Source organism: Orcinus orca, chromosome 17, assembly GCF_937001465.1.
Source record: "Orcinus orca chromosome 17, mOrcOrc1.1, whole genome shotgun sequence".
Lineage (NCBI taxonomy): Eukaryota > Metazoa > Chordata > Mammalia > Artiodactyla > Delphinidae > Orcinus > Orcinus orca.
The window spans coordinates 46,309,650-46,453,828 of NC_064575.1; the positions used below are offsets into that span (position 1 = coordinate 46,309,650).

A 144,179-nucleotide genomic window follows, 5' to 3' on the forward strand; every position below is an offset into this window, starting at 1 on the left:
TAGGCTACTGAAAACTACTGAGAGGCAGGGTGAGAAGGGCCCAACCAACCTCCAGAACCTGGCATTGCCTCTGACAAGGGTACCAAGGTGTAGCTACTGCAAGCAAGAATCCGTAAGCCCGGACACTTAAACATATATTGGGGGTGGGGGGAAACTAGAGGAACAGTTTTCAGAGGGAACCTCTCAGGAAAGTTAGAAGGAACCCAGAAGCAAGTACAGAGAGAAAATGGGGGTGGCCTCTGTGAAAATCGAGGTAGGATTTTTCAGGACAGTGGTGAAGAAATTCTCCTCGGTCGGTAAATTGATGATTGAAATCTCACTAGCTTCCTTCTTTTTTTTTTTTTTTTAATAAATTTATTTATTTATTTTTGGCTGCATTGGGTCTTTGTTGCTGTGCGAGGGCTTTCTCTTTGTTGCTGCAGAGAGCAGGGGCTACTCTTTGTTTCAGTGCATGGGCTTCTCATTGCTGTGGCTTCTCTTGTTGCGGAGTGTGGGCTCTAGGCGCGTGGGCTTCAGTACTTGTGGCACACGGGCTCAGTAGTTGTGGCTCGTGGGCTCTAGAGAGCAGGCTCAGTAGTTGTGGTGCACAGGCTTTGTTGCTCTGAAGCATGTGGGATCTTCCTAGACCAGGGCTCAAATCCATGTCCCCTGCATTTGCAGGCATATTCTTAACCACTGCACCCCTCAGGGAAGTCCCTAGCTTGCTTCTTCTTGATCTTAAAGCTTCGATCCTAGCTAAAATGCAATGCCCCCCCAAAATGGAATACTTGGAGCATTTGTCAGTCGTCTGTACTATTGTACAAATGAGTGATTTATTAGACAAATGTTAATTGAGCATCTGCTTTGTGGGGCTAGAGCTTGCATTCTAGTGGGGCTGTACCAGCAATAAACAAGTAAACAGATACATAAATTAAAATTTCACACCATGAAATGGCAAAGAAGAAAATGAATCAGATACTGAGAAAGAGAAAGACTAGGCAGTTTGGGAGAATCTTCAGTTAAGATGCTCAGAAGAGTCTCAAGGGTGATGTCTGAGGAGTGCCAAGGAATCTACAATGCAGAGATCTGTGGGAAGAAGCTTCTAGGCAAGAGGGGACAGCAGTTCAAGGGTTCAGACTTTGTAAGCTCCAAAATAAGGGGTTGGATTTTATTCTATTTGCAATGAAAAGTCATTGGAGAGTCATAAACAGAAGAGTGGTCTAGCCTCATTTACATTTTTAATAGTGTTCAGTGAGACATCAGCTCTAAGGAGGGCAGAATGGAAGCAGAGAGACCAATTAGGGACCAAGTGCAATAGTTTCAATGGGAGATGATGGCGGCTGAACTAGAGGAGAAGCCGAGGGATGGAGAGGGGTGGAGGGGTATTGACTATTTTCTAAGTGAATGAGGGAGGTCAGCAGAAGCACAGATGATGGCTAGATGTTTAGCTTGAGCAACCGCATGGGTGACAGTGCTGTTAAACGAAAGGAGGAAGGCTGCAGAACCAGTCAGTGGTTGTGTCGGTTGCGGGGGTCAGGGCTCTATTTTGGACATGTTGAGTTTGAGGTGCCTAACAGATACCCAATGGAGATGTCAAGTAGGCAGCTCTGGAGGAAGGTTGGGGTGGAACTGTACCTGCCATTAGCATATGGAGAGTAGAGGTGCTAGCGTTTGGATGGCATTTAAAGCCATCTGCTTAAATGGGATCACCTAGCAAAAGAGTGCAGATGGGGCAGAAAAGGGAGCCCAGCCAGAGCTCCAGGCATGGGACCTGGAGGGGTGAGGCCCGGGAGGTGGACAGCAAATGAGCTGAGAAGGAAGAATCTGAGAGGTAGGACAGCCCAACATGTGGAAATCAAGAGTTGGACGTGTTTCAAGCTCAAAGGGTGTGCCGCCGTGTCTAGCGCTGCCGAGCTGTTGCGCAAGATGAGAAAGCAGTGATGATGACCTTGGCAAGGGTAGTTCCAGGGAGTGAGGAGGTTGAAACTCCACTGGAAACAAGGTTGTGATAAAAGGAAAACTTTCTGAGGACAGAGCTTCCTGGAGGCACTGAAGGCAAATCCCAAACAGAAGAGGTTCCCAACCTGGCTGAATGTCAGAATCATCGGAGGAGCTTAAGAATATATTCACAAGTTTCCTGGTCGCCTCCCAGATCTACTGACTTAGTAGGAGTGGGAATTGGAATATATTTGTAAATTATTATTTTTATCATCGTTAGTTTTGAACTTAGTTTTTACTAATTGAACCTATATTGCTTTAAAAGCTCCTCGGGTAATTCTGATTTAGCTGATAAGAGTAGAAGGTGAGCGAGGCAGGAATATTCCCACCAAAACAGGATAAACACTTTCTCCTGGTTTGAAAAAAAAAAAAGGTTTATTAACCTATAAACATTTTGGTAGAACTTTCAAATTTTGTTTATCTCCCCTAAATATTTCTTCTACCTTTACAGCTTGCTATCACTTTTCTTTTGATGAACTTTAGCCAAATACAAAATGAATATTCACAGAAAAACTCAGAAACAGGTAACCATGCTTAGGCCTCCTGCTCTCTTTCATGGGTATGTCTGCTCACGACTGTGATTTTATACTGCATACATAGAATTAGAGAATAGAATTTTTTTCTGCCATTGAAACTGTTTTTTGTACTTAATAGTGGCGTTGGTTTTAGCAGTTTTGACAGTGTTATGCAAATTGCCAACAGAACGGGTTTGAGAATTGTTAAAAAGAGCCCTGAAATCTATTCATGCTCTCTCTCTCCCTTTTCTTCTCTAAATCTCTCTCCCTCTCTCTCTCCCTCCTCCCGCATTGTCCACCACCGCCCCCCAACCATCACCACTTTTCTCTCGCTCTCTCTGCTCAAGTAAGCAATTTCCTCAAGGGAGGAAGGCCTGAAAGTTACATTCCTGTCCCCCTTGAGCTCAGCCGGCTGGAAGAAAATCCCAAAACGGGAGTAATTTGATATGTCTGGAAGAAGCAGTAAAAACAAAATTCAAACTAGGAGCTTCCCTCAAAGAGGTCTTTATAACGTCTATGTGCGTCACTTCACCGTTCTCAGTGCCTCACTATGTCTATTACTTCGTCTGATCTTCATACCAATCCTGGGAGAAACTACGCTCTCAACAACTTCCCACCATTTAAAAAAAAAAAAAACAGGTGAATAAATGGAGGCTTAGAAGGGTTAAGACAGTTTCTGGGGGCTTTCAGGTAGAAAAGTATAAACTTCTAAGTGACATTTTCACAATCACAGAGTGAAAAAGTGAATGAACTCGGCAATGAACAAGGAACAAACTATTGATACATCCAACAGTTTGGATGACTCTCCAGGTAATTATGCTGAGTGAAAAAAGCCAGACCCCAAAGATTACATACTCTATGATTCCATTTATATAAAATGTTTGAAACGATGAACATTTAGAAACACACTAGTGGTTGCCAGGGGTTAGGTATGGTGGAAGGAGGTAGGGCAGGAGGGGGTGGGTGTGGCTGAAATAAAGCAACACAAGGGATTTTTGTGATGATGGAACTGGTCAGTATCTAAACTGACATGGTCGATACCTGAACCTGCACATGTGATAAAAGTGCATAGATCTAAATACACACACACACACACACAAATGAGTACGAGTAAAACTGCAGAAATCTGAATAATAGATTATTTCAATGTCAACCTCCTGGTTATGATATTGCACTTTGGTTTTGCAAAATATTACCATGGGGGGAAACTAGGTAATGGGTACACTGTATTTCTGTTTAATTTCTTACAACCACATATGAATCTGTAATTATCCCAATAAAAACTTCAATTAAAAAAAAGAAATGAGTCAGGGTGTGTCCCTGGCTCCTGGCTCTTGTCTTGCATTATTTACCTTCCCCAAGTGTAATGAAATGAGATATGGCCTTGCTCTTGGAATCCCTAGTTTGACTCAATGCCTTTGGAGTGAATGAGTTAGAGATGGGGTATATCCAAATTTGACCATGGAAGGTATTGTTAAATCAGGCAAGGAAATAGTTTCCCTAAATAATTAAACTCAACAACAAGGATTTACTGTGTAGTGCAGGGAACTATATTCAATATCTTGTAATAAACTATAACGGAAAAGAATTTTTTAAAAGAATATAGATATAAACGTACATATGTATAATGGAATCGCTTTGCTGTACACTTGAAACAAACACAGAATTGTAAATCAACTATGCCTCAATTAAAAAAAAATTTAATAGAATAAAAATAAACTCCCAGAGTGATTCCTACATTGAGATCCAGAAGAACTTAGATTTTTTTTTTTTTTTTTTGAAAGTATGGTTTTGGCCCCACCTCGCAGGATCTTAGTTCCCTGACCAGGGATTGAACCTGGGCCACAGCTGTGAAAGCGCCGAGTCCTAACCACTGGACCGCCAGGGAATTCCCGGGAGCCAGGAGGAGTTAGATTTTACACCGAGCATTGCAACATTCTAATTTTTCTGAGCTAGCTATTCCAACACATACACCCTGAGTTTTCCCTGACTTTGGGGGCTCAGCTATGGATAGGGGACAGCGGTAAGGGTAGAAAGGAGAGGATAGTAATACAGCCTTAGATCTGTGGCGTGCAGCAATCGGGGAGATGGTGGGAAAGGTGCCGCTTTCTAAGCGATTATTTGTGTGACCGAACCAGAAGCTGAGGGTTGGTCTGACCAACAGGCTGGAGCAGAATGTTCGCCTGTTCCATGCCTTGGATTTTATTTGCCCTTTTATTTCTCTTCTCTTCTTGTCACATACATTTAGTTGCTTTTCTCTCCCCTCTCCCCACTGCAAGTTCTTGTCTGTCTCTTTCTCTTGATTTTTCCTTGCTACATTTTTCTACTAAGACCACATTTTAATTAATACACAATTTTAAAATATTAACCAAAAAAAATCACAAGAGAGTGGCTGAAGGCTGGTACGGTTCTTGCCATGAGCTCAGGACTGCAGCTCCAGTCCAGAGCGGTCTCCACTGTGCAACAGCTCCCTGACACAGGTATGCTTCACTGTGGGGAAGAAAACCTGAGTTACCATCTGGCCCACACCACTAACTGGCCACTTGACCTAGAGCAGTTTGCTTCCTCACCTACAGGACAAAAGGGATGCACTCAGAGCTCCCTCTCCAAAGTCTCTTAAGTTTTGTCTGAGTCTCAAGAAACAAGCCTTTCTGGCCAGGAGTGGTGAAATGCTGAAAAAAGGCTCGCAAATGTAGGTGAAAGTAGGTCACTTCATTTGGAGCCTTTCCCGGAGGCTGGGTGTTCCTAGGGCCAGTAAGTTATGATCAAACCATGTGCCATCAACCCAGGGCTGTGCAGGCAAACGCTGTCATTACACTTAGGCCTTAATGGCCGGCAAGACCTGTAGGCCTTGGACCACAGAAAGGGGGTGGGTCATCAGGAGAGGAGGAGGGATCTGAGCTGTGCAGAATGACTGTCGAACTAGAAAAGGGAGGTGATTCATTTCATGCCTCTAGGCAGAAGTTTGGGTGGGGTGATTCAAACAGTGGCAGAGAGAAGGAAGAATTGGCTCTCCTTAGGGACTGAGTGAAGAATAGAAAACAGAAATAGAGTCAACTAGTGGAAAACACTGAAGAAAGAGAAATGGCTATTCCCCAGGCTGATTCCCATAGCAACAGCAAACCCCAACCCCTAGGCCCTCACAGGTTAGGAGCAAAGTGGAGGAGAAATTGCTCGTTGGGGGCGGGATACACAAACGTTTATTGTGCTCTTAGTCTGTGCCAGGCACTTTCATGGGTGTTACCTCATTTATTCTTCACAGCAGTTCTACAAAATAAAAATATCTCCATTTTTTATTGGAGAAGAAACTGACACTCAGGGAGGTCAAGTCACAAAGTAGGACCTTGGGCAGAGCCAGCCCTGAAACTGGGTTTGTCTGAGTCCTAAGCCTGAGCTCTTCCTTAGGGAGAGCTGAATACTTCTCTGTAGGTCCTTTTTAGCAGCTGCCGAGCCACCACCTACTCTGAAGTCACTGCTCACCTTGCCACTGACCATACTTGCTCATACACTAATGATAGCTCTGAGTGCCACACGATCTGGCAGTGGGCAGGGAGCTGTGGCCCAGATTTTGAATCAGAAAATCCTGAACTTGAATCCTGACTCTGCTAACTTGGTGCCTGTGGGCAAGAGGCAAAACTTTCTTAAGCCTCATCATTCATTTCTTTAAAGTGGGAACACTAATACTAAAGTCCTAGAGTTGTCGTGAGAATTATATATAAATGTAATGTGAAGCTCAGTGCTTGGCACACTATCAGTGCTTAATAAATGATGGCTGTTAAATTATATCAACGCGAGCCTAAGCAGGGGTTCTCAGGCGTGGCTGCACATCAGAATCACCTGGGAGGCTCTGGCAACACCGAGGCCTGGGCTGACTCCACACCCAGGGACTCTGGCTTAATAGGCCTGCGGCGCGGTCTGGGTTTGGGAGTTTTACAGACTCTCCGGGTGATTCTGCCGTGGTTCTCAAGACTTCAGAACATGCTTCAGGACCACCTGGAGGGTGTGTTGTAACACAATTTACTGGGCCACATCCCCAGGTTCCACATCTGAAATCTTAAATCTTTCAGACAACCTCCAAGCTTTCCAGCTTCCTTCATGAAAATAACATTTTTATTGACTAGCTATTTTGTGAGGTTGTATTGACTAGCTATCTTGTGCGGACATTATACTAACTCCTTTACAGGTAGTGTATCTCATTTAATCCTTACAAAAGCCCTATGATTATTTTTCATTTTACAAATGAGGAATCTGAGGGACTTCCCTAGCGGTCCAGTGGGTAAGACTCCGTGCTTCCACTGTTGGGGGTGGTGTGGGTTCAATCCTTGGGCGGGGAGCTAAGATCCTGCATGCCACTGCTCGGCGTGGCCAAAAAAAAAAAAAAGAAAAGAAAAAGAGGAATCTGAGTCCCTGCGTCTCTGAGAGGTTAGGTGACTTGTTCAAGGCCCCACGGCTGCTCAGTGGACAGAGCCAGTTTGGACTCCCAAGCACATCCTCTTAATCAAGACCCTGTAGGCCCTCTTTTCCCCCTAATGCAACTGTTCTTTGATCGTACTGAGAACTGCAGGCCTTGGCCTCTTGTTTCTCCCAGTCTCTCAGCTATCATCCTTCCTTCCCTCTCCATCCTCCAGCCACGCCAAGGGTGGAGGCTGAGAACTTGCATTTCTAACAAATTCCCAAGGTGATGGTGACGCTGCTGGTCTGAGGACCACACGTTGAGAACAGCTAGCCTAAAGGAAGTGGGGAGGGGGTTGAAAGGTGGAAAAGCACTTGTTTTAAAATCCCACACCCAGGAATCATGGTTAGGCCTCCAGAGATTCACAAACCATTTGCTTCCAGAAGCAGAACAAGGTTCTAAGCCTGGGTTTCCTCACCTGTTGAATGAGGTTGTTCAGAGTTGTTGGGAGATGTGGTTATAAGTGCCTGGGATCTGTGGGTGGCATCGAGTGGGCGTCTAACCTGGTAATTGGCAGAAGGGGCACCTTTGCCCTAAGTCCTAATATATTTACAACAGGTAGTCCCATCAGGAAAGGAAACGTTCTTACAAATCCTTTACACCTTGCTAGACAAAACGTCCTGCCCTCTGCACAGCTGTTCTTCAATGGCCCCACTCAGGGAGTCACATACAATGGCTTTCTGGCACAAACTCTGCACAGCAAAGCATCCTGGGTTTACCCTATGATCCCTCCCTGGAATACCTGCCATTTAAAAGACTTTGAGAGGGAGTGTGAAGTTAATCACAAATTGAATTACTATTAGATTGAACTATCTTGAGTTAATAAACATGCCTTTCATTGGGGAGAAAGATAGCTGAGTTAGAAGCTATCGAACTACCACCAGGCAGGGTCCTTCTCTCTGTTCAGTTTCCTTGTTAACTCAACAGCACGGTAGGGTCTAGACTCGGGCTGACCTTGTCTGAGTAGAGTTTTAGTGAGGTCACTGGAGGGGGTGGAGGATGGATTTAAGAGGGCAACCCTGGAGCCAGTGTTCTGTTCAGAGGTTCTGAACAAGGCAAGAAGAGGCAGCCAGGGAGCGGAGGTGCTGGACATGAGGTTTTAAGGAACAAGAGTCTGTAGGCCTTGTGATACACTGAGTATGAGGGGTGACACGGAAGAAGAAGAGTCTAGCATGATGCAGGATTCTAACTCCCAGAAGAGAGTTTAGAAAGAGAAGTGGGTTTAGTTTAGCTGGGGACACATACAATTGTATTCATGTGTTTGGAACAGCTGAGTGGAGGTATCAAGTAGCTAACATTTATTGATCAAAATAGATACTGTGATCAGTGCTTCACAAACCTTATTTCTCAAGTCTTTTGGAGAGGTACTTCATTTTCAGATGAGACAAAGAATTAATCAATAAGCTAAATAAATTGTCTAAGATGGGTAATAGAATTGGGGTTGAAGCCCAGTCCCTAAACTGGGAAGAGATGTTTTCCTTGAGGCCCTGAGACTTGGGAGTAGAGCTGGAGCCATGGCAATGAGGGAGAGAAAGAAGGTGGAGGGAAACAGGTGTTCAGAGGATGAGAAACCTGCAAAGGCCACCGAGAAGGCCCTGCTGGAGAGGTAGGAGGAAGACCAGCATAGACTGTTCCCTTAAAAACCAAGCAGGGCTTCCCTGGTGGCGCAGTGGTTAAGAATCTGCCTGCCAATGCAGGGGACACAGGTTCGAGCCCTGGTCTGGGAACATCCCACATGCCGCGGAGCAACTAAGTCCGTGCGCCACAACTACTGAGCCTGCGCTCTATAGCCCACGAGCCACAATTACCGAGCCTGCATGCTGCAACTACTGAAACCCTCATGCCTAGAGCCAGCGCTCTGCAAAAACAGAAGCCACCACGATGAGAAGCGCGCGCACCGCAACGAAGAGTAGCCCCCGCTCGCCACAACTAGACAAAACCCGCACGCAGCAACGAAGACCCAACACTGCCAAAAATAAATAAATTAAAATAAATAAATTAAGAAAAAAAAAGCCAAGCAAAAGGAAGCGATGCATCAAATGAAGGGACAAAGTGCCATATAGGAAAGGACAGAGCAGCAGCCGTGGGATTTAGCAACTTTCCATTGGTGACCTTTGCCAGAGTAAGTTTCAGCAAATTGTGGGGACTTAAAGCCAGAAGATTATTGCTCGGTTGAAAGAGGCACAGAGGAAAGGAAGAGGAGAAAGATACTAAGTTTTCTGAGGCAGTGGCTGAAGAGCAGGGAAGAATAAAGGCTTTATCTAGAGGAGCATCCACGGAAAGGTTTTCTTAATGAGAGGGAAGATTTGAAAATACAGTTTAAAAATATGTGTATGTATTTATAATCACCGAAACTTTTTTTTTAAAGTAGGTGAAAGCTTTTGGTTTTGTTTTTAGTATTTATTTATTTGGCTGTGCTGGGTCTTAGTTGCAGTACGCAGGATCTAGTTCCCTCACCAGGGATCGAACCCAGGCCCCCTGCATTGGGCACGCGGAGTCCTAAGCACTGGACCACGAGGGAAGTCCCTAAACTTTTGTATTATGAAATATTTCAAGCGTACAGGAAAATTAATGATATTATAAAATGAATATCCTCACCCACATTTGTCATATCTTAATGTTTTGCCACATTTTATATACATGCACACATTTCATGTTAAAAAATTAGCCACATCATGCTTAAGTTTTCAAATGGTGACTGTTATGGTCTGTCTTCTGAGAGACTGTTGAGATGATCTGATTTATTTTCACTCATTAAGCGCCAGGGCTCTTTGCCTTGTGTGATGCCTGTGGTACAAGCCTGCTTAGACAGGGTGGGGAGACTTGACTCTGTGTAACAGAGTTGCGTTGTACCCACGTTAAAAACAGGATTAACATGTAAGTGTTTTTCTTTCTGGTTATTATTCTTGTCAAGCTTTTAGAATCAAAATCACATTAACCTCCTGTTACTCAAAGGGTACAAACTTTCATTTACAAGATATGTAAGTTCTTGAAACCTAATTTACAGCATGGTGATTATAGTTAATAATTTATAGTTGAAATTTGCTAAGAGACTAGATCTCAAATTGTTCTTACCACCCCCAGTCCCTCTCCCATGCATAACCAAGCATGGTGGTAACATGTGAGGTGATGGATATATTAATTTGATTGTGGTGTCAGGATGGCGGAGCGGGAGGACGCAGTGCTTGAGTCTCCCCACAACTAGGGCACCTACAGGATGCTGGTGGGGGGCCTCGATGCACAAGGAGACAAGTGAAACCCCTGAGCGACCAGGTAGGACATGGGGGGGAGTGGGGGGAGGAGAAGTGGAGGCTGGACGGGACTGGCGCCCGTGAGGGGTGGCTGCGACAGGGGGAGGGGTTCCCACACCTGGAGGGACCCTCCAGGGCTCAGTGGATTGGGGGGAGCGCAATTAGCCTTTCCCCCACCCAGTCGGCCCTGGGAAGCCTGCTGGGCTCCTGGGTGGGGTCCACCCCCCTCTGAGGCCCCCTCCTGCCTCGTGGGTCCTAGGGGCATAGGAGGGAGCAAGAGGGGGGAAGAAGAGGAGAGGTGGATGGGGAGGGGCCCTCCGGTATTGGAGGATCAGGGGAGACGCAACTAGTTTCCCCTGCCCACTCAGGCCCCAGGAGCCTGCTGGGGTCCCCGGCCAGGTCTTCCGCCTTCCAGGGCCCTCCCCAGCTGCGTTGGTCCTAGGGGTGTAGGAGGGAGTGGGGGGAAGAAGAGGAGGGGCCAATGCAGAGGGACCCTCCAGGATCGGAGGATCAGGGGCAAAGTGCCTAGCACTTCCCCAGCCAACTCAGGCCCAGGGAGCCTGCTGGGGTCCTGGACCTGGTCCTCCGCCCTCTGGGGCCGGAGGCACTCCTGGGCCCCTCTGTGACACTGAGCCTAAGCCCCGCCCCCAACACCCCAGGGCCTTTTCCGGCCCTGTGGATGTAAGGATAGCCCCCCACCCCCGCTAAACCTCGCCCCTGCCTAAGCCCCTCCCACCACAGCCAAGGCCTTTTCCAGCTTTTTTATTTTAAATTTTTTTCTTGCTGTGGTGGTTCTGTTTTACCTTCCAGATGTTGTTTCATCTATATTTTTTCTAACATACCTTATTTTATTTTTTACTTTTTATTATTTTTTTCTTATTTTATTTTATTTTTTATTTTTATTATGCTCCTTTTTTTCTTCTTTTTTTTTCTTTTTGCCACCCCACGTGGCTTGCAGGATCTTGGTTCACGAGCCGGGGGTTGGGTCTGAGCTCCTGTGGTGGGAGCTCCGAGTCCAAACCACCGGACTAACACAAAACCTCAGACCCCAGGAAACATTCACTGGAGTGAGGTCTCCTGGAGGTCCTCATCTCAGCACCAAGACCCAGCTCCATCCAACAGCCTAAAAACTCTGGTGCTGGAAGCCTCAGGCCAAACAATCAGTAAGACAGAAACACAGTTCCACCCATCAAAAAAAAAACAATGAGACAACAAGAAAATATGTCACAGACGAAGGAGCAAGGCAAAAACCTACAAGACTAAATAAATGAAGTGGAAATAGGCAACCCACCTGAAAAAGAATTCACAGTAATAACAGTAAAGATGATCCAGGATCCCGGAAATAGAATGGAGGCATGGATTGAGAAAATACAAGAAATGTTTAACAAAGATCTAGAAGAACTAAAGAACAAACAAACAGAGATGAACAACACAATAACTGAAATGAAAAATACACGAGAAGGAATCAATAACAGAATAACTGAGGCAGAAGAACGAATAAGTGAGCGGGAAGACAGAATGGTGGAAATAACTGCCAAGGAGCAGGATAAAGAAAAAAGAATGAAAAGAATTGAAGACAATCTCAGAGACCTCTGGGGCAACACTAAATGCACCAACATTCGAATTATAGGGGTCCCAGAGGAAGAAGAGGAAAAGAAAGGGTCTGAGAAAATATTCGAAGAGATTATAGTCAAAAACTTCCCTAACATGGGAAAGGAAATAGCCACCCGAGTCCAGGAAGCACAGAGAGTCCCATACAGGATAAACCCTGGAGAAACACACCAAGGCACATACTAATCAAACTAACAAAAATTAAATTCAAAGAAAAAATATTAAAAGCAGCAAGGGAAAAACAAAAAATAACATACAAGGGGATCCCCATAAGGTTATCAGCTGATTTTTCAGGAAAACTCTGCAGGCCAGAAGGGAGTGGCAGGATATACCTAAAGCGATGAAAGAGAAAAACCTACAACAGAGATTACCCGGCAAGGATCTCATTCAGATTTGACAGAGAAATCAAAAGCTTTACAGACAAGCAAAAGCTAAGAGAATTCAGCACCACCAAACCAGCTTTACAACAAATGCTAAAGGAACTTCTCTAGGCAGGAAACACAAGACATGAAAAAGATCTACAAAAATAAATCCAAAACAATTAAGAAAATGGTAATAGGGACATACATATCAATAATAACCTTGAATGTAAATGGATTAAATGCTCCAACCAAAAGACACAGACTGGGTGAATGGATGCAAAAACAAGACCCATATATGTGCTGTCTACAAGAGACCCACTTCAGACCTAGGGACACATACAGACAGAGAGTGAAGGGATGGAGAATGATAGTCCATGCAAATGGAAATCAAAAGAAAGCTGGAGTAGCAATAATCATATCAGATAAAATAGACTTTAAAATAAAGACTGTTGGGCTTCCCTGGTGGCGCAGTGGTTGAGAGTCCGCCTGCCGATGCAGGGGACACAGGTTGGTGCCCCAGTCCGGGAAGATCCCACATGCCATGGAGCGGCTAGGCCTATGAGCCATGGCCGCTGAGCCTGCGTGTGTGGAGCCTGTGCCCCGCAACGGGAGAGGCCACGTCAGTGAGAGGCCCGTGTACCACAAAACACACACACACACACACACACACACACACACACAAAATAAAGACTGTTACAAGAGATAAAGAAGGACACTAGGACTTCCCTGGTGGCGCAGTGGTTGAGAGTCCGCCTGCCGGTGCAGGGGACACGGGTTCATGCCCCAGTCTGGGAGGACCCCACATGCCGCGGAGCGGCTGGGCCCGTGAGCCATGGCCACTGAGCCTGCGTGTCCGGAGCCTGTGCTCCGCAACGGGAGAGGCCACAACAGTGAGAGGCCCGCGTACCAAAAAAAAAAAAAAAAAAAAGAAGGACACTACATAATGATCAAGGGATCAATCCAAAAAGAAGATATAACAATTATAAATGTTTATGCACCCAACATAGGAACACCTCAATATATAAGGCAAATGTTAACAACCATAAAAGGGAAAATCAACAGTAACACAATAATAGCAGGGGACTTTAACACCCCACTTACACCAATGAACAGATCATCCAAACAGAAAATAAATAAGGAAACACAAGCTTTAAATGACACAATAGACCAGATAGATTTAATTGATATTTATAGGACATTCCACCTGAAAGTGGCAAAATACAATTTCTTCTCAAGTGCACATAGAACATTCTCTGGGGTAGATCACATCCTGGGTCACAAATCAAGCCTCGGAAAATTTAAGAAAATTGAAATCACATCAAGCATCTTTTCTGACCACAACGCTATGAGATTAGAAATCAATTACAGGGAAAAAAACTATAGAAAACACTAATACATGGAGGCTAAACAGTGCGCTGCCAAATAACCAAGAGATCACTGAAGAACTCAAAGAGGAAATTAAAAAATACATAGAAACAAATGACAACAAAAACATGACCACCCAAAACCTATGGGAAACAACAAAAGTAGTTCCAAGAGGGAAGTTTATAGCAATTCAATCTCACCTCAAGAAACACGAAAAATCTCATAAAATAATCTAACCTTACACCTAAAGCAACTAGAGAAAGAAGAACAAAGAAAACCCAAAGTCAGTAGAAGGAAAGAAATCATAAAGATCAGAACAGAAATAAATGAAATAGAAACGAAGAAAACAATAGCAAAGATCAATAAAACTAAAAGTTGGTTCTTTGAGAAGATAAACAAAATTGAAAAACCTTTAGCCAGACTCATCAAGCAAAAAAGGGAGAGGAGGCAAATCAATAAAATTAGGAATGAAAAAGGAGAAATCACAACTGACACCACAGAAATACAAAGGATTATAAGAGACAAACAACTACATGCCAATAAAATGGACAACCTTGAAGAAATGGAAAAATTCTTGGAAAGGTACAATTTTCCAAGACTGAATCAGGAAGAATTAGAAAATATACACAGACCAGAAAAAATGTAAACAGACCAATCACAAGTAATTAAATTGAAACTGTAATTAAAAATCTTCCAACAAACAGAAGTCCAGGACCAGATGGCTTCACAGGTGAATTCTATCAAACATTCAGAGAAAAGCTAACACCTACCCTTCTCAAACTCTTCCAAAAACTTGTAGAGGGAGGAACGCTCCCAAATTCGTTCTAGGAGGCCACCATCACCCTGACACCAAAAGCAAACAAAGATATCACAAAAAAAGAAAATTACAGACCAGTATCACTGATGAACATAGACGGAGAAATCCTCAACAAAATACTAGCAAACAGAATCCAACAACACATTAAAAGGATCATACACCATGATCAAGTGGGATTTATCCCAGGAATGCAAGGATTCTTCAATATATGCAAATCAATCAATGTGATACACCATATTAACAAATTGAAGGATAAAAACTATATGATCATCACAATAGATGCAGAAAAAGCTTTTGACAAAATTCAACACCCATTTATGATAAAAACTCTCCAGAAAATGGGCACCGAGGGAACCTACCTCAACATAATAAAGGCCACAGCAAACATCATTCTCAATGCTGAAAAACTGAAAGCATTTCCTCTAAGATCAGGAACAGAGAAGGGTGACTACTCTCACAACTCTTATTCAACACAGTACTGGAAGTCCTAGCCACGGCAATCAGAAAAGAAAAAGAAATAAAAGGAATCCAAATTGGCAGAGAAGAAGTAAAACTGTCACTGTTTTCAGATGACATGATACTGTACACAGAAAAACCTAAAGATGCCACCAGAAAACTACTAGAACTAATCATTGAATTTGGTAAGTTTGCAGAATACAAAATTAGTGCACAGAATCTCTTGCATTCCTATACACTAACAATAAAAAATCAGAAAGCGAAATTAAGGAAACAGTCCCATTTACCATCATAACAAAAAGAATAAAATACCTAGTAATAAACTTACCTAAGGACACAAAACCTGTAGTCTGAAAACTATAAAACACTGATGAAAGAAATCAAAGATGACATAAACAGATGGAGAGATATACCATGCTCCTGGATTGGAAGAATCAATATTGTGAAAATGACCATACTACCCAAAGCAATCTACAGCTTCAGTGCAACCCCTATCAAATTACCAATGGCATTTTTCACAGAATTAGAACAAAGAATTTCACAATTTGTATGGAAACACAAAAGACCCCAAATAGCCAAAGCAATCTTGAGAAAGAAAAATGGAGCCGGTGGAATCAGGCTCCCCTGACTTAAAACTATACTACAAAGCTAAAGTAATCAAGACAGTATGGTACTGGCACAAAAACAGCAATATAAATCAATGGAACAGGATAGAAAGCCCAGAGACAAACCCATGCACATATGCTCACCTAATTTATGACAAAGGAGGCAAGCACATACAATGGAGAAAAGACAGCCTCTTCAATAAGTGACGCTGGGAAAACTGGACAGCTACATGTAAAAGAATGGAATTAGAACACTCCCTAACAACATACACAAAAATAAACTCAAAATGGATTAAAGATGTAAATGTAAGGACAGATACCATAAAACTCTTAGAGGAAAACACAGGAAAAACACTCTGACATAAATCACAGCAAGATTTCTTTTGACCCACCTCCTAGAGTAATGAAAATAAAAACAAAAATAAACAAATGGGACCTAATGAAACTTCAAAGCTTTTGCACAGCAAAGGAAACCATAAACAAGACGAAAAGACAACCCTCAGAATGGGAGAAAATATTTGCAAATGAAGCAACAGACTAAGGATTTATCTTCAAAATATATGAACAACTCATGCAGCTCAATATCAAAAAAACAAACAACCCAATCCAAAAATAGGCAGAAGACCTAAATAGACATTTCTCCAAAGAAGGTATACAGATTGCCAACAAACATGTGAAAGGATGTTCAACATCACTAATCAGTAGAGAAATGCAAATCAAAACTACAGTGAGGTATCTATCACCTCACAACATTCAGAATGGCCATCATCAAAAAATCTAGAAACAATAAATGCTGGAGAGGGTGTGGAGAAAAGGGAACCCTTCTACACTGTTGGTGGGAATGTAACTTGATACAGCCACTATGGAGAACAGTATGGAGGTTCCTTAAAAAACTAAAAATAGAACTACCATATGACCCAGCGATCCCACTACTGGGCATATACCCTGAGAAAACCATAATTCAAAAGGACACATGTGCCCCAATGTTCATTGCAGCACTATTTACAATAGCGAGGACATGGAAATAATGTAAATGTCCAATGACAGATGAATGGATAAAGAAGATGTGGTATATATATACAATGGAATATTACTCAGCCATAAAAAGGAACAAAATTGGATCATTTGTAGAGATGTGGATGGACCTAGAGTCTGTCATACAGAATGCAGTAAGCCAGAAAGAGAAAAACAAATATCGTATATTAACACATATATGTGGAATCTTGAAAAATGGACAGATGAACCTATTTGCAGGGCAGGAATAGAGACATAGACATAGAGAACAGACATGTGGACACAGGGTGGGAAGGGGAAGGTGGGACTAATAGGGAGATTAGGATGGACATATATACACTGCCATGTGTAAAATAGACAGCTAGTGGGAACAAGCTATAAAGCACAGGAAGCTCAGCTCGGTGCTCTGTGACGACCTAGATGGGTGGGATGGGGGGCGGGAGGGAGGTCCCAGAGGGAGGAAATATAGGTATACATATAGCTGATTCACTGCACTGCACAGCAGAAACTAACACAATACTGTAAAGCAATTATACTCCAATAAAAAAAATTTGATTGTGGTATCATTTCACAATGTACAGACATACCTTGTTCAACTATTGCAACTGGACGATATTGTGTATTTTACAAATTGAAGGTTTGTGGAAACCTTGCGTCAAGCAGGTCTAAGCAGGTCTATCTGCATTATTTTTCCGACAGCATTTGCTCACTTCTGGTAATTCTCCCAATATTTGCCTCTGTGTCACATTCTGGTAATTCTCCCAATATTTCAAACTTTTTCATTATTATTATTTTTGTTAGGGTGATCTGTGATCAGTGATCTTTGATGTTATTACTATGACTTGCTGAAGGTTCAGATGATGGCTAGCATTTTTAGTAATAAAGGTTTTTTTTTTTTTTTTGGTCGGATGGCTTGCGGGATCTTATTTCCCTGACCACGGATTGAACCCTAGGCCCTTGGCAGTAAAAGCACAGAGTCCTAACCACTGCAATAAAGTATTTTTTAAATTAAGGTATGCACATTGTTTTTTTAGACATAATGCTATTGCATACATAATAGACCACAGGAGAGTGCAAACGTAACTTTTACATGCACTGGAAAACCAAAAAATATTCTTATCTGTGTTGTCTGTATTAATTATGGTTTTCACATTAATAATTACTTACTTGGGGGATTTCCCTGGTAGTGCAGTGGTTGGGAGTCCGCCTGCCAATGCGGGAGACATGAGTTCCATCCCTGGTCCGGGAAGATCCCACATGCCGCGGAGCAGCTAAGCTCGTGCGCCACAACTACTGAGCCTGTGCTCTGGAGCCCGCATGCCTAGAGCCCACGCTCTGCAACAAGAGAAGGCACCGCAACGAAGAGTACCCCCGCTCGCCGCAACTAGAGATAGCCCACGCGTAGCAACGAAGACCCAACGCAGACAAAAATAAAGAAATAATTAAAAAAAAAAAAAAAAGAGGTACCATACTTAAAAAAAGAAAAAATTACTTACTTGGAAAATAATGTTATTAGGTCCGTATTAAAAAATCATTGATGGGGCTTCCCTGGTGGTACAGTGGTTGAGAGTCCGCCTGCCGATGCGGGGTCACAGGTTCGTGCCCCGGTCCGTGAGGATCCCACATGCCGCGGAGCGGCTGGGCCCATGAGCCATGGCCGCTGAGCCTGCGCATCCGGAGCCTGTGCTCCGCAACGGGAGAGGCCACAACAGTGAGAGGCCCCGCGTACCACAAAAAAAAAAAAAAAAAAATCATTGATGATTTACTGGTTTATATGCTGCAGTATCTTCATTTACAGTTAACTTTACTAATTTTTACTTCATTTTGGGTCACTGATTAACAAAGATTCTTGGTCATCTGTTTGTTTTAATGAGATATTTAGGGTTATAGAAATGTTTGCCCTAATAAAAGTCTACTCGAATATTGCGATATTCACTTTATTGTGGTGATCTGGAACTGAATCCACAAGATCTCCAAGGTCTGCCTGGTATATATGTATATCAAGACTTCATGTTGTACACCTTAAATATATACAACTTTTATTTATCAATCATACGTTAATAAAAAATAACATATTAATCTCATAAAATAAGTAAAATTGTAAAACATGCCCCCATCTGTTTTTTTGGCTGCCCAACACGCTTGCAGGATCTCATGTCCCCACCAGGAATTGAACCCAGGCCATGGCAGTGAACTCACAGAAGTCTAAACACTAGGCAACCAGGGAACTCCCAGCCCCCATCTTTTTTAAAACTGTAATGTAATTTAACATATGTAATGTAATATGGGGTTTGTACAGTTTTTAAAAGTTTGGAGAAGTCTTCTCAGAGTGTTTTGAGACAAGTGACCATTTTTACCCAAATATCTTCACTGATTTTACCAATTTTAGTCACTGTAAAAAAATCAATTAGAAATGTTTTAAGTAAAAGAGAAATCTTCAAATCTTATTCATTACAGATAAACACTATTACAGTTTCATACACTTCATACTCCCAGTCTTTAGAAAAATTTTAAATTGGATTATATATATATACCTTTGTAACCTGTGTTTTTTTCTTCTATCAATAGATTTTGCCCATCATTTATGTCAATACATAGAAAATTATGCTGTTTTTATACCACATCAAATTTCCAAAATTTTTATTCTTAAAAGCAATCCATGATAAGTAAATCAACTATACTTCGATTTAAAAAATGTTTTGAGGGTTTCCCTGGTGGCGCAGTGGTTGAGAGTCCGCCTGCCGATGCAGGGGACACAGGTTCGTGCCCCGGTCCGGGAAGATTCCACATGTCGTGGAGCGGCTGGGTCTGTGAGCCATGGCCGCTAAGCCTGCGCATCCGGAGACTGTGCTCCACAATGGCAAAGGCCACAACAGTGAGAGGCCCACGTACCGGAAAAAAAAAATCCTTTGACTTATCATTAAAAAATGCTTGTGATGAACAATTTCTCTTTCTCTCCTTGAAACATTCATATTCAAACATTTAGTAAATAAAGTACAATTGCAGGTTCAAATATTTGCTTACCCCCAGAAAAAAATCTTGATATTTCTAAATGTTACTCCAGAAAAGTTCCACTACTTACACTCCCAGGAACAGCGCATGAAATGGTGGCTTGTCTGTTGTTGTTCTACTAATCATCTGGTAAGCGCCTGCTGCTTTCTCTGCTGTGTAGATCTTCATGGAGTCTCTTTGGCCACCTTGAGTTTGCTAACCTTGCACTATCACAGGCAGTATCCTCTTCTATTTCTTTAGCACATTTTATAAGCTTGTGGCTTAAAATAACATTTCTGTCATTAAAACATATGTCTGAATTATACCACTTTTTTCCGTCCGTGACTTTGTTAATTTGAATTTTCCTTTTATTTTATTAACTAAGCTAGTGGTTTCAAAATTTTATTTCCAAGCCATACTGTGTGTCATCAATTACATACAGGCAAAAAATGGAATTGATAAGCAAACCAATATAGTTCTTTTAAAAATTAACAAAACTAATTTTTCAAATCCCTAATTTTATATGAAATATGGCAAAATGTTAAGGTATGGCTGAACTGGGTTGTAAATGAAACAGATACTTTCTTTTTATCATCTTTAGCAGAGACAATTCATCATTAGCTTCTTTCTTAAAAACATTTTTATGAATATTTTTTAAAAATTATTTAAGAGCAAAGAGATTTTCTTCTAAATACTGACTTAACAATATCTGATATGTATTATACCTTATATTTTTATTTTTGTTCTTAAGAAAACTGATATTTTCATCTGGATTTGCTTTATTACTTAGGTTTCATTTAAGAGACTATATGTATATATACATGTGCACACACACAGTACACATACATGTATGAATGTATTGATTTGAAAAAACACTGCACTAAAACCCTCTTTAAATTTTGTTTTGTCATTGTCTAAGAATGCCCTATATAGAAATATTATCTTGAGGTATTAACTGTATCTTTGTCCTATAATACAGGATAAAATTCTGTGAATCTCACAACTACACTTGCGGAGAGTGTGTTCCCCATGTTCTACCAGTAAGATCTTTTCACATGAAAGTCTACCATGAATTTTCCAGTTCTGTAATTTAAATTTTTCAGTATTAGGAGAGTGACATATTAACTTTTCAAATATACTCTACTGTTATGGTTCCTTTTTATCTTTCACTCTGCCAGCTTTCCAATGGGTTTGGTAGCTTTGGCTCATCCAGGCAGTGGGAATAATGTGTACAAAGGAGGTGTCAGACCATACACTGGTGGTGTACCTGTGTGGTTTGGTGGGCCTAGAGGATAGAGAGTAAAGGAAGGAAGCGTGCTGGCCAGGAGAATGGGGAGAAAAAGGAGGTCAAGGCCTCAGTAAGATCAAAGAACAGTTGCCTTAGGAGGAAAAGAGGCCCTATATGGCCTTGATTAAGAGGATGCACTTGGGAGCCTAAACTGACTCTATTCGCTTAGCAGCTGTGGGGCCTTGAACAAGTCACCTAACCTCTCTGAACCTCAGATTCCTCTGTAAAGTGAAAAATAATCATAGGGTTGTGAAGATAAAATGAGATACACTACCTGTAAAGCAACTAGCATAATGTCCAGCACATAACAGCTGATCAATAAAAATGTTATTTTCATTAAGGAAGTTGGAAAGCTTGGAGGTTGTCTGAGGTTTAAGATTTCAGATGCAGAATTATTCTTAAGTATAAGTAATTGTTTCCTCTCATAAGTAATTGTTTCCTAATTTTGTTTATTAAGGAAATTTCCGTATCATTATATCACTTGCCCATTATAGCATGTATTCACATTGTATTTTAATTATTTGCTTCCCTAATGTAAACCTGGGGCTCTGAAAGCTGGGATGGGCCTCATTCTTGTTTATATTCTCAGTGCACCAGGCATTTTGTCACTCCCATAACATTTGTTGAATTGATTTTGGAAGTCATTCGCACAGAAGCCGATGGCTGAGGTAAACGAGAAAGATCTCCAGGAGAGAACTTTGGGTCAGGAACTGCACACTTTGCTAGAGACTAACAGTCTACAGATTTGATTTCTGTTCTTATTAACTGTGCACTTACAAGTCTGGCAGAAACATATTTTCACAGTGTTGTCATCTGCTGCATTCATTACTTGGCTTCATGACTGCTGCCTGTTTATAAAATTGATAATAAGCACAGTGGTGATTTATTAAAAATTTAAAAAGAGCAAACGTAGGGACTTCCCCGGTGTCACAGTGGTTAAGAATCCGCCTGCAAATGCAGTGAACACTGGTTCGAGTCCTGGTCCGGGAACATCCCACATGCCGCGGAACAACTAAGGCCGTGTGCCACAGCTACTGAGTCTGTGCTTTAGAGCCCGTAAGCCACAACTAGTGAGCCCGCGTGCCACAACTACTGAAGCCCACCTGCCTAGACCCCGTGCTCCTCAACAAGAGAAGCCACCACAATGAGAAGCCTGTGCACCGCAACAAAGAGTAGCCCCTGCTTGCCAAAACTAGAGAAAGCCCGTGTGCAGCAATGAAGACTCAACACAGCGAAAAATAAATTTGTTAAAAAAAAAAAAAAAGAGCAAACCTAACAGTTCTCTGTTGCCTTATTGTTTACACATAGGCAGAGGCAGCTGCCCCCTAAGAAGTCAGACTTTCCTGTCTCAGAAAGGGGTAATGGAAAAGCAACCAATTAGAGGTAACAGCGGGGTTCCCAAGCCGACTTTGCTGCATACTAGCTGTGTGAATTGAAGGAATCATTTAACCTACCCAAATCTCACTTGCCCCATCTGCAAAATGAAGATAATACTTCACCTACCCTTTTTAATAGATTTGAGTAACAAATGGAATATTGCATGTGAAATCCTTAAATACTGCATAGTTCTCTTCTATAAAAATGCAAAACAGGATTCTCACTAATTCACTAGAGCCTGGTTTTTAAGCTCTTTCTAAAATGTTGCTACTAATAGCCCAGTGGAAATGCTTCAACTCAACATTGGACGCAGTGTCATATATTGAGTGCACAATTTACTTATTCACTGCCATATCCAGTGCCTGGCACAATGGCAAAAAGTGCTTGATAAACATTTGTTGAATGAAAGATGGGAAGTATGAAGCTGGGCAAGTAGGTACAACCAGTAGGTTTCTGGCTTTAAACTGTGTGAATGAAGCATGCTGATCACCTGAGGCTTGCTTTTGGGAACCTGTGCCCTCAGCAGTGAAAGCGCGGAGTCCTAACCACTGGACCGCCAGGGAATTCCCAAAAAAAAAAAAATTTTTTTTTCTTTGTAATTTAGACAAGTCTTTTTCCTATTTATTTTGGCTGCGCTGGATCTTAGTTGTGGTACTCGGGCTCTTAGTTGCAGCAGGCCAACTCCTTAGTTGCGGCATGCAGACTCTTAATTGCAGCATGCATGCGGGATCTATTTCCCTGACCAGGGATCGAACCCATGTCCCCTGCATTGGCAGGCGGATTCTTAACCACTGCGCCACCAGGGAAGTCCCCAACCTTGGCTTTGAAAGGAGGATTTCCAGAGTGAACAGAGTTGGTTGTGGCAGACAAAGATGAAACTATTCTCCTCTGTTTTTTTCCAATTGAAGCAAATTCCTTTGTACCTTTGTCTAATCTAAGGAGGTAGGAAAAGGCTTTAGGAGAGGGTTTGAATCAGCATTTTGTCTGAAAATATTCTTAGTTAGTGAAACACCATCAGTTAACAATATTTAACAATAATTAAAAATGGAATACGGGTTTCCCTGGTGGCGCAGTGGTTGAGAGTCCGCCTGCCGATGCGGGGAACACGGTTTCTTGCCCCGGTCCGGGAGGATCCCACGTGCCGCGGAGCGGCTGGGCCTGTGAGCCACAGCCGCTGAGCTGAGCCTGCGCGTCCGGAGCCTGTGCTCCGCAACGGGAGAGGCCACAACAGTGAGAGGCCCGCGTACCCCCCCCAAAAAAAAGAAAAAAAAAGGAACACACTTAGCAGATAATACCGCCCTTACCACCCGTATCTAGACTGCTTCCTCTCCTGTGTCTCCTAGCCTAGGGAATTGCTGGCTGCTCCAACCCGGTGCTTTTCCTTCTTTATGCCTCTGCTCTGCCACCAATAATCTTTCCTTCCAACTTCCTGCTAAAGTCTTAAACTTCTTTCAAAGAATTAATTACTGGATCAACAAGTATTTATTGTGTTCATTGAGTACCTCCAATGTGTAAGGATGAAGTAAGTTCATAGTCTAATTCTAGTAGGGGAAGAAATACATATGAACACACAATTTTAATGCTATATGATAGGTACTTTTATACACCAGCTTTATTGACATATAATTCACACACCATAAAATTCATCCTTTACAGTGTACAGTTCCGTGGTTTTCAGTATATCACAGAGTTGTGAAACCAACATCACTATCTAAATTTAGAACATTTCATCACCCCCAAAAGAAACTCCAGGTTCATTAGCAGAAATTCCCCATTCTCCTCTCCCTCCCAGCCCCTGGCAACCACTAAACTACTTTATGTCTCTATGCATTTGCCTGTCCTGGACATTTCATGCAAATAGAATTATACAATATGTGGCCTTTTGTGATTGGCTTCGTTCACTCAGCATAATGTTTTCAAGTTTCACCCAGGTTGTAGCAAGTATCAGTACTTCATTCCTTTTTACAGCTGAATAATATTCCATGGTATAAATATACCACATTTCTTACAGTTAGGTCTATGATCCATTTTGAGTTAGTTTTGGGTACAGTATAATGGAGGAGGTCTAACTTCATTCTTTTGCATATGGCTATCCCACTGTCTCAGAACCACTTTTAAAAACACTATTCTTTCCCTATTAAATGGTCTTGACAGCCTTGTAGAAGATCAGCTGACCATAAATTTAAGATTTAAATTTTTTTTTATTTTATTGAAGTATAGTTTACAATGTTGTGTTAAATTCTACTGTATAGCAAAAGGATTGAGTTATACATATGTATATTCTTTTTCATATTATTTTCCATTATGGTTTATCACAGGATATTGAATATAGTTCCCTGTGCTACACAGTAGGACCTTGTTGTTCACCCATTCTGTATATGAGTTGCATCTGCTAATCCCAAACTCCCAATCCATCCCTCCCCCACCTCCCCACCTTGGCAACCACAAGGCTGTTCTCTGTGTTTGTGAGTCTGTTTCCGTTTTGTAGATAAGTTCATTTGTGTCGTATTTTATTTTATCTTTCTTTCTTTCTTTATTTTTGGCTGCATTGGGTCTTCGTTGTTGCACGCAGGCTTTCTCTAGTTGTGGTGAGCGGGGGCTATTCTTTGTTGCGGTGCACGGGTTTCTTATTGTAGTGGCTTCTCTCGTGGAGCACGAGCTCTAGGCATGTGGGCTTCAGTAGTTGTGGTGCATGGGCTCCGAAGTTGTGGCTCCCAGGCTCTAGAGTGCAGGCTCAGTAGCTGTGGTGCACGGGCTTCATTGCACCATGGCATGTGAGATCTTCCCAGACCAGGGCTTGAACTCGTGTCCCCTGCATTGGCAGGTGGATTCTTAACCACTGTGCCACCAGCGAAGCCCTGTGTCATATTTTAGATTCCACATATAAGTGATATCACATGATATTTGTCTTTCTCTGGTTTACTTCACTTAGTATGATAATCTCTAGGTCCATCCATGTTGCTGCAAATGGCATTATATCATTCTTTTTAATGGCTGAGTAGCATTCCATCACATATATGTACCACATCTTCTTTATCCATTCATCTGTCGACGGACATTTAGGTTGTGTCCATGTCTTGGCTATTGTAAATAGTGCTGCTATGAACATAGGGGTGCATGTATCTTTTCAAATTATCATTTTCTCCAGATGTATGCCCAGGAGTGGGATTACAGGATCATATGGAAACTAAGAGTTTCTTTTTTGATTCTCAATTCTATTCTATTGATCCATATGTCTATCCATATACCACATTGTCTTAATTACTATAGCTTTGTAGTAAGTTTTGAAGTTAGGAAGTGAGAGTACTCAAACTATTTTCTTCCTTTTCAAGATTGTTTTAACTATTCTGGTTCCTTGGCCTTCCATATGAATTACAGGATCAGCCTGTCATTTTCTGCAAAAAAGGCCACTGGGGTTTTGATAGGGATTGAATCCATAAATCAATTTGAAAAGTACTGCTATCTTAACAACATTCAGACTTCCAGTCTATAAACATGGGATGTCTTTCCATTTATTTAGGTCTTCTTTAATTTCTTTCAGCAATGTTTTATAGTCTTCAGTGTACTCAACTTACACTTTTGCTAAACTAATTTCTAATTATTTTATTCCTTGTGATGAGATTGTGAATGGAATTGTTTTTAATTTCATTTTTGAGTCATTCAGGGCTACTGTTATAAAAATACAACTGATTTTTATATATTAATCTTATATGCTATAACCTAGTTGACAGTTTTTAAATTTTTTTTAAATAACTTACTGAAATATAGTTGATTTACAATGTTGTGGTGGGGGGTTGTTGTTGTTTTGGCTGCATTGGGTCTTTCTGGTGTTCAGGCTTTTCATTGTGATGGCATCTCTTGTTGCGGGGTCTAGGCACAGGCTTCAGTAGTTGTGGCTCGCGGGCTCTAGAGTGCAGGCTCAGTAGTTGTGGCGCATGGGCTTAGTTGCTCCGTGGCATGTGGGATCTTCCCCGGCCAGGGCTTGAACCTGTGTCCCCTGAATTGGCAGGCAGATTCTTAACCACTGCACCACCAGGGGAGTCCTTGTTGACAGTTTTTTAGTTCAATTTTTATGTCGATTCCTTAGGATTTTCTATTACAATATCATGTCATCTGTGAATAGTTTTATTTCTCCTTTTCCTATCTGGATGCCTTTTATTTTCTTTCCTAATTTCTTGGGCTAGAACTTTCCAGTATACTGTTGAATAGAAATGGCAAGAGCAGACATTCTAGTTTTGTTCCTAAACTTAGGGAGCAAGCATCCTGTCTTTCACCATTAAGTATGAGGTTAGCTGTGGCTTTTTTATAGATGCTCTTTATCAGGTTGAGGAAGTTTTCTTCTATTCCTAGTTTGTTGAGTGTTTTTATCATAAAAGGGTGTTGGATTCTTTCAAATGCTTTTTCTGTGTTAATTGAGATGATCTTGTGATTCTTGTCCTTTATTCCATGAGTATGGTGTATTACATTGATTTTTTTGTATATTGAGCCAACCTTGCATTCCTGGGATAAATTCCACTTGATCATGGTGTATAATCTGTTTAATATGTTGCTGGATTCAATTTGCTTTATTTTCTATATTCATAAGAGATACTGGTCTGTAGTTTTGTTTTCTTGTGATTTCTTTATCTGGTTTTGGTATTAGGGTAATACTGGCTTCACAGAATGAGTTGGGCAAGTGTTCCCTCCTCTTCCATTTTTCGGGAGAGTTTGTGAAGGATTAGTCACTTCTTTAAATATTTGGTAGAACTACCTGTGAGCCATCTGGGTGGATAGGTTCTTTAAATACTATATGATAGGAAGTTTGAGCAGTTGTGGGAGGTTGGATGAACAAGTGACCAACTCTGCCTAGAAGAAAGGAAACTGGAAAAAGAGGAAACAATAAGAGTTTTATTTATATAGCTGATATGTTCAGGGTAAGGAGAATGAGAGGAAAGGGGCTGGAAAGACAGGCTGGAGACAATGAAGCAGGACACTGAATGTGTGATCCAGACCCTCACCAGAGATAATCTGCTACTTCTCCTATGTGGTTGTTCCTGCCATTGTTTTGAGAGCAGGGGAGGTAAGGGAGGTTAGTTGAGGGTTTTTTTTACTAAAGAACAGAGCCACTGACCAAAGGATGGTGGAAATTTAGCTAGCAAACTATCAGTCAGTAAAGATCACACTTCAAGTGGAAGAATGTAGTTGAAGCCTGAGTGTCCAATAAGGAAGATGGAGAGCCGATAGAGTAGGTACAAGTTGGCGGAGGTAACAAAGTGAGAATAGAAAATGGGTTAGCCACACCGGTGACCTAGGGGTTCAGAAAAGCATTCCTGTGCAGATCATCTGCTGCAACATCCTTATGCTTATGCTTTCTCTGGGCTAGGGCCATGTTCTTAAGGGGTCCACACCTCACCAAGCTCTTTGAACTTTGCCTGTTTTATCAGATTTCAGTCTCCTTAACAGCAGAGATCATGTCCTGTGTGTATCTTCTACAGAGAGATTTACTAAAATCAAAAGAATGCATCCATTAAAATTTCTTTGGGGCTTCCCTGGTGGTGCAGTGGTTAAGAATCCGTCTGCCAGCTAAGGGGACACGGGTTCGAGCCCTGGTCCGGGAAGATCCCACATGCCGTGGGGCAACTAAGCCCGTGTGCCACAACTACTGAACCTGCGCTCTAGAGCCAGTGAGCCACAACTACTGAGCCCGCGTGCTACAACCACTGAAGCCCGCGTGCCTAGAGCCCGTGTTCGGCAACAAGAGAAGCCACTACAATGAGAAGCCTGTGCACTGCAACAGAGGGCAGCCCCCACTCACCACAACTAGAGAAAGCCCGCGTGCAACAACGAAGACCCAACGCAGCCAAAAATAAATAAGTAAAAAAATTAAATTAAATAAAAAAAAAATTTGGACACTTTAAAAAAAGAGAATGGCTCATCTAAAGTTCACCTCCTACCTCCTGCCCCACCACCAAAACTCTTCTGAATTCTCAGTGTGTCAGGCACTAGCTCCAGAATCAGACTCCAGGAGAGTAAGAACTGTGTCAGCATCAGAGGTGGACTCCCAAGTCTTATTTCCATCCCCTAGGCTGCAATGAAGAGCGCTCAACCAAAATGTCTTTTCCCTACCAAAAGAGATAATTGTAACCAAAACCAGCTACACAGACATCTCTGAGTCCCATCTAGAAATCCTGTTGTATTCTCAGCGTGTACCCACGCTATCTGGGTAGTCGTGGACACAACAGGGAAAGAGCATTGGGTTGGGAGCCAGGAGACCTGAGCTCCAAGTACAGTCCTGATGCTAATTAGCTGTGTCACCTTGGTTGGGCAAGTCACTTAACTTCTTTGGCCTCTTGTGAAACAAGGATGTAGGAATAAAATTTTCAAAAGTCTCTTTCAAATATGAAAACAGTAAACTTTGATGACACATTTGATACTTATTTTAACTACCATGCTATTTATAACTATTCTAGAATGTTACTTCTTCTAATGGGTCTCAAGGATACTTTATAATTCATGATTATCTTGTAAACAAGCTGAAGTATAAAATGCAGATTACTTTATAAAATTTAAGGTGTGATATTACTAAACTGTTAAGTCAGTTTACTGTAGCTTTGCTTTTGTGGCTTATTATTGGTCATGTGTATGTGTTGAAGTTCAACTCTCATAAGGAGATAGGTTTTACTATCAGCTTGCCTATTCCATTTTTTAAAAAAGATTTCTAAAGTATAAAAGTGGTTCACGTTGAGTATAATATAGTGGCTAAACACAGTTTCTGGAGTCAGAATCCCTAGGTATAAGTCCCAACTCTGTCAGTGCCACTTGTCATTTTCACCAAGTTATTCTTTTTTTTTTTTAAATCTTTATTATTTATTTATTTTTGGCTGCGTTGGATCTTCATTGCTGCACACAGGCTCTCTCTAGTTGCAGTGAGCGGGGCTACTCTTCCTTGCAGTGCACAGGCTTCTCATTGCAGTGGCTTCTCTTTGCTGCGGAGCACGGGCTCTAGGCATGTGGGCTTCAGTAGTTGTGGCACTCGGGCTCAGTAGTTGTGGCTCGTGGGCTCTAGAGCAGAGGCTCAGTAGTTGTGGCGCATGGGCTTAGTTCCTCTGCGGCATGTGGGATCTTCCCAGACCAGGGCTCGAACCCGTGTCCCCTGCATTAGCAGGCAGATTCTTAACCACTGCACCACCAGGGAAGTCCCCAAATGATTTTTTGTGTTGCCTTCCAGAATGAACATGTGATTCAAAATATTGTTTGCAGAAATGAATTCCGATTTAAATCAGATATTTCCCCTACTAGCTAAAGCAGGGATACCGATTTGGACAAGAAAGGAGCAGTTCTTCTATTTCAGAAGTGTTTATTCTTCCGTCTAAGTTTAGCAAAACTGATAGATACCCTCACCAAATTTCTTTCCCAAGTTCTAAGCATGAGCAAGTTCTGCTGGTTGTTAAAGTGCATATAAAGAGAATTTAACAATGGGCATGAAACCAGCCATAAGGACAGTGACCAATAATTGAGAGTCTGGAAAGATTCTGTAGTTTTGGCCCAGAAAGGTCACATGAAGAATGGAGCGGGAGTGAGTGGGGAGACTCCAAGGGATTTGGGGAAAACGTAGACGGGGGAGGGGGGGGGAGTCAAGGTGATGCCCAAGGTCTTGCCTTCTCCTCAAGCACCTTCAGTCTTTATTTCCATAGCCAGCACCCTCCCATCATAGGCCTCTGCACACTGTGCTGCGGAGACAGCGCTTTCCCTCTTCCTTACCCGCTCCTACCTCTGCTTATTTCACTACTTGTGGATTTTAATTCAAATACTGCTGCTCATTGGCCTCTTTCTGGTCTCCCTGATAGTGTTTATGTCCCCTTGTGCAATCCCAGAACACTGTGTACCTTAAGGACACTAAACACTGTTTGCAGTAATACATTTGCTTTTGTGATTATTTGTGCCCCCACTTAATACGGGCAAGGACCCTGTTTGTGTTTATTCCCTATTTATTGTGTTTCCAGTGCCTAATACCTTTCTTGCCTCGTGCATAGTATGGTGCCAGTACATAACTGTTAAACAAATGACTTAATGTATCCATCAGGACTGACACGTTGTATAGACTTTTATAGTCATTTAGGAATCTCTAGGTGAGAATGCACTGACATGGAAATGAGATATAGGCCTCTCATAAAAATTATCCTAATTGTCTTCAAACGGCGGTGTCCACCAAGTAAACGATCTCAACAGCACTTTAAATACTTCAAACAGACACACAGCAGGGCAACAGTGATTTCTTGGTCTTTGGGTTACATTTTATCAGAATAACAAAACTGGCCCTTTATCAGTCAAATAGTTGGATGAGTAGGCAAAGTACAGGGGAAACAGAGGAACTTAGGAAATAAGAGTAACAAAACTTCTTTCCTTCCTAAAAATCTTTAAACACTCCCGTCAACCCACCTTGACTTAAAATATAAGGTCTGCTGCTGTTCTTTCCTCTCTGACTGGATTTTGAGAGAGGCAGGGAGGTACCGTCATCCCTTGGTATCTGCGGGTAATTGGTTCCACCCCCGCCCCTCCACATACCAAAATCTGAAGATGCTCAAGTACCTTACATAAAATGACGATAGTATTTGTATATAACCTAGGGAAATCCCCCATTTATTTTAAACCACCTTTAGACTACTTATAATACCTAACACCATGTAGATGCTGTGTAGATAGTTGCACTTTTTGGAATTTTTTTTCCCTAGTATTTTCAGTCCTCGGTTGGTTGAATCTGTCTGTGGGTGCATAACCACAGATACGGAGGTCTCACCGTACTCCTAAGCAAAGGACTTGAGGCCAGGAGTGAGGAGGGAGGAAGTCCTTAGGTGGCATCTTCTCCCTGGATGCCCAGTTTAAATGGATCAGTTCTGTAGTCCCCAAGGAGAAGACATGTCTTGCCCAGATTCATGGCACATTTCCCTACGTGTAGTTTTTCTGTGCATTTTCCTACCACCGACAGTCAGTAAAATCTTATTGAATGTTTCATCCTCACTTGATGGTGTCTTTAGTCCAATCCAAGGCCAGAGCCTTTGTGGTTGTTGTCTGGAGAGACCCCTCCCCATGGGGAGATTCCTATTTTGTAGTTCTCAAGTTTTTTTCCTTAAAGAAGACACTTCTTTATACATTTCCTCTCCCCTGAAAACCTATGAAGTGTACATTATCAGAATCCCCGTTTTTACAGGTGAGAAACTGAGTCCTTGTAAGGCTAGGGAACATGCCCACAGCCACGAGGTAGCACATGCAGGGCCGATTATTAAACCCATACTTGGTCCACACAGATCACCTAGAATAATTGCTATAATAAAGGTTCAGACCAGTAATTTGCTTAAATGTGTAATGCACTAATTCATAGAAAATTATATATAATGTATTTAGTTACCCTGACCATCATTTCCCCCTACCTCTCCACTTCAGAGAGATTGGATGAGTCTAGGGAGTATAAAATGTGATCTGTTTTACAACTTCACCCAATACAAATAACTAGGAAACACCAATGGCTTGTGGTAGCCTCAGAATAGAAGTTTTACTTTGATTTCCTCTTTTAAAAACTGAGATATAATTTACATACCACAATATTCACTTTTTAAACTGTACAATTCAGTGGTTTTTAGTATATTCACACGTTTGTACAAGCACCACCACTAACAAATTCGAGAACATTTTCATACTTTGATTCCTTTTTGAAGGCTGTTTTCTTACAGGTATGAGAGAACAACTGAGTACGTGCAAGTGAGAACTCCAAGAAAGATCTAGAGACCTCAAAACAAAACTGGAGCCAGCAAATGCAGTGCTGCTACTGTAGTCTTTAAAAGGGAGCTGCATTGCAAGTAATAAGAATATGATATCGAGGTACCACTGTGTCAATAGTCAGGCCACGGTGGGCACGTTTGTCTTCTGTCTAGTTCAAGGGCTGCTCTCTAAAAGTGGTAAGAGGAGAAGGGTCCAAGGAGCGTAATGAAGATAATTAAAGAGCAGGGTAGTAAGATTCATGATGAAAACTTTAAAGAGCTTGCAGTAATTTCGTCTAGTTATTTAAGAAAACCTTCAAGGAAAAAAAAAAAAAAAGAAAACCTTCAAGGATATGAAACGATTTTTATACAGAAAATAGTGACCTTTTCTTTCTCCTTCTTTCACTAAGGAAAAGACAAAGAAAATGGGTTCATTCTATAGTATGGAGGATTAGGTTAACCTAGAAACTCATGAGACAGACACTTGTTAAACACCAAATGACGGTGGCAGCAAAAAGTCCTCTGATGCTTTTAAAAAAATTATTTTTTAAGTTGCAAAGAATAGTATAAAGAATTCCTTCACTCAGATTCTACAACATTAACATTTTACACATTTGCTGTATCATTCTCTCTCCATGTATGTATATATAATATATGTATGTATGTATATATTTTTTCAGAATCGTTTGAGAATAAGTTGTAGACAATGATTTCCCGTTATCACTAAATACTGGGTACTTCTTAAAGGAAAGGACATTCTCTGCTGAACTACAGTAATATTACAAAAATTAGGAAATTAACAGTGATACAATATTATTATTTAATGTTCAGACCTTATTCGATTTTTTCCTATTGTCCCAATAATGTCCTTTAAAGAAAAAAAAAAGTTTGTTTTTTAAAGGAAAAAAAAAAGTTGGTTTTTAAAGGAAAAAATAAAAAGTTTCTGGCCCAGGATGCGTATTGCATTGAGTTCTCATGTCTGGTAAATTCCTTTAATCTGGAATAGTTCTTCAGAAAATAATTTCAAGGTCTTTCATGACTTTAAGAATTTTAAGAATACAGGCCAGTTATTTTGCTGCCTGTCCTTCAACTTGGGTCTCTGCTGCTTTTAACAAAGATTCGCTTCTGTTCTGAGAGTTTTAGGTGTGGTCCTTTTTTTTTTTTTTTAACATCTTTATTGGAGTATAATTGCTTTACAGTGGTATGTTAGTTTCTGCTTTATAACAAAGTGAATCAGTTATACATATACATATGTTCCCATATCTCTTCCCTCTTGCGTCTCCCTCCCTCCCACCCTCCCTATCCCAACCCTCCAGGCGGTCACAAAGCACCGAGCTGATTTAGGTGTGGTCTTAAGTGAAGACCATCGGTAAAAGGAGGTGCGAGGTTCCTCTCTCGTACAGACTATTCCTGCTATATTAGAACTGTTTGTAGCTGGTGGGATGGACAATAAAACGTCTTTGTATTAGGAACTGACCTTTTTGTATTACACAGTTTTCTCAGCATCCCTGCATTTTACAAGAGTTTAATTTCTTTAACAGAAGTAGTTTCGTCTGTTAGCAAAACAGACAATAATAATAATTGTATAATTAGCACCTATTCTTTTAAAAAACATTTGAGACTTAAATTACCTGTAGACTCCCATTTCCATAATCTCACCGTTGCAGTGATGAACTATGCCCTAGCTCAGGAGACAAAGAGCTGCAAAAATGGGTGGGTGTTACTCATTAAAATCATTCAACAAATATTTGAGTACCTGGTGTATGTCAAGCTCTGTTCCAAGCCCTCGGAATACATTCGAGAACAAAATAAAACAAAAACCCCTGTCCTTGTAATCTAGTTGGACAAATTAAAATTTAAATTTAAAAAATCGCACACCAGGAATCCGACTTCTTAAAGAGGAAGAAGACAAGTCTCTGAGAAAAGGGACAGCCCTGCGGTTCGATTCTAACGTGGGTAACGCCGCTGAACCCCTGGCTGGTAATCAAGTTCTCAGTTTATCCAGACGCGCTACTCAAATGATTAATCCGAACACCAAAGACCTGAAAGGACCGGCGGGGCAGGACTTCCTGAGCTGTTCTAACCACTTTTTCAGCAAGTCTCCCGCCCGGTGCGGGGCCTGACCGCCCCGCGGGGACCACGCACCTGGTCTCGCGCCCCTGCGCGGCGGTACCTCCGGCGCCCGGCAGAGCCGAGCACCTGGGAATCAGTCGCGCACCGAGAAAGCCCCGCGGGGAGATGGCTCTGGGGAAACGGCTCCTCCGGCGGCCTCGCCCACTGCAATGCAATCTGGGTGGTTTTTCCAGGTCCCTCCCTGCCTCGTTCCGCGCCCAGCCCCTGCCCCCGCGGCGCCTGCGGGCCCGGGAGGGTGGCTGGGAGACACGAGGACTAGGCGGGGCTGCAGCTGCGAGCTAGCTGAGGGTCGGCGGGGGGCTCTTTCCGGCCCCCGCACCCTGAAGTCCAGGAGCCGAAAGCACGCGACGCTGGAACTCCAGCTGCGGACGAGGAAGGGTGGTACCCAGCACCCTCGTGGGCCCTTGCAAAGCTTCCTGGCCCTGGTAGAGCCCGGCCTTCTCCCGCTCTCTGGGGACGCGAGCTGAGCTACCTGTGCCGCGACCGTCGTCGCCAGCACCCTCTCCAGCCAGGAAGCGCGGCGCCGTCGGCCTCAGACTCCTAAAACCCTTCCGCCACCTCCCCACGCAGTCCGCGCTTCCTCCGCGTCAGGAAAGCCGCATCTCCAGCTTCCCCTGACATGCGTCCTGAAAGGTTCTCAGATTTGCACCTGGAGTGGGTTACTGGCGTGATAGGTGTCTGGTTGCCCGTTTTCACCTCAGGAATAAAGGGCTGGACACCTGGAGCCGAATTAGTAATACTTCAGACGGAATTGTGTTCCCAAGAAGAGATCACTTTCAAATATAAACGCCGAAGAAACTTCATCTCTAGCGCTTTTCTCTCGAAAATGTCAACAGGACCCACCACACTGCCGTCCGACTTGGTGGCAGGGCGATGGGGGCGGTGGGTGGGTGGCGGAGGTGGGCGCTCAGGCCCCTGGGCAGATCTAACTGCGCTAGGTAGGGAGACCGCTCGGGAACTTGGCCAAATCGACACAGAAGTACAAAGAAGAAGGTATGAGGTAGAGGGCAGGAGATCAGAGCGGAGACCTGTGGAAAAATCTGGCTTTGGCCTGATTTAGGAAAACATTAGGTACTGTAGATACATTTCACTTAGGGCCCAGGGCAAATCAAAGGAAGTGGGCCCCTGCCCCGCAGGAGGCTCCAGTCTCGAGCTAGAAGCCAGGACCAAACAAGGGGTAGCAATTAAGGGAGTAGTTGAGAGAAAAGGGCGTGGGTTCCATTGTGCCTGAACTTCCTCACGGGCGACCCCCTGCTGCTTTGCGCGCCGCAGCTGAGTCCTTGGGCGTCCCTTGGTGGCTGGGCGTCCAGTCCCGCGAGTTCCGCTCAGCCGCGCGCGGGGGTTTTCACTTCCCAAGGTGGACAGTACCTCGGGGTTTGGAGGAGCGGGCGCCCGGAGAGGGGGAGGGCCCCAAGGGTTTCGCCTGCTGTTTGCACTTCAAGGTGTGTTGGGCTCGGGAGAGGCTTTTCCGGTGCTTGGCAAATGCTCCCGCCACCTCCCGGCTGCCGTTGGCCGGTCCCTCCCTCCGTGGTTCGCCCTCTCGGGGCGCCGCGCCCTGGGTAGCTCCGCACCCGAGCCACACCTCTGGCCTCCTTTCGCCTCTCCGCGCCAGGCCTTTTCTCTTGACCCTTTAGGACCTCCGGCTTCGCTCCCCACAGCCGGCATTTCCCCAAGACCCCCACAGTTCGGCTACTTCCAAATGGGTAACCCGTCCCTGCGCGCCCTTTACCCCTCACCCTTTTCCCGTGCGGCCTCGGCTACCCTCTGGGTGGCAACCGCTTCTTCCCCGCCCCTCGCGTCTCCCCCTTCTCCCTTCTTGCCCTCCCCTCTCCAATCATCCAGCCATTGTCTCCCGCCCCCTCCTCCCCTTTCCCCCGGGCGGCCTCCTCCCCCACCGCTGCCACGTCGTGGTTTGAAGGAGCCAATGGGCAGGCGCCGCCAGGTGTCTCCTACCTGCACCACGTGGGGGAGGGGGAAGGGGCGGGCAGGTAGAGCCACATCCCAAAACAGAAAAGCTTTCAGCCATTGCGCGCGCCTCCCACGGGTGCAGCCCTGCTCCAGGCTTTTTGCATAGACGCACGGGCAATTGAATACAAAAAGGGCAGGCCTCCTCCGCCCTCCTTCTCACCCCCCTTCCTGCCCTGGGTGTGGAGCTCCGGCCAGGTGTGGGCTTGGGTGGTTGGTTACCGCCTTTTGCACCAGCGGCGGCGAGGAGGGGGGGGTGGTCGCTCTTTCTTTTTCTCTTAGAAGAGGTTTTAGCACAGGTTTCCTCGTTCTCACTTCCACCTCACCTCACCGCCTCCCGACCCCCCTTCTCCCCCTCCCCGCCTATCGTCATGACGGCGTCTCCGGATTACTTGGTGGTGCTTTTTGGAATCACTGCTGGGGCCACCGGGGCCAAGCTGGGCTCGGATGAGAAGGAGCTGATCCTGCTGTTGTGGAAAGTCGTGGATCTGGCCAACAAGAAGGTATTTATCCACGTTTCTGTCCAAATGATAGGAGTGGGGCAAGGGCTTGTAAAAGTTTGGGGAGTCGGTAAACAAGTGCTCTTGTTTGCCCACTTGGGAGGCTGGACCCGGGGCCTAGAGAATCCAGGATAAAACCAAACCTCTTGGCCAACCGCCTTGGAACCGTTTCAGTCCTCCAAAATCTGGCCCAAGTGGGGAGGCCGGGGGCCGCCAAGCCATGCTCTCTAACGGACGGGGGACGCCCCGGGAAGGCGGGGTGGGATCCCTGGGGGCCCAAGTGCTCACTTCCAGGGCCTTTCGGACCTGATCCGGGTGGGGGTGGGGCTGGGGGCTGGGCTGCGACGACCTCTCGGCCACTGGAGCCGCTGGCGACAAGTGAGCTTTGATTCTGAGGCCAGACCCGTCGAGAGGTGTGGGCCGCCCCAGAAGGGGCGCAAGGAAGGAGAGCGAAGGTAGAGGTTCCCAAACTGAAGAAGGGAAAACTGAACCCTAATTTTCTCCCCCGGAGGTGGGACAGTTGCACGAAGTACTAGTTAGACCGGATCAGTTGGAGCTGACGGAGGATTGTAAAGAAGAAACTAAGATCGACGCCGAGAGCCTGTCCTCGGCGCCGCAGCTGGACCAAGCCCTCCGACAGGTGACAGCCCTGGGCCGCGCCGCCCACCCCATCTTAGCCACCCGGGCGTCCCTCCAAGCCAGCCCAACTCTATCAGGTCCCACGCCCTCGCCGGGCGGTCCACGCGTGTCCCCGGAGCGAGGGGACAAGACCCGGGCTTGCAGCCCCTGGTGGACCTTCTGCGAGGAGGTCGCTGCTCCTTTTCGCCTCCCAGCCCCCGGGGTCTTTGGGCCAAAACTTGCTAGCTTTCGAATTGCTTCCTGAATTATTCCTGGGGCCAGAGAATCTGCCGAGTTTTACCAGTCGAGTGATGAGCGGAGTTTGAATCCTAGCGCTCCAGCTCCAGACCCCAGACACGCCAGCCCTCTGCCGGGTTTGGGTCTGCAGCTCAGCCCTGGGACAGGGGGCGCTGTGGTGTAGACGAGCTGTGGCGTGCTGGAGGCGGCCCCAGCTCGGTGGGAACCTGAAGGTGCCTGCTTGGGTTTAGGCTCCTGAACTCCCAAAGGCCCGGTTCCGGTTCCGCTTCTTTAGTGGCCTTGGTCCTAGCGCCGGGAGGGTTTGCAGACCCGGACATGTGAGGCTGCTCCTTGGGTCACCGTGAAAGTAGTGGAATCCCCTGACTGGGATTGAGGTGACCTAAAAACCGGCTGCTCCAGGGTGCCGACGGGTACTGGATTGCGGATAGGGCGGGGCGCTAAACACCTGTGCACAGGTGCGTGTCCGGAGCTCTCACGGCTTCTGCCCTAGCACAGGAGTTGCGAATTATAGGGGAAAGTGATCATTTCTGTGGTGTGTTACAGGAAACGTATTACTAGATTTTCCAGAGGTCTATATACACATTACCCACATTCGAATCAGAAACTGACATCTTTCTTAAGTCTAGAACATCCTAACATAAAAAAAAGTAGCACCAGAGAATGACGTAATCAGAAGTCAACTTGCTGATGAAATGAGACCTCTGACTTAAAAGTCTCGAATGGATTTATCACAAAAATAGAAGGCGGTGGGTGTTGAACGGGAGGAAGAATGCATTTACTAAATTCTCCTGTACGTAAACTGAGGATTGACTGGAAAGCTACCTATATAAAGGAAGCTACACAGTTTGTAGGAACGGAGTCTTTCTAATGTTGCCCCCAGCAGCGGTGTTCTTCACAGCAGTTAGCGCGGTTTTCTCAGGTTATAACCAAGTGGGGCCACTCTTCAGAGTTTGTAAATCCTGCATCCATTGCATCCCTGGGTGTGTTTTGTTCTTTTCAGTTTAACCAGTCAGTGAGCAATGAGCTGAATATTGGGGTAGGAACCTCCTTCTGTCTCTGTACTGATGGGCAGCTTCATGTCAGGCAAATCCTGCATCCTGAGGCTTCCAAGAAGGTAAGAGTGCTGGCTTCTCGAAAAAACGATTGGACCTTACGGGTGACTGGACGCTTAAAAAATGGTTTATCCAAGTTTCTCCATTTTAAAAATATGCATATGAGGAGTTAGTATTTTATGGGTACAGAATTTCAGTTTGAGAAGATGACAAAGGGATGGTGGGGATTGTTGCACAACAGTGTGGATGTACTTAATGCCACTGAATTGTACACTTACAAATGGTTAAAATGGTAAATATTGTGTTATGTATATTTTACCACAATAAAAAGGTCACAACGCTTTCATAGAGATGTTTGAGGTTACAGTAATTTTATAGATACCCTTTGGTGACTGAATAAAAGTTTCCTTTTTGTTTATGTCAAGTTTTTGAGATGCTTGACATTCTCTCTTTTCCAAAGCATATTAGCTGAATTTTTGACATTTAAAATAACTACAAGCAGGTAGAACTGCATTTTAATACATTGTAATATTCCCGTCTGTGTGCCTTATCCTAGAAAGGAAAGAGCAAAGAAAAATCCAATTAAAACTTTTAAATTGCAATTCTAATAATTTCATTAAAAAGTTTTGTACTCTGACTTCACCATATAACTAGTGAGATGTTAATTATAGCATGCTGTACTTTGTGTGACTTAAAGTAAATGTTTAAAACTGATTGAATTTTGTATCAAAACAATAGGGTCACCCCCATCTTTTACCTTTACTTATCTTTCTGGTATGGAAAAGAGTATGAAACGAGAAAAATACTACCTTACTGTAGATGTGATTTCTCTCTCTGGGAAGAATACTGAGGGGCTGAGAAAAAATGGTGAGCGCAGACAGCAGACCCAGTGTAATCAATCATTGCTAATATAGTTGATCTTATCAACTTAATTAATTAGAGCTGTAACTTTTTATTGTGGTAGGCAGATACTGAACTTGAAAAGATGGAAGTAAAATATTTTTAAGGAAACTTTGTGAGGTCAGTCTTGCAATGAAAAGTTTAAACTGGCGTTTGATGTTGTAAGTGAGTAGTCAGTGCACATTTTCTTTCTTTTTACTCCAATAGGGAAAAGGGAAGACATGAACTAAATGTATAATGACAATTTTAAAAGTCTGAAGGAGAAACTCAAGTTCCTTTATCTGGAGGCTTGAAGAAAACACTCCTTTTTACATTAACCTTAGTAATTATTTGATTAAAAGGGGGGAGTATATTTTATTAATTAAATGCTAGATAAATTGCTATACCCTTAATCCAGAAATAGATATATATGAGAATTTTTTTTCCCCTCAAACTCATATAAGGGATAAAACTTAATCCTTCCCTATTGGGCTGGAGGAAAACAGCTGTTTCTGTTATTTTAGGTACACTGCTTTGGATGTGGGAAAACCTCCAGAGAAAAATTGAGACATTTTCCTGAGCCACTTCTATTAGGATTTTGATAAAGAAAACTAAAACAATTAATTTAGTATCATTATGAAAATAATTCTATTCATTACAGAAAAATAAGGAAATGGTAAAACATAAAAGAAAATAATCCTTCCAGTCAGAAAACATTAAAGTGGTTTTTTGAATGTGAACATAGTTGAATGTATTCTTTCAGAGTTGTAGAAAAGCCTTACTTTTACAAGGAGCATTCATACTACACAAACATTTTAGCCTACTTTAAATTTAATATAACATTTGTATCCTTCGTAAGCAGTAAATAAAATATTCAGTATTTTAAATGGATATACCTATTAAAACCAAACATTGTTGGACATTTGAGTTACTGTCATTATAAACAGCTTTTACATAAGCATTTTTGTAGGTAATCTTGAAGATTCACAGTTCTTTTGGTGACTGTTTTGGAAAATGTCACCATGATGTAGTGATACCTATTTCAAATATAGCGTGAGCAGGTCACATCTAATAGAATCCAATAAAGGAAATTTATATAGAGACATTATTACTTAAATATTATGGGTCACAAACATTAAAAAGTATTTATTTCCTTGACTTTATAATGTACAAATTCCCCATAAGTGAATACAAATTATCTTGAAATTTAAAAAAAAAAATCTAAATTCAGTGTAACAAAATTAAATTTTGAAAATTATTCAATGAGGATTTTTTTTTTCAGGAAAAAAAAAAGTGACACAATAGTATAATATTTGCTCTGACAGTTGAGCTTTGTTTAATTACCACAAGAGTGATGCTAATAGCTAAGAACGACTGGTAGCAACTTCTCCTTGCCGTTGAGATTTGTGATATATATATTTTTTTAAGTGTAATTTGAGTTCTCAGGTTTAGCCAAAATAATAATGGTCAGGAAAACTAATGTGGGACTATAATTTGGCACAAAAATAATCCTCTTCAGGTAATCAGGAATTTACTGTCTTAATCTAATTTTAATACACAGAATATGTATTATTAGAACCCAGTATTTTAAACTACTAGGTTTTAATAGAAAACTAAATTTTGATAAACACATAGAATCCTATATCTAGATATGTATTGTAAACATATGCATCTGTATGAAAACTGAGAGGGCTAAATACAGGGTGAAAATACAGATGGTCTAAAATAATTGTGGCTAGACAAAGTACATAATGTTATCAAACAGAAAATATAATAGCCCAAATGTTTTATAGCTTCAGAACTGTTTTGAATGGAATACATAATGGAGCACAAACGTATAATCTATTGCCTTAAAATAAGATGAAGTTTTCTTCCATGAGACTTTTATGTAGGATGTAATACTGTAACAGAAAATGAAGACGCTCTAATGTTTAACTTAAAAATATTTTTTTAAATTGTGGTAAAATTTACTTACATTCAATTCTTAGGTTCCCAATCATTAGGGAATCACTGAACTAAATTTATCTAGTTAACAGTGTCTACCTTGTCCCTCCTCAGAATGTATTATTGCCTGAATGCTTCTATTCCTTTTTTGATCTTCGGAAAGAGTTTAAGAAGTGTTGCCCTGGTTCACCTGATATTGATAAACTGGATGTTGCAGCAATGACAGAGTGTATCCTTTAAGTGATGACCCAGGAATCATTTGAAAAGACAGCTCCAGAAAACAATGGCAATTCAAGAAACTTTAAAACATTTTTAACTTTGACAGTGCATGAAAATTGACTTGTCCAAAATTTGTCTACTGTGCTAGGAAAAATGGTGCAATTACTGGCGTCTTTCAAAGTAGTTATAATTTACTGAATTTGAATAGTGATTTAGATGGATTTAGACATGGATTTTTGTTAGGTGAAAACATCTAAAATAGAATTCAATTTTGGATTACGGGAGTGGTTTTGTTTTGTTTTTTCAGTTGATGAATTGATAAATGATAAAATTGATAAAAGAATGTGGTGAAGACCACATTCTTTGCCAATTCTAAGGCCACTTGTTCTTGATTATCTTGGTTTTAGGGTTTATTTCATCTTCTTTTGAATGGATAAAAATTTTTTAAAGTTTGGATGTATACTCTTGACAAACAGCTGTTCATTGGCACCCCTTTTAACCTTCTCTGGGTTTGTCAAATACATGTAGATTGTGGTAATTATTACAAGCCATCTTTTGAGATGATAAGATGAAGCTGAGATTGTACCCCAAATTCTTTCATAACCAAGAAAATATATCTGATGCATTATGTATTGTAAAAGTAAATTTTATAATCACAAATCTTGTCATGAATGACCCATCATCTTTCATCCAGTAAGTCTTTAAAGTGCTAACTAATAAGAGTCATGTGCTAACATATCAGATGTAACACTGAGTAATAGAAGTGTTGGAGACTCGCCCAAAGCCACTATGAGAATCATCATGAAGTCAGATTCAAGTTATTTTCATGAACGTGGGGGTATAGATGTTTATTCTAAAAATTTCTCATCCATTTTCAGGTGCTAAAGCTTGATTTTTGTTTTATTTCAAAATTTCTTGATGTAAAAGGTTGTTTGGATATTTTTCCTAACCATTTGTAGACAGATCAGACCCATTTTATTTGCCTTCTTGGAAGTAGGTAGCTAGAATTTTGGTGTAGCTGATTTAGCTACTAGTTAATTACTGGTTAAGCTCCCAGCAGTGCCGGGAGAAGGGTAGAATAAGCGCATTTGAGTGAATTCTTACAAGTTTCATTAGAAGGTTGGGACAGTAGAAAAACTTGCTATGTGTTTTGTTGGTTTAAATGCTGTATGAATTAGCTCAGGCTGCCATAACAAATACCATAGACTGGGTGGTTTATTAGCAACAGATATTTATTTTCTCACAGTTCTGGAGTATGGGAAGTCCAAGATCAGGGTGGCAGCAGGCTGACTTCTGGTGAGGGCTCTTTCTGGCTTTCAGATAGCTGCCTCTTCCCTGTGTCTCAAATGGCGGGTAGGGGGAGTGGCATGGCCAGGAGTGTTGGGAGAGGTATCTTTCTTTTCCTGTCTTTATAAGGCCACAGGCCTAACAGATTAGGGCTTCTTCCTTATGGCCTCATTTAACTTTAATTGCCTCCTAAATACTCTATCCCCAGATACAGTCACATTGGGGGTTGGGGCTTAAACACATGAATTTTGGGGAGGGACAACAATCCCATCTATAGCAAATGCTAAACCATTTAATGTGCTGGTACAAAATAGAGAATGAAAAATTCTGGCAAAGTGTTAGTAGATATTGAAGGGAAAGTGTAATAAGTTAATTTAGAAAAAGACAACTTGAGTAGGAAAGACAGTATATTAAGAACCGTTTATCCCTGACTGCTCTGTTTTCTCTTTTAGCAAAGAAAATCTTTCCCTAGTAATTGTAGGTCAGATATTACTAAAAATTTCCATAGCTACAAATAAGAAGTTCTTATATTTAGGTATTTTGGTTTTCTCAATGTGTTCACAGTTCAGAGAGCTTGTTAAAAGGTTACCTATTTTTTTTCTCCTTGGTTTCTTCTTAAGAGCTTCACGTATATACGATTTGGGGTTATTAGTAAACATCTTCAGTATGGTAACCTGGGCTTTTTACTTGCTCTATGCTGTCTTACCTGCACAATATATACGTACTTTTTAAAAGTACTATATACCTTTATATAGTTTTTGCATTGTCTGCCCTTAAAGGTGACCTAAGGTGAATGGGTAAGCTATGCTGATTATTTTTTCTGTCATTCCTTTTTATCTTAGCTCTGTAACTGTTTGTTGGCAGTTTTATTTTTCAAGTACCATGGAGAGGAAGATCAGAAATATTTGACTACAGTAAACAGGTGAATTGTGAATAAAGCTAAGCTGGCCTTCATTTCAGCCATATAACACCTGACATTTGAGGAAGGATCTCATGACCATTACGTAATGCATTCATTGAAAAATTAGGGAATTTTTCTGTTTATTTTAAAACAGCCTAATTTTAGCCTAGTTTCTTTGGACTTACATTGGAAGTCTTAGCTTTTTTAGTCTTATTGCCAATCAAAAAGTGGATTTTTGTTTTTTGTTTTGTTTTTGGCCGCACCGCATGGAATGTGGGGATCTTAGTTCCCCGACCAGGGAAGGATCCCATGGCCCCTGCAGTGCAAGAGTGGAGTCCTAACCACTAGACTGCCAGGGAATTCCCCCCAAAGTGGATCTTAATCTTAAATGTTTTTATTAGTGTTTTATTTGCATACTTCTTTCCCATTTAACAGGTAAGAAATGTTATTAAGCCTTTGTATCTGTGGTTTTTGTTTTATGTTGCTGCTGTGATCAGTTACTTTATGACTCTTAGTCAGAGGATTCATTATTTCCCTGACTAGGCCATCAAACTAGTTCCTCAGGTCAAAGACAATCATACCAGATTTGACTGTGCAGAGGATTTCTACAACGTCTGAACTAAAGAGCTGTCCAATTCTCTCAGACCACTAAACATTTTCCTTTCTAATGTGGAAATGGCACTGGATTTGGAAACATAAAGGTACTCATTACGCATCCTTGATGGTTTTGCCAAGTAGACGGAGAGTCATTTGCTCCAGAGGGATTACCTGTTCCACCAGGTAACCAGCGGGGGAGGGAGAGAGGCTCTTGCCAACCCTCAGAAAGGAACAAGTAAGAATTTGCAGCTTTGCTTCCTTGGGAAAGTTACTGGCCTTCTCCAAGCCTCACTTTCGTCTCAGGTAGTCCCCAGTGAAAGCTTTGTGAACCGTGGGTGCTATGTAAGTGAAGTAGTATGACCACTTTGATAAAAGAAAAGGTTTAGGCATTTCTTGAATGCAGTCTTCGTTCTTATTTTAGCACATATGTTCCTCTTTTGTCCTTGTGTTGGTTCTAAAACCATTTCTGGTGTTAGAGTTGATCCTCTCTGAGTTATTCCAGCTGCAGTTTTGTTACCTGCTTTGAGTTATGCAGTCCTAGCTGGAAAGAAGACCTCATTTAGCAGGTGAACTGTGGGTGGCATTTTGTAAGCTTTTTACTTAATCATGTGAGGCGGTGAGGGTGTGATGATAGGAATTGGGGCCCATGTGATTTTTTTTTTTTTAAAGGAAGAAATTTATCATAGGTCCCTTGGGGAAATTAATGCTAGTTGTCCCCTGCTGAAAGTACATTTTGATTATGAGGCTATTTGTATAATGACTTATCTGTTTTTAAAAAAAAAAAACAAACCTATTTCCCCCAACGGTATTGGATGGAATTACTTCCTCCTGGTTTCTTAACCTATTTTTTGTTAGCTTTGTAACTCATGAGCTGATTTATTCTCCTTGATCAAGACCTCTGCCGTTGTGTTTATTTCATTTTGCCCCGCCTTTACTAAGAACTCATTTTAAATGAAGTATGGCCTTGTCCAGAGAGCAGGTGAAAGAAGAGAACTGTCTGTCAGCTGGGTGCCCACTGTTTATCCCATCAGTAGCCTCCCGAGAGCCCCGTGGAGGCTATTGTCCCCTTTTCATAGCTAGGGAAACTGAGGCTTAGATTTTATCTTAAGTTAGAAGTGTCAGCATTTGAACCTGAGTCTGACTGCAAACAGTCTGCTTGTTAACTAGGGGATAATATTCTAGAATTTATAAAGATTATCTGAGGGTGGGGTTGGCTGTTTAAATAGATTATCTCCCTTATAAATTTATAGTCTATGTTTCCTGAGACTAAACTATTCAGGAGAAAAGGGAAGTTAATCTTGTAAAATTTCAATCTAGTTGTAGGGTATTGCATCCGTATGTGCTGTTTGATAGTATAAGCATATGCCGTTTCACTAGTGCAGCTTTCCATTAACAGGGCAAAAAAAAAAAAAATCACTAAACCACTCTTGTCTACCCATCCAAGTGTTAGTAGGGGTGTGTGTGTCTTTCCCTGTGTTTGTGTTTCACCACTTCTTGTTGGGGGTATACGATATGTGTTTCTGTGGGCGTGCTACTGACACAGTGACGAGGGCAAGTTTTTCCCATATATTAAAGATGGAGATAATAGCCTTACTAGCAGAGTGGTTAAGAACACGAGCTCTGGAGTCAGATTTACTGGGGATGAATTTACTGTACCTCTCAGCCCCAGTTTTCCCATCTTAAAATGGGCATGACTACTGCAAGGAATAATGAGCTAGCACATGAAACCACTCAGCCACTGCCTGCCCTACTGTGTGCTCTCCAGTGTCGACTGGGTTGTAGCATGTCTCCAAAGAAGAAAGCCATCTGCCAAAGACTCTGAAAGGACTTCCTTATTAATTTAAGACCTTATCTAAACTATCTTATGCCTAAAGAATTTTTTCCTAATCTTTCGTGAGACTGGTTATAGATCTTTTAAAACATCAGCTACATGTTAGTACAGGTAAGCTTCAGGGTTTAGCTTCTCCATAAGTAAAAATAGTGTGTGCGAGTGTGGTTCATTCTGCACTTATGTGCTTATTTGTTATGACTAGTTGAACTGGGCCTTTGCAGTCGCAAAACCTTCATTGCTCTTAGAAAGTGGACGCAGATGCTGAATCCTCCTTGGCACCTTTCTGCGTATGAAAGGGATTTTAAGTATCACCAAGTGTACAGTTAAGTTGGGTTAGTAGTTGACCTTGTTGGCTAGAGGGGGGAAGAAATGATCTTTGGCACCACATCGGTATGATGTGAGCCAAACTGGCGAATACTCTGGTATGTGGTCTGTAATACGTTAGGTGACTAGAGATACTGTATATCCTTGGCCAGCACTCAGAGTTGTTATGTTAATTTTGTGTGGTTTATTTTGATTATAAAATTATTTACTTTTAAAATATGAGTTTCGGAATTCCAGGATAGTTTTTTTGTTTTAGAAGGCTTTGGAAGACATTATCATGGAGTCTCCCTTTCCTAATTTATTTATGCCATATAAATGTCTTTTTCTAAAGTAGAAATTTTTATCTTCTTTTTTTTTTTTGCATTAGTTCGTACTTCTACCTTATTTCTTCGAAGGTATAATTGACTTGTCAGTTTTGCGCTTTGTTAACAATAATACCTCCTGAAGTAATATTTGGTAGGATGGATCTCGCTTTTTTTGTTTGTTTTTCCCCCTGTTGGAAAGAGTAAGCTTCTGAGGAATAGAGTTAAAACTATGGTTTTAGATTCCCCAGCATTTATTACTGGTATAAAGAAAGTTTTTGTTGCTTTGGCTCTTAGTTACATTCTTTTACACTGGCATTTTTCTTTTTTTAAAAAAAATATTTATTTATTTATTTATTTTTGGCTGTGTTAGGTCTTCGTTGCTCCATGCGGGCTTTCTCTAGCCATGGCGAGCGGGGGCTACTCTTCGTTGCTGTGCGTGGGCTTCTCATTGCCGTGGCTTCTCTTGTTGCAGAGCACAGGCTCTAGGCATGCGGGCATCAGGAGTTGTGGTTGTGGCTCATGGGCTTTAGAGCGCAGGCTCAGCAGTTGTGGCACACGGGCTTCGTTGCTCCGCGGCATGTGGGCTCCTCCCGCACCAGGGATTGAACTCGCGTACCCTGCATTGGCAGGCGGACTCCCAACCGCTGCACCACCGGGGAAGTCCCTACACTGGCATTCTTGATTTGCTTCTTTCAAAGCTCATTTTAAAATATAGCAGGTTATTTATAGAACCTGTTTTTTATTTTATTTATTTTATTTATTTATTTATTTGGCCATGCGGCAGGTTTGAGGGATCTTAGTTCCCCTACTAGGGGTCAAACCCTTCCCCCTGCAGTGGAAGCATGGAGTCCTAACCACTGGACCGCTGCAAAAGTCCCTAGAACCTGTTTTTTAAATTATACAACTCCTATAAGGGTAATTTATCACTTTCTGTTTTTTCCTTCACATAATTGTAGGAAATTCAGTTCTTAGTTGGAGCACGATTTCAACTTTTCTCATGACATTTTATGCTTGCTATTCCTTTGTTCCTTTAGCATAGGAATTTTAATGAAAAATGTCTGGCAATATGGGCAGTTGTGTTACTCTTATAAAAGAGTAAACAGAGTAGAACGGGAAGAAAAAAACTTGTTGTCTTGTGGGGGCGGGGCGGTGTTTAATGGCAATGAAAAATGGCTTTGAGTTGGAATTTTGAATTGGGATGCAATTTTAACATAGTTTAAACTTAATTGCTCCACAATGTATTTTTATATGTGTGCTTCATTTATTTATTTGTTTATTCATTCATTCATTCATTTATTTATTTATTTTTGCGGTACGCAGACCTGTCACTGTTGTGGCCTCTCCCGTTGCGGAGCAACAGGCTCCAGATGTGCAGGCTCAGCGGCCATGGCTCACGGGCGCAGCCGCTCCGCGGCATGTGGGATCTTCCCAGACCCGGGCACGAACCCATGTCCCCTGCATCGGCAGGCGGACTCTCAACCACTGCGCCACCAGGGAAGCTCTATTTTTATTTATTTTTAAATTTTTATTTATTTATTTTGGCTGCGTTGGGTCTTAGTTGTGGCACATGGGATCCTCTCTAGTTGCGGTGTACAGGCTTCTCTCTAGGTATGGTGTGTGGGCTCCAGAGTGTGCGGGCTCAGTAGTTGTGGCACATGGGCTCCCTAGTTGTGGCTTGAGGGCTCAGTCGTTGCGGCATGTGGGCTCAGTTGCCCTGTGCCCTGTTGCCCTGCGGCGTGTGGGCTCAGATGCCCTATGTGGGATCTTAGTCCCCCAACGAGGGATTGAACCTGCATCCTCTGCACTGGAAGGTGGATTCTTAACCACTGGACCACCAGGGAAGCCCCCTATGTGTGCTTCTTTTAGATAGAAACTAAGAACTTACTTTTAAAGAGAGGTTATTTACCTGGGAAAACTGAGTGTTCTGAAACCAAATGTGTCCATTTTCCGCAGTCAGAAAAGGTAACTTCTTTTGAATGGAGAAGTTAATATTGATGGACTTTGTGGCACTAAGGAAACGTTCCTTCTGTTCAACTATAGGCGAAGTCTCAGGACTTGTCTCAGTTCTGTGTAAATGCAGCAGTTTGCTCAGTTGTATCCTGACATGCTCATTTTGTTCCCACCATGTCTGGCTTTACTCTTCCTCGTTTCCTCATGGCGTTCCTCATTGCAAAGCTGGCTAAGCCTGTTGGTGCTGTTGTGGCTGCCTCAAGGGCAGAATGACTAAGTTGCATGACAACCATAAATCAGGAGGCACAGACTCATCTTTCCTTCTCTCAAGATCAGACGTGCAGCAAGTAATTCAATATATAATTATAAATTGATAGGAGAAAGAATTGGCACTAAAAGTTTTTTCTCACTCCCGTTTATTTGTTGTTCATGCTACATTCTGGTAAGAATTATGAAAAACTGAATGAATCTTCCGAAGACAGTGGTGTGAGTGGGTGGGTGGTTTGGGCATGCAGGAGGTTGGGTGACTTTTAAAAGTTGCTGGGAGCTTAGAGCTGCTGATCTTCCTGGTGTGTGATGACTTGAAGGGAAACATGTTGGGACGTGTTACGTGGGACCAAGTTAGCCAAATGTCTAGAACATATTCTTAATTTAAAAAGTAGACTTCAGTAAAATCTTCAGCTACAAATCTATTCTACAGAGACAGGATACTTTACGTTGTTGCTTTTTCACTTGGCTTTCATATCGTACATTTAGAAAGCTTCTCACAAACTGTTGCTCAAAACAAAACAAATTAAGCAAAACTTCTTATCTTGGTGCAAGGAATTACAGACACATTGTCAAATCAGAGCTGGGAAACTTGAATGAGTTACAGAACTTCTCTCAATCCTAGTTTCATCTGTTTGGTTTTACTGTTATCTACCTGGCAGGGCTACTGCAAAAATAGGAGGAAATAGACAGTGTTTGGCACAAAATGGTGTGTAGTAAATGCCATCATTATGTCAGTAGAGTCTTAGAAGTAATAGGTGCTGTGGTAGATGGAAAGAGATCAGAGGAAAGCGGACCTGTGCTCAGGAAATGCATAATACAGTTGAAGAGAGTAATATTTTATAGGAATAGTATCTAATCAACTCTTAACTTGATGGTTGTGACCTAGAGCAGTTAGGGAAGACTTTGGTGCTGAGTGGGAGTGATCCATGGTCTAATTTGGTTAAGGGATTAAGAAGATAAGAGGGTTTTATAGGGGAGTTACCTGAGCAAAGGTGAGAAAGTTTATGTCTCTTGTCATTGATAGAGGAGAAAAAACTTGTTTGAATTGAATATAGTTTCCAGTTCCTTCAAAGCTTAATTTTTCCCCAAGATTCTGTTTTGGGATAGAAAGTTACGATGTGGCAAACGTTTCTGTGGCATTCTCTGTTTTCGGCAATTTTCATTCCTCTAGGTCAGAAGTGAGCAAACTTTTTCAGTAAAGGGCTAAAGCGTCAATGTTTTAGTTTTTTTGCAGGCCACGTACAGTCTCTGCTCATTCTTTCTTTACAATCTTTTAAAAAATGTAAAAGCCGTACTTTTCTCTGGGCTGCACAAAAATAGGGTGAGGATCAAGGGTTGACTCTTGCTGTGTTTTCATCCATGTTCCTTACGGTGTAGGGTGTGCATGCTTGCGTGAGTGTGTGTGTGTGTGTGTGTGTGTTTGTCTCTGCTGATAGGGGTTTTGCCACAGCATCAGGTTGGTCCTTATGCAGTGTTTCCTTGGTCAGATTTCTTCAAAATTTCTATCTAGTAATGGTCTCCTACATGTAAAAGTTGTCTCTGAATCAATAGATGGCAAGGGGTTAAGTTGCCACTCTTGGGAGATGTTGGCTTATACCTGCGGTTCTCAACCTGGGCTGGGTTTTACCCACCTGGGGACATTTGACAATGTCTGGAGACATTGTTTGTTTGTTTGTTTTTTGCTGTATGCGGGCCTCTCACTGTTGTGGCCTCTCCCGTTGCGGAGCACAGGCTCCGGACGCGCAGGCTCAGCGGCCATGGCTCACGGGCCCAGCCACTCCGCGGCATGTGGGATCTTCCCGGACCAGGGCACGAACCCGTGTCCCCTGCATCGGCAGGCGGACTCTGAACCACTGCACCACTAGGGAAGCCCTGGAGACATTTGTAATTGTTATTACTGGAGGTAGGTAGAGGTCAGCATGCTACTAAAAATCCTATAGTACGCAGGACACTGCCCCACCCCCCCAACAAAAAATTATCTGCCCTATGTGCCACTAATGCTGAGGTTGGGAAACACTGGCTTATACAATGGCATTGGTCTCCATTCCTTTGATATGTTTCTCTTTACTTCATTGTACGCCCTTATAAGGCTGAAAGTGTTATTAGAATTGCAGGGTTCCAGACATTTGGTGGCAGAGTTTACATGATAAACTATAGCTAGTCACAGCTCTTCTTTCTTAGTTCTGTAAGGATCCATAAAGTCCCTCCCATCTCCCCAGAAAACTTAGGGCAGTTGTCTCCCTAAAGCATCTTCATCCTTTGGCTCCAGTTTTTCTGTCCTATCATTATGTTCTTTGAAAATGGCGCTGAATTAATAAATACTTCATAGTACAGCTTCCCAAGGAAAATCATTTTAATGACCCCAGTCAGTGGTCATTGCTCTGTTGCTTGAACATCTCTTGGGATTGATTTTCTAATCCCTCAGTGGGGAGCACATTTATTTCATCACTAGATGATTGATGTAAAGGGCAGGACTGCAGGGGGAAATGCAGAAATTATCCACCATTTTAGCTTGATGATTATCCTGTGAGCCTACAAATAGGCATCTGGTGAGTTCAGATTTTTTAGTCATAAATGTGACCCTCTTAAAGTGTGATTATCATAAGTTATGGAAGTTGATCACCTGAGGGTTCTAGGAAGAGCGGGGAGAGCATCACGTATTAAATGCCTGCGTTGTGTCCTGGGCTTGTTTTATCTCATTTAATCTTCACAAGAGCCCAGGGAGGTAAAGATTATCACAGCTTTGGCTTTACAGGTAAGCTGAAGTTTAGTGGGGTTAAGTAATTTGCCAAGGAACATATGGCTGCCTTTCTACATGCAGCATATTTAATTACAGAGAAATGTAACCGGTTGAGAGATGACACACAAATGAATTTGCTTAGCATGTCTCTTTACTGGAGAAAGACAAGAGGAAGCTGTGGGGATGAAATAGAAAGGAATTTTGAATTGAGAATAGAATATTACTCATTCAGAAGATTGGCTATAATTCTTGGTGGGGAGAAATCCCTGAGTTGTTTTTACATTGTATCCTTTTTGTTTGCAGTAAAATAGTACCTACCGACTTTTTCTTAATATTTGTCTTCACATTTTACCCTACATACAAAATACCAGTCAGGAAACATTTTTATAAAATAAGGCAAACATCTTAATAACCACCACTCAGATGGCTGTTTTCATTTTAAACTCGAGAAAAGATAGAGTCCCATAGTATTATTTGTTATGTGCATTGTACTACATTATTAAACTTAGGCAAAACTTGATGGAAATCTCTTCTGGTTGCACCCTCAAACCCAACTTGAGCCATGCATTTCTTTAAAAGCCATGTTTCCTGGCTTACCCAAACAGTGTACTCACTTAATCAAAAGCTACATTAGCCATTGTTGTCTCTGAGTGCTTGAACCGTTTCTACACATCTACTCTAAAAGGACAAGCATTTGCTGTCATCCAAGATGGGTGTGTTACGGGGTTCCAAAAATCTTCTAGAAGGGAGTTCTGGATAAAAATGGAGTCAGACATGTTTTCAGTAATCTGAAGTGTTTTGAACATTGGGCTTAAAAAAGTCATTTAATACCTTGTGGTCTTGAAGGATGTAACTGTATCTTTAAGTCAGCATGGTCATTGCCTTGTGTGTTGTAAAGACAGGGTAGGAATTCTGTTAACTTTGTTGTACGCTTCATGGTTTGACGCTAAAGTGCTCAATATTCATGCATTTGCTACCACTCAATAAACATTTTATTCCCGGTATTATTGTTCCTGGTAATCCTCAGGACAGGATTGATTTGGCCATCTTAGCCCAATAGGGCAATTGGACACTTCAGGAAGCCTGGGTGAAGTCCAGACTGATGGGAAGCAGCTATTCTGAGATTTCAAAGAATTGTCAATCAAGATGCGTTTTACTTGGCTTCTTGGCTCCATGAGAGTTTAATTTTGGGTAAAAGCAACCTCATTTTACCTCCCCAAAATGTTTCCTTAACTTAATCTCCCAGGTTTAAATTTCGAGAAGAATAGTTCAGCCTCCCGGTATGGAGCCTGTCAAGTTGAAGATATGGGAAATATAATTTTAGCAATGATTTCAGACCCTTATAGTAAGTATTGGTGTTGTAACAATGCGGGCCTAGTATCTGATCCCATCTACTTTCCCTCTCCTATACTTCTGAATCGCCACCACCCTCCCCCTCGGCTTTGTCTCCCTGATAGCTAAAATGATGACTTGTATGTTCTCATTCTAGATCACAGGTTTTCAGATCCAGAAAGAGTAAATTACAAATTTGAAAGTGGCACTTGGTAAGTACTTGAATACTATTCCATTTGAGCCTTTTAATGTGTTTTTATTCATATTGTGATATTTAACTCCTGTTATATTTTAGTAACTTTACTAAACCTTTTGGGTATCCATTTTTAAATAATAGGTCATTTGTTAAAGAAGATTGTATTTTAAAGTAAGCTTGGCTGTTGGGATTAACATTTAATGAAATATTTGTATCCTTAGTCACTATGACTTTAGGTCCATCATAAGTTTGTGTTGTTTGTGTCTGCGATTCTGATTTTAGCCTCTCTGAACTGTCCATCCTCACTGGAAAACTTCCAAAGGAAAAAATCATAGGCTTTAAAAGAGTTCACAAGGTTTTTACTGAGATAATTTTAAGTACGTTCTATCAGCTCCTACTTTAAAGCAAAGGAAATAACTGGGGAGAAGTATGAAATGGTGGTATCTCTGTTTGTGATCACAAGTCGACCTATTTAAGTTTGTAAATCACTGCAGTGAATTTCATGAGATTGCTTGGTGCCTGAAGTGAACAGAAACTTCTGACATGTTTGCCCATAAGAGAGATGTTGAGGCCTATTTAGTTGTGGAGAAAGTGACTCATTAGGAAATGTCCTAGGAGTACTGAAAATATAAATATGAGAGGAATAGAACATCAGAAGGTGTCAAAATATAGAATAGGTAATTTAGAAATGACTCATTAAGGTGTGGGAACTCCCAAGCATTTCCATAAAGGCTCTCTGTGATGCCTCCGTTTGATAGGGGAGATATTGTAATGGCAGACTTCTTACCATGTGCACACATGACCCATGTGGGTTAATTACCAGCTTTAGGTGGATCTTAAGTTTTGCTGTCAAACTGGATTTAAACCCCACTGGTGTACTAGCCAGATCAGAGAAGGAATTTAAACCCATCCTTCTCGGCTGTAGGAACTTACAGGCCATGAGAGTATTGGGAGAACTTTACTTCCTATGAATTGTTGCTGCGTTCTTTTGAGAACAAGGAAGTAGCAACTCAGCTGATAGGTGGTTTGCTGGGTGAGCAAGCTGTGCTGAACTGGCATGGGCAGTTGCCTTTGTATAGTAAACCACCTAAAGAATACTTTGAACTGTGCCCAGATAATTTTTGAGGTTATGAAGTAAGTTGGGCAGTACTACAAATCTGTCTGAACTCCAAAGAAATAATACGTCAAGTGTCAATAGGCCAGTTGTCTTCTGGGGGTAATAGGTCAGACTGCCTAGCATTAATCATGCAGCCTGACGTTTTGCTTGAATCCGCAGCAGCAAGATGGAACTTATTGATGACAACACAGTAGTCAGGGCACGAGGTTTGCCATGGCAGTCTTCGGATCAAGATATTGCAAGATTCTTCAAAGGACTCAATATTGCCAAGTTGGTTTTCCTTAATCTCTATTTTATTTAACAATCCCAAAGGGATAATAGATTTTCTGTCATTTTCTCCTCACTGTTCGTTTTTTTTCCTATTGCTTTCTGTTCTGTTAATTTCAAAGGGGAGGTGCAGCACTTTGTCTGAATGCCCAGGGTCGAAGGAACGGAGAAGCTCTGGTTAGGTTTGTGAGTGAGGAGCACAGAGACCTAGCACTCCAGAGGCACAAACATCACATGGGGACCCGGTACATTGAGGTATGTGCTCACAACCTGACATGTGACACCCTGACCACCCTGGCATCTTGAATGAGTGTTCATATCAGAAGGCTCAGAAACTGAATTTAATTTCCCTTTCTTTTCTTAGGTTTACAAAGCAACAGGTGAAGATTTTCTTAAAATTGCTGGCGGTGAGTACCTTTTATATAATGTGGCTATAATAAGAAGAATCTAAAATTTTACTTATATAGCAAAGGTAGATAAATAGGGTCATGAATGGTAGATAAATAGGGTCATTTTATTCCCAACGAAACATAAAAGTTGACTTTTTTTTTTTAATAGGAGGAAGAAATATCCAGTATTGTCAGTGTAATGTGTAACGCTTGCCCTAAGGCTTGAGTCAACCAACTGTAGTTAAATAGCCATTAAAAATAGTGCTATACAAAGGTCAAAGGGTCATATAAGGTCCTGTACAAAGGGAAAGAGTAGTTCATGAAAGAAATTAAATGGTCTGAAAACTACTTTCAAACGGCCATATCAGAATATCTGGAATTGTTGCATATCTGCTTCTAGTTTTTCTCTTAACTTCCTTTACTCATCTGTGGCCGGGAACATGGTAGCATTCTGGCTTCTAGTATTTTAGAATATATGGTGTTTGTAGTAATACGGTCAGAAAGAAGTGGGAACAGATAAAGTCATTATCTAATTCTTGAGTGATTCATAACTTTAAAACCTAAAAATAACAGATGCATAAAAAATGTTAACTGTGGTTTGTCCAACAGATGTTTTTCTATATGTGCACCTACTCTGTAAGTTCCTATTTTTCTGCTCATATTGTTTTAACTTCCTTTCTCCTTTTAGTATATTATGAATATCTTCTTATGCTACTCAAGTTTCTTAAATGTTAAATGCTGTACAGTATTATATGTACCATAATTTTTTAAAAAAACAATCCTATTGGGCATTTAGAGCTTACCTCCATTTCACTCTATGTTGCAGTGAATATTTTTGTATCTCTGTATGTGCCACTCATTAGGATAAATCTCTAAAAATAGGATAGCTAATTCAGAGAATGTGGGTGGACCTTTTAAGGGGCTTTTGACACCTATTGCCGAAATATACTAAGGTGATTTCCCCTTAAATACAGAGAACATTTATATCCCTTCATTATATAGTCCTGTTAAAAATCTTTGCAACTGTAAAACTTGTAGTAACAATATGCTGTTTATACAATGTGCTGGTATATTTCTTGCACTTTTTTCTTGAGATAAACCAAGGCTTCCCAATTCAGAGCTTCAAGGTTAATAGTGTTTCCATTGTTTGATATTGGTTGGGGATAAAGTATATTTGGAGGTGCTGTGGTCCTGAGGTTCCATGGCAGATAACATTGCAGATGGCAAAGTTAACGTCCACATCAGTGCCTGGGATTTCATGGTATATGCGCAGTACGATAAGAATTTGTGCTTAGGGAAAATGTTACTAGTAAAGGATGTGTGTTTGAGTATTTGCTGCAGCACTGTACAAAGTGCTTTATGTCTGGCAGAGTGTTGATAAATGTTGAAACTGGCTGCTAAGTATATTCATTATTCTCTCTACTCGAGTATGTTTGGACCTTTCTTAATAAAAAGTAATCAGGAAAATAATACCAAAAATCACTAAAGAGCTTTCTATGTAATAACTTATTCTCATAATTTATGAGGTAGGTAATTTTACTCCCATTTTACAGATGAGGAAACTGAGATACAGAGGTTAAACTTGGCTGAGGTCATAACTTGGTAAATGGTAAAGCCACAGTTGCACCCAGACATTTCTAGTTCCAGGGCCTGTGCCCTTAACCACCATGACTAGTTGCCTCTCCTTGAGAAGAATATGGTGGTTGGTCCATGATGTAACTGTATGGCTACCTTCCTATATTAACAGGGGTATTTTATGAAAATGGTAGGGGGAAAGTTTTAAATTTATGGGAAGAGGATTCTGATTCCTGGGATGTTATTAATTCATATGGGAGTGTGGGACTTATGAATTAAAGACATTGCCAAAAATTTTACTTTTTTAAATTTGGTAAAGTTGATGTCTTAACCACTTCTCCCTGTGCTTCCTGATATTTGTGTTCCCTAGGTACATCCAATGAGGTTGCCCAGTTTCTCTCCAAGGAAAACCAAGTCATTGTCCGCATGCGGGGGCTCCCGTTCACGGCCACAGCTGATGAAGTGGTGGCCTTCTTTGGACAGCATTGCCCCATCACTGGGGGGAAGGAAGGCATCCTCTTTGTTACGTACCCAGATGGTAGGCCAACAGGGGACGCTTTTGTCCTCTTTGCTTGTGAGGAATATGCACAGAACGCATTGAGGAAGCATAAGGACTTGTTGGGTAAAAGATACATTGAACTCTTCAGGAGCACAGCAGCTGAAGTTCAGCAGGTTGGTTTTAAAGAGCATGTTGGTGGCTTTGCGTTATTTCTATTCTTTCTTTTTTTAAAAATTAATTTATTCTTTAATTGAAGTATAGTTGATTTACAATGTTTCAGGTATACAGCAATGATTCCGTTATACACACATATATATATTCTTTTTCAGATTCTTTTCCATTATAAGTTATTACAAGGTATTGAATATAGTTCCTATTCTTTATTTCTGAAAATAATACATTATTCCTTGTGTTAAAATAAAACTTGGAAATTACAGAAAGTATAAATGCGTGAAAAATATCTATTCTGTAACCAAATGATAGCCACTGTTATGTTAATATACACACAAAAATACTGTGTTTTTATATAACTGGAATATTGCTGTAGATATACTTTTGTATTCGGTTTCAAAAGTTTACTCATGTCTGAAAATTTTAATCTTTAAGTTAATACTGTGTTTCACAGGGGCATATAATTATTAATTCTATTGTACATTTGGGTTGGGTTTTTTTCTATCAGAAGAAATTTCTAGGTAAACATGCTTATCTGTCAATTTCTTCTTTTTTTAATTAATTGATTTTTATTTTTGGCTGCGTTGGTCTTCGTTGCTGTGCGCGGGCTTTCTCTAGTTCCGGCGAGTGGGGGCTACTCTTCATTGCAGTGCGCGGGGCCTCTCATTGGAGTGGATTTTCTTATTGCGGAGCACGGGCTCTAGGTGCGCAGACTTCATTAGTTGTGGCTCGCAGGCTCTAGAGAGCAGGCTCAGTAGTTGTGGTGCACGGGCTTAGTTGCTCCGCGGCATGTGGGATCTTCCCAGGCCAGGGATCAAACCGTGTCCCCTGCATTAGCAGGCGGATTCTTAACCACTACGCCACCAGGGAAGTCCCTATCTGTCAATTTCTCATTGATTTCTTTAGAACTGGATCTAAGGTGTGAGCTTTTAAGGCTTTAATGTCTTGCCAAATTTATTTCCCAAAAGACTTGATCAGTTCCATATTGCTGGTGACAGTGCAAATTGTCCTTTTGTCCTGTTACTACCTTTCAGAATTCAGCGCTGTTTTTGAGGCACAGATGGGACAGTCAGCTCCTGAAAACACACTAAGATCCAAGCATAAAACCATCTGTAGTAGGGTCTCAAGCCTTTCAGCTATTCTTCTTGACTTACCAGCTGAACATTTCTCTCAAGGGTCAGTTAGTATTAACTTTGCACCTGAGATCCTATAGACTGTTTCACATGGCTCTTCAACTTATTTTACTTGGCTCCATAGTAGAACATAGTCATTTCAATGATTCCTTTGGTCTTTTTTGCAAGCAGTTCAGACACTGACTCTTATTTCTTTTTCTTTTCTTTTCTTTTTTTTTTTGGCTGCGTCGGGCCTTCATTGCGGCTTGCGGGATCTTCGTTGTGGCTCGCCGGTTCTTCGTTGCAGTGCTTAGGCTTCTCTGCAGTTGTGGCTTGCAGGTTTTCTCTCTCTAGTTATGGCGTGTGGGCTCTGTATTTTGTGGCACACGGGCTCAGTAGTTGTGGCGCACAAGCTTAGTTGCCCTGCGGCATGTGGGATCTTAGTTCCCTGACCAGGGATCGAACCCATGTCTCCGGCATTGGAAGGCGGATTCTTTACCACTGGACCACCAGGGAAGTCCCTGTACTGGTATTCTTGAACCCTAAGCTTTGAGCATTCTTGTAGTTTAAACAATTCTGTACTTTGTTGAAAATGAATATCATAAATTCTGAATCTCTAAAGTATGTTGAGCATGCTTTAGACTTCAAACACCCCAAACTAAAGGGGAAAAATGAGATTTTTATTTTAGATCTTTAATTCGAAGAACAGTTTCATGGAAATCATGCCCTAGAATCATACAGAGCCTTGGCTACTGTACCTTAATTGGTTTGGTTGTAGAGTATGCGTTCTCTGTTTGACTCAGCCATAGGTGGTTTTGAGTGTGGGTGAACTTTCGCTTTCCAGCCTCCCATCTCTAATAATTTATTTAATAAGTGTTGAAGTAGTCATAGACTTTGCACTGTCTTCTTTTCATTAATAATAATCACTTCATTCAATAACGTTTTACTGATCTCCTATTTGGCAGGCACTGTAGGTGCTAGACCATTTCCTGTCCCAAGTTTGTTTATAACATTTATTTTCTATTTGTGTTCTCCCCCCTAATGTTTGTACTGTGTCTGAATTGTTCGCATAGTTTCTTAAAGTCTTGCTTTCTCTTTGGCTGTGTTGTGTTTACTCTTTGATTGTTGTCACCTCTTATTCAGATAGCAACTGGACAGGCTGTGAGTGAGGAAATTAGGGCAATCTGGGGGGAGTTCATTGATTGTCTTATATTTTTAGTTATGAGCTGATAAAGGCTGCAGTGGTAAATGGTTCAGAAATCCTGGGGATTCCACACACGGCATTTGCACAAGGACCTCCTCGTATTATCAACTAGTAGGCATATTCTAAACTAAGACAAAAGTAGACAACAACCTTGTAACATGAGTTTTGCCTGGGAGCAGTTCTTTCTCCAAAATGTACCTGACCTGGCATCCATTCTCAAGATAGCAGGATTCCATGAATTTAAAAGGTAGTCAAAGGGACTTCCCCGGCTGTCCAGTGGTTAAGACTCCGCCTTCCAGTGCAGGGAGGCACGGGTTGGGGAATTAAGATCCCACATGCTGTGCAGTGTGGCCAAAAAATTAAAAAAAAAAAAAAAAATATATATATATATATATTCAAGATCCGCTGTTTTGCCACTGTCTCAAATTCACATGATTATTTTTATTTTCACTAATTGATTTTTTTCAGGTTTACATTACCCAGCCATTCTGCCTTCTGCTTTATACATCATTATAAATGTGACATATTTTAATATAATACAGTCACTGTTTGACTGTCATTACTTTGCTGGGTCATTTTCTGTATATTTCTTGGGTTTGGAGGTGGAATGTGAAGACAATATCGAGAGAAACACTAGTGAAATGAAATCTAATAGGTTGTACATAAGTCCACATTTTAACAGTATGTCCCGATTCTTATAAAAGCAACAGATTGTCTTAAGGCAGATAGTGAGACATTTGTCCAGGTGGATAAGTCCTTAATCTAAGTGCATTGTGTTGTGTGTGGTGTATACCTCAGCAGGCATCTCACAAAAGTTGGTATCATGCTTTCCCAGCTGAAAAGCATGAACAACTTTCTCCACGAGTGCTTCTCAAACTTTAACATGCTTGTGGATCACCTGGGGATCTTGTTAAACTGCAGATTCATATAGACTAGGTCAGGGTGGAGCTGAGATTATGCATTTCTAGCAGTTCTCCAGGGATGTCAGCACTGGTCTGCAGACAACATTGGAGTAGCAGGGCTCTAAACCACTTCTATTTTGCTTTGAGTACAGGTGCTGAATCGATTCTCCTCGGCCCCTCTCATTCCACTTCCAACCCCTCCCATTATTCCAGTACTACCTCAGCAATTTGTGCCCCCTACAAACATTAGAGACTGTATACGCCTTCGAGGTCTTCCCTATGCAGCCACAATTGAGGATATCCTGGACTTTCTGGGGGAATTTTCCACCGATATTCGGACTCATGGGGTCCACATGGTATTGAATCACCAGGTAAGAAAGTCACTTACTGGAAAACTGATTTGCTTATTCTTATTAAATACACCCTTCCAATAAAAAGGTAACAAATGTTCATCAGTTGTATAGTAAGTCTTAAAGGAAAGATTTAACTATAAATGCAAGGGGTCTTTAAGATGAACTCCGGAAAGAATGCTATCATTGGTATGGTAATTCAAATTCAGCTCTGATTCCATCATCACATATATCCATCGAATGATCAATAGCGTCGGGTAGGAAACAAATACATTACCAGTCTAATACAACATTTTACTGTTGCAGTTACTGAAGTCTGCAGCTCTGCTGCTGTAGTGTGAAAGCAATCATAGACAATATATAAACCAATGAGCATGTCTGTGCTCCCAAGTATTTTGTATCCATAGACTGTTTAGAAATGACTTATTTTATTTCACATATATATAGTAGATACCAAATTACATTCAGTAGAGTACAAACTCCAAAATAACTTGTATCTATACCACCTAGAACACTATGTGATCTTAAAAGGCGCTCAGATGTGTTAGTGAATTAATTGTTGAGAATCTTCTATCAAAATCTGATCAGCTTCTTATAGTATGCAATATATATTCTAAGCATATTAAAAGTAGTTCCTGGCTTGGTATCTCTCATTTTTTAAATAAAATTAATTATATTAGTTGCTGGGCAATTTGCCAGTATTTTGTGCCATCATAAGCAGGACAGAACTTTAAAAACCCATAAAGCACGTAGTTCTAATTAAAATGTTGGAACTCCTTATTAAAAGCGAAGTTGTATCAATTTTTGAAAATAAGATGTTTTCTGTGCATCGTAGTCTGAATATAGGTTTGTATTAAAAACACCAATATTTTCTAAACTGCACTTTCTCTTTTCATGTGATGATTTGGTCGCATTCATAACCATAATCCTGTCTCACTGGAAAGTGCATGCCACTGGGTACAAGGAACCAGAAAACACTGAGCCTCTGTTTGGTGTTCCACTCCAGCACATGCTCATTCTAACTCTCACGTCAATATGAAGCTATGCAGCATTTTATCTGACCTAGGAGTCCTCTCGGCATGCTTCACTGATGGGATTCGTTTTGGATAAAATTCCCCACAGTGCAGCATCACCAGGGAATTGTTCGGGTTCTCTCTGAGTCACCACTTCTAATAACCTAGGGGCTATTATTACTCTATGATTAACAACAGTAGACAGATTTGCCTCTCATTGACCCTGTGACCTGTTTGACTACACTTGGGAGAAATGCTTCTTTGATGATGGACAAGCTCTTAGTTGCCTCGAAGATGTTAGTTTTCCATCTTGGACTGGGTTTCCCTGGTGTCCTTAACTTCCCTGGTATGGTAACTCTTATGGTAACTTGCATGGTAATAATTTGCAATAACTAGTCCCTTAGAGACTTTAAAGAAATCCATAAAATAAAAAAGGAGTCTTATAAGCTGGTTGTGCCTTTTTTCTCTCCCATAAAATGTCTATGCTAAAGAAAACTAAGGCATTCTGGTTCTGTGGAGCAGACATCTACCAGCTTTGTTTTAAATAGGATTTTTAGCAAGCTATTAGTAACAGAGGAAATGTCTATAAACATCTGTCGGCCAAGGTTTAAAACAGAGATGCAAGGGAAGAGGTGAGAGAAGGGCTCCCAAGCAATGCTGATGATAACAGCTCTCACCACCCTTCACTGTGCGTTGCAACTCCCAATTCCTCTCCTCCTTCCCTATCCACAAGCCACATTCCAATCTAGGCTTCAGGGAGAAGGGGAAGGGATGTTGCAGGTCAGTGAGAGACAGACTTGAAAGACAAAAGAGAGCAGTGGTTTGTTCAGTTTCATGTAGGAGGATGCATAAAGCTCTAATACTGGTTCTGTTACTAGCTTTTCTCAATTGAGTAAGATTTAATCGGACTTTTCAGAAAGGAAAAACCCAGTATACAAGCCTCTACTTTGAAACTGCAGTCACAAGGAGACGTTTTCAAAAGTCCATAAATCTAATTCTAATCGATAAAAATCAAAAAGGATCACATTCAGCTATGAGCTCTCAAAACTATTTCTTCAAGGTTTTGTGGGCAATTCTGTTGATCAGGTGATGAAACATAAGTCTGATTTCAGTAGATCATACTGTCACCCAGATGTTATGGCTAAAATGTCTGTACTATGGGTGATTGTCACTGTGCATGTTTTGTAAGCAACCACTTCCTTGTTGAAGGAGACAGTCTCCTTTTGTTTTTATTCTTCCCCCACGTGCTCAGGGACGCCCATCAGGAGATGCCTTTATCCAGATGAAGTCTGCGGACAGAGCATTTATGGCTGCACAGAAGTGTCATAAAAAAACCATGAAGGACAGATATGTTGAAGTCTTTCAGTGTTCAGCTGAGGAGATGAACTTTGTGTTAATGGGGGGCACTTTAAATCGAAATGGCTTATCCCCACCGCCATGTAAGTTACCATGTAAGTTTTTCTTGGGTCTTGGCGCTATTCTACGCTATATGCTGGTAGGTGCTTAAGCTGCTTTCATAACTTTCTGTGCCCCTGGTTCTTTCTAAGGCAGGTGAGGTGGTTACATAAGTCTTTCCCATCTGAAATCGGTAGTATCTGGTAATCATTTAAGACCTTGGTTGTGGACACCCATAATTAGAGATTCTACAAATACCTCCTTTCAAATTATATTCTTGCTTTTCCAGTGATAAGCACTTGATTTCTGAAGCTTAGTGTGCTCAAGATAAGCACTGACTCTGGGAGACAACCTGGCTATGTAGATATTTTAATACGTAATAAATATTACATATTAATTGAATACATAACATTTAAAGGTAAAATAAGTATGGACAGATCCTTTTTTTTTTCCTGCAACACATTAAGCTTTTTTGTTTTGTGTTTTTAAAGAAGGGTGAGTTGATGCCCATTTTGCATTTTTAATTTTTTTGAGCAGTAAGTATTTTGGGGGAAGGATAACCTGAAGAGCATCCCTCTTGCTCTCCAGGATATCTGGAATGAGCAAGTTAGTTAAAAAAAAAAAAAAAAAAAAAAAAACAAATGCGTAAATAAATTAGCCAAAGTTACCATTGGATCGCAGGATCAGTGCTTAATATCAAGCCATTCTGTTGCTCATTGGCACCTGGGTGCACGCCATCTGGAATCCTATTTGAGAGGAATAAGCCCTTTAGTCGGGAGACCAAGTTTTGGTTTGTGACTAAGGAACATTTGGGGATCTGATGTTTAAAACTTGAATTTTCTGACCAAGTTTTCACTTTTGAGTAAGACATACCTTGTTAGGAAGCATGCTGGGTATGTTTAAAGAAAGTAGCACTTGGAATACAGTCCAAAGATAACCGAGAAAGTAAACTGGATTATGTGCTTGATTCCAATAAAGTGGGGAGCGTTAAGACATCACTTTCTAGTAAAGGGGGATCTACACCAATAAACCTATTTGATAAAGTAGTATTCCTAGGACATTCGGTAGGGCTTAATCCTTTATTTCCCTTGGAATGCCTAACTGCTAATGTTCCATTTATCTGCTGCTTGCTATTGGTGGATATCTAAGAGTTGATCATTAATGAGTATCAAGGTTTAAAAATTCATGATTGGGCTTAAGTGGATATCTTAATGTAATCTTAGTTGGAGGTTTCCTGTCCATAAACCACTGATAATATCAGTAACTTTTACAATTTCCCGTACTGATAATCTGTCAAGCATTATGAGATAAGGGAATTTCTCCATCATGTATAACCCAAATTCTTTTGCTGTGATATCCTTTCACTCCTCTCTTCCTGGTGGAAAAGTCGTCATTACAGACTTCGTAAGATTTTTACTTCTTCCCTTTTCCCCCTCACAAGCCCTAAAATAGTAATAATTTCCCTGGCAGTCCAGTGGTTAAGACTCTGCACTTCCACTGCAGGGGCCACGGTTTCAGTCCCTCTTTGGGGAAGTAAGATCCCGCATGCTGCACACGCGCGGCCAAAAAAAAAAAAAATTTTTTTTTAAATCTAAATGCATTTTTACGTAAAATATCTTTCCATATCTTTTAATACTTTCTAAAAATTTTATTTAAAATTTGGCCATTTGTCAATTTAGTGGAAGAGTTCACTCATTAAAAAATCAGAATTCTAATTTATACATGCTAATATGCTTGTTCTACTGGACTTTTTTTTTCCTGCCAACTCGCTTTAGGTGACAATCTCTTTGACTTAGGTGTCTCGGTTTGTTCTGTTTGTCCTTTTTGTGGACTCTTTTAGGCCAGGGATCATAATTTTAAAATTATCTACATTAGGTATCTACCATGTAGCAATTTTTGATGGGTATGAAGGAGGTACCCAAAAATTGAATATGAAATCAATATGTTGGTCTTGGGTTTTTTGTTTATTTGTCTGTTTTGGGGGTTTTTTGGCCATGCCGCACAGCTTTCAGGACCTCAGTTCCCTGACAGGCGTTGAACCTGGGCCATAGCAGTGAAAGCCCTGGAATCCTAACCACCAGGCCACCAGGGAATTCCCAGGTCTTGGGTTTATGTACCCATATTCAGCTGACTCACTCATCTCCATAGACATATAGAAGCTCGTAAGAAGAGCAAAAGACAGTAGAGATTTTCCTGTGAAAATTATCCAGTGGGCTTCAGCTATTTGCAACATCTATTAGGTGGTTCTAGGTTTGAAAATTAAGTCAGGAATTCCAAATTCAGTCAACCTCTCAGTTATCTCTTCTGTTGGGTGCAGATGGCTTGGAGAGTTGTGTTCATCCTACACATTAAAGCTAGTGACCAGCAAGTGGTCTGACTTAAGTGAGTTACTGGGCCTTGAAGATGTTGCACAACCAGAAGACAAAGGAATTCCATCCTTTCTACTTTCTATTTAATCTGAATCAACTGACTCTCAGGAAGACTTGCACATATATGTCTTCAGGGTTATCTCCCAGATTGGATTTTTTTATTTTTTAGACTGGTCTGAAGATGTAGATTAGCGTCAAAAACCCATCTTCCGGGTTGCCTTGAAGTGTACATGATCCAGAGTTAATCTACTCCTTTTGGGTCAGTTTACTCTGGTACAGTCTATGCTTTGGCATAATACATGGTCCTGGTGAATAGTGTTTTGTCATAACTGTCTTCATGTTGTCCTATAGAGTAGATAACAATATGAACTAGCAGCCTAGTGCTCAAAGGGGGGAAAACCCAGCTTTTGGTTTGAAGTTACACTAAATGTCAATCTGTCCCATGTTTCTTTCCTCAGAGAGTTACTTTGTGGTAACTGGCACTTAGGAGTGGGGAAAAAAAAATCATGTGTCATGAAATGGTTGCGAAGACTTGAAAGTCCACTTGATACTGGTTTTTCCAAATTTTAGGATAAGAACCGTTCTTTAGGTTGACGGAGTGTGTGAGATTTGAGATTGCTTCTAGGTGTTATCTATATAACCAAACGGAAGATGCTTGGGATGGTATACAGAACTGGTCTCTTTCGTTCGAATGTATATATGGAACAGCGACCTTGTAGCTTTAGTGCTAGCAGATGTGTCAACTACTACAAATATATCTCAAGGTCTCTCTCTTTGCTTATTTAGGCCTGTCTCCTCCCTCCTACACATTTCCAGCTCCTGCAGCAGTTATTCCTCCTGAAGCTGCCATTTATCAGCCCTCTGTGCTCTTGAATCCACGAGCACTGCAGCCCTCCACAGCATACTACCCAGCAGGCACCCAGCTCTTCATGAACTACACAGCATACTATCCCAGGTAAGGCTCTGATGGAAGTAGAAATGAGGGACAGAAACAAAGGACTCCTTTAATAGCCGCTGCCTGAGTTCACAAAAGAATGTTGTCTGCCACGTTGAAGGTTAGCATGACCGGCAACGGTTTCTGGTCATATCTCTGACCAAGAAGGTTGTTTCAAGACAAACCAAAATGTTTATTTTTTAACCATCTATTGACAGCATGATATTTTAGGTTACGTGTGTATACAACTTTCCATTTTTCCTTCTATTTTAGGGTTGTTAGTGGGTAGCACAGTAATCATTCTAATAGGGTGGCAGTATCATGTGAATGAATTACAAAACGGGAAAATCCATGATGATGACAATTATATTTTTAAGTACCATGAATTCATGTCAACCCAAAATAAATAAAAACTGTTGTTTTAAATTTTATAGGGCTTGTATTCTTTCCTCTCTAAATCTTTACTAACAAGTCCAGAATGAGATTATTCAGTACTTTATTAGAATTAACGTATTTTAAATCTGATTATTTTTAGTTGTCCTCAATTTCTTGGAGGCAACAGGATATAATGGAGAGAAATTTGTCAGTCTGGAAATTGGGAGACCCGAGTTTTGGTCTCATCTGTTCTTCTACCTGAGGCAATTCACTTGACCTTTCTGGTTGTTACAAAATGATGAGATCAGCCATGCTTTTGGAGTCCCTCCCAGGTCTGATTGCCTGTGATTCTAACTTGTATATATAATAACCTCTCGTTCTCAATTTTCTTTTCAAAAAAAAAAAAAATTTTTTTAAAGTCTTTGTTTGGACTTCCCTGGCGGTCCGTTGATTAGGACTCCGCACCTCCACTGGAGGGGGCCCAGGTTCCATCCCTGGTTGGGGAAGATCCCACATGCTGCAAAGCCAAAAAAAAAGTCTTTGTTTAGCTGCTAACCAGTTCACTTTATTAAAATAAAATTTTACTTTGGCACAAGCAATATTGCTCAAAAACTTTTTAAAGTATACCAGGCCTTGTTTTTTCCTTCTCAAGCTATTTAAAATAAATGTTTTGAGTACATCCACCAATGTGTATGTGAGGTTTTTGATAAGTGGCCTGGAACTTACCTATCTGATCTCTGTGTGTGTTTTTTTTTGTTGTTTATTTGTTTTTTTGGCCTTGCTTCGTGACTTGCAGGATCTTACTTCCCCGACCAGGGATCGAACCCAGGCTCCCTGCAGTGGAGGTGCGGGGTCCTAACCACTAGACCTCCAGGGGATTCCCTGTCACACTGTATATTTTATTCTCTCTCCATCTGCAGTTTCCCAATAGTGAGCAAGAACTTTGGAATCTTGGTAGCAGTGAAGCTGGTAGCCACTATTAATTAAATTTGTTTAATTTTTTTAGAAATTTTAAAAACATTCATTAATGCTATTGAAAATATTCTTTTTGTTTGTTTTGTTTTGTTTTTTGAAAATGTTCTTTATTCTCCTGGGGAAGAAGAATAGGGAGAAAGCCATGATAATCATCAGCTGGCCATCTTTTGAAAGCTTGAAAAAGGTCTCAGAAGCATGAGTAATTGTTAATTGTTCATGGTTGAGTACTGTGTCAGACACCCAGCCCAATCCCAATCTGTCACCTTCTCTAGACCCTGTGACAGTCACTTGCTGGTAGTGGCTCTGGTTATAAGAAAGATCTCTGTCTTCTTGTCTGACACCATCCGAATGTCAGGAGTGGAATGCGTTGTGCCACTGGATGCCTGGTGCAATTTCTTGTGCCTATAATACACTTGCAAAGTATCCAATTCCACCATTGCCTTGCTATCTGGACACTGTTAAAAGAAGGAATCTCTTAGAAAGAGTTTTCCATCATAGTGAGATGGGAACTTGAGTCTTGAATTGAAGCCCCAAAGGCAAGCAGAACTGACATTTATGGCTTAATAGCTCCTGTAATTTTGGGCCCCTGCTTATATGTTAATTTTTTTCTACTAGTGGTTTTTTTTTTTTTCTACTAGTGGTTTTAAAGTTTGTAATGTCCTTATTATTAAGTCTAAGAGGATAGAAGTAGTGAGTAAAAGTAGACTCCCATTCTACACAACACCAAGTCCAAAAGTAACCACTGCTATCAGTTTGATAACATACACGTATCTGTGTGCTTGTAAATAATGTGGCGTACTAACATACTGCCCACTGTTTTGTTTTGTCTGTTTGTTTGTTTTAACTTGCCAGTATGTCATTGACTTCTTCCCTAAGGAATATCTGTATATTTACCTCACTCTTGTAACTTCCATATGATATCCCAAGAATGAAAATATATCATAATTTAACAATTCCTTTATTTTTATAGACATTTAATTTTATTTTTCTGTTAAACAAACTCGTATTGATCTTTACATACTTCTATTTCTGTAGAACAGTTTCACAGGAGTGGGATTTTTAAATCAAAAGTCATGTATGTTATATTTAAATTAATATTTCCAAATAACTCCTAGTATGGTTCACTTTCAATTTACATTTCCCTAATTCTAGTGAAATTACTGACACAAAGTGTTCAAACATGGGGATGTGCTGTTAACCATACTTAAAATCTGTAATAATTTAAAAAGCAAATTCCAAAAACGATAAAATATTTTACAGTTTTGGGAGAAAGCCATTAATTTCTAACATCACATGACTGTAAGGCATTTGAGGCTCTGTGATGTAAATGTTTAAGTATATTTTGGCCTATTCTCTGATACGTAGGAAAGTGTGAGATAGCATACTTAGGCTAAAACAAGATATTAAATCAGAAGCTCTGGAGTTTGTCTCTTTTTAAATCAAAAAAAAATAAATTCCCTCCATTTTTTTTAAATATTTCATTGAAGTATATTGATTTACAGTATTGTGTTAATTTCTGCTGTACAGCAAAGTGATTCAGTTATATATTCTTTTCCATTATGGTTTATTACACAATATTGTCCCTCCACTTTTTTTTTTTTAATTTTTAAAAAATTTTTATTGGGCTTCCCTGGTGGCGCAGTGGTTGAGAGTCCGCCTGCTGATGCAGGGGACACGGGTTCGTGCCCCGGTCCGGGAAGATCCCGCGTGACGCGGAACGGCTGGGCCCGTGAGCCATGGCCGCTGAGCCTGCGCTTCCGGAGCCTGTGCTCCGCAACGGGAGAGGCCACAGCAGTGAGAGGCCAGAGTACCGCAAAAAAAAAAAAAAAAAATTTATTGGAGTATAGTTGATTTAAAGTGTGTTATCCACTTTTTAAATGAAATATGTCCGTTTGACTTCAGATTATGCAACATGTTCATTACTTTAAAACATCAATATGCTAACATTTTGCAGACTTTTAAAAGTATGCCCCTCAAAAAAAGTAACTGGTTTTACTGTTTTTAACTTTGAATTTATCTGGGCAAACTATAATTTAGTACCTCTGTGTGCGACATACTGGGAATATTAGGGTTAATAAAATATGGACGCTTTCTGGTGTAGAGTAGCTGACAGTTCATCCCTGTGCAAAGTCAGTGACTTCAAAGGGCTCCTTCAGCTAGCAGGCATTTGTTCTTATTTTATTTCCTCTAACTTGGTATATTTGGAGATAGAACCTATGATGGGTATTTCATCATAAGGATTTGGGTTACTTGAGGAACATTTAAGGAGAAAACAGTGAACCAGTGAATTGCTTTCTTTTTGTTTATTGTTAAATGAGTTTTTAGCAGTCTAAATGTGTGGCTGTAACAACAGCATCTTGAAGAGCAAGTGAAATTAAAGCAAGTGGTTCTATTTTCTGATTATGAACATTGGTTTTTCCTTTCACCCCTTGGAAGAAGATTTCGGTTACCCAGTATCCCAGAGCTTAGCCCAGGGTACAAAAGAATTAGAAGGGACTATCTGTTCATGCCCACCCTGCTTATTACTCAGAACTCTGTTTTCACACCTTGTCTCTCCCATTACATAAAGTCCTACTTTCTGTTCTGACCTCTCATTTTTCTTAGAAAAGAATATTCTCTTTTGCATCAAAGCTGTAGCACACGTAAGAAACATGCTGAGTCTTCAAAGAAATGTCATGTGATTTAAAGAAAGATGGATCAACATAAATGTCTTTTGTATATCCGTTGCCTCACCTTTTGTAGGTGAGGCAACGGATATACAAAAGACATTTATGTTGATGTCTTTTATATGTTATAAATAATAACATATCACCTTGAACCAAAAGAGAGGGCAAGGGATGTTTGACCTTTTTAATGAGTGATGCTTTATTTGCATACCCATGAGAAAGGTTTGGGAGGTGTGGGAGGGGACTTTTATTTTTTCAGATAACCATTACTTGTAAAATCATTCTTTCTACCCAAGCAATGAATACGTATATTTAGTAATATTGAGGCATTCTGCAATGCTTGGTTTGTTGTGTGGTGTTCTTGTATTCTATTCTGAAATTCTTTGCACCTGAGCCAAAAAGAATACCAAGCCTCTGAGAGATGCATGCATTTCCTATTTTGAACACTTGGCTTTCTTATTCCAGTTTCCTTTTGTTATTAAGTATAGGTTCACAAGGTTGTAACAAACAGTACAGAGGCATCCCATATACACTTTAACTAGTTTCTCACAGTGGTAACATTTGACAACCAAATGTAAAGTTAAATTTACTTTCTAATTTACTCATTGAAAGCTTTCTTTTTTTTAGTATATATTTTATTTATTTATTTTTGGCTGCATCAGATCTTAGTTGCAGAACGTGGGGTCTTCCTTGATGCATGTGGGATCTTTCGTTGCAGGACAGGCTCCAGAGCACATGGGCTCTGTAGTTTGTGGCATGCAGGCTCTCTCTTTGAGGCGCGGGAGCCCAGTAGTTGTGGCATGCGGGCTTAGCTGCCCCGCCACATGTGGGATCTTAGTTCCCTGACCAGGGATCAAACTTGCATCCCCTGCATTGAAAGGCGGATTCTTTACCACTGGACCACCAGGGAAGTCCCAAAAGCTTTCTGATAGGACTAAGAAAAAGTTCTTGTTTTAAAAAAATTCTGTTTATAACTTAAACATTTAGTGCCACAAATGCAAACTGGAACTCAGCATGCAGTGAAATTATACTAGAACATTGTAACAATGCAATATTAATGCAATATCAGGCAATGTTGTTATAACGGAGAAGCACCAGATAATTTTTGTTGGTGGGAACAACTTGTTTTTTTTAGTTTGAATAACATGGCTAAATGATGTAAGCAGGAACTGCTGTGGGCAATTCAGTCTATACTATCAGTCCCTGAGAATTCAGTGTAGTTTCATGGAATAGTCATTTGTTAGTCTAAAGACCTTATTCATATGATGAGCAGTTCAGGGAATTTAAAATATGCTTAAAATTCTTTTCAGCGTTGTAGAAAATTATCAAGTGCAGTGAATTTCAAGGAAAAAAATTTTCATTACCCAAAACACTTGATTGATTTCAATGTGTAAGGTTTTTTTCCCTATGGATTTTTTTTTCTTACAAAATGGGGATGGTATTATACATGTTATTTTCAAGCATAACTTTAGAAGAATCTATTACAGAAATTTTCAAACTAACATAATTTGGGAGAACATCTATTACCCAATTTCAACAATATCAATATTTCCAATCTTGTATCATCTGTTTCCATGCGTACCCTGCTATACCCTTACCCGCAGAACATTTTAAAGCACAAAAACCTAGAGATCATTTCTTTCACTTGTTGCTATTTATGTGCCCAATATATCTTTAAATTAAGCACCTTATTCTTAAGCATTAATGACTTTAGTTAAAGCAGAACTTAACTAAAACACATGTGTCAATGTTGATAAACCTATTTTGCCTCCATTGCCCTATTTAAGCATTTCCTTGGTATATCTTTAAGACATTACCTTGAAGTAGGCTAAAAGGAAAAATTGACATTTGTCTATGAATTTTATCTAATAATATAGAGTAATGACTTTTGATTTTCTTCACTGTGTGTTATGTGGTCTTTTAAGCCGCCTTGTTTTTCTTTTTCTTTCGGCTGCTTTGGGTCTTTGTTTCTGCACAGGGGCTACTCTTTGTTGTGGTGTGCGGGCTCCTCATTGCGGTGTCTTCTCTTGTGGAGCTTGGGCTCTAGGCTCACGGGCTTCAGTAGTTGTGGCTTGCTGGCTCTAGAGCGTGGGCTCAGTAGTTGTGGCTCACAGGCTCTAAAGCGCAGGCTCATTAGTTGTGGCGCATGGGCTTAGTTGCTCCGTGGCATGTGGGATCTTCCCGGACCAGGGCTGGAAGCCGTGTCCCCTGCATTGGCAGGCAGATTCTTAACCACTGTGCCACCAGGGAAGTCCCTAAGCTGCCTTTTTTTAAACCAAAAGCAAAATGGCTTTATTAGCAAACATTTTCCATTTAAGTTCAAAATAATCAAATCATAGTAACCACGAAGCTAGAATGGGATTGCTTCTGGAGAGGTTCTGATCTGGAGGGGGAGGGGTGTGATGGAGTCATACTGCTGGCTCTGTATTTGTACCTTTCAATGTTGTATGCTATTCCTATTCCAAAACAAGACAAAAGCTCATTTAAAAAACAGAACGCCAAAATAGTTCACAAAATAATAACTTCTGTAAATGTGCCTCTCTGGAAATTTTGTCTTCTGTTACTTCTGTTACAAATGTCCACGGTTAACAGTGTGTTTTGCTTCCTTCTTCATCTAGATTTTCCATCAAAATATTACTTTTAAAAATGTCACTGTTTTCTAAGCATGTAAGAAGATCCGTTGTTATCATTTTATACTTTAAATCAAGCAAAAAGATTACTTATAAAATAATTTCTACTTGTGAGGGCAATTCTTGTTTTGAGTAAGCAGTCTGTAACTTTACTATGTATTTGGAGCATATTATGATAACTGTAGTAGGGGGGTTTTTTGTTTGTTTTTGGTAATCTTTGACATAATTAAGGTAAGTTAAGTTTAGTTACCAAACTATTTTGACAGTACCTAAATTTGCTTACGATTTCAGTGAAATAGATTCTTAGAAGATTTCTTTATTCCTTCCAAAGTGTTTTATATTTGTTGGTTACTTAAACTTTCTCCAAGGGGTAGATGCACATGCACAGAGCAGCTTGTACAGCCTTTAGGAAGAGCTAACAGAAATTGAGAATCCAGATGTGATCATCCGTCCTTCTGCCTCAGTATTAAACTCAAAAAGAATGTTGAAAAGTCATCCTTCTTGAGATGGTTCATTTCAGATGAACAAGTTAGTTCAGAGATTTCCTACGTGAAAAGTGACTCCATCTTTTGCACTTGCTAGGATTAAAACATTGTTTCTCCAGTCACTTTCCAAAAATATATGGTCTTTGTAACACTAGGGGTGTTAATAACCTTAATACAAAGGCTCGGGGCAGTAATTTTGCAAGAAGTAGAAACCAGATTTCTTTTTGCAAGACTTCTCGGCATGTTTTCTATGTAACTGTGTTTTATGTGTTTTAATTTTCTATGTTTTTTATGTGTTTTTTTAATTAATGTGTTTTAGTTCTCTATGTTAATGTCCTCTCATCCAGAGGAGAGAATATAGTCTTCTATTCTTTTCCCTTAACCTCTTTTTCTAATAGGACAGATAATGCTTTGATTCTCTCTCCTCTAGAGAAATATGGCAGGTCCTCAAAATATGAATATTATCGTGCTATGACTACTTCTATTTTGGAATGCTACCTGATAACATCAGTGTTACCAGTGTTTAGTAATTTGTAATTATTAGATGAAAGGGTGTTATGAGAATTGTTTCCGATAGAGTATATATTGTGTTGTTAGACACCCTGGCCTTCAGTATTTTCATATCTTTCCCTGCTCTACAAAGAATTTTCTATGAGTTATTAGGATACATAGGATATTATAAAATTAGATTATATAAATTAGGATTTGAAAAAATATAAGATAGGAAGAAATATTTGATAGTCTGACAACAGAATCTTAGGCAATTAAATTAATATTGGCATAACAATCATAGGCTCTGAGCAGGAGGAAACTTGAATTACAAAACTCATAATTTCAAAGGAAAGAAAGTCATTAATTCTCAGGGAAATATAGTTTTTCTCTACATTGGGTTTGAAAGTTTTTACCCAAATACGTAGAGAGAACATGGAGTACTGCCATGGAAGAAATCTTCATCAACTTTATAATGTAGTCACTGGTGTGTTCATTCAGTAGTTTCTTTTTCTTTTTTTTTTAATAATATTTTTTTTATTTTTGGCTGCATTGGGTCTTCGTTGCTGCACGCAGGCTTTATCTAGCCGTGGTGAGGGGGGCTACTCTTCGTTGCTGTGCGTGGGCTTCTCATTGCAGTGGCTTCTCTTAGTTGCAGAGCACGGGCTCTAGGCATGCAGGCTTCAGTAGTTGTGGTGCGTGGGCTCAGTAGTTGTGGCGCACGGGCTTAGTTGCTCTGCAGCATGTGGGATCTTCCCGAACCAGGGATCAAACCCGTGTCCCCTGCAATGGCAGGCGGATTTTTAACCACTGCGCCACCAGGGAAGTCCTCAGTAATTTCTTAATGCAATCTCAGTGTGACTTGCTGAATGAGTCTCAGCAGTAATGTCTTCATAACTGTGATGCTCTAGCAGTTTTCTGAATATAAACCTTTGGGGAGACCCCTCTTGTGCTATTTACTTTTTCCCTTCATTTCCTCTCATCTCCCTTCAGTTCTTTGCCCATCCAGGCAACTCCAACAGGGTTTCTTACCCAGCTCAAGTGCAGTCTCCTTGTTAGTTTATGTGATGCGGTACAGTCCCTCCATGCACTGTAGGACCTCGGAGTTCAGGGTTACATTGACTCACTCATTCGGCCCCTAACCCGTTGGGTTCCTTTGTAGTTTTATCAATTTTTGATCCTCTGTCGCTTTTGAGTAGCAGTTACATTATTGTTACCATGTACACCTGAGACTGATAAATACTGACACGTGAGAATCTGAAACCTAAGTAAAGATAAAATGGAGGTAAAAACCCAAAACAATGACTTAAAATGAATGTTAGGATGAGCTACTGGCATAGTCTTGTTTTGATGGACAGCTCTCTTTTTGCCGTTATTTAGGGTGTGGTTAAAAAATTCCTCGTCTTTCTCTAAACCACCAGCAAATGCACATAATTTTTACGTTATCCTTATTCTGTGGTGATGGCATAATCCATTTATTCTGTGGTGATGGCCTAATCCATTTATACTTTATACTTTGAAGCTATTCTTTTGTTTAAAATTGTTTCCCTTATAACATACAGCACTCCCTACCATTCCTTAAATTACATGGGATTTGAAAAAGGCTAAGATTTTCTGATAACTGAGTAACTTTCCATGGAAAGCATTAAATATCTCAAACATTGACTGTAAATTGTACTTAACTGAATTGGATTAGTTGAAAAGTTAATTTATTTACTTATTTTTTTAATAAATAAATTTATTTATTTTTTTGCTGCATTGTGTCTTCGTTGCTGCACACGGGCTTTCTCTAGTTGCGGTGAGCAGGGGCTACTCTTTGTTGCTGTGCACAAGCTTCTCATTGCGGTGGCTTCTCTTGTTGTGGAGCACGGGCTCTAGGCATGTGGGCTTCAGTAGTTGTGGTGTGTGGGCTCAGTAGCTGTAGCTCCTGGGCTCTAGAGCACAGGCTCAGTAGTTGTGGTGCATGGGCTTAGTTGCTCCGCAGCATGTGGGATCTTCCTGGACCAGGGCTCGAACCCATGTCCTCTGCATTGACAGGAGGATTCCTAACCACTGCACCACCAGGGAAGTCCTAAAAACAGCTTTATTAAGGTAGTTTACATATCATAAAATTAACCTATTTTAAGTATACAATTCAGTGGTTTTTAGTGTATTTACAGAATTGCGCGGCTAATTTTAGAACAATTGTGTAAACTAATTTTTAGATAATGTAACAATCTAATTTTAGAGTAACCCATTACCCCCAAAGGAAACCTGGTGTCCATTAGTAGAAACTCCTGTTCACTTCCTTTCTACCCACTTTACTTGCCCCTCCCCCATCCCTAAATAACTATCAATCTATTTTCTGTTTCTATGGATTTGCTTGTTCAGATATTTCATATAAATGGAATCATACCATATGTGGTCTTCTGTGACTGGCTTTTTTTTTTGGTGGCATTGGGTCTTCATTGCTACATGCGGGCTTTCTCTAGTTGTAGCGAGCGGGGGCCACTCCTTGTTGGGGTGCGCAGGCTTCTCATTGTGGTGGTTTTTCTTTTTGCAGAGCACAGGCTGTAGGCGCACGGGCTTCAGTAGTTATGGCACGCAGGCCCAGTAGTTGTGGCTCGCGGGCTTTAGAGCGCAGGCTCAGTAGTTATGATGCACGGGCTTAGTTGCTCCGCGGCATGTGGGATCTTCCCGGACCAGCGCTCAAACCCGTGTCCCCTGCATTGGCAGGCGGATCCTTAACCACGGCACCACCAGGGAAGTCCGACATGTGAACTCTTAGTTGCAGCATGTGGGATCTAGTTCCCTGACCAGGGATTGAACCTGGACCCCCTGCATTGGGAGAGCAGAGTTTTAGCCATTGGACCACCAGGAAAGTCCCTGCACTTTTTTAAATTGAGTTATTTTTCTTACTGTTTTTTAGTTGTAACATTTCTGTATATATTCTAGGTAGGAGAGCTTACATGACTTACAAATATTTTCTCCCCGTCTGTGGGTTGTCTTTTCATTTTCTTGATGGAGTCCTTTAAAGCACAAAAGTTTTAAGTTTTGATGCAGTCCAGCTTATCTATTTCTTCTTTTCTCACTTATACTTTTGTTGTCAGGTGTAATGCAAGGTCATGAAAATGTATTACTACATATTCTTTTTTTTTATTTTTTTGCGGTACGCGGGCCTCTCACTGTTGTGGCCTCTCCCGTTGCGGAGCACAGGCTCTGGACGCGCAGGCTCAGCGGCCATGGCTCACGGGCCTAGCCGCTTCGTGGCACGTGGGATTTTCCCAGACCGGGGCACGAACCCGTGTTCCCTGCATCGGCAGGCGGACTCTCAACCACTGCGCCACCAGGGAAGCCCACTACATATTCTCTTAAGAGCTGTGTAGTGTTAGCTCTTACACTTAGGTATATTATCATTTTGAATTAATTTTTTATATGGAGTGAGGTAGAGGTCTAAATTCATCCTTTTGCATGTGGACATTTCATTGTTCCAGCAACATTTACCGAAAAGGCTTCTTTCCTCATCAAATTGTCCTGGAACCCTCATCAGAAATCAATTGACCAGGGAATTCCCTGGCTGTCCAGTGATTGGGACACCACGTTTTCACTGCCACGGGCCTGAGTTTGATCCCTGGTCGGGGAACTGGGATCACATGGGCTGTGCAGCGTCGCCAAAAAAAAAAAAAAATCAATTGACCATAAATGTAAGGGTTTATTTCTCACCTCTCAAATTCTATTCTATTGATCATTGCCTACCCTTATGGGAGTACCACACCATCTTGATTACTGTAGCTTTAGAGTAAGTTTTGCATTTAGGAAATGTAAGTCTTCCTACTTTGTTCTTTTTTAAGAAAGTTTGGCTATTCTGGGTCATTTGTATTTCCATATATGTTTTAGCTTCAGTTTTGTCATTTTCTGCAAAAAAGCCAGTTGGAATTTTGATAGCTATTGCATCGAATCTGTACAATTTAGAGATAGTATTGCCATTCTAACAAAATTAAATCTTCTGTTTATGAACATGGGCTGTCTTTCCATTTATTTAGATCTTTTATTTTCTAACAGTGTTTCATAGTTTTTAGTGTACAAGTCTTGCTCTTCCTTTGTCAAATTTTTTTCCTAAATATTTTGTTCTTTTTGATGCTATTGTGAATGGAATTGATTTCCTAATTTCCGTTTTTGATTGTTCATTGTAGTGTATAAAAATGTAGTTAATTAATTTTGTGCATTGATCTTATATCTTTTAACCTTACCAAACTGGCTTATTCTAGTAATAATTCAGCAAACTGTATTCGATTTTCTACGTATAAGTTTGCCTTCTCTCTATACTACCATTTTTATTCCATAAGTTACTTTATTTCTTGCTGTTTTTTATTTCAGTAATCTGAAAGACCTGGAATTTAGGTTGAGAGAAAATTCTTATTCTCATGCCCTGTCAGGTAGATACAGATTATTTAAGTTTTCTTAAGATATCTTGTCTACAGCAGATAATCCTAGTGCAAAGAATAAAGATGTGAATCCCAATTGTATTGTGTTTTGGCTTCATTGGAATAGGTGCTACCCTACAGATGCTGAACATAATTGTCATTTATAGCCTTAAATTTCTAGTTAGGTAACTTTTATTTTATCTTGGTTGTATTTTGAAGGTGTTGGGTTGGCCAAAAAGTTCCTTTGGTTTTTAAGTGAAAATAAAAGACATATTTTTCATTTTCACCAAGACCTTTATTGAACAACGTATTCACCATTTTGTTCCACTACCTTCTGCCATTTTTCAGGCAACTTCATAATTCCATCTTCCCAAAAGTTTTTATCTTTTTGAGCAAAGAACTGTTCCGGGTGCCTTTTACAGTCTTCCAGGGAATTGAAATTCTTTCCATTAAGAGAGTTTTGTAAAGACTGAAATAAATGGAAATCTGAAGGTGCAATGTCTGGTGAATACAGCAGATGAATCAGAGCCTTCCAGCCAAGCTGTAACAATTTTTGCCTGGTCATCAAAGAAACATGCGGTCTTGTGTTATCCTGATGAAAGATTATGCATTTTCTGTTGACTAATTCTGGACACTTTTCGTTGGGTGCTGCTTTCAGTTGGTCTAATTGGGAGCAGTACTTATTGGAATTAATCATTTGGTCTTCCGGAAGGAGCTCATAATAGAGGACTCCATTCCAATCCCACCATATACACACATCACCTTCTTTGGTTGAAGACTGGCCTTTGGTGTGGTTGGTGGTGGTTCATTTCACTTGCCCCACGATCGCTTCCATTCCACATTACTGTACAGTATCCACTTTTTATCACCTGTCACAAATTTGTTTTAAAAATGGAACGTTTTCGGGCTTCCCTGGTGGCGCAGTGGTTGAGAGTCCGCCTGCCGATGCAGGGGACACGGGTTCGTGCCCCGGTCCGGGAAGATCCCACATGCCGCGGAGCGGCTGGGCCCGTGAGCCATGGCCGCTGAGCCTGCGCGTCCGGAGCCTGTTCTCCGCGGCGGGAGAGGCCAGAGCAGTGAGAGGCCTGCGTACCGCAAAAAAAAAAAAAAAAAAAAGGAACGTTTTCGTTATGTTTCAGTAGAGAATTGCATGCACAAATATGGTCAAGAAAATTTTTATCGCTTAACTTAATGTGGAACCCAAACATTAAAGCAATTAACATAACCAAGCTGGTGCAAATGATTTTCAGCAGTTGATTTGGATATTTTGAGTATGTCGGCTGTCTCCTGCATGGTGTAACATTGATTGTTCTCCATTAATGTCTCGATTTGATCACTATCAACTTCAACTGGTCTTACCCGACCTTGGAGCATCACCCAGCTCGAAATCTCCAGCACGAAACTTCACAAACCACTTTTGACGCATTTGATCAGTCACAGCACCTTCTCCATACACTGCACAAATCATTTTTTGCATTTCGGTTGCGTTTTACCTTTCTTGAAATAAGAAAGCATAATATGCCGGAAATGTTGCTTTTTTTCTCCCATCTTCAATATTAAAATAGGTACACAAAAATCACCAATTTTGATAAGTTTTTTTTTTTACGCATGCTGATATGACAGCTGTCACAATGCAATCTAACAAAATTGTTTCAAATGAAGTTAAGACAACTAAGTGCTACTAGGGCCATCTTACGGAAAAAACCAAGTGAACTCTTTGGCCAACCCAATACGAGATACCTAGATTTAATTTATAAGAGATCTTTAACCAGAGGCATAGAATATGCCAGGTCAGAGTCATAGAAGTAAGTTGTATACTATGGAAATGATCTGATTTTCATATCCAGTGTGGAAAGTCTGAGTAACTCAGCAAAATACACAGAAGTCTTGATAGTCTTTGAGTATTAGTGTTAGTATCTATCAGGCATTTGACATGAGCAAATATGGTTTTTGAATGAATGGTGCTTGTATAGGGAGATACTGAACTAGAAGTTGAGAAATTTGGGTAGTTCTTCAGTTTTGTGAAGAGCTAACTGGTTGTGTGACCTTTGGGAAATTATTTAACTCTTAGTTTCCATTTCCATCTCTGTAAAAATGAGGAGGTGTGGCTAAATGATGGCTAAAGTCCTTCTCAGGCCTAAAGTTCAGCATTCCCTCTCTTTGCTCTGACAGTTACACACAGATTGACTCTTGATCTCTAAAGAGACTCTCCTCGGAGAGTTGTAAAAATCTCACTAAGTGACTCTAATATGCAGACAAGTTGAGAATCACTGTTTTAGAGACTTAAGTTATGGGCAGCTTGATGTCAAGTAATATTTTTTCAGGCTCCCATATTTTAGAAATGAAATGGAAGAATGATTATGGAAATAGCAAGAGTGAGAATAATAATAGAACAAGAAATTACTGTATTTTATGGTTTGTGGAGTAATTTGATATGTTAAATCATTGAAGCTGAAGAACAATTATGTGAAACTAGGAAGTGTAATCCCCATTTAACAAATGATAAAATTGGAATTCAGAGACATAAAGTGACTTGCTCAAGGTTACTGTGCTACTAAAATGGAGTCTGAGGGGCCTCCCTGGTGGCGCAGTGGTTGAGAGTCCGCCTGCCGATGCAGGGGACACGGGTTCATGCCCCAGTCCGGGAAGATCCCACATGCTGTGGAGCGGCTGGGCCCGTGAGCCATGGTCGCTGGGCCTGCGCGTCCGAAGCCTGTGCTCCACAACGGGAGAGGCCACAACAGAGGCCCACGTACCGCAAAAAAAAAAAAAAAAAAAAAAAAAATTTGCATAAAATGGAGTCTGGGACTGGATTCACCATCTGGTATCATTCCTATTAACCCATCAGTTAGGATTATGTAGGATAGATAATCTCAAAGATTTTTAGTCCCTTCCATTATGTGTTTACTTGTCTTTGAAATGGGATAATTACTTACTTAGAATGATTTATAAGAGTTAATAATCTAAAGCTGTGGGTCTTTATTGCTCTTTAAGCTAATGACTACTTAAAAAAATTTTTTTCCCTGTGTGTGTGTGTGTGTGTGTGTGTGTATGTGTGTATATATATATATATATATATATATTTTTTTTTTTTTTTTTTTTTTTTTTTGCGGTATGCGGGCCTCTCACTGTTGTGGCCTCTCCTGTTGTGGAGCACAGGCTCCGGACGCACAGGCTCAGCAACCATGGCTCATGGGCCCAGCTGCTCCGCAGCACGTGGGATCTTCCCGGACAGGGGCACGAACCTGTACAGTCCCCCTGCATCGGCAGGCGGACTCTCAACCACTGCGCCACCAGGGAAGCCCATATTTTTAAATATGGGTATCTAGCAACTAACTGGTGGCAAACAGATTGGGTAAGGGACAGGGTGAAACTAATTTCATAATACAGTAATTAGTTGAGTTGCCACATAAAGAGTGCTTAGGGGGATTTCCCTGGTGGTCCAGTGGTTAAGACTCTGTGCTCCCGGGCTTCCCTGGTGGCGCAGTGGTTGAGAGTCCGCCTGCCGATGCAGGGGACACGGGTTCATGCCCCGGTCCGGGAAGATCCCACGTGCCGCGGAGCGGCTGGGCCTGTGAGCCATGGCCGCTGAGCCTGTGCGTCCGGAGCCTGTGCTCCGCAACAGGAGAGACCACAATAGTGAGAGGCCCGCAAGAGTCTGTGCTCCCAATGCAGGGGGCCCAGGTTCGATCCCTGGTCAGGGAACTAGGTCCCCCCTACCACAACTAAAGATCCTGCACGTGGCAACGAAGATCCTGAGTGCCACAACTAAGACCCAGTGTGGCCAAATAAATAAATAAACATTTTTTAAAAAAAGAAGAAGAATGATTAGGTATTCATGTGGCTTTTGTTCCTTGGAGGTAATTGCCGCAGATACACAAAGAGGACCCATCATCAATTTCCCCTCGTGTTAATGGTGGTTGATGTAGTTTGTTATGCATCCCTTCCAATTTACTTGTTCCTTTCCACCCCCCACACATTTTTTTTTCAGTCAGGTTGGAAACAATAACTCATGGGTGCTATAGTACTTTGCTGTCGTATTATGCTCTACTTACTGTGTTGTACATTTGTGTATAGGAGTAAAACAGTCTATTCTTTGGAGCAATCATTTTGTATACTTTTTGGTCTCTGTGGCTATGGTTTCTATTATTCCTTTGCGTTCATGCCTTTTCATGCCTTAGTATTCTTGATAACTAGCCAGTTAATCATCAATGAGCTCGGCTTTGGAAGCGGTGCTTTGTGGTTGAGTGGCTGCAGAAGTTTCCTTCTCTCCTTCCTTCATTTAGGACTCTCAGACAGAACTGGATCTTTGGGGAAACCCTGTATTTAACTCTGCATTAACCCTTCTATCTTTCAACTTTCGGCTTTTGTGGAGCTGTGGGACAGAATAGCTATGGTGTACTTGTCTTGGGAGAGATAATTCTAAGAATTCTAAGAAAGATCACCTTGAGAAAGTCTGTTTCCTTAAGTAACTAATGTTTTTAGAGTAAATATTAGACATTGTCTATTTCTATTGGTTCACTGTGCTTTCTCTCCCTTTAGCCCCCCAGGTTCGCCCAATAGTCTTGGCTACTTCCCTACAGCTGCTAATCTTAGCGGTGTCCCTCCACAGCCTGGCACGGTGGTCAGAATGCAGGGCCTGGCCTACAATACTGGAGTTAAGGAAATTCTTAACTTCTTCCAAGGTTACCAGGTCAGTACCTTGAAGAAGAAAAATACTCAGTGCCCTTATTACTTAAGTTGATGTGCCTAAAGAATGCAGCCAGGAAAGAAGCAAATTCTCTGAAACTCGTGTGTACGTGTTAATAAATAGATTTTCTTTATGAAGAACCAGAGTCAAAGTCAGGGGGACTAGTTGTCTGAGTGCTAACTTCAAACTCATCCCTTTAATAGGATTGGGGCTTTTCCATGCTGTTTTAATTACTTCAGCTTAATCTATTGATGCTTTTTTTTTTTTCCAATTGGGCTGCTTTGAGAAAGCTCTTTAGGGCACACAGTGATGTGGGTGTTTCCATCTATAGTAAGATTGGCTAAGAAGGAATTTTCCTCAGACGTGGAATTGGAGTATTTAAAAAGTAGTCCGAGGCCTCTCTGCCTAATCTGGAAAAATGAGGGTGACTCAGTGAATCTTTAGATGGTAACTCCTTAAAATGAGCTATAAGATATTCAGTGAGTCTTTTATGATGTATTAATTCTTGTGAAACTGATATTTACTCTTGTCAGTTTTTCTACGACTGTCTGTGTCCATCAGCTGTTCTTTGACTTAAGAACAGCTTGGTAAGAGCTCCTTAACAGCAAGCAAAATCTTCTCATTGTCATCTCACCTGAGCGGACACCTTTCCTTCCTTAAATCACATGGTTAGAACCCGAACTCCTTCCTTTCCTGCAACGTCTGAAAATCAGTATCTTGCAGCCTTTTAATTGCACTAAAAGCAAAAATGGTCTTTCCTCCTGGAGCTGAGTTGTGCTTGAGTCTTCAGAATTGAGAAGCACTTGTAGGCCTAATCATCAAATCCTAAAATAGCCCTTGAGCATTTACAGTACAGCATGATAAGGGCTGTGCCTGCAGGTGCCATTTCACTCTTAGAACAGGTTTACAAGCTCTTGGTATCCATGAATCATGGAGGATTGTGGAGCTCAGCTAAAATGATGTCAGTGGGGATGCCCCGAACCTACCAAGTTACCATGATGGAATATTTTTTGACAAATGAAGAAAAGCTGTGTCTGATAGTGAAGACTGAATGAAGGTGGACAAAAGTTATCTTTTGTTACTGCTTGGCCTAGCACATTCTTTCCAGAAGTAAGCTATTTTTCAGAGATCAGTAGATACTTTACTTCTTCCCTAAACAATGATGCTGCCTGTTGGAATAAAAATGTTACTTTCCGAACTTCGTATCTGATTCACTAGATTATGAAAAGAGTAGAGAATTTTACTGAAGGCTATTGAAAAGATTATTTAATCTCATGGAGAATACATTTGAGTTTTGTGTTTTCTCCCATGGTTTTCCAGTTCTAGAAAGTATAAGCAAAGTTTCAGGTTTTAGTAGTCAGTTGAATTAATTTCTTTTGTTTTGACTAATTAACTTTTATTACATTCACACTGAATAGAATTAAGTGGTCGTACACATATATTGATTATGAGAGTAAGCAAAATTGCTCTTACTATGAAGAGTGCCATGGCTGGCTTTTGTGGGTATTTATTATACCACAAACACGTAATAGCAGCTATTTCTAGATTTATGGCTAAAAGGTTGACATGCTTCAAAATTAAGATAAACTGCTACAGACTGAAGTTATTTTATTTAAAAATTTTATTTACTTCTTTAAAAGATTTTTTTGATGTGGACCATTTTTAAAGTCTTTATTGAATTTGTTACAATATTGCTTCTGTTTTATGTTTTGCTTTTTCGTCTGCGAGCCATGTGGGAACTTAGCTCCCCGACCAGGGATCGAACCCGTACACCCTGCATTGGAAGTCTTAACCACCAGATGGCCAGGGAAGTCCCTGAAGTTATTTTATCTCCTAGTAGCTTCTAAGGAATCATTGAAGGTTGGAGCAGACCTAGTATAATCAGAAGCACAAAGATTCTGTGAAATTATTTTGTCTCAAGGCATTTGCCTTCATTTCTGAAGTGCTTGGAATTTATGAACTGGATCAATAAAGTAGGATTACTTAGGAACCTGAATTATCTAATTCAGTATATCATATTATTCTTCAGTAGTTTGAGCTTTAAGGTAGTCACAATGCATACTTTCAAAATCTTCTGTGTATAACCTGATTTCATATCACGCTTACATAAAAGCTGATATTTTCTACTGCGTTTAAGAGTCCTTCCTTGCCTTCTTATTTATTTTTGCCTGTTCTCAGTTATTTTAGTAATAGCCGCTAACCATGAGAGTCTAGATTCTTTTAGATATGGCTTTGTCACAAGACAAAAATCAATGGATGGCTTTTAAAAAAAATTGTTCTCAAGTGTAATCTGTGTCTGTCTTTACCTATGGTGCATTTATTGCTTTTGCTGATTTCATGGGAAGTTTTCATTTGATTGTTGGTTATTTATGATTCATCCTACATGATTATATAATTTACTTATGTAATTAAGCAAATCCTTGGTAATAATTGGTTGAATGAATGAAATCTCTTAATGGTTTCTGTTTCTGTCTTTTAAAAATATATATATAATATATAAAATGGCATATGTTATTATATATAAAATATATATATTATATATAAAATGGCATATGTCATCTTTATAAATGTTATTTTTAATTTTTGGATGTATGTTTCCTCTATCCTCAGCAAATTCTTTCTATAAAACTACTCCAACTTAATTTTTCCATACTTCATTTGGGGTCGAGGAGGCTGTAAAGCTGGAGAGGGCAGGGATTTACAAAAAGGGAAGAACTCTGATGCTAAAGCAAGATGCAGGACATGGGTTCTGCTATCAAATCTGCATTCTTGTAAAAGTACCCGAGTTAGGCCCATTTTGATAAATGAGATTAATAGAATGAGGATTGAATTTACGAAGGCAAAAAGACAACTGTAAAAATATTTGGTGATGAGGATGTCATTCTGGTCATGGAAATAAATCTGTGTCTATATTTTAGTTGATGGGCCTCTTATTCTGAAATGGGCTGTTAGGTATCCTTATATAAGTCCTTTAACTTTTTCACTTGCTCTTTGCATTAACCTCTACCGTCAATGGCTTTGCGTTTTCAGTAGTGCTAGTTTTTGTTTCTCCTCGAAGTACTGACTTTATTCATTATCTCCTTGGGCCTCTCACTGCTTTTTACTTGCTGCACTGCTGAGAGAATTAGTTTGATATTACAAATATATCTAATGCTATTTAAAGTTCACCAAGTTATATAGAGATACTGGGCTTATTGTAGAATACCTTGAAAATAGTTGGTGCTCAAATATTTGATATCTAGTCACACTTGTGGTGTGATGGAAACTGTACTATTATCAAGATCTGAAGTGTTTGGTGGCGTTGCAGTACGATGTTCTTTTTCTATCCACGTGTTCAATCTAACTTCCCTCCTAGTAGGGACTTTTATGGTATTTAGACGAGTTAAGTAAGAAATGACCACTTGGGATTAGCAGTTACATATATGGCTTGTATCACTGTTAACTTGTTTACTATGGTCTAAATGTCCTATAATTCAGTTGGTAGATCTATTCAGTTGAAATACTAACCATCCATAGTGACAATTTGTCCATCTTTTGATCCTGTTTGTTTTAACTTGCATTTTAGTATGCAACCGAGGATGGACTTGTACACACAAATGACCAGGCCAGGACTCTATCCAAAGAATGGGTTTGTATTTAAGGGCCCCAGCAGTTAGACCATCCTCAGAAAAGAAGGTAAGGCTCTATGATGTGAAAGTTAAATTATAAAGGGCCAAACAAATAGAGGTCAAGAATTTCAAAGTGTTTTTTAGAAGTCAGGTGGCAGTTGCCATCTTCCCTTCATGTGATGTAAGAATGTCAGAAATCTTAGAAGGAATGGAGACTAGAATTAAGGTTGTCATCTAAGTAGATAGTATCTAAGCAACATATATGGAAAGACTTTTCCATTTGGAAATTTATTCCTATCCTGTGGAATACAGGTTGGGTATGCTTTCTTTCTTTTGTTTTTCTTTTTAATTGAGGTAAGAATCGCATAACATAAAATAAATCACTTTAAAGTATACAATTAAGTGATTTTTATCAACTCTGAAAGAAAATCCTATACCCATTAAGCAGTAGCTCCCAATTTCCCCTCCCCATAGACCCAGGCAACCAATCTGCTTCATTTCATGTTTTTGAGGTTTATCCACGTTGTAGTGTGTATCAGTACTTCACTCCTTTTTGTGACTGAATAATATTCCATTGTATGGCTATACCACATTTTGTTTCTTTCATTTATCTGTTGATGGGCATGTGGGCTATTTCTACCTTCTGGATATTGTAAATAGTGCTGATATGGACAATTATGTACAAATATTTGAGTATTTTAAATTATTTTGGGTATATATCTAGGAGTAGAATCACTGAGTCATATGATAATTCTATCGAGTTGGTTACACTTTTTTTTCCTAGTTTCATTTTTTTTAATGTTGTGGTAAAGTAATACATAATATAATACCATTTTAATCATTTTTAAGTGTATAGTTCAGTGGCATTAAGTACATTCACATTGTTATGCAAACATTACCACCATCAACTTTTTCACCTTCTCATACTGAAACTCTAAATACATTAAACAATCTCCTTTCCCTCTTTCCCCAGCACCTTGGGAACCATTATTCTCTTTTCTGTTTCTATGCATTTGACTATTCTAGGTACCTTATAAATGGTATAACACAATATTTGTCCTTTCATAACTGGCTTATTTCACTTAGCATAATGGTTTTAAGCTTCATCTGGGTATACTTTTAAATATGCTCCATTCCAAAATGACTGTGAGGTTTTTGTTGCATGTCTTTCTTCTCTTTTAAACTAAATCTAGAAGACCCAACACAGCCATCAGTCAATCAATCAATCAATCAGTCAATCAATAAAAGAAAAAAGTCACACTATCTCTCTTCTCATGTAGCCTAGTCCTCTCAAACCAGCCAATATTTGTTGACTGCCCCAAGAACTACTGTAGATATGCCTCTTTTTTTGGTCATAAAAGACCCCCAAGGACAGTTCACAGTCTATTAAAGATGCCCAAGTTTCCCTCCAGAGAAGGAGATTGTGATGGCGGGCTGGAAAGAATGCCTTCTCAGATGGCCAGGGTTCTGGTACCCCCCACTTTCACTGTGAGTTCCAAGTCTCATACTCCTAGGATTTCAAAGGGGCAGGGTCAGCTCATAAATTTAAATCTGTCAACAAGTGCTTCTTAACTATATTTACAACTATATTTTGCATACATATGGAGACGATAATTCTTTAGAGGTGACATTTCCCTTCTCTGTAAAAATTGGGAAAAAATCTCTTCTACATATGTAACATTTTTGGGGGGTGGGAATTAGGTGGATTAATAAGTATAAAGTTATACAAACTAAAGTTCTTTATGTATACAAATAACTATTTTGTTGCTATGATCACAATAATCATTACACGGGCAATGTTTTTGACTACTATCTACATTTCAGACATTTTTCAGATTTCACCAGTATTTCCATTAATGTCCTTTTTCTATTCCAGGATCCAGTCTAGGATTTCACATTTAGTTGGCCTGTCTCCTTAGTGTCCTCTGGCCTGTGTTAGTTTCTCAGTCTTTGCTTATTTTCTAGACCTTGACAATTCTGAGTTACGCTGCTTTTGAAGTCTTATGGGCTGTCCTTTAGTTTGAATTTGTTTAATGTTTTTCTTGTGATTAGGCTGGGGTAATGGGTGTTAGGAAAGAATACATAGAGGTGAAGAGCCCCTCTCATGAGATCTCATGATACGTAATATCTGTTGTACTATACCCACATGACCTCCCTGGTGGTATCAATTTGATCATTTGGTAAATGGCTTCATCCATTCAGGCTGTCCTAACGCAATTCGATGGACTTGGGTGGCTTATAAACAACAAATATTTACTTTCTCATAGTTCTGAAAGCTGGGAAGTCAAGATAAAGTGCTTATAGTTTTCTTTGCTTTTTTGTGAAAACTTTTGTCTGTATACTAGGTATTTTTGGAGATTCCTGCAATATATTAAGCCTGGTATTCTCACAACAGCTAAATTTTATGCAAAAAAACAAAACAAAACAAAAAATCTCCATGTAACTCATTTGAAGAGTGTTTTTTATACTTGGTCTCTTAAGTGTATAGTTTAGATTACTTTGTGGATTAAAAAACCATTTTTTGTTTTTTTTTGGATCAATATTTTAGTTTTTGGCCCAAAAATTCAAGGTATCTTTTGTTTGTTTTTGTTTGCTTGATTTTAGAGATTTCAGTCTTGTTTTGGTTTTTAATTAATTAATTATTTATTTATCTAGCTAGCTAGCTAGCTGCACCCGGGTCTTGGGCACCCAGGGTCTTCGTTGCAGCACGTGGGATCTTTAGTTGCGACATGCAAACTCTTAGTTGCGGCGTGTGGGATCTAGTTCCCTAATCAGGGATTGAACCTGGTCTCCCTGCATTGGGAGCATGGAGTCTTAGCCCCTGGACCACCAGGGAAGTCCCTCAAGGTATCTTTTGGATAAAAAATGTAGCTTTCAAAATTAGACAAAACTTCTGTCTTCCTCCTCCAACTAGTATTATAAAAATGGGCAAGAACAACAGATAAATGCTGATTCTATTGATTTAAATGACAAACAGGCTTTCTTTGATTAAAGAATCTGAGTTATGGGTTTTATTTTATCTTTAATATAAGGAAGAAGAAGCTGTTCTTCTGTCCTAACAAAAAAATCTCACCTATGAATTATACTTTCAGAAAAGAGATGTCAGAATTACTGGGAGGAAATAAAATATTACAACTAATCAGAATTGCAAGCTTTTTTTTTTAAGGGGTTTAGGTTCATTCCATAGGGCATAACACCAGTTGGTGAAATCCAGATATCTTAAAAGAATTCTTGGTACATAGTACTTTTAATGACAGTTGAATGCAAAATACAACATTGTATGTTTTAACACAGACCTTACTAGAAAGGAAAGACTGATTTGTGGATACTTGCAGTTGTAGCTTCAAAATTGTCTTTGCATAACAGTGTTTGCTTTCCTGCAGCTAAAGGGGAATAGGAAACATTTTCTCCTTATTTGTCTGAGATTTTCTATTTTTTGCTGGCATCTAGGAATGTGCTCTTTGCTAAATGCTAAAATTCCATTGGATACCACTGGGATTAAAAGGCAGGTCTGAGAAGGTTAAACTTTTAATTTCTTCTGAACTCTTCCACATTTTGACAAAATATTTTCAGCATCTACAATGGTTTCCTACTAGAATACTAATAGTATGGGCTGAGAATGAGGAAGGTAGAATTCATTGACTCTGATAACAGACAGGTCCAGAGTTGACTGACTTGGCTGGATCCAAGGGCTCACTCTCAACCAAACTCTCTCCATGACGTACCCCCAGCAACTCCTGCCTTCCCACCTTTCCATTGCAAGTCCAGAGGAAGCCAGCAATTCAGTGTCACTGGCCCCACTTTAAGTCCATCTCTGAAACCACTGTGGCCAAGGATATGCAGGGCTCTTATTGGCTATATCTGAGTCACTTGTTGGGCTCAGCAGTAAAGTTGCCTCTTTATGGCCTTGAGATTGGGTGAGGGGCAGTCATTTAAGGAAAATCTGTTGCTATTGCCAAAAGAAGGACAAAATAGTTATTGGACAATCATGTTGTTGGGTCATTGATAGAGATTTTCTTGTCTGTACCAAGGAGGAGGTTTCAATGCATAATGTTTAAAGCTAAATGTTAACTATGGTCACTTTGTAAACCACATTTTAAAAGCGAGTTCTAACAAATAAATGTTTCTCTGTTCTTAAAGTACCTGAATCTAAATCTCTACCAATTTTGGAATCTGTTCTAAAAGCAAATCTAGTCTTAACCACAGTTACAAACTGGCCATGTGAATAAGGCTGAACTCTGAACAGCTATCTTTATTTCTATCTTCATTTCTGTTTCTCATTTACATGTCAAAGTATACACATGCCTAGTTACAGTTTTCATTTTAAAGATTTTGTGTGGTGTATAAGAAAAATAGCACAGTGGAACTAATTTACATTCAAATTCTAGATCTTCCAATTATTGGCTTAATTGCTCTGTGCCTCGGTTTCCCCATCTGTAAAGTGGGGATAACATGGTAATATAATAAGGTGGTTGTAAGGATGAAATAATCCACATAAAGGTGGCTTTTATCGATTAGTCACTGACATGTAGAGCTCATGTTTGCTACAGTGTCAGTGTCATTCCTCAGTGCTTCTTTTTTTTTTTTTGGGCCGCCCCACACGGCATGTGGGAACTTAGTGCTCAGACCAGGTATTGGACTTGCACCCCCTGCATTGGAAGTGAGGAATCCTATTGACTGGACCGCCAGGGAAGTCCCCTTTCAGTGCTTCTTACTGATACAAATATTCTTGAAATTTTTAAAAATTTCTTATACTAGAATTTAATTTAAAATTTTTGTCTTAATGGTTTAATTTATTTTTAAAATGGTATTAAACCTCTAGTATCAGTAAAATGTTCTGATAACTTGGGAACCCAGAATAAGGAATGAGGAGAATAGTCTCTTCACAGAAGAATTAAGTGGGGAGGTGGAAACACACACACGTCATCCCATGCATGGTAATACAAAGGGTAGGGTATTGTGGAAATGCCAATTATCACATAAATTTCACTTGGCAGCACTGTATTCCCTGAGAATTTGCTGGGTAAATCCCAATTCTGTCTGTGTAAAATAAAAATTTGGACTACCTAAAGTCTTTTTCAGACCATTTAGAATTCAGAATCTCTTTTTTTATGGCTACTAAGAATTGTAAAATTTAGAGACTATAATTTTTCCTTTGTTCATTTTTTTCAGTGTTTGAAAGATGTATGGTGATCCTGAATCCTTCAGACATAAGACAACTTCTAGCAACTTCAGGAGAAGTTTGTCTACACTCAGGCTGCAGTATTTTCAGCAAACATGATTGGACAGTGGGCCTGTGCCCTATCTTTTGGTGGAGTGAAAAATTTGAGCCAGTGAAGCCAAATTCTTATTGCAAGCAGCATGCTTGGCTCCTTGCTGATTGCAAATAGGCATTTAAAATGCGAATTTGAAATCGGGTGTCTCCATTACTACCAGCTAACGTGGCATCATAGGTGTTTCCTAAGTTTTAAGTCTTGGGGGAAAAAAATATACCACTAGTGTCTACTATCTCCATCAGGAACTCTGTTATGAAAGCTTCATTTTTGTGTGTTCCCACTCTTTTCTCCCCATCTTCTGCACAATCACGTGCTCTTCCTAAGTAACTCAAGAATAAGGTCCTGGAATAAAGTCACAAACTTACAAAAAAGAAATAAAACTAATATTTTCCCAGTCTCTTGGCCATCACAGTGTCTTACAGTTAAAAGCCACCGAAACTATTTTTAAAACACCTTGGAAGAAGTGAGATGAAATGGTACACCCACCACAAAACATACATAGTTAAAAAGTTGGATTTTTTCTCAGTAGGTATCAATTGTAAATAAGAATGAACTAGGGGCCAAAATGTAAAACCAAAAATGAAGCAGCTACGTGTAGTTAGTAATTTCTAGTTTGAATTGTAATTGAATATTATGGCTTCGTATGTATTATTTTATATTGTACTATTCCCATTATTGATGGTTTGGACTTTAATAAGGAATTCCATAGTTTTTAATATCACAAAAATGAGATATTTGAACAGTGTATTCTAGAAAGCAATATACTAACTAAAGTGAATGCTTGTATATATTAAGATAGCCTTAAAACTTTTTCTCTAATGCCTTAACTGTCAAATAATTAAAACTTTTAAAAGCATAGGGTTATAGTCAGCATGCTAGACTGAGAGGTAAACACTGATGTGGTGAGAACAGGTACTGATGCTGTCAGTGTTTAGCACTATGTGTTTAGCTGTGTTTATGCTCCAGAAGTGCAATATTAGACACTAGCTAGATAGTACTGCTGCCTCGTGTAACTCCAAAGAGGAAACGGGATTTGATTAATTGAGTGCACGTTTCTTTAATTTACTCATATTGTCCTTAGCTTGGATGCAATGCCATGCAGATTTATGTGGCTGCTATTTTTATTTACTTTGCATTACTTTAACACCTTGAATGGAGAGCCAAACATTCCTTCTTCACTGACCAGCAATGGCCCTTTAACTGCAGTAGGAGAAATAAAAAGAAAAACCATTTTGTGTGAAAATTGGTGATAACTGGCACTTAAGATCAGAAAAATAGTTCTTTATACTTGGCTACCTTAAGATGCTGTCTGCCCAAAGCTCTGAAAGACTTTAAGATAGGCAGTAATACTACAATACTACTGAGTTTTTGTAGAATTGTTACATTTGATAATAAAACTTGCCTGTTTAATCTCAATGTTTGCATTCTGTTTTGTTATTAGAAGAGTTAAGGGTAATGGTGGAAGGGTGTGGTGGGTAAAGCCTTTTTTTCCTGAGGTGGTAGGATATTTACCTAAGTTACTATAAGTATTTGTAAAAGCTATCAATGATTAATGCACTTCAGATACAGATCAAACAACTATCCTTAGAACATAAATCACTGAGACTTTGATTTTGAAATTCTTAAGTTATGGTAGTGATAGATACTAATACGTGGTCCTTGCATCTTATTACTAGGGCTCTATTTGCTTGACAATTTGAAAACCTATTCAAGCCACATAAGCCTTTTTCTTTTTTAAGGATTTTTTTAAAAAATTAATTTTTGGCTGCGTTGAGTCTTCGTTGCTGTGCCCGGGCTTTCTCTAGTTGCAGCGAGTGGGGGCTGCTCTTCGTTGCGGTGTGCAGGCTTATTGCAGTGTCTTCTCGTTGCGGAGCATGGGCTCTAGTCACCCGGGCTTCAGTAGTTGTAGCACGCGGGCTCCGTAGTTGTGGCGTACGGAGTTAGTTGCTCCGTGGCATGTGGAATCTTCCCGGACCAGGGCTCAAACTCGTGTCCCCTGCATTGACAGGTGGATTCTTAACGTCTGCGCCACCAGGGAAGTCCAAGCCATTTCTTAAAAGCCATATAATAAGAGCTAGAACTTTAGTGTTTCTGAATCCCACATGCTCCTCCTTTATTCCAATCACTCTTTGCTAAAGATGAGTTCTCCAATATTCTCTCTAAGCCAAATTTATTTAGGACCCTGGTTAAGTCTTGTGTGACTTACACCACTTTAGAGTTACATATATTGTCAGTATCACTTATTTGATGTATATACTCTATTTTATAGAGTTCAATTCCAGATTTAGGTTATAACCTCAAGGGCAGGAAGTACCTGTATTTCCCTCACATTTCTACATACATGTTCTTGTTAAGCATTCACCAAATGAAGTTTAGTTCACCTAGACAGTTTTTCAGTCTCAGTCCTTGCCAATGTCATTTATAAAAATGAAGCAATTTCTTTCCATTTTGTGCTTCAGCTTTGGGTCTCTTATCTGCGAGGAGGCAACAGAGCTCTCTAGGCAAGCTGAGGTTCCTTTGCGCTTTGATGTCTCTGGCAGGCATTTAACATTGTCCAGGCTATTCCTTGCCTTCAAGAAAAACAGGTTGCGTGGGCTAAGGGAATTTCCTATTTACCTCCTTGAAATAGCACCTCATGTAGTTGCCCTCCTCATGGCAGAAAAGGAACACAGGCAGTCAGGAGGGTATGGAATCGAGTAAAGCTGGTGGGGGAGGAAGAGACTGAGAATAGAGAGGACTTGAGTATATTAAAAAACCTTAAAGGTCCACCTCGTAGGTTTATAGTTGATTTCACAACTTCTCTTCCTCTCTCTGCTTCCCCTAGCTCTTTGGGGAAAAATTTTTTAACATATACAAAAATAGAATAATGACCACCATGTGTCTTTCCAGCTTCAACAATTATGAACTCAAAGCCAATCATTCCTATAGATTATGTAATCAATTGTATAATCTATTACATATAGGATTATATGTAATTATATAGATTATCCATATTCCTTTCCACTTTCCCCACTGCTGTATTTTTTTGAAGCAAATTCTTTGGGTCATGAGTAAAATGGAGTTCCAGGTTTAAAACTGGGCCACGGTAGGAAGTGCTTTTATTGAGAAGAGGAAAAGGATAAATAGGACTGAACTGGTGGAAGTAATTCAGTTTCCAGATGTCTTCTGTTTAAGGTTGAATCTCTACGGTTGTGCTCAGTACTCCATTCCCTAGCCCATGTGCTAATAAGAGACACAGACTAGACAGGAGGCGATGTAAACTTTGAGGACTGGAAGGCCACCAGGATGAAATTTAGGAGTAAGAGAGCACTGAGTGGGTGCCACAGGGAGAAATTGTTTTTCTACGTTTTTGCTGCCTCCTTTGTGTTATGTGAGATCTTGAAGGCCAAGATCCCAAAGGGTGGCCCGAGGGATAAAAGGTTCAGAAACAACAGCTTGACTTGCCCCTAGCTTAGACCTAAGTTAAAGGGCAAATGTCCTTATTTCAATGTACTTCCCCTCAATTCCTTTATGTGGAAGGTGGAGGGATATTTGGGGCCAAAACCCAAGCTGGTAATCATTATCTTGGCAGAGTATACTATGAGCTACAACCAAAAAAACCACCGAGAATATGTGTGATCAACAATAAAAAGCATTGTATTGGTTAAATGAATCTTCACAACAACCTATTACAGTAGGTACCACTATTATTATTTTTATAGACCAGGAAATGAAGGGTAGGTTAAGTAAAACATACCATGGTTGCACAGAAAGTACAGGAAAGGATCTAGAATATAAAGATCTGGAGACAGGTTGAGGTGATTAATGCTCTCCTAATTGCTTAGCTGCTCCTCTTTTCCTAGCATTGCACAAATACAGTCCATCGTTACAGAGTCACAGAGTAGTGCTTCATAGTGTTCCTTTGGTCTGCCTTTTTACTTTATTGCCGGTATGCCATTAATTCAGCTGCTGAATTATTCGATAGCTATGTATTGTTGCTGTACTAAAAGTGAATGTTGATAAATGGGTAACAAAGCTGCTTATTACAGACTCGAATTTGAGCCAGTGTTTTATAATGCGTATAAAACCAATATGATAGTAAACACCAGAAACATTTTTTTTAAAAAAAACCAATGTGGAATTCTCAGCTGGTTCTGGACGGTTCTCAGCCTGTGTGTGTGTGTGTGTGTGTGTGTGTGTGTGTGAGAGAGAGAGAGAGAGAGAGAGAGAGAGAGAGAGAGAGGGAGAGAGAGAGAGAGAGGGAGAGAGAGAGAGGGAGAGAGGGAGAGAGAGAGAGGGAGAGAGAGAGAGAGAGAGGGAGAGAGATTCATCCTTCCTTACTTGATGGTGTTTCTCATGATTTCTTCCTGAGCCACTTTCTCTATCTATTCTCTGGGCAAACTCACTAATTTACTTCCACACGCTTCTTTGGAGCTACCGGCTTCTAAACCCAACAATGCAATAGATATTTCCATTTGGAAGTCTCCCTGGGCGTTTCAATTTCAACATGTTAAAAAAGAACATATCTTTCTGTGTCCAAAAACCTGCTGGTCCTTGTGTTCTCTTTACTTCAGGAAACAGCACCGCATACCACCAGGTATTAAAGGTAAGAAAGCCTTTTTTTTTTTTTTTTTTTTTGCGGTACGCGGGCCTCTCACTGTTGTGGCCTCTCCCGCTGTGGAGCACAGGCTCCGGACGCACAGGCTCAGCGGCCATGGCTCACGGGCCCAGCCGCTCCGCGGCATGTGGGATCTTCCCGGACCGGGGCATGAACCCGTGTCCCCTGTATCGGCAGGCGGACTCTCAACCACTGCGCCACCAGGGAAGCCCAAGAAAGCCATTCTTAACTTCCTTCCCTCACCATTCTAGTCATCAGTAACTCTCACTGGTTCTTTGCCTCAGTATTGGATTCTTTATATCAAATTCTGCTTTCCTCTCTTGCCAGTATGTTTTTTTAAAAGAACAATCTTTTAAATTAAAAACACAGATCTGATTACATGTTTTTTTAAACCACTTTACTGAGGTATTATTGAGATATAAAAAGCTGTACTTATTTAGCATACACAACTTGGTGAGTCCTTGGAGATAAGGCTATACTAGTGAAACCATCACCACAATCAATGCCACCAATATCTATTACCTCCAAAAGTTTCCTCCCACCCTCTTTATTTTTTGTGTGCATGTGTGATAAGAAGACAACAAAGTGATTATGTGCCCTTAAAATCTTTTTATTAAAGGTTTCCATTTGCTGTAGGAAAAAATACCCAAATGTATGACTGCATGCTATTGCATGAGCTGACTCTTGCCTACCTCTTGAGCTTTTTTCAAGGCACTCTTCCTCTCGCGCTCTACACTTTGTTGTACCTTTTCCAGTTCTTCGCAGGAATGATGCACTTTTTGTTTCCTCTGCCTGAAACACATTTTTTTCCTGTTATTCCTCTCTTCACTGACTGCTATGCAGAAATCTTACTTTTCTGAGGAAGGCCTTTCCTGACTCACTAGACTCTGTAAGATCTCCCTATAATCTGCTCCCCATGTTGTAACTTCCATCAAGGTAAAATGTGTCTTCTTTCCCCCTGTATCCTTAGTGACTAGCCAGCCCTTGGGATATATACAATAAATACCTATTGAATGAATTAATGTATGTTCATTCCTGCTGGTGAAAACTAATGTGCTTTGTACAGTTTTCTTTTAGAGTTGTTTACAAATTTAAATGTTAAAAATCAAAAATTGTTTTTCTTTAGCACCATTTAAAAATGTTTAAAATGTTAGTATTAATCTAGTTATTAACAGTATGCTTTTTACACTGAGGTACAAATTCAGAGAGTTGCCTTTCACATCCAAAGAGAGAGTTTGGTGTGAAATTTACCTAAACATGATTTCAGCTGCTTCTGCCATCTCCAATTCTCAACCAGAGTGCCTATCTAGGATTCCAACAAGATTTTAAAAATATATCTATATTTAAATCATGTCATAATCGATGAACAGCTTTTTGTTTTTTTACTGTATTAAAAAAATATCATGGCCATTACTCTGTTACACACAAATTGTTATGGTGATAAGTCATAATTGGTGGGAAGTATTTTCCCCCCCACAATCACTGTATGCTTTTGGTTTTAAGATACCTATACTTTGGAAGTGTGATTAGTCCTCCAAACAGCAGGTCTAGATATGCCCAGTCAAGCATCTGCACTGGCTGGTTGACTAAGAAGTGGTTCAATGGCAGCTCCAGGACTGCACTAGACCCATCCAGTTCTAGCTGGAGCCCTTTGTAGGGTGGGAAGACAGCAGAAGCAATTTCATGTATCAGGGCATTAGGAATGGCAGATTCTTTCCTGAATTAATAATTGAGGTACTCAGAATCCATCTGCTATCTAACTACCTTTCCTCTATCGTGCGAAAGAATTCAATCTGTTATTTACATGTGCCCAGAAGGCCTAAGAGTAGTCAATGCTAGGGAGCTCCTAGCACTGAGGGGGCAGTCTCAATCCATAAATAGGGTCAACAGAGGAACAAAAAATCAAACCAAAAGCAGGATACTCAATTAAATGGAAATTTCAAATACATAACAAATAATTTTTAGCTTAAGTCTGGCCCAAATATTGCATGGAACATGTACTAAAGTGTCCTATATTACCTGGCAATTCTAATAGTCAATTCAACTAAATTTCACAAATATTTGGAGGGCTTACTTATCTGAAAGAAGAGAGGATGGAAACTTGGTCCAAAGTCAGCAACCTTTGTCTACTAAAATAGCTTTGCCTGGGAAAATCTTGATAATAGGCCGCTTAGTACCAACAATGTTTTTCTTTTTATGAATATTATTTCATATGATCAATTTGGTAAAAAAAAGTCTCTTCCTGGAGGAGTTTTAACTGTAGGAAAAAAACCTACTTTAGAAAATGTCCTAAGATGCTTAATATGTTAATTCAAAAATATCTAAATAGAACACACATTGTTCAATGTGTCCCACTAGGGAGGATTATATGGTTCCCAGTTTGACTCTGTTGGTTTGTATGATTGTAGTTCTCCCAGTCAGTGGAAAAGGAAGACAGCAGATCCTTAGGAGTGATAATAGAGCAAATATACTCAGGAGGCACTGACGCATAGCTTCAAACAATGAGGAAGAAGTGAGGCCTGCTTGAGAAATAACTGCAGGAGCAACTGATAAGTGCAGCCCCTTATCCCCTTTTTTACAGAAAAGGCAGAGAAAAAAATTAATCCGGGCTTCCCTGGTGGCGCAGTGGTTGGGAGTCCGCCTGCCGATGCAGGGGACACGGGTTCGTGCCCCGGTCCGGGAAGATCCCACATGCCGCGGAGCGGCTGGGCCCGTGAGCCATGGCCGCTGAGCCTGCGCGTCCGGAGCCTGTGCTCCGCAATGGGAGAGGCCACAACGGTGAGAGGCCCGCGTATCGCAAAAAAAAAAAATTAATCCTCAGTCACTAGAACTAGTGACAAGCTAAGACAAAACGGCTTCAAATCATAGTTCTCGTTGACAGTGCAAAATATACAGCTTATCACGTTGGTCTTCTAAGACACCCACAGCTAATACTATTGTCAACAACTTTTAAGTCAATTACCAAAATACTTGTCTACAATGTGTTTCAAAGAGTTGAAACAACGGTATAAAACAGGATATAATGGTGGTAAGAGTGTTATGTGTTTTCAAAGATGAATTGATCATATTTGGTTCAGACTTCACAAAGGAGATGGTGTTTGAAAATAATTTAAATATGTTCATCAATGGATAATTACAAATTTATGACATCATAAAGATGAATCAGAGTTCCATATCTTTAACAGAAGAAGAGCTGAACTAATGCAAAGATTTCACACTAATTATTCTGTTACTAGTAATAAGGTGACGCATTGGATAGAAGAATGTTTTTGAAATAGACTTCGCCTGTACTTTTTTGGTTTCAAGTAGGTAAGTCTTCAGGGGCTTTTGTTTTATATTTGTCTCATATCCTGGTAACAAACTACTTGGCACACAGAAGGCACATATTTAATTTTAAGATAGAAACCTTAGGAATCATTTCAACTCATCATTTATCACATCCAATTTGTCACTAGGCCCTGTAAATTTACCTCCAGCATCTTTTGAATCCCTTCTCTTTGAACATTTTTATTTCCATTGCCTTATTTCAAGACTTTACTTTTTTAACCCAGTTTACTACAATAGCTTCCTAATCTACATTTTCTTAAAAGACTTACAACAAAGCATTTCACATCAATCCCTAAAAATATCTACTGCATACTAAAGGGGTCCTCAAACTTCTAGAGAGGAGGCCGAAAATCATATTGTTCTTTGAGAGTGGACTGTAAATAAAAGACCATTTGAGAAAATTTGAGGTGTTTAGGATTGGTCAAGATGAGGCAAAGGATAATGAAATGACCCTTCAAATTCTGGATGGGAAACTAGCAGCCCATGGTTTGCAGTCGTAAAATGGTCAATCAAATTCGAATCGGAAGTTATCTTAGGACCATGTGTCCACTAGCTATGTGCATTATTATCTGGAAGCAGCTGGTCTTACCGACTTATGGAATGACTTACTGAACGCTCAGCTATACGGCCAGCTGCAAGGCAACATCTTGAGCAGTTAGGGGTACATCTTTTTGGATGAGTTGATATTTTGAACAAAAAATGTCTTATTTTTCTCATAGCAAAATTACACTGGTTCAGGGATAAAATGACCCATTCTCATTATTCTTATGTGGAAGTTTAGGGTTCAAGGGAAGAATGTTTCTACTAGGGAACACAATCACGATTCCACTGATTAGTATCTAAAGACTGAATATTTATCTCTCTTCTTTCATGTTTCCATTTGATTTTGAGAAGCTATTTTTTTCTGTCTCCACTACTGTGTAGAGCATGCAGTATAATTTAAATTATACTTAAATTTACAATTAAGTCCTTGAGGTGATCATGAAGGAACTATGGGAGGAATGGTCATCACCTCAAGACCCTAGACTTGGAAAACAGTGGCCCTCAGTGGCCGCTGTATTGTTCTCGCATGAGGTGGAGCTCTGCCTGCTTATCATCTGATAAGCTGGACGCTGAAATCTGCTGCTGTGTACGTGGGCTCTTGTGGTTTTCAAAGACCAACAGTTTTGTTCTCTCTGCTTTGGCCCAGGCCTTTTCTGGGCAACTGGTATCTTCCATCCATGTTTCTAACTCCTGGTCCAGTGCTGTTTGACAGGCAAGACATATTTACATGCAACCAAAGGCATAAAAAGAGTTCCTGGAACTGTTTTTGCACAGCACTGAAAACTGATAGCTTCTCCCCAAATATCCTAACTTGATAAAGGAAGGAGACTCTTGCTGCCTGCTAAGAACGCCTTTTTCCTCTCGTTCTATAATGGGCATTTTGTCAGTTCCTAAATTACTTCTTAGTACTGTTGAGGTAGATAGATCCTGGTATATTTGGAGAATGCCAGATATAATAAAAGTGAAGACAAACAGTATAACAAGTTAAAACTATGTTCCATTGTTGTGGAATATCTAAACGCACCTCTCCCCCGCACTGACCATAAGTATTACTGTTTTCAAAATAATATCATGCAAATACATTTGTTTAACCAGTTTGGGTGGTTAAAAACACTAAGTTCCAAGTACAAGCTTCTTTCCTGTAGATGTCTAGCGGCTTACTAAACCAACGCGTCAACCCAGAGGGTTTTGCCTCGCTCTGAAAGCACCAGGAGGACGCATGAGCCCTGGGTTCCAGTTCTGCCTTCGACTAGCTTTGTGACTTACACTCGCTGCACCTCAGTTTCCTCTCTGTAAAATGGGGCGGGTATGCGGGCTGGATCTGGATATTCTCTACCTGAGTCCACCCACAAAGGCCCCAGAAAGCCCGCTCGGGCGCCCACCTTTACTGTGAGGACGGGCGAGGAAAGGGGAGGCAGCTGGACGCCCGCACTCGCCTCCCGTGGGGGGCGGGGAGCCGGGGGAGCGGTCCCGGAGCACCAGCAGTGGGCGGTGCCACTTCGCGTAGAGCCGCCTTCCGGCCCGCGCAGGACCACGCGCGCCCGCCAAACGCTCCGGCCGCCCTCCGCTCCCGGCACTCTGGTTCCAGGGCCGCCCGGGGGGACGCGGTTGGCCGCGACACCGGAGGGGGGCGGGTCAGGAAGTGGGGGCGCGGCGGCCGGGAGCGGGCCTGGGGAGGCAGAGGGGTTCTGCAACACGGAGGGCGGGAGACTCTGAGCCGCGCGGGAGCCGGAGGGGCGCCCCGGCCTCCGCGGGGACGATGGCGGAGGAAGAAGGTGACCTCCCTGGGGTCCAGCGCGCCTACTGTCGCCCGAGGTCTCGGGAAAGGGGGCGGGGGCTCGAGGGCCCCGGAGGCCGGGGCTGCGGGCGGCCGCGGCGGTCCGGCGGGAAAGAGCGGGGCGGCGGGGGGAGGTGTGTGGAGAAATTCAGAAGGAGCGGAGTAAATAGCCCGAAGTTGTGTCGGCTCTAGTGGGAAGCGAAAGTGGAGCTTGAAGTTGGGAATCGTGTAGGAAGAGAGAAACCCGTGTGGGGAGTGATGGAGAGGGAGGGCTGTGAGCAGATGACTGATGGGGGTGGGGGACATACTTTGGTTTAGAAGATGTAGGTTTAGGTACTGAATGCATTTTCGAGAGGGATAGTTGTTTAACCAAATGCCCCTCAGTCTGAGTGCGCTCTTTAGAGATCTGTGGATTCTGACAGATACAAAGTCATCACCGGTGAGAGGACCCGCAGGCCAAGGGGACAAACAGAGGCAAGGGTTTCGGGTAGACGTGATAAGGTGGATTGGGAGGGGATGAGCAAGCAGAAACTGAAGAAGGTCAAGTTCAGTTACAGGTTAGGGCGAGATGGCAAAGGGAGAAGGGATGTAAGTGGTTTTTGGGGCATCTGGAAGCCAGGAGTACTTCTGGGTGAAAGTGGGTGGGCTGGAGAAAGCTTTTCATGCCCCTTCAGGGCCAATGCCAAGAAAATTATTCATAGAAATCGATAGGTATGAGATAAAAATGCGGAGTTGGGAGGAACTTAGCTAGTGAGAGATGTTATAGGAAACATTCGTGTCATGATATCTTCATGATAGGCATGCTACTTTCAGGCATAGGTATAATGGTGTCTCTTGACTGAGCAGTTAGATTTTTCATCCTTTTGGAAAACATGACTTTTTACCTTATTGAGGGGAGTTGTGAATGTGATCTGTTTAGATTGAAGCCTTACTGAACCAAGAGTGGAAGAAGGGAGTTTCAAGAATTCAGTGGAAAGCAATTTAAAAAAATTAATTGTAAGAATTGTTTGCTGCTCTGTGTCTTGCTGCTCTGTCCCTGTGCTCCCTCTTGCTTCATATTTGCCTCGTCTTCCTTAAGTTTTCTGTGTTAAAACTGATCTAAATTTAAGACACGCTACCTAAAAACAGCTTCAAAACCAAAACTCTTTGTAGTTGGTAAGGAAGAATGTAATTCTGTTTGTTGCCTTGGTTTTATCTTTGGTTGCAGTATATGTAATACATTTTTTGATATTTTTTCCTTTTCTGATTAACTGCAAATCTCTAGGGGTAGGTTGATGAGCTAGCTTATATGTTTCCATGAGCACTTAAGTTAAAGCATAAAAAAATTAATACTGCAGTACTAAAAGTCTTTAATATTATATATCATGCAAATGAGAAATTGTTTTAAGAGGTTATAGTTACACCTAACCAAGTAGGTATGATGTAGAACCAGTTATGGTTTCACAAACCATACACGTTTGTGAAATTTAATTCTGTGATATAAAATGAAAAATGATTTTTGTTTGTAGAATTACAGATAATCCAAAGCAATGAAATACATCTTGGAACAATTAATGGATTGCAGTTTCGTTAAAGTTTATTCAACAGAGTTTTTAATTCCATAAATATTTGACTGCCTAATGTGTTAGGTACTGGGATATAATAGTCAACAATGAGTGAGTAATTCTCATTTATTGTAATCTAGTAATGATATTTATAGTAAACACGTCTATGTTCTATGCATTTTTCTGAGTACTTTCCATTTATTAGGCACTCTATACTGTTTTTCAAAATGCATGTTATTGGGCTTCCCTGGTGGCGCAGTGGTTGAGAGTCTGCCTGCCGATGCAGAGGACACGGGTGCGTGCCTCGGTCCGGGAAGATCCCACATGCCGCGAAGCGGCTGGGCCCGTGAGCCATGGCCGCTGAGCCTGCGCGTCCGGAGCCTGTGCTCCGCAACGGGAGAGGCCACAACAGTGAGAGGCCTGCGTACCGCCATAAATAAATAAATAGATAAATAAAATGCATGTTATTTGTATTCACTGTGTTAAAATTAGACTAGTCTATTTTACTTGTATCCAGATGTTCTCTATATCGCTTTTTGCTTATCATTCACATTCACTTGGATCCTCTTCATTGTCCCACTTTTCTCTAAGTAAATACTCTTTGGGAAATCTCATCTTCTCTTGATGCTGTAGAGGGTCATGGTATTTATATTTATGTTTCCTGGAAGATATGTTAGAGCAAAGAAGGAAGTGATAGCCTTGAGCAGAGTAATGTTCATAATTCACTTGGAAGTTGCTATGTATAGTCTAGATGGACATTTGCAAGCCTATTTGTAGCCCTGTTAACTATCTTATGTGAAGATCACTGAGCCAGAGACTGAAATAGCAGGTTATTTTTGTGGCTATGTTATCATTTTTATTTATTTGACTTTTTCTTTTATTCTTTATTTTTGATATGGTTAGATTCTTTTGTTTTTTCTTCCTTTATTTTGGCTGTTGGGTCTTAATTGCGGCACGTGGGGTCTTCGTTGAGGCATGTGGGATCTTTCTTTGTAGTGTGCGGGCTTCTATCTAGTTGTGGCGTGTGGGTTTTCTCTCTAGTTGTTGCACAGGCTCCAGGGTGCGTGGGCTCAGTAGTTGTGGCGCGCAGGCTTAGTTGCCCGTGGCATGTGGGATCCTAGTTTCCCGATCAGGGATGGAACCTGCTTCCCCTGCGTTGGAAGGCGGATTCTTTACCACTGTACCACTAGGGAAGTCACTCTTTTTTTTTTTTTTTTAATTGAAATATAGTTGATTTACTACTTTGACTTTTTCTTTACAATGCTAAAAGTATAAGATAGTGAAAAGGAAACCTGAATTCTATCCCAGAGCTTTCCTATCAGGATTAATAATCTAGTTTGTCCACAGCTTTGGCCTTTGTTACTTACCCACCTAAAGATTCTGGGCTTTGTTTATCAATTATGAAGTTAAAAGATCAATATAAAGGAAATGAGGTAAAGTTTGCATCCAGTCAGTTTTGATTTATGGTCACAGGCAAAAAATTTAGGGACAAGATTGAAGAGATTGGTTAAAAAGTTTACTGTATTTCCCAAGTAGTACTTTTTGCTCCCACAGTTTAATGCCACTGAAATTGCCATGTCTTAAAACCAATGCACATATTTAACATGGTAGTGCCAATTTTCCCCTTGAAAAACATCAAATAGTATCTTAAAATATAGGCTTCTTAGAATCAATAAAATATAGTATTGGAATTCCCTGGCAGTCCAGTGGTTAGGACTCTACGCTTTCACTCTGCGGGTTCAGTCCCTGGTCAGGGAACTAAGATCCCACAAGCTGTGCAGCACGGCCAAAAAAATAATAATAAAGAAAATACAGTATTATAGATCCTTTACAGATTATTTATTTGTATGATAAACATTGCTAATATAGATTCCTGAGAGATGACTGATTAAGATTTATATACTTCATAAATAATGGGGTTCTGTGCAAAATTTTTGTTAAATTCCCTGGTGGTCCAGTGGTTAAGACTCTGTGCTTCCACTGCAGGGGGCACAGGTTCCATGCCTGGTCAGGGGACTAAGATCCTGCATGCTGCGCAGTGCGGCCAAAACCAAAAACCAAACCAAACAAAAAAACCATTTATGTGCACAGAGAACACTTTATTAAAATCCTTGTAAAGTGATTGATTTTATAGAGAATTTTTTTAAAAAGAAAAATAATAGCTTTTTGTAAAGAACACTTTATGTGAATATCCCCTTCCTTCCCAAATTATCTTTATCTTAAATGTGTGCTTTTAGACTGTAATAAAAAAAGCCCTATCTAACCCATTGGTCACATAATTTGTTAACTTCCTCAGTAGATTTGTTAACTTGATTTCTGAAATTACCCAATTAAAATTTTTTAATCCAGTACTGTTAATGTGTTTAATCATGCACGTGTATCTACTAAGTATATGTCTTGTGGTTATATTTTTTCCATGTATTCTTTTTTAATAAAATTTAAAATAATAACTTGCATTTGAAGACTTCATTTGGCTTTACATAAATTTTCATTCTTGTTGAATGCTTCTAACTTTTGCTTTAACCCATAGCGGGGGAAAATTAAAGGAAATCATGAAGAAGGAATATAATAATATTTATTAGTTGTCCCAGATTTGTATGCAAAAATACTCAATATCCATGGTATGGCTTTTCTAATAATGTCATTTTCTAATGTATTCACTGACTTTACTACTTAACATGATTATAAAATAAATGATAAATAGTATAGAAATGGTTAAAAATTAACTAGTCAGACAGAATCCACTAAATATACAGTATTTTTTCCCTCAGTGTGTCAGTGTTTAAAGATATTTTAGCAAATGTGAATTTGCTTTGAAGCTACTTTAAAATCCATTTTACTCATTTTCCACAGTAAAGGTAGAGAATCAGCCATCTGATCATCAGCAACAGTAGCTGATTCATTTCTCCTTTTTTAACTCCTCTTTTTAGGCTCATTTTTCCTAGCCTTAAGCCATTACTAAGAAAAAAGAAAAAACTCTTCTCTGCTTCTATTAGAAGGAGATAAGTTCTTGTACCACCTGAAACCTTGACAGCCCATCATAGTATCCTATATCTACATGACATAGTCTACCTCATAATTAACTCTAGGGAGGAAAAGTAGTTAAGTTGAATATCGTAAATTCCTGTTTAATTTAGAATTTAGTTTACTGATTTCGAGGTACTTTCTGCATTACATTTTTTTAATTGGGTATAGAAAGAGTAGATACTCTAATTTTGGGAAAATTTCTGAGAGTTTCCCAAATATAGGGATTTTTTATAGGTTCAGCCTATTTTCCAATACCTAAATCTCTAAGACTGTTGAATGATACTGTGAAATTCTCCAGAACCTTCAGGATTATTTAAAAAAATGAAGTATAGGACTTCCCTGGTGGTGCAGTTGTTAAGAATCCGCCTGCCAATACAGGGGACATGGGTTTGAGCCCTGGTCCGGGAAGATCCCACATGCTGCGGAGCAATAAGCCTGTGAGCCACAACTGCTGAGGCTGCGCTCTAGAGCCCATGAACCACAACTACTGAGCCCGTGTGCTACAACTACTGAAGTCCTCGTACCTAGAGCCTGTGCTCTGCAACAAAAGAAGCCATCGCAATGAGAGTAGCCCCTGCTCACCGCAACTAGAGAAAACCCACGTGCAGCAATGCAGACCCAATGCAGACAAAAATAAATAAGTAAATAAAATTTATTTTAAAAAAATGAAGTATAGTTTTATGATCAATGTATTTTATTTTTATTTTAAAAAATTGTTAACTTATGAATGATGCATGTTATACTCTCAGGTAACTAGAATAATAAGCTAATTTATTAAATAACACTTTGTTCTCCAGTCATTCTGGAAAAGAGTTTACTTATTTTGGGATATTTTGAAAATAACATCATCTCAGGAGAAGAGCTCAGTTTATCAGTAGGACTATGAAAACACGAGTTGGAGGCAGAACTTATACTGTCTTTTTGTTTGTAGGAAAGGAAAGTTTTGCGGGGAGTGCTAAAATAATTATGAAGAAAGTTATCTTTGGTACAAATAGTTCTTCATGGGACTTTTACCTAAGTATAATAAAAGTAAATCAGTTTGAGATATAGACAGAATAATTTGATACATACATTGCAATAACTTTTCAAATATTTTAAGGACCAACTATAGAACTGCGCCAAAGAAAAAAGCCAAAGTCTTCAGAAAATAAAGAATCTGCCAAAGAAGAGAAAATCAACAATACTGCAATTCCTGAAAGAGTTCCAAAACGTAAGTTAGAGAGATTTGGAGTTTTTATGCTATTACAAAAATAGTTATGTTAGGTAATATATTTTACATTAATATTTCAAAGTATAAACATATTTTATCTTAAGTATGTGGTGATATTGGTCAACTTGCATTAGGTTTTGCTGTAGAACAATTCCTAAGTCTCACTGGCTTACAAAAAACATTTATTTCTGATCAACATTACATGTTGTGGCTGTAAGTTGGCTGATGTAGCTTCATGTCATGAAGGCATAATCCCTATTTGGGATATGTTTTTCTTGTGGCAGAGAAAAAGAGCAGGAGAACAGGCAGAGTCATGCAGTACCTCTTAAAATTTCTGCTGAACTGGCACACTGTCACTTGTACTCACATTCTGTTGGCCCAACCAAGTCATATAATCAATCTAGACAGTGGGATGGAGAAGTTTAGTTGACTACAGGGAAGCATGGCAAGTCACATGGTAATAGGCAGGGATGAAAAATCTTTTTATAGGAAAGGACAAAATAGTTGGGAATAAGAATAAGTCTACCACATTCTGGCCTTTTGGTCATAAATATTTACTTGTCTCCCTCAGACAAAATATACTTGGTACCTCCCCGACCCCAAGGAAGACACCCAGTGTTATCCAGTCAGGGCATCAGTCTTGAAGCCCAAGGTCTTGTTATCTTCATCAGGGTCAGCTATGACTCATTCAATCCAGAGACCTATGAATTAAAAAGACAAGTTATCTGCTCTGTGTCGGGGTCCCTAAGAACACCACCATGTTCAGAGATTAGGAGTCGTCACAGGTCTCAGAATTTATTCATATTCACAGCTGTAATTTATTACAGTGAACAATACAAAAGAAAATCAGCAAAGAGAAAGGGCCTATGGGCTAAAGACTGCAAGAAACTAGGCAGAAGCTTCCAAGTCACATAGGACATACATAATTCCTTCAGCATCAAATTGTGACATTTGTAGGTTTGTCTACCTGGGAAGCTTATTAGCAACTCTGCTCAGGGTTTTTACTGGTGGCTGGTCATGTAGCCTCTGCTTAATGCATAGGAAAATTCTAGATTCCCAGAAGGAAAGCAGTAGGTATGAACCACACTGTTTGCACAAATAAGTTAGGCACAGTAAACCACTCATTAGAAAATGGTGGGAACCCTTTTGAAATCCAGGTTCCCAGATGCCTGCCAAGAGCCTGCCTTGTAAGCAGGCTTTTCTTAGCAAAGTACATGCCCCCTCTCCCATTATACACTTTTGGATGAGGATATGATATCAAAATAAATGCTTCCATTCAGAAAGAGGAAGAGTGAGAGACACATTAACCACTGGTCCATAGCAATTTTGAAATCCTACTAGGTAAATATGAGGTCTTCCTCCTCTGGGGAATGTTTCTTGATTAGGCCCTAGTTGTTTTCCTTGGAAGTAGTTTCCCAGTTCATTGTTCTTTGTCATCCTTGGCTTCATCCTCTGGAGGTCCTTCCGTTTCTGTTATCCTTCTGAACCATATCTGAAAGTGGCTTTGGAGAATATGCCATCCTTAGGAGCTGAACAGCTTTCGTAAATAGATTCTTTCCCGTAGGGAGTTCAGGGGCCATTTATATAAATTTGCTCACATAAGATAAAGGCAGTGAGTCACCTACAGATCTAGTTCAAAGGTTAGCAAGAAAACTTTTTGGGAGCTGGAAAATAATAATCCATCTGCGTGACAAAACATTTTATAAAACTGTTTCCTGTGAATAGTTGCAATTTTAATACTAATTTTTAAATTATTTTAGGTAACAAGATCACAAACAGAATATTACTAGCGTACCTTGATTATCAGCAGCTTTTTTTTTTTTGACATTTTTATTTTAGACTGCAAAAAACAAGAACGAACAAACAAACAGACAACAAAAAACTTGAAATAGGCTTGTCAAATGATGTAAATTCATCCTTTCCAGGGAAGCAGAAGATAGACCAGTGCAGGTTATCCTCAAGGCCACATATATCCTGCTTCACTGCTGCTTGCACTCTGCTGGGTTTTGATCCTTCTTTGGGTCATAGTCTGGATTATTTTCCTCATCTCCTTCTTCTTCCCCTTCCTCATCTGCTTCTTCACCCTCTTCATCATAATCATCATCATCTTCAATAGCTTCTCCAGTAAAGTATAACACTGATCTTGGGATTATATGCTCACGTAAAAAGTGACCAATTTCAAAGTCCACAGCAAGGATAGCTTCAGCCATCATCCAGATCTCCACTCTCAGGAACTTCAGGAGGGGCAAAAACATTAAAGAAAGAGTCATTAGAAACTTTTTTGGTCACAGTATGAATTGTCCCACATCCCTTGTGTTTCTGTTTCTTCGTAATGGTTTTCAAAGTGACATTCTTCCCTTTTTTCCAATCTATCTGGCACACTGTACAACCCATAATTTCTGGTCCATCAAAAGAAAAAGGATCAGAATCATCTGGTTCTGACCTCATCCTATATGTCTTTGTCAGCCCTTCATTTGTCAAATATTCATTGGGTTCAAAGTGAAATTCTAAGACAAAACTCATAGGCTGACCAGCATCTGAGAACTTCACTTCAATATCTTTCAAGTGCTTCAGAATAGGTTCATCCCGTTCCTGAACCATGTCACTGACCAACATTCTTAAACATCGTCAGCCAAAATTCAGGAATTCCCTTGAGGTCTTCTTTTTCTTCATCCTTTTTCTCATCTACAATCTTGGCCTTTTATTTTAACTCCTCCGAAATTTTATCTTCCTCATCTGGTTTCCATTCACATTCTTCTTCTATAGGTTCATAAATGGCATAATGATCTCAAATCGCTTATCAAATAGAGGCTGATAGGGAACAGCATACCTTCTTTCAAGATCATGAACTCCCTCATAGAACTTGGCTTCTATCTGTGCACATTTAACTTGAAGGTTTTTGAGAGCATTCACACATCTTTTAACTACCCTAGACAAGTTGTCGATGTCTGCCATGTTGTATGAATGCCAAATATCAGTGGCTAGCAGGGGGAGCCAGGCGGCCAGAGGTGTGCAGGCAGTAACTCAGGGCGGCGGTGGGAGGAGCAGAAGCTATCAGCTACTTTTGATTACAGGAAAGAGACACATGAGAACAGAATTGGCCCATTTGTAGTCAGGAAAGAAGAGGAAAATAGGAATCCAAAATTTCTGGGGCTTGTAGTGTTGAAATTAGTATTGTTTGTCTTTTTAACTAGGAAAAAATATTCAATAAAATTGAGAAATACTTTAAGTAACAAAGACTGATTAAGATGAATCCTTAGGGCAACGCCCAAATCAAGGGCATGACTGTCACATAGTTTGTTAAAATGTATGAATGGATTAAAGTAGCTCCTACTAACTCCTTTCAGTTGAATAAAGCACTCAGGGAAAAAGAACAGAGGGTGTGGCTTTATGTGGCAAATAAACAAAGCTTCATAAGCTCAAAATACTTGTAGTTAAATCTTTGAGAGAGGCTGATCTAGAAGAATTGTGGGTATAGTTATTGGAGTATGGAGTTGACTGGAATCAAGTAGGTAAAAAGCCAACAAAATTGTCTTTTCTTTGCAAAAATGAATGATTTAATTTTTAAAAATTAAGGTATAACTAACATATCATAAAATGCACAGAATCAGGGCTTCCCTGGTGGCGCAGTGGTTAAGAATCAGCCTGCCAATTCAGGGGACACGGGTTCAAGCCCTGGTCCGGGAAGATACCACATGCCGCGGAGCAGCCAAGCCCATGCGCCACAGCTACTGAGCCTGTGCTCTAGAGCCCATGAGTCACAACTACTGAGCCCGTGTGCCACAACTACTGAACCCTGCACGCCTAGAGCCTGTGCTTCACAACAAGAGAAGCCACCGCAATGAGAAGCCCGTGCACCACAACAAAGAGTAGCCCCTGCTTGCCACCACTAGAGAAAGCTTGTGTGCAGCAACGAAGACCCAACGCAGCCATAAATAAATAAATAAATAAATAAATAAATAAATAAATAAATAGAAAAGAAAGCCCTGCTTAAAAAAAAATGCACAGAATCATAGGTATTTAATTAAATGAGTTTGGGTACTTGACTACAACTAAGATACATAACATTCCCTTATCCCAGAAAGTTCTTTTGTGTCCCTTTCCAGGAGATTTTCCTTGTACCCCCCAAAACAACCACTCTTCTGATATTTTTCAATATTGATTAATTTTGCATGTTCTAGAATTTCATATAAATGGAGTCATACAACATATATGTCCTTGTGCCTGGATTCTTCCACTTAGCTCAATATGTTATCCTTTAAAAATATGATCATTTTGAGATTCATTCTTCTTGCTGTAAGTGTTCTTGCTTTTCCTATTGGACATTTGAGTAATTTCCAGTATTCTGCTATTATGAATAAGGCTGCTGTGAACACTTGGACGAATCTTTTTGTGGACATCTATTTTTATTTCTCTTAGGTAAAAACCTAGGAGAATTGCTGGCTAAGCTTTGAGAGAGACATACTGTCAAAAGAACTGCCAGCCTAGATTAAGGACACAACTATTCATGTCTTAAAATGATGTATGAGTCCCTAACTTTCTACATGCAGAAAGCAGGCTGAGTAGCTGCTCTAAGGGTATCTTTCTTGAGAAGGAGTGAGTGTGTTTTGCCTTTGGGAGGGAAGTAGACATTTGTGACTAATGGGGCAAATCCTGGTGGATCCTTCTATTGTTCCCAAATGTTTTCTCCCTGCCCTGAAAGTGGATTATACATTCCTTCCCATTACCATGTGATTTGGATTGCCTCTCTGAAGTGGAGTATACTTCCCTACCCCGTTGTCAGGTTTATCCATGTGACTTTCCAGGGCCAATGGAATGTGAGTGGAAGTAGCAGTGTACTAGTTCTGACCAGAAATTATAAGAGGCATTGTATGTTTTTGTCTGTTCTGCTGCTCTTTTCCTTTGTAATGAGAACAGCATGTCCCAAATAGGGACTGATTCCATTCTGGAATTCTGAAGATACAAGAAGAGCCACAGCTAATCTGAAGTCTGGAATTGAGTGGAGAGTGACTGCTGACCCCAAAACCACAGTAACATGAATGAGAATTAAATATATGTTCTGTAAGCCACTGGTAATATGGGGGTCACTTTTTTACTACAGCAAAGCTGACTAATAAGAGTAATCATTTAAAACGTTTTGGAAAATACAGTATAAGGAAGGTATTTAAACAATTTAGAGATAGCTCCTATAAAATAGTATTTTCCCCTGATTACAAAAATATATTTTTAGGGTAGCAAATGTGAAAATAGAGATAAGTATAATAAAAATATATGAATAATTCCAGTAGATAATAACTATTCTTAAAATTTTGGCAAGTACTGCTTATATTTTTTTCAATGTATTTATACTTTTTCCTTTCTTTTTTTTACTTTTTGTGAAATTGAATCCTGCAATTTTTTTTTTCTTTTGGCCGTGTGGCTTGCCGGATCTCAGTTCCCTGACCGGGGATTGAATGCTGGTTGAGCCACGGCAGTGAAAGCCTGGAATCCTAACCACTAGGCCACCAGGCCCATGATAATTTTTTAATATAAATTTACTTATTATTTATTTATTTATTTTTGGCTGCATTGGATCTTCTTTGCTACACGCGGGCTTTCTCTAGTTGCGGCGAATGGGGGCTATACTTCGTTGTGGTGCATGAGCTTCTCATTGTGGTGGCTTCTCTTGTTGAGGAGCACGGGCTCTAGGTGCGCGGGCTTTAGTAGTTGCGGCTCGCGGGCTCAGTAGTCATGGCATGCAGGCTTAGTTGCTCCGCAGCATGTGAGATCTTCCCAGACCAGGGATCGAACCCATGTCCCCTGCATTGGCAGACGGGTTCTTAACCACTGTGCCACCAGGGAAGTCCCCCGTGATAATTTTTTTTTTTTTGCGGTATGTGGGCCTCTCACTGCTGTGGCCTCTCGCGTTACGGAGCACAGGCTCCGGACACGCAGGCTCTGGACGCGCAGGGTCAGCCGCTTCGCGGCATGTGGGATCTTCCCGGACCAGGGCACGAACCCGTGTCCCCTGCATCGGCAGGCGGACTCTCAACCACTGCGCCACCAGGGAAGCCCCCGTGATAATGTTTTAATAAATAATTTCCAGGGCCCAGAGCTCTTTATTTTCTCTAAAATATATACACTTATACCAAACACTGATAGCTTGATTCCAGCTTTGACTCTTTACAAAATCTTCCATAAACAAAATAGCACTAAGGTAAAGCATTTATATATAAGATTTGGTTGAATATATTTTTTGTAATAGCCCTTGATAATTAGGATTAATTTGTCATTGTCGAAGACTTAATTTAAAAAAAAAACAGAAAAAGATACATATTTAGAAACTTTGTAGCACTTTTACCAAATTGCCATGGTAGGTAAGTTTTTTTATTAGTCTGTTTATAGTTTACATTGTGTCAACATTGCTTTAATTAACTGTCTTTTTTTTTTTTTTTTTTTTTTGCGGTACGCGGGCCTCTCACTGTTGTGGCCTCTCCCATTGCGGAGCACAGGCTCCGGATGCACAGGCTCAGCGGCCATGGCTCACGGGCCCAGCCGCTCCGCCGCATGTGGGATCTTCCTGGACCGGGGCACGAACCCGTGTTCCCTACATCGGCAGGCGGACTCTCAACCACTGCGCCACCAGGGAAGCCCATCTGTCATATATTTTTGCAAGTATGCTTCTGTAGCCCAATAATAATACCTATTGATAGTATTTACTGATCTCTTACTATGTGCCAGGCCAAATGCTTTACACGTACTATTGGAAGCAGTGATTTTATTTTACTTATTTATTTATTTAACATCTTTATTGGAGTATAATTGCTTTACAATGTTGTGTTAGTTTCTGCTGTATAACAAAGTGAATCAGCTATATGTACACATATATCCCCATATCCCCTCTCTCTTGCGTCTCCCTCCCACTCTCCCTATCCCACCCCTCTAGGTGGTCACGAAGCACTGAGCTGATCTCCCTGTGCTATGCAGCTGCTTCCCACTAGCTATCTGTTTTACACTTGGTAGTGTATATATGTCCATGCCACTCTCTCACTTCATCCTAGCTTACCTTTCCCCCTCCCCATGTCCTCAAGTCCATTCTCTACATCTGCATCTTAATTCCTGTCCTGCCCCTGGGTTCTTCAGAACCATTTTTTTTTTTTAGATTCCATATATATGTGTTAGCATACAGTATTTGATTTACTCTTTGTGACTTACTTCACTCTGTGTGACAGTTTCTAGGTCCATCCACCTCACTACAAATAACTCAATTTCATTTCTTTTTATGGCTGAGTAATATTCCACTGTATATATGTGCCACATCTTCTTTATCCATTCATCTGTCAGTGGATACTTAGGTTGCTCCCATGTCTTGGCTATTGTAAATGGAGCTGCAATGAACATTGTGGTACATGTCTCTTTTGAATTATGGTTTTCTCAGGGTATATGCCCAGTACTGGGATTGCTGGGTCATATGGTAGTTCTATTTGTAGTTTTTTAAGGAACCTCCATACTGTTTTCCATAGTGATTGTATCAATTTACATTCCCACCAGCAGTGCAGGAGGGTTCCCTTTTCTCCACACCCTCTCCAGCATTTACTGTTTGTAGATTTTTTTGATGATGGCCATTGTGACCCGTGTGAGGTGATACCTCATTGTAGTTTTGATTTTCATTTCTCTAATGATTGGTGATGTTGAGCATCCTTTAATGTGTTTGTTGGCAATCTGTATATCTTCTTTGGAGAAATGTCTATTTAGGTCTTCTGCCCATTTTTGGATTGGGTTGTTTGTTTTTTTGATATTGAGCTGCATGAGCTGCTTGTATATTTTGGAGATTAATCCTTTTTCAGTTGGAAAGCAGTAATTTTAAAGCAATTGTGTCATGCTGATTATTTTTTTAAATTTTTATTTTGTTTATTTACTTATTTTTTATTTTGGCTGCACCGAAGGCTTGTGGGATCTTAGTTCCCTGACCAGGGATTGAATCCGCACCCTTGACAGTGAAAGCGCAGAGTCCTAACCACTGGACTTCCAGGGAATTCCCTGATTCTAATGTTTGATTTATTGGGTAGTGTCTTTCAAGCACTTTGAATATAATTCTTATTAATTTAGTGATATCTAGCTAGTTATTCTATTTAATGTCTCTAGTATACTATACAAATTAATATTTATTGAATAATGTTTTGAAAATAGCTAAGTTAATAAGTCAACCAGTTTGTTTTTATAAACCTCTCAGTCATTTAATAACGTAACACTGGGCTTTGGGCCTTTAGGCCTGGGCTTAATTACTGAATCTTTTTTTTCCCCTATAGTTTTATTGAGATATAATTGACATACAGCACTGCATAAGCATAATGATTTGACTTGCATACATCATGAAATGATTATCACAAAAGTTTAGTGAACACCTCATATAGATGCAAAATTAAAGAAATAGAAAAACATTTTTTTCCTTGTGATGAGAACTCTTTTAAGATTTTACTTTCTTAACAATTTTCATATGTAACATATAGCAGTGTTAATTATATTTATCATGTTGTATATTATATCCTTAGTACTTATTTATCTTACAGCTGGAAGTTTGTACATTTTGACTGCCTTCATTCTGTTCCCTCTCCCCCACCTCTCACCTCTGGTAACCACAAGTCTGATCTTTTTCTCTATGAGTTTGTTTGTTTTTGAGATATAATTGAGCTACAATACTATGTTAGTTCCTGTTACACAACATAGTGATTTGCTATTTCTGTAGATTTCAAAATGATCACCACTGTAAGTCAGGTTGTCATCTGTCACTATAATTATTGACTATATTCCTCACACTGTACATTTCATACCTGTGATTCATTTATTTTGCAACTGGAAGTTTGTACCTCTTAATCTCCCTCACCTATTTCTCTCCTCCCCCCACCTCTCTGCTCTTTGGCAACCACCTGTTTGTTCTCTGTATCTATGACACTGTTTCTGTTTTGTTATGTTTGTTCATTTGTTTTGTTTTTTAGATTCCACATATAAGTGAAATCATATAGTATTTGTTATTATTATACTGAATTATAGTAAATAGCTATAACAGGACTAAACCATCCTGTGTGTTCAAAATTCAAATGTGTTTTATGTTTTCATCAAAAAGTATTTACATAGGGGCTTCCCTGGGGGCGCAGTGGTTAAGAATCCGCCCGCCAATGCAGGGGACACGGGTTCAAGTCCTGGTCTGGGAAGATCCCACATGCTGCGGAGCAACTAAGCCTGTGTGCCACAACTACTGACCCTGCGCTCTAGAGCCCGTGTGCCACAACTACTGAAGCCCACGCGCCTAGAGCCCATGCTCCACAACAAGAGAAGCCACCGCAGTGAGAAGCCCGCACACCGCAACAAAGAGTAGCCCCTGCTCACCGCAATTAGAGAAAGCCTGCGTGCTGCAACGAAGACCCAACACAACCAGAAAATAAATAAATAATTTAAAAAAATTATTTACATATATATAATGTGAATACTTTGTATATGATGTTGTATATGATGTTTTAAATACATAATCATGAAAAGTCATTGAATTGTACAATTTAAAGAGCTGTATGTAATTTATAGTATGTAAATTATTCCTCAATAAAAACATTTCTTGATAAGGAAAAAAATAACAATAGTAATTCTGAATGAACCTGTTTTTTTTTTCTCTAGCTATTCGGTAGTATGTTCCTTTTATTCCTTTTTTAAATTAATAGACTTTAATTTTAAATTTATAGAAGAATTGAGCAGACAGTATAGTACAGAGTTCCCATTTTACATGCCCCCCCCACAGAATTTTCCCTATTATTGACATTTTATATTAGTATGGTACATTTGTTACAATTAATGAACTAATATTGATACATTATTTTTAACTAAAGTCCATACTTTATTCATATTTCCTTAGTGTTTATCTAATGTCCTTTTCTGTTCCAGGATCACATCCAGGATACCACATTACATACAGTTATCATGTCTCCTTAAACTTCTGTTGGCTGTGACAGTTTCTCAGACTTTCCTTGTTTTTGATGACCTTGACAGTTTTGAGGAGTACTGGTCAGATATATTGTAGGATGCCCCTCCCTTGGAATTTGTCTGCTGTTTTTCTAATGATTAGACTGGGATTATGGGTTTTGGGGAGGAAGACCACAGTTAGAATGCCATTTTTGTCACATCATATCAAGGATACATACAACCTTTGATTACTTTTTTCTTTTTAATAGAAGTCCATAAATATAAATATCATCCACAACTGATTACTTTTAATATGGTTTTTCAGATATATTATTTCAGCGCTTTGCAAAGATATTCATTGGCTGTCTTGCAGCAGTTACTAGTGGTATGATGTATGCTCTCTATTTATCAGCGTACCATGAACGGAAATTCTGGTTTTCCAACAGGCAGGTAAGAAGAAAGAATTTTGAGCATATGAACGTTTGTTTTAATATTTAATGTTAATTTAAATAATGTGTTTTCCAGGGAGCCAAAACATGCATGATAAGTATGACACGTGCTTTTTTTTTTTTTTTTTTTTGGTTGGTACGCAGGCCTCTCATTGCTGTGGCCTCTCTCGTTTTGGAGCACAGGCTCCGGACGCGCAGGCTCAGCAGCCATGGTTCACGGGCCCAGCCGCTGCGCGGCATGTGGGATCCTTCCGGACCGGGGCATGAACCCGTGTCCCCTGCATCGGCAGGCGGTCTCTCAACCACTGTGCCACCAGGGAAGCCCGAGAAGTGCTTAATGTTATGCTGTAAGCCAGTAGGAACAAAATGGTATAGAAGCTGTCTTGAGTCACAGTATCAACCTTGAAAAATTTAATAGCATGTATTTCAAGGTGGTAGAACAGAAATTATGCGGGGGCTTTCCTTCCTGCAATTGATTTGTCGGGACTTTTGATGACAGTGAAATGTTACGAAGTTTAGTCAGCTTTTTCGTAGTTTTGATAGTTTACATTTAAGAAACAATCTGTGGCAGTTTCAGCATCAAAATATTTTAATTTTTAGATTAGAATGTTTTGAAGTGCTGAAAATGATTAGCAGACATAACAGTATTTATTAAAATGTTGCCTTATATTTGTATGTTTAATGTTTGGTTTTAAATCGTGTTAATCACAGACTCTACTCACTATAGTTATATTCATAATTCGTTTGGCCTTTGAATAAGTTTGTTTTCAGACTTACCTTCGCAATCAGGTATACCTGTGATAAGTAATAAGTTCGTGGTGTTACCACTTGACTCTAAACTTTTTTTATTTTTGTTTTAGCCCAAACTCTTTTTTGTTGTTGTTCTTATTTTTGAGCGAGTAGTCAAGCTGACTAAATGTTTTTAAGCCATTGATTTATCTAACACCACCAAAACATTTAACTGAATAATTACTCACCTGTATTGATTTGACCAAGGATTTTGTATAGCCTATTTCCTTGAAAATGTTATGAAGATTAAGTATTAGTTGTTCTTAACACTGGATGTACAATAGAAAAATCTGGGATGATTTAAAAAATAACTTCCCTCACAGATTCTTAGGTGGGGTGGGGCGAGTGTCTGGGGTCAATATTGCACAAAATCTTTCCATGTGATTCTGTATGTAGGCAGAATTGAGAACAATAAGGTTTAAAAATCTAGAAGACATTCATGAAGAGCATTGTGATGAGCCAGGAGCATTGGCATCATCTGGGAGCTTGTTCAGAATTGCAGATTCTCAGGCCACACTTTAGAATCAGAACCTACGTTTGAATAAGATCTCTAGAAGTTTTATATGAACATTAACTTTGAGAAGCACTGATTAAGAGTTCACATCTTTGAAATTTTAGAAAGAAAAATCAGTACCCATTCATAAAAAATAATTTTGAAGAAATTTATTTAGACTAATAAGGTCTAGATGAGAAGAAAAAAGGGTTCACTGGTCAAATAAATCTAGGAAAGACTTTATAGAGATTCTCAGTGCATAATGAATAGTGAAACTGAAAAGTTGCAATGAAAAAACTCTTTTAATTTTCTCGAATCCAGCCTTTACATAGCTTATTTAACTTTTTTAAGGTAACACCCATTAATACCTTAGGAAGTTCTGTTGATCAAACTTTGGGGAAACTGCTCTGAAATCTTTTGTATTAATTGATAAAATTATGCATGAAAATAAACATGTTTCATTTTAAAAGATTATAGATTTATGAAAGTTTGATTCAGCATGAAAAGCACAAGTTTCAGTGTTTTTGACTACCTATATTCTTGGTTCTATACAGCCTAATTTTAGGAATTTTAAGATTTACTTACATTTCTGGGAGTTCATTTGAAAAGAACTGGTTAGTTATCTGCTGCTCTTGGAAAGCCCTAATTAAGGGCTTGCTGTTCTGGATACCTAGGGAAGTGGAATAGCAATAGAAAAATAATACTTTCTTTTTAAACTTACATTTTTATTATGGACTTCTGACACCTCAACCATCATTTTTTACTTCCTGCTATACTGTTCTTGTTCTCCTTATGGTACTACTTTGGGTTTTCCTTCCAGATTTTTCTTACATATAATAGGCAAATAACTTACGAGTTACCATCTAGTTTAAACCTTAAGTATTTCATTAAAGTGATTGTCAGATTATTGAAAAGTTTAATCTTATTAATGTGGCCACTAGTGGTTAAAGGAAAATTCAAACATGTCTTTGAATAAAAGGATAAATAAATAGCATTAATTTGGAATATGAGGAGAGAAAAAGATTGCAGTTGAAATTTAAGACACTGGTATTTAAATAATCATTTCATTTTCTTTTAGGAGCTTGAACGGGAAATTACATTTCAGGGTGATAGTGCCATTTATTATTCTTATTATAAGGATATGTTAAAGGCACCTTCATTTGAAAGAGGTATGATAACTACATTTGTATATTTAGTAACAATATTTTCCTAAAATAAAACATTGTTCTTATATGTGGGAGCCCTTGAATGTGGAGATTTGTCTCAGAATATAGGTATTGGTCTTTCTTGTAGTTAATTTAAAAATTGGAAAAATGAGGCACAGAGTATTATATTTTGAGATCCTTCTTGATAATAAAGTATTTAATGACCTCTGAATAACATGTTAAATTCTTGTAAAAGCAGAATAAATAATCTGGAGAAAAATTTTTCTGGCTTTAGGTGTATACGAACTGACACACAATAACAAAACTGTATCTCTGAAGACTATAAATGCAGTGCAGCAAATGTCTCTATATCCAGAACTTATTGCCAGCGTTTTATATCAAGCAACTGGTAGCAATGTATGTGTTTCTTTTGACTTTAATATTTATTTTCTCACATATTTATGAATCCTCAAAATTATGTATTGTCATCCTATTATCTCCTTCTCTCTTTTTTTTCCCAATTAGGAGATTATTGAGCCAGTATATTTCTATATTGGCATTGTTTTTGGATTGCAAGGAATATATGTCACTGCTTTATTTGTTACAAGTTGGCTTATGAGTGGAACTTGGCTAGCAGGAATGCTAACTGTTGCATGGTTCATTATTAACAGGTAAGAAAGGTGTTTTTAATTAAGTTTTACAATTTTTTGTGACTGTGGTAGAGTTCTAAAAATGGCTCCCCCCTCCAAACCTTCCATGCCCTGATTCCTGCCTGTGAATATGATGAGCTTTCATCCCTGTGATTATGTTGTGTTGTACGGCAGCAGTCCCCAACCTTTTTGACACCAGGGACAGGTTTCCTTGAAGACAGTTTTTCCACGGAAGTGGGGTGGACGGGTCAGGCAGTACTGCGAGGGGCAGATGAAGCATCGCTCGCTCGCCCGCCGCTCAACTCTTACTGTGCAGCCCAGTTCCTAACAGGCCGTGGACCAGTACTGGTCCGTGGCCCGGGGGTCGGGGACCCCGGTTATATGGCCTAGTTGACCTTAAGTAGGAAGGTTAGCTGGTGGGCCTGATCTAATCGCATGAGCCCCTAAAAGTGAGCAGCTTTCTGCAGCTGGTACAGAAGGGAAGTCAGAGATATTTGAAGCATGAGAAGGCTTTGGTGCCTTGTTGCTGGATTGAAGTTAGGAGGAAATGAATTCTGCCAACAACCAGTGAGCTTGTAAAAACTCTAGAAGCCCTGTGTAAGAACTACAGCCCCAGTTGATGCTTTGATTTTAGCTTAAGGAGACCCTGAACAGAGAATCCAGCCATACTGTGCTGGGTTTGTGAACCAATGAATCTGTGTTATTTTAAGCCACTACATTTGTGGTCATTTGTCATGCAACAGTTGAAAAATAATACACCCACCTCTATCTCTCTATTTTCAACCATAGCAACATTGGCATAGATGTCTTTCCTCATTTATTTAAAATTGATGACATAGCTTCATGAAAAGAAGGAAGAGGCATCAGATATATCAGTTTTAAGTTAACCACTATATTAATCTATGACAGTGTGCTTTGAATAATAAATCCATTCCTTTTGGTGATTAAAGGAACCTCAGTTCTTTAATAGTGAGTACAAAGAGAGTAGGGGATGGAACTTCTTTGAAATGGAGAGCTAAAATTTTCTTGGCATTGGTCAGTGTCAAAAATTTATTTTTTGAATGATCCTTTTTTGGCTTTTGAAAGTGCTTCCTCTCCATAGCACTTTCCCCTCATAACACTTAACGTGATTAAATTTTAGAAAATGAGACCTTTCTTCTGTTACACATTTTCTTTTGCAACTGCCAAATGAAAAATATGGTACTTCAAAGACACTGAGTTTCAGATTTAGGGCTATATCTCTTACTGGGCTTTGTTTAGGGTCACATGCTGGCAACAGTTTGAAGTAAACGATTTTAAAAATCTTCCTTAGAAGTTTTAAAGTATGGCTGTCCAGCTTTATGAGTTATCAGTATATTTCTTCTTAACTCATAAAGGGAGTACAGGGATGAACCAAACTGTATTATTATAAAAGCAATATATGTACATCATAAAAAACTTGAAACCGGCAAAAATAAAATAATAAGTTCACATTCCCACCACCTGGAAATCACTCAGCATTGTTTATATCTTGGTTGCTATTCTTTTGGACCTTTTTCTATTGTGAATATGTGTGTGTATACATGTATGTATTTGTGGTATATGTATGTATATATATATGTATATATTTTTTAAACAAGATGAGATATATTGCACATACTGTTTTATATGCTGCTTTCCTTATTTAGAAGCCTCTGCCTTTCTATTTCAGTAACTTTTTTATCTTTTCTAATACCCAGCCCATATTAGAATTTCCTGTGTTGACCCCAAAATACCCTCTATAACTGGTTTATCCAAACCAGTATTTAATCCAGGACTACATATTGCATCTGGTTGTTATGTTCCTTAACTCTCTTTAAATCTAACATAGTCCCTTTTTTTTTTTTTTTTGCGGTAAGTGGTCCTCTCACTGTTGTGGCCTCTCCCATTGTGGAGCACAGGTTCCGGACGCGCAGGCTCAGCGGCCATGGCTCACGTGCCTAGCTACTCCGCGGCATGTGGGATCTTCCCGGACCGGGGCACGAACCCATGTCCCCGGCATTGGCAGGCGGACTCTCAACCACTGTGCCACCAGGGAAGCCCAGTCCCTTTTTTTTAATGACAGTTGGCTTGTTGAAGGGACCAAGTCAGTCGTCCTGCAGAATGTCCCAACTTCTGGATTTCTCCTATTGCTTCCCTGTGGTGTTATTTAACTTTTCTCTCTGTCTTCTGTGTTTGTGTAATCTGGAAGATACCTGTAAAGGCTTGATGGATTCAAGATAAACAATTTTGCTTAGAATATATTGTTGATGATGTAGTTTTCATGTTCTGTGACTTTACAAGTTACAGGGTATTTAGTTGGCCTAACCCTAGTGAAGCTGAAATTGCTGGTTTGAAGGATGACAGTCTGATCTCTCCATTGAATAATTATGTTTTCCTCTTATGACTATAAAACAATCTGTGCGTGTTCTGGGGCATCAAATGAATGTCCTTTTCACCATTAACAATATACCCAAGGGTTATAACTCTAGTTGACAGCCTTTGCCTAATTTAGGGTTTATAAAATTAGGGTTTTCTATTTTCATTAGCTTCATTCTTCAAAAGTAAAATCTTCCTTTATTAACCAGGTTCTTTGGTTACCTTTAAATTCAGTTACTATTAGAAAGTTAGGACAAATGCTTAATTTCACTTTAATTACCAATTTCTTTTAAGAGATTGTTTTAATAGCTGTCTCACACAGTGATGAAAAGCATTTTCTGGTGTTCTCCTTTTTAAGCATCTTTCTGTACTTAGAGATTTTCATTGATTCAATAGGGCTAAAATACATTACCATCATTATTCTTTTTCTTGCTGAAATTTTTACAGCATTGGTCGACTGGCTCCCGAGTTCTTTTGACACATCTTCATTAATCTTTGAAAGTGTTTTGTTTTCTGGCTCAACAGGAAGAGCAGGCTCACCTTGTATATTCCAGTGAAAGATTTGCAATTAGCCTTTTCTCTCTGGAGCTTTGATTCCCTTTAGTATAAAATAGTATTAGAGAATCTGGTGTGGATGCCAGGGGTATAGATGACTTCTTGTTAAGTCAGGAAGTGCCCGTTAGAGAATATTTTAAGTTGCCATGTACTCTTCTAAAATTTCATTAGGATTCATTGTTAGAAATTTAATAGCACACTCACAGAATTTATTTCAGTGCTAATAGACTAGGTCTAGAAATTTCTTGCTTTTTAGAGTGAAAGTGTGTTTCGTATACAGCATTATTTAAAATAGAGACCTTCTAAAAGGATTGCTTTCTTGACTATGTGATGCATTAGTCATTGCTGTATAACAGATCAACCCAAAACTTAATAGCTTAAAACAACAAACATTATCTCTCACAATTTTTGAGGGTCAGGAATCCAGAGTGGCTTATCTGTGTGCTTCTAGCTAAGGGTTTCTTGTGAGGTTGAGTCAGTAGTTGGTTGGGGCTACAGTCATCTGAAGGCTTGACTGGCCTGGATCATTTTTACTTAGTTCACTTCATGTGGCTTTTGCAAGAAGCCTCAGTTCCTTGCTGGCTGTTGGCCTAGAAGGCCTTAGTTTCTCATCACATGGACCTCTGCAGAGGGCTGCTCACAGCTTGGTTGCTGGCTCCCTTTAGAGTGAATGATCCAAGGGAGACTGGAGTGAATGTGTCATAGTGGAAGCCAGCTATCTTTAATAACCTAATATCTGAAATGATAGGACATCACTCTGCCATATTCTGTTGGTCATGCAGACTAATCGTGGCACAACATGGGAAGTGGCTACACAGGGTGTTAATACCAGGAGGCAGGGACCGTTATGAACCATCTTGGAGGCTGGCTGTCACCTACAATGAACTTTAATATTCATTTCATTTAATCCCTAGATCTTTCTCCATCAGAAGTTCAAAGAGAAAGACTAGGCAACTTTATCATGTAAAAATAACAGCAATTAAAGAATAAGAAGACTCCCTGTCAAATAAATTATTTTAAAAATCTTAGTGAGAATTGTAAGGAAATTGCCTTATTTAATTATAATTCAGTTGCCTTATTAACTTGCCTTGTTTAATGCTACAATATATCCTGGGTAGCTGGAGGAGGAGTTAGGTAGAAATATTAATCTGATATATTCTGTTAAAGTGTATCTTTTAGCAATTGAAACATCTAAGCAAGTAGCTTTTTCTTTATGTGTTTGTTTTGCATTGTTTATTGGTATATATTTTCCTTTTTTTGGCCGTGTGTGTGCGGCATGTGGGATCTTAGTTGCCCACCAGGGATTGAACCCGTGCCCCCTGCAGTGGAAGCACTGAGTCTCAACCACTGGACCTTAAGGAAGTCCCATATTGGTATATATTTTATACTGCAAAATATATTTGAATGCCATGAAAGAGTATGCTGTCTTTTTTATTTATCGGCTTTGGTTTATATATGATTGCCTAGAAAAGTGCAAAAAGATACTAGTCATTCCATTATATTATGATTATTAGTTGTGTTCTTAACGGCGTTTTGTGATACTCGTTCCTTAATATTAGAAGTAGAGAGCAGGATTATAAAATAGCTCCTGTTTGTTCAAACTAAAGGATGTAGGGATATTAGAAAATTCAAGAAAATGTCAGGAAACAGCACTGTGCATATAGTAGTGGGGGGAAATCAGAGGCAGATGACTCCCTTTGATCAGACTATCACCAAAATGGGCTAACCTGAGTCCAATCTTCATGTATAAACAATATAGAAATTGCTCTTGGTCCCCACTGATCTTCTCATCTACAAATATATCCCTGAGAATCACTTTCAGTGGACACATGTTTATATTTGAAGAGCAAAGAAAATATATCTGATTAAAAGTCTATACTAAGTTTAATCTTTGGCCTAGAAAGGGTAACTGTGCACATCGGTGATTCATAAAAGGGTAAGATGCAAGGAATGCACATGTCCCAGAGTTAACAAAAAATAATGGTAACACATGGTGCTGGGTCTGTAATAATGATATTGGTATACTCTGGATGCTTGTGGAAGTATAAAGTTTTTCAATTTTAGATGCCAGTTTTTCCCAGGAATTTCATTGTATTCCAAGGAAGTAATTCAAAAAAGAAGGAAAGAGTTCACTGCTTCAATTTATTTATTATAGTATTATTTGTAATAATATGAAAAATTAGAAAACAACCTAAATTTAAGGGAATGGTTAGGTAAATTGTAATATGTCAATGCAAGGGAACATATAGCCATTAGAAGTTATACTGATATTGCATAGGTGTTTTTCAACTTTCACACATTATACATTGGATTGACATGCCAAGCTGTTTTTCACATCTAATCTAAATCAGTGTTTCTCAAACTTCAGTTATATATATTTAAAACTTAATAATCATGGATTCTGTGTTGATTTAAATAATTTGAATGATAATGCTACTTAAATATAAAGCATTAAACTATGTTTTTAAGCTCCTTATGTATTGAAACCAATTTACTAATGAAGTAACAAACCAGTAAAATATTAACTAAAAACTTTAATGTGAAAAATTATATTTTGCTAACACCAAATTTCTACTCTCTGTGTATGACAAACCTACACAGTTAGGTACCGTGAGATGACTCATTTCTCATCATGTTGCTCTGTTCAGTCCATTATGAAATCTTTTTTTTTCTTTTAGCACAGTGATCAGTACATCATTCTGTTTTTACTTAGCAATACATCATTTAGTATTTTTTTTCTGATTAGCCCAAGCTAATTGAAGTAGTACTGTGTTACCAACTGGATTGTTAACACAAACATGGAAGTGAGTCCTGAAATCTTTTTGGCAGTAGTGAGTTACAAAGTGGTCATCCAAGTGATTCAGGTTATGTTTATACTATGATGTGTTTAAAATGAAAACACAAAAACTCAGAGTTAGCTGATCTCTGGGAATGCATCCATAGATGAAATTGGTAAAAGTAGTTGTTATTTGAATTGCTGGTTTGTGCTGCTGTCTGCTAGACTCTGCTGCTGGGGAGGAAAAAGTGAGTCTCATTGGATTTTGTCACATCCCACTAGCAGCCTTCTGGTTCTCACTACCACCAGGCATGGATGGTGTGGGGAAGAGCAAGAGTAGCACAAGTGTTCAGGACTGTGGCCGTGAGGATGCTTGTTCACGTGTAGAGAATAACTGGCAGAGACCCTACTCAGTTTTTGCTGCAATGACTAGAGGTTTCCTTCATCCCTTCTCCAGACAGTGCTTCTGGTGCAGAGTTTTATAGGTTTCACTGCACTAAGCTGTGTGTTGGGTAGGGGTAGTGAGTGAGTCTTTGGAATGAGGATTGCCAGGTTCACCTTCCCAATTCTAGGCTGATAGAGTGGTTGGCAGAGTCCTGACTTGAGAATAGACATCTTCTCCTTCGTACTTCCTGACTTATGACATGTGACTATCTTGTTTTGTCTTTTAGAAAGCTAACTTTCACAACAATTTTTCAATAAATAATATTGCATGAAAGTAGGTGGCCTTTAAAATACATGATGTTCACTAAATGGTATTGCAGCAATCAAATCTGGAAAAGAAATACTTATTGCACACATAGTAAAATAAATTCCAATTGGATTAAAGAATTAAAAGTTAACAGTGAAACCAATGATCACTATACAAAAACATTGGTTCCTGGTTTTTTGTTGTTGTTGTTGTTGTTTTTGCGGTACCCGGGCCTCTCACTGTTGTGGCCTCTCCCGTTCCGGAGCACAGGCTCCGGACGCGCAGGCTCAGCGGCCATGGCTCACAGGCCCAGCCGCTCCGCGGCATGTGGGATCTTCCCGGACCGGGGCACGAACCCGTGTCCCCCTGCATCGGCAGGCGGACTCTCAACCACTGCGCCACCAGGGAAGCCCTGGTTCCTGTTTTTAAAAAACGTTTTTAATAGATAAAGCCAGAAACAATGTAAGTGTATAACAATAGGAACTGGTTAGATTATGATAAACCTGTACAGTTATGTGCCATGACCATTCAATATTCTTGAAGTATATTGACATATATACTATGGAAAGATGCTCATAATATATTGTTAAGTAAAACTAGTTCATTACAGAGTTGCAAAAGAGATAAGATCGAATACTGTTTACTAGGTTCTGGACACTGTACTAAGTTTTTTCCAGCTTTTATTTCATTTTATCTTCATGTTTTTAATTTATGTATATATATTCAATTACATATACATTCATAGAACACAGGTTATTTTCTAATACGTTTTAGAAGTTTTATTGAGTTGTAATTGGCATAGAATAAACTTGTACATATTTAAAATGTAGAAGTTGATAATTTTAGACACACTTGTGAAACCATCAACAAAATCAGTATAATACACATTATCATACCCAAAAGTTTCGTTGTGCTCCTTGGTAACCTCTCCCTTTTTCCTCTTCTTACCCCACCTCTACTGCTGTAGAAAATCAGGAAAGATCAGGAAACCAGTGATCTGCTTTCTTTCACTATAAATTAGTTTTCATTTTCTAGAATTTTATATAAATGGGGTCATATAGCATATACTTTTTCGGTTTTTTTTTTCTCCACTCAGCATAATTATTTTGAGATTCATATATGTTGGGTGTATCAATAGTTCATTTCTTTTTATTGCTGAGTAGTATCCTATTGTATGGCTATACCACATTTAAAAAATTTTTTTTAAATTTATTTAATTAATTTTTTTGGCCATGCCGCGTGGCTTGTGGGATTCTAGTTCCCCAGCCAGGGATTGAACCCGCACCCTCGGCAATGAAAGCATGGAGTCCCAAACCACGGGACCACCAGGGAATTCCCTGTACCACAATTTGACTGAACTAAATTACACGCAAGAATTTTGTCTCCATTAGGAGAATTATGCAGCAATTTTCATGAAGTTTTTTAAGCAATAGCACCTTTGTTTTTTGTGTGGGAAATAGCCATTGGGTTTATGAGATCCAGATTTAATTATTGTTGGGAAGGGAGTCCATTGTGGTGTGAGGATATGCATGGGAGACAACAGGCTCTCAATGAAAACTGATAGAGGAGAAACTTAGGAGGAGCCTGCAAAGACATTGTGTTTGATTCTGGAGATTTTCAAAGCTCTCTGGATCTGTCACATAAAGGACTACTGTAATGTTAATTCTGGGTAACCTGCTGATTGAAAAAAGTATTAAACTAGATATCAGAAGATATGCATTGTAATCCTAGTTGTGTCACCTACTAGCTATATGACTTCATTAAGTCATCACCTCTCTGAACTTCATATTCCTTTTATATAAGGATTAGTGTAAGAACTGTGGATCTGCCAGGCCTGCTAGTTATGTAGTGCACATTGTGCTCTAGAGAGGGATAGCCATCTTGTTAAGGGAAGGGAGGGTGGGGGGCTGAACTCCAGTGTACTCTGCAGCAAGCTGTGTGTTGTAGCATGAGGCTGTATCTGCCCAGAGCAGGGATGCCTTTTTCAACTTCTCACAGAGGCCCATCTATTCATCAAGCAGACACAGCAGCACTAAGTCTTCCTGGGTGGGAGGTAAGGTAAGGGTGAAACACTATTAATTTGTTCAAAGATGCTGTATAGGTAATGGTGGCTTTGTCCATACCTACCTCACAGGATATGGAGAACAACAGTGTGTGAAAGTGCCTTGAAAAGTATAGTGTTACACAAATATAATGTCTTGCTATTTTGCTGTTCATCTGTGGTTTATTTTAGGGTAGATACGACAAGAATTGAATACTCCATTCCTTTAAGAGAAAACTGGGCACTACCATATTTTGCATGCCAAGTCGCTGCACTTACAGGCTATTTAAAAAGCAACTTAAATTCTTATGGAGAGGTAAGATACAAATTTATTTGTCACAATTCTGATGTATTGCAAATGTGGTACATTATTTTAAAGCTATTCATATTAAGAGTTAAATTATACTCAGTGAAACCTGAACTACACCGTAAAGGATATAGTTAGGTAGTCTTGTTATAACTGTTATTCTGTAATCTGATTGACAGTAAATTATATTTATGAGAAAGGAGATGTTATATTGTTTTAGTGCAGTTACTTGACAAATATATGAAGAATATCTTATTTTGAAAATTAATCTGTCTCGTTATTTTACCATTTCTCTCACTTCTGGAACATTGATGGCGTTTAATCATCACAAGTTGAAGAATATTAATGAAGATATAAAGAGTGACTACAAGGGACAACAATGTAGCACTGCATATTTTGTTTGCCCGTATGTTTTCTGTGACTGAGGTGTAGGTAAGCTAGTGAGCTTCAGGAGACTATCCTGGATAGTTTAGATTCTTAGTGTTGTGCTCTTGTTGTTGTTGCCATAAGCCCTTTCAGCAGTCAAGTGAAGCTTAGAGACTCTATCAGAATAATGATTTTAAATGCATAAAATAAAATAAATGTGATTATAAAAGGCAACCAATTACACTGAAATTGACTTAAATGTAGCAATCCTTTGACAGTCTGTCTGCCTGTCTTAGGTTAAGAATTCCTGGCTAGAAAAAGGGACTGTAGGGACCTGGTTGGCCAGGAAATTGTATTTACTTATGGTTCCTTTTTGAAATCTCTGAAAAATGTTCTTTCCTCCTTTCAGTGATGTCAGATGTCCTGAGCATAGCAAACTTTATTTCATTTTTTATAACACTAGTATTTCCTTTCTTATCTAAAATAATAAGAACACATTTCAGATTTGTAATTTTCCTTTTGTTGGTTTTGTATAAACAGCTTTCTGAGAAAGAATATTTTCTATAATAGGGAGTATTTGCGTGTTTTCCTGTTAGATTGTGTAGCTGTCTCTTAGGAAAGAATAGTTCTTCAGTTTTTTGTTTTGTTTTGTTTTTTTGTGGTTCGCGGACCTCTCACTGTTGTGGCCTCTCCCGTAGCAGCCTCTCCCGTTGCGGAGCACAGGCTCTTTTATTTTATTTTACTTTTGGCCATACCGCCCAGCACGTGGGATCTCAGTTCCCCGACCAGGGATCGAACCCGTGCCCCCTGCAGTGGAAGCATGGAGTTCTAACCACTGGACCGCCAGGGAATTCCCTTTCAAATATCTTTTTAATAAAACTATTATTCTTATTTATTTTAAAAGAAGGAGTTTTGGAAAAGGTAGAATGAAATGTAAACTTATTTTTTCCCTTCTATACTATATTTTATATTTTTCTGAATAACTTATTTTTATTGCCATGTTATGTATTCTTTCTAGTAGTTTTTTAAATTCTAACTTTTTTAAATTAAAAAAGTAATACAGGGGATTCCCTGGTGGTGCAGTGGTTAAGAATCCGCCTGCCAATGCAGGAGACACGGGTTTGATCCCTGGTCTGGGAAGATCCCACATGCCGCGGAGCAACTAAGCCCATGCACCACAACTACTGAGCCCACACACCGCAACTACTGGAGCCTGCACACCTAGAGCCCGTGCTCCGCAACAAGAGAAGCATCCACAATGAGAAGCCTGTGCAACACAACAAAGAGTAGCCCCCACTCGCTGCAACTAGTGAAAAAGCCTGTGTGCAACAACGAAGACCCAACGTAGCCAAAATATATATATATAAATAAATAAATTTTTTTTAAAGTAATACATCTACATTGTACAGATGGTAAAAAAAAAATTCAGTCATTGCAAATGGATAGATATACAGTGAAAAGTATATTTCCATTCAGTTTACTGTTGTTTACCAAGGACCTGGTGCTTTTTGAAGGGATCCAAAAATAGCTTATACTCCTATTTTAGTTTACATTTTGTTTCTCCTTTTTTATTTAACCACAATTATTTTTCTCTGTTTTGAAAGTATTCCATAATATTCTCCCTTCTTCCCTCCCTTCCTCTCTCTCTTTTTTCCTCTCTTCATATTAAGGTAAAGGAGGAAAATTGTCCTTATCAGTTATTTGATTATTTGTAACTAACCACTCATCTGGTATTCAAGAGTACACAGCAAGAGCAAAATATCTATGAAAATATTAAAGGGGTAACAATATTAAGGATTCTATAAAAACATGGTAGTAAAAAAAAGCAAGTTTACTGTATTCTTAACCCTTCAGCTTAAAACTCAATTTTTTAAAAAGCAAAACTGCTCTTTCTGCCTATGCTGCTGCCATGCTGCCCGTTAAAAATCTCATGGCACAGGGTGGGCAAAGAAAAGAAGTAGGTCCTAAAGTTTACTCTTGACTATACCCATTCTGTAGAAGATGAAGTCATGGATGCTGCCAACTTTGAGCAGTTTCTTCAGGGGAGAAAGTGAATGGAATAGCTAGGAATCTTGGTGGAGGTGCTGTAACAATTGAAAGAAGCAAAAGCAAGATTACTGTAACTTCTGAGGTGCCTTTTTCCAAAAGGTATTTGAAATATCTCACCAAAAAATATTTGAAGAAGAATAATCTGTGATTGGTTATGCGTAGTTGCTAACAACAAAGAAAGTTATGAATTGCGTTACTTCCAGATTAATCAAGATGAAGAAGAGGAGGAAGATGAGGAATAAAAATTATCTGGTATATTTTGTATGAGTTCTTGAATAAAACTTAGGAACCAAAAAATATATCTATATAAAAAGCAAAACTGTCCAATCCTTCAGTTATGTTTGCTTCCCCTTGAACTTACCCTGTACACACATGCCTTTGTGTGTGTGTGTGTTGAAAATCTAAAGAAGGTTTGTACCTGAATTAATAGTATTGTATCAGTGACAATTTACTGGGTTTTTTTGGGGTTTTTTTTGCGGTATGCGGGCCTCTCACTGTTGTGACCTCTCCTGTTGCGGAGCACAGGCTCCGGACACGCAGGCTTAGCGGCCATGGCTCACGGGCCCAGCCGCTCCGCGGCATATGGGATCTTCCCAGACCGGGGCACGAACCTGTGTCCCCTGCATCGGCAGGCGGACTCGCAACCACTGCGCCACCAGGGAAGCCCAATTTCCTGGTTTTGACAGTGTATAATGGTCGTGTAAGATATTGTCATTGAGGGAAGCTGGGTGAGGCAGTCCATGGGAATTCTTCTTCTTTTTTGGCTGTGTTGGGTCTTTGTTGCTGTGCACAGGCTTTCTCTAGTTGAGGCGAGAGGGGGCTACTCTTGATTGTGGTGTGCCGGATTCTCATTGCGGTGGCTTCTCTTGTTATGGAGCATGGGCTCAAGGCGTGCGGGCTTCAGTAATTGTGGCACGCTGGCTCAGTAGTTGTGGCTCGCAGGCTCTAGAGCGCAGGCTCAGTAGTTATGGCACATGGGCTTAGTTGCTCCGTGGCATGTGGGATCTTCCCAGACCAGGGATTGAACTTGTGTCTCCTGCATTGGCAGGTGGATTCTTAACTACCACACCACCAGGGAAGTCCCATGGGAATTCTTTGTACTGTTTTTGTAACTTCATGTGAACTAATTAAAACTAAATATATATATGTATTTTTTATTATAACTTTTTTACATGCATTCCTTTTCTGGGGGGAAGGGTGTATAATTGTATGAATTTTTATCATGTGTAGTTTCAAGTAACCATTACCATAATCAAGATGTGTATGTATATATACACACACACTATACGTCACTTATGTTACCCCTTAATAGTCATATCTTTCCCTCAGCCCTAACCTCTGGCAACCATAGATTTGTTCTCTGTCACTGTAATTTTGTCACTTTGAAGGGTTATGTAAATGGAATTCTGTAGTATGTTATCCTTCAAGATTGACTTTTTTCATAAAGCCTAATGCCATAGACACCTATCCAAGTGATGTTGCATGTACCAGTAATTTGCTCCTTTTTGTTACTGAGTAGTAGTATAGGAACATGGATATTTTAATCATATATTTTGTACTTTGCTTTCCACTCTTGAGACTAGATCTCATGGTCCCAGTTGCATCAGGATATCCAAGCTCAGATCTTTTGTGCAGTTACCTGGAGCCATCCAGAGATATCTGTGGTTGATTACCGAAACCCATTTAATGTTACTTAAGTAATATATATAAAAAAGCTGACAATAAAGGCATAGTTGAAAATGAAGTGAGAAAGGTAAGGGGTAGACAAGAGTGCATAGAATTTTGAAAATGTCCAGAGAAAGGAGAAACTTAGGTCATTCTCCAGATTGTGTTTGACATGTGTTCCTATTACTATTATTATTTTTAATTTGGCGGCACCGTACGGCATGCGGGATCTTAGTTCCCTGACCAGGGGTCCAGCCTGGGCCCTGCCAGTGAAAGCGCCGAGTCCTAACCACTGGACCGCCAGGGAATTCCCTCTATCATATTTTCACCGCATGTTCTTAGAGTAGTTTGAGAATAAACCTTTGGAATTGGCAATTTGTTTCATTATACTGTAGCTTTTCGCTAGCATCCCCAAAGTAATCTCTAAGTGGCCAGTAGGTTACTTAAGCTGAATCTAGATCTGACCCTTCATTGATTTCTGGAGCTGGTTTTTCTGAGGATAATGGTTTTAGGCCTGGTTATTACAGTTCTGTTGTTCCACATGAGAAGATTTCCAGAACACTTTCTCTTACAGCTATGGTGATAGAGCAGAAGCTTATGTTATTCTATTAGTGCTGAGCCCTTCTGGGCCTTGCCCTTGATATGTGATCAACTGGTGGAATTTTTCCATCTCTTTCATTTTGTTATCTGGTCTTAATCTTATTCAGGATGCTGAAAAATTCTTACATCTGCTGATGGTCTGAGGTATCTCTGACTCTGGAATTTATCATTGAGTATAGTCTGAGTCTGAAAGATTTAGTTTTGGAGAACACAGTTCTTATCTTAGGTTTCTTGACTTGACTCTTATTGTCCTTTCATTGTTCTTATCAGAACCAATTGTTTTGACACTATGGCTGATGGAGGAATTAGGAATAAAAAGGTAGGTCCCTAGAAGAAGTTGAGACTGTTGCTAGAAATATGCTAAGACTTGGTTTCTCACTAAGGGATCACTTGGGAGATGACATTTGGAGGGACAGAATAGACTTTAGCCAGGCATATTTCAGGCAAGGGCAGTGAAATCCTTGTGTTTAGTACTTTAGCAGATGAAAACAGCTGAGAGTTTTATATGGTTGACAGTATAAACTTTGGGAAAAGGTAAGGCCACACTGTGCTGAAAGGAAATGAAAAAAGAAATGGACTTTTTTCCATGGGGTGTGGAATGGGCTGAGACATAAATAGACTAGTCACATGGAAGCTCTTAGGAAAATATGAAGCACCAGGGAAGTGAAAATGTTATAGAGTGAAAGGAGTTACTTCCACTGTAACTAAAGCCGAGCAGTCAAGTCTAGTAAAAGCCACCATTTAAAAATATTTATTCCTTTATCTCTTTTGGGGTGAAAGAAAATTGTACTGAATTTTCTTTTTTTCTTTGTCTTCCTGAAGTTCTCAGTATAATGTTGAACATTGAAGGGCAAGTGGTTGATTTCTCTTTAGAGTGCTTGATTTAAGATCTTATTGTTTATGTAAGGATTTAATAATTATGTGATTTAAAAACAAAGTTTCAAAAATTGTATAGCCTTAAAGTGGAAGCAGTAACAGAGCTGCAATATTTGAGGTAACAACCTCACAGATTTTTATAGTAATGAAGCTGTTGATATTTAGTTTCTTTCTTTGTTTTCCCTAGAGGTTTTGCTACTTGTTGATGAGTGCTTCAACTTACACATTTATGATGATGTGGGAGTACAGCCACTACCTCTTGTTTCTTCAAGCAATATCTCTCTTCTTGCTAGATAGTTTTTCACTGGAGCAAAGTGAAAAGGTATTATGGCATTTCAAAATTATTATTTTAAATCTAGAGAATAAATGTCTTTATAGGGTTGTATAAAACCACTTAGCTTTTAAGCTTAATTTGAAATGTTTTAATAGGCTCTGATTTATACTTCTACTCAAAAGGTTGCTAAACTTATTCTCCCCTAGTCCTTTTAGAAGCACTTTGAAATTCCCTTAAACATGGTCTGCTTAACCAGAGTCACCCCTGTGCTTCCTCTCTATTTCTAGCTACTTCTCCATCTTCCCTTTCTGTTTCTTTAAAAAAAGAAAAAGGTGAAATATAGGAATGTACAAAAGAGTATATGCATGCTGTATATACAATGTATAGAAAAAATATGAGTATTTGAACACCCAGGCCAAGATATGGAGCATATGAACACTAGAAGCCCCTTTTTCTCAGTCACATCCTGCTCCCTCCCCATCAGAGGCTAACTGTCCTGAATTTTGTTAATCCTTTCCTTCTTTTTCTTTGTTTTTTTACCACCTCTCTGTGTATTCCTAAAACTATGTTGTCAAATAATGTATTGTTTACTGTTGCCTGATTTGCTTCTGAGATTCATCCCTGGTGATGTACAGAGCTATATTTCATTCATTTTTATTTACTGATGTATTCTATTGCTGATGAACATTTCAGGTTTTTTCCAGTTTATTGTTCATATGACCAATGCTGCTATAACATTTTTATACATGTCACCTGGCACAGAAGTGCAAGATTTTTCTAGAATATATAGTGGAATTACAAGTCAAATTCATAGTGGAATTACAACTCAAAGGATGTGTACATATTCAATCTAACTAAAGATACCAAGCCTTTCCCCAGAATGGTTATATCAATTTATACTTGTCAGCAGTAAAGGTTCCCATAAACATTTTGTTCCTTTGTTTCTTTATCTTTTTCTCTTTTGCCCTCTCATCTTTTTTTCTTTATTTATAAACATGTATTAAGTATTTAATATGTTGTCTAAGCCAGAAATTTGGGAATCTTCTCGCTCTTCTCTTCCTTTTCTTCAGATGGTCCAGAATTCTGATGAGTACCAACATTTAGGTTATTTCAATAGAGAGAATTTAATATAAACAATCATTAACCAAGTATAAAGTTGTTAACTTGTTAAATGAAAAGGTAATAAGTACCTGAAAGTATTATAGAGGTAGCAACTTCAGGAAGCAGCTACCACCCCTAGAGCTGAGGGCTGAAAGGAAGAATTTGGAATTATTAAAACGTAGAAGCTTAGAGGAGGGAACCCCGTGGAGCTGAAACAGACTTCTGAGGAAGGGCCACTGCTCAGCTTTGCTGGTATCTCTGAACTGGAGAGAAGGGCTCTGTGGAAATGGGACCCAGACTTCTGAGAATGGTACTCTGGCCAGCTGATTCTGCCATCTCTGGGGTAAGAAGATGTGATACAGCTCGTTCTTCAAGTGTTAGGGAAACTGCAGCTGCATCCAGCTGCCTTAACAGGAAGGAATTAACTCTGTTGGAGTGAAGAAGCATTGCTGAGGTGATCCTCCCAGGAGCTGCAGGCTGCAGAAAGGAACACGCCCCTGCTCTCTCCTCCAACTCTTATTATCTCTCGCTAGCATGGATTGGCAGAGATTAATAGGGAGCCAAATGAAAAAGCAGAAATGTAGACTGAAGAAGCCGGCCCCAGCATTACGAGGCCGGGATAGAGGGATAGGTTTGGAGCTAAGAGAACCAGCAGCCAAAATGAAAAAATAGAACATGACCAGCACCCAGAAGATCCCATAATGCCCTCTCTTGTCATTGCTTCAGCCTCCCGACAGTGAGGTATCTTTTGAAAAAATGGCTCTGGCCTTTTCGGGATTTTTTTTCTTTTGGTTGTTTTTTTTTTTTTTAACTTTTAACACTCTGCCTTTTGATTCCTCCCCCTCCCCGCAACTAGTGTCTACATTTTGTCTTAGTTCTCCCCTTTCTAAAAGGAATTTATTTTATGGTAGATTAAATTATTATACTATTGAATTTTAGAAAAGAAATATAGTAAGACATAACTTTCCTGGGAGATCTTCTATTAGGAAATTGAATTTAACTTTCTTATTGTCACTGTTAAATGGACCAAGTGTGAAATACTTTTCTCTGGTGCTACATTTCATGGGAGTATATTTTCACCGGATAGGTTTTGGGAACTGCTGCTAATGGTTATGATTTTTGATTTATGCAGCTTGATGTTGCATAGATGGACAAGACAAACCAAGTGAAATTAAGTCAGAGCCTGGGATTAAAGAAGATTCTTCCAGTCTGATTTAGACATCCGTGGTTTCAAAGCTTTTTACTTTGCGGAGAGTTCTTTCTAAAAAGGAAGTGATAAATCAGTTACATCCCATGGCATTAAAACTACGAATTGAATTGTTGTAAATATAATACTGTCCAAAATTATAGTAGAGCATTTACTTTATAATTATAGTCAAATCTTACGTAATGAAAAGATGTACAATAAAATTCATTTAATTCTCATTCATTTTATTTTTGTCCCAACAGGTTCATGAAGTTTATAAAATCTATATATTTTCTCTCTTTCTGGGATATTTACTGCAGTTTGAGAATTCGGCTTTATTGGTATCTCCTTTATTAAGTTTCGTAATAGCCTTAATGCTTGCTAAGTGCATCCAGGTAATTAGAATTGCCTTTTTATCATTCTTGGGGGGAATTTTTAAATTGTTAATTTTTTTAAACCTCACTTCTTTGTTCATATAATTTTCCTCCCTGCATAGCTGAATGTGAAGAAAGGAACTTTCGTGGCTAAAATAATGAAAGTGATTAATTTTTACTTGGTGTGTACTCTGACAGTGACATTGAATATTATAATGAAAGTAAGTAACTCTGTGTTTGAGATTCATGTGGTAGAGCAAATTGAATAATCAAATATACTGGGCTAAATTTTAACGAGAATAATGGGATAGCAAAGTAAGAGTTTGTACAGTAACATGTTTAGTTGAACAATAATCATACCTAGTATATTAGGTGAGAAAATAGGATTCTGAGTCTTTCCTATAGGAATACTTTTTAACAATTACACTTTATTTTTCATTTAATTTAAAATGTCATCATTACCCAGTTAACACTAAGTAATATATGGAATAAATTCAGATGAGTCAAAGACATTCAAAAGAGTGGGTAAGTTATTTAAGCCAGGTGGGATAAGGTTAAAATCTTCTTACTACCCCATTATAGTTTTATGCTTAACTATAAGGTAATGTGATTGACTATGCCAATAAATCTCCTTGCTTCATAGTTACATCATGTATTTTTAATTCATATTTTTTGTTTTGTGGTCTTGCTGTATTTTCTAGTTCTAGTATTGGACTAAAGCATATTGCTATAAACTTAGCTAATAGTTCTTTGTTGTAACTAGTGTTTTTCTCCTTCAGATGTTTGTCCCACACAAAGAAAATGGACATATGCTGAAATTCCTTGAAGTAAAATTTGGACTAAATATGACTAAGTAAGTTTTAGATTATGTAAGTTTACCTAACTCTATACCACTTAGAAGATAAAGAGCAAAAATAATCAAAGGAGGGAGTACACACCTAATTACATACCACTTAGAAAATAATTTGGGATATTACAATATCTAGAAGAAATAAGACATTAATACTTTTCTCATTTAAAAAAAAATCTCATTTAGGTCTTTTAAAATTAGATATACTTAAACCTCAATAGCATCACAGTATGTTGAGGCTACTTTCCTTGATGAGGAGTGATGATACAATCTAAGGTCAGAATAAATTAAAGATTTAAAATGAATAAAGAACCAAGGAAATTTTAACCACTAACTGCAAAATGTTATATTACAAAGAGTATGGGTGTAAATCAACTATAGTTCAATTAAAAAAAAAAAAGTTCATGATATACTCCAACTCTATACTTTAAAAAAAAAAAGGGCATAGGCATTAAAAATGGGGTGGTCAGTAAGATATTTATTTCATAGCAAAGCATCTTATCTTTGGTCATAATAGTGGATTGGACCAGAAGCTGACTTTTTAAATTCAAAAATAGTGTTGTACCTTTTGTTGTTTAAATGCATTTTTTAAATCTAAAATGAAATAAATGATTTTATGTACTGATAGAGTCCATTTGCATAACAGAAAATATATATTTACCTATACATATCTCAAGTTCATATAGTAGACCGTAGAATCTTATAATCGTTTGCTGGGATTACATGGGATTTTAGATACTGTGAATGAAATTTTATGTTGTGATATATCAGTTAACCAAGTGTTTGACATTGCTTAAACACTGGAGAAGCCTTCTGAAGTGTAAATCGTATATGGCTATCTAGTAAGATAAAAGGATCCTTTAAGAGGCCATGTGCTTCATAAAGGTAGGGACCATGTCTTTTTCAGGTGTATTTGTAGGCCTGACACTCAGCAGGCAACTAGTAAAAGTTGGTTGCAGACCTCCATAATTGACTGGCCTTTTCACTGATTTTCTCTTTAACCTTGGAAGACTCTAGAATGAGCCTAGCATTAAGCTCTGCTTTTGTCCAGTGTTTCTTAGTTGATGTTCTATAGTGCGCCTTTGTTCCTCATGTCAGGTACTAGGCTTCACAAGGTAATATACTGGGTATTTTAAGATTAAGACTTATTAATCTTGTCCTTAAGAATATTGCTGGCTCATTAGATAGTTTTTATACAATTAATGGCATGGGTGGTGTAAATAATAAGTGCCTTGTGTGCAAATGTGCCAATTGGATATCAGGATTTGTAATTCACCAGAATTTCAGGAGACATTTCTGTTGAGACGGAATTTTAAGAATCAGTAAAGAGGGCTTCCCTGGTGGCGCAGTGGTTGAGAGTCCGCCTCCTGATGCAGGGGACACGGGTTCGTGCCCCAGTCCGGGAAGATCCCACATGCCGCGGAGCGGCTGGGCCCGTGAGCCATGGCCGCTGGGCCTGCGCGTCTGGAGCCTGTGCTCCGCAACGGGAGAGCCCACAATGGTGAGAGGCCCGCGTACCACACACACACAAAAAATAAATAAAATAAAAAGATGTTAAAAAAGGGGCTTCCCTGGTGGCGCAGTGGTTAAGAATCCGCCTGCCAATGCAGGAGACACTGGTTCGAGCCCTGGCCCGGGAAGACCCCACATGCCGCAGAGCAACTAAGCCCGTGCGCCACAACTACTGAGCCTGTGCCCTAGAGCCTGCGAGCCGCAGCTACTGAAGCCCGCGCGCCTAGAGCCCGTGCTCCGCAACAACAGAAGCCACCGCAATGAGAACCCGCGCACAGCAACGAAGACCCAACGCAGCCATAAATAAATAAAGAAAAGAAAAGAATCAGTAAAGAAGTGTTAATAAATATTTATTTAATGTGCAAGATACTCTGGGGGATACAAAAATGACTACAATCTAACGCATAGCAGATTGCATTAAGCACTATAATAAAGGGATAATTAAAGTGCCATGGGAATATGGGGAAGGAAGGATTGAGACTGGGGTTATGGAAAGAATATCATTAAATTGGAATTTGAATTAGACCTTATAGAATTAGTTACTTTAGTAGGCAGATTTTTAAAACGTGCTTTCGTCCTAGGTACAAAATATTTTGATGGCAGCCTCTTTGATACAGTTGTATAGCTGTTTGGCACATTGTGAAACTTTAACCTTTTAGTTTAAACCCAGTGATTTGTGAAGCATTCTCAATCCATCCGTGAGCACTCCTGAACATCATTCCATCGCTTACCTCCTCCCCCAGGGCTAGGAATTTGAGGATTAAATGGAGGTTGAAGATGGATGGGGAGTGAGAATGCAGATAAATCTACGTATAACTAGGAGGCTTGTTGATTATATTTAGTGTGGGTTAAAAAAAAAAAGTTTATCCTGACTGTTATAGCTCAAAAAACTTACATTTCAAATTTTATGATTTCTGTCTTAATAATTAGATACCTCTTTTTAAAATGGGTCCTAGTCAAGTTACATTTATCAATATAAAACAGGGCTGTCCAATAACAATATGACATTAGTTGCATACATAATTTTCTAGTAGTTGCATTAAAAAAAAGTAAAAAGAAACAAGTGAATTTAATTTCAATAATGTACTTTATTTAATCCAATATATTAAAAATGTTATTTTAATGGGTAAACAATATAAAATTATTGAGATATATTTTGTATTTTTTAAATTCCTTTTTTCTTGATTTTTTTATCTTTTGAAGTCCAGGGTATATTTTGTGCTTAAAGACTATCTCCATTTGCACTGGCCACATTTCATGTGCTATTAGCTACGTGTAGCTAGTGGCTATCCTACTGGACAGTGCTGTTAGAGGTTAGACAGTTGAATTTTTTTGTTATCTTCCAGGTAAAAATAGAAAGTAAAACTCCCCTAAAACTGTATTGGGTTCTAGAGATGGTCACATTGCTGGATCATAAAAATGTAGTAGTTTTAAATTTATTAGGGCAGTTTGTTGAGGAGGGTTACTAATGCTATTATTTTCATTTATAAAGGTTATGACCTTTCTGTTGTAAGTTAACGGATTTAGGAAGTGCGTTTAGTTTTGTCTTAGTTTTTACTGAGATGGAAAAAATAATTTTAAGTTCAGTACTTTAAAACATCTGTGATTTTAATATCATGCTTTTGTTTTCTGTAGGAATTTTACAATGAATTGGCTCCTATGTCAAGAATCCCTTCAGGCACCATCTCAAGAATTTTTTTTGCGATTGACACAGTCTTCTTTATTACCTTTCTATATTTTAGTGTTAATTACTTGTTTTCTTTCTATGAGTCAAGTTATTTTTAGGAGAATTAAGTAAGTACCTAGGAGAACCAATCATATTACTAACTAATAAATTGTGGAAATATATAAAACTTATTTTTAATATCCTTCCAATATTTGTGTGTTTTAGAGTTTCTACTTGAATTCTCTCTTTATCAGTGTATAAAATATCATTATAAGTTAAGTAGATGAAATTCAAATTTAAGCTTATACATCTAAATATGTAATATTCATATTTATTTATTTAGGCAGTGCCGGGTTTTAGTTGCGGCACATGGAATATTTAGTTGCGGCATGCATGCGGGATCTAGTTCCCCGAGCAGGGATCGAACCCAGCCCTCCAGCATTGGGAGTGTGGAGTCTTACCCACTGGACCACCAGGGAAGTCCCTGTAATGTCCATTTTTAATGCAGGAATAATATTTAAATAATCAGTTAAACTTTTACAGACTAATTTACTCAGATTTTTTATTTACTGTAAGCATAATTTTTTCTAATTACTTGAAACTAGTAGTATAAGTGATTTTAAATTATAAAGTTTGACTATTTAAAAATATTTTTATCAAACTTGAAAGGAGGCTGTGTGTAGTAACTTAATTTTGAGAACTTAGTAATTCAAATTATTATTTAACTATATTGATTTAACAATCACTAGTTTAGTGATAATTCATCTTGGAAAAGGAACCTATGTATCTTTTTTATTATATTTCCTGAACTTTCATGTTTAGTCTTTATTGAGGCAGTTGTCTTCAAGCTTCAATAGCCATTTTCAAAGACTTGGAGATACCTAAGTTAGGTATTTGACCAGCAGAATATACTTTCAAATTTTAAGAACTACCTATATATTTTTAATGAAGATATTAAAGATCTTTGATTTTTCAAATAAATATTTTCAAAGTAGTAAAAAAACACATTTCTTTCAGTAGTGGTAAGTCCCTGAAAGAAACTATTACGCTTGAAGATGGACAAATTGGAGAAAGGCCAGAAATAATTTATCACGTGATTCACACTATTTTATTGGGCTCTCTTGCAATGATTATAGAAGGGTAAGTGTATATTTGAGCCATTTGTTTTTACAAAGAATTGTCCTTTCTAATGGTAGTTAATGGATACTTTCAAGAACACATTTATAAAAACACTATAAAAACTCAAAAAAACCTTAATCTAACTGGAGTTTAGAGAGGTGTTTATAGTACAGTGAACCGATATTTACTTAGTAATTTATTTGTTCAAAAACTATTGAATGTTTTCCAAGGGCCAGGCATTGTGCTAGGTGCTGGGGGTACAGCGGTGGACAAGATTCTCTAACCTTATGTGACTCATGGTCT

At 39.6% G+C, this 144,179-nt stretch overlaps 2 protein-coding genes and 2 pseudogenes across 8 annotated transcripts in view; 3 read left to right on the forward strand and 1 right to left on the reverse strand.

The window, feature by feature from the left end:
- The first annotated feature begins 36,044 nt into the window (after positions 1–36,044).
- Positions 36,045–93,427, forward strand: ESRP1 (epithelial splicing regulatory protein 1). Of its 6 annotated transcripts, none has more exons than XM_004275377.4 (16): positions 36,045–36,417; positions 36,926–37,054; positions 38,291–38,404; positions 41,280–41,394; positions 52,836–52,934; positions 53,079–53,133; positions 54,394–54,504; positions 54,624–54,756; positions 54,866–54,908; positions 56,836–57,137; positions 60,506–60,724; positions 62,969–63,155; positions 66,267–66,435; positions 82,980–83,130; positions 86,693–86,802; positions 91,908–93,427. In XM_004275377.4, the coding sequence occupies exons 1-15, from the start codon at positions 36,286–36,288 to the stop codon at positions 86,765–86,767; spliced, it is 2,034 nt and encodes a 677-aa protein (XP_004275425.1). In that variant the 5' UTR covers positions 36,045–36,285; the 3' UTR covers positions 86,768–86,802; positions 91,908–93,427. The 6 variants fall into 6 exon arrangements, with proteins under 6 accessions (XP_004275425.1, XP_012390450.1, XP_033294170.1 ...); XM_012534996.2 differs by having other exon boundaries at positions 36,107–36,417; positions 62,969–63,167; XM_033438279.1 differs by lacking the exon at positions 82,980–83,130 and having other exon boundaries at positions 36,107–36,417; positions 62,969–63,167.
- Positions 93,428–102,098: 8,671 nt separating this feature from the next.
- The window catches only part of DPY19L4 (dpy-19 like 4), a 60,765-nt gene continuing 18,684 nt past the window's right edge, over positions 102,099–144,179 (forward strand). The window contains exons 1-14 of one of the 2 annotated variants that reach the window (XM_033438277.2): positions 102,140–102,253; positions 103,175–103,251; positions 107,926–108,036; positions 118,292–118,416; positions 120,776–120,866; positions 121,138–121,259; positions 121,368–121,513; positions 130,124–130,247; positions 135,982–136,116; positions 138,619–138,750; positions 138,852–138,950; positions 139,509–139,582; positions 142,727–142,885; positions 143,775–143,897. In XM_033438277.2, the coding sequence (XP_033294168.2) occupies positions 118,354–118,416; positions 120,776–120,866; positions 121,138–121,259; positions 121,368–121,513; positions 130,124–130,247; positions 135,982–136,116; positions 138,619–138,750; positions 138,852–138,950; positions 139,509–139,582; positions 142,727–142,885; positions 143,775–143,897 (1,268 nt within the window). In that variant the 5' untranslated portion in view covers positions 102,140–102,253; positions 103,175–103,251; positions 107,926–108,036; positions 118,292–118,353. Of the gene's footprint in view, positions 102,254–103,174; positions 103,252–107,925; positions 108,037–118,291; positions 118,417–120,775; positions 120,867–121,137; positions 121,260–121,367; positions 121,514–130,123; positions 130,248–135,981; positions 136,117–138,618; positions 138,751–138,851; positions 138,951–139,508; positions 139,583–142,726; positions 142,886–143,774; positions 143,898–144,179 lie in introns of both variants that reach the window. The other variant, XM_004275376.3, reaches the window with a different exon arrangement.
- LOC105748267 (nucleosome assembly protein 1-like 1) lies at positions 110,007–111,190 on the reverse strand (annotated as a pseudogene).
- Positions 130,659–135,199, forward strand: LOC125961597 (60S ribosomal protein L22-like; annotated as a pseudogene).

Coding starts and splice junctions, on each gene's coding strand:
- ESRP1 (XM_012534996.2), top strand. CDS start 36,286: ATGACGGCGTCTCCGGATTACTTGGTGGTGCTTTTTGGAATCACTGCT. Junction 52,935..53,078: donor AATGATTTCAGACCCTTATA/GTAAGTATTGGT, acceptor TTCTCATTCTAG/ATCACAGGTTTTCAGATCCA. Junction 63,168..66,266: donor ACCGCCATGTAAGTTACCAT/GTAAGTTTTTCT, acceptor TTGCTTATTTAG/GCCTGTCTCCTCCCTCCTAC.